Source organism: Miniopterus natalensis, chromosome 5 (genome assembly GCF_054644295.1).
Source record: "Miniopterus natalensis isolate mMinNat1 chromosome 5, mMinNat1.hap1, whole genome shotgun sequence".
In the NCBI taxonomy this organism is placed as follows: domain Eukaryota; kingdom Metazoa; phylum Chordata; class Mammalia; order Chiroptera; family Miniopteridae; genus Miniopterus; species Miniopterus natalensis.
The window spans coordinates 16,463,853-16,566,060 of record NC_142085.1 but is presented as its reverse complement, the minus strand read 5'-3'; the positions used below and the strand labels follow the sequence as shown (position 1 = coordinate 16,566,060).

Genomic DNA, 102,208 nt, shown 5'->3' with positions numbered 1-102,208 from the left:
CACCACTCCAGCTGAGGAACAGGATGAGGAATACCCACCTCAAGACCCTCTTCTCCACATCCATGCCCCCCACCCCAAGATTAAATTAAATTCCATGCGGTAGCAAGATGTACAGATAGCCTGGGTTTGTTTTGATTTAAAATACGTACCGCATTCTCCTACTTCATAAAATGGATATAATTTCTGCCTTGCTGAACTCAGATGAGATGATGGCCACGAGGCTATTTTATTTTATTTCATTTTATTTTTTAAAAATATATCTTTATTGATTTCAGAGAGAGGAAGGAAGAGGGAGAGAGGGAGAGAAACATCAATGATGAGAGAGAGTCATTGATCGGCTGCCTCTTGCACGCCCCCCACTGGGGGATCACGCTCAAAACCCAGGCATGTGCCTTGACCGGGAAGAATTGAACTGCAATCTCCTGGATCCTAGGTTGATGCTCAACCACTGAGCCACACCCAGTCAGGCTGAAAGTGTTTTATTTAAAATCTATTTTATTTTTATTTATTTATTTATTTATTTTAAAATATATCTTTATTGAATTCAGAGAGAGGAAGGGAGAGGGAGAGAGAGAGAGAGAGAGAGAGAGAGAGAGAGAGAGAGAGAGAGAGAGAGAAACATCAATGATGAGAGAGTCATTGATCGGCTGCCTCCTGCACGCCCCCCACTGGGGATCAAGCCCACAACCCGGGCATGTGCCCCGACCAAGAATGGAATCACGATCTCCTGGATCATAGGTCAATGCTCAACTGCTGAGCCACGCCAGCTGGGCATGAAGGTGTTTTATAAACTTCAGCCTACCTTGGGAATGTGACATATACCACCGTTTCACCAGCAGCCTCCACTGGCATCATCACATCTCCAAAAACATTGAAGACATTGAAGAAAGAAAACTATCTGAAAGGCCTGTTCACTTCCACCTGGAGGAAGCAGGAGCTAGAGCATAGATTTATAGGCATTGTATTCCTCTCCTTCCAGTTTCTTCCTGAAGATTTATGATGGCCATGTGTCATCCCTGAGCCGTGAGCGGGATGTGTATTGAGTACACACATATGCCAAGCCTGTGAGTTCATGATCTCTCTCAGTTCTCACCACCACTCTGCAAGGGGTATAACCATTGTACAGATGAGGAAACAGGTTCAGAGTGGTTAAGCAACTTACCTAGAATCACACAGCAGATGGGTGGCCTGATCTTTCTACCAAACCTGTCCCTCCCTAAGGCTTTCCCATCTCTGTAAGTGACAGCTGTACCTTTCTAGTTACTCTGGCCAAAATCCTCGACTTCTGTCTTCTTATCACAGTTCACTACTCACATTCATAAATCCAGGTAGCTCTACTTTCTTTTTTTCTTTCATTCTGGAATATAAACCTCTTTTTATTAAAAGTATAGTTGACATACCATGTTATATTAATTTCAGGTGTAAACATAGTGATTTGACATTTATATACCTTACCAGATAGACAGTCTGGTAACCACCTGTAACCTTACAAAGGTATTGAGATATTATTGGCTGTATTTCCCCTGCTGTACTTTATATCCCTGTGACTTATTTATAATCCCCTTCACCTTTTTGCCCATCTCCTCACCGCTCAACCCCCTGGCAACTATCAGTTTGTTCTCTGTATCTATGAGTCTGTTTTGTTCGTTCATTTGTTTAGTTTCTTAGGTTCCACATATAAGTGAAATGATAAAGTAGTTGTCGCTCTCTAACTTATTTCACTCAGCGTAATACCCTCTAGGTCCATCCATGTTGTCTCAAATGGCAGGATTTCATTATTTTCTATGGCTGAGTAATATTCTATTATATATACCACATCATCTCTATCCATTTATCTACTGATGGACACCTAGGTGGCTTCTATATTGTGGCTATTGTAAATAATGCTACAATAAGCATAGAGGTGCATATATATTTTCAAATTGGTGTTTTCATTTTCTTCAAATAAATGCCCAGAAGTGGAGTTGCTGGGTCCTTCTTTGTCTTTTGTTATAGCCTTTGTTTTAAAGTCTGTTTTGTCCGGTATAAGTATTGCTACCCCAATTTTTTTTTTTTAATTTCCATTTTCATGAAATATGTTTTCCCATCACTTTACTTTTAGTCTGTATAAGTCTTTTGATCTGAAGTGAATATCTTGTAGGCAGCATATGTAAGGGGCTTATTTTTTAAATCCATTTAGCAGGTGTACTTTCAAAATATTCAGAATCTCACCACTTCTCACCAACGCCACCACGACTACCCTTGTCCAAGCATTACCTCTTGCTTGAATTATTGTAATGGCCTCCTAACTGGTGTTCCTGGTTTTCTTTTCCACACAGTACCAGAATGCTCTTTATAAAACATGAATCAGATTCTGTTCTTTTTTTGCTCAAACTATCCAATAACTCCAGTTCACTCAGAGTTAAAGCCAAAGGCTTAAATTAGGACCTACCAGGCCCTGGCCTAGATGGTCTGACTGATTCAACTTATACTCCTTGTCTCTGACTCTGCTCCAGCAGCACTGGCCTCCTTGCAGCTCCTTAACTGTGTCAGGCATATTTCTGCCTCAGGGCCTTTGCACCCACTATTGCTCCTGCCTGCAAGGCTCTTTCTGCAGGTATCCACATGGCTCCATCTCTAATCTCCTTCAAGTTTTTGTCCAAATGTTATGCACCCATCCTATTTAAAAGTATACTCCTTCCTCCCCATCTCCTGCTGCCTCCTCTCCATCCCTTCCTCTGCTTTGTCTCCATAACAAATCATGTCTGATACACTATATATTTAATTTTACTTACCTTATTGCTATCTACCTCCCTCACCCCCAGTATGTAAACTCCTTGAGAGTAGGGACTTTATTTTGTCAGCTGCTGTGTCCCCAGGGCTTGGCAGTAAACATTTGATGTAAGAATAAATAAATGAAAGTTCTGTGACAGGATCTGCTTGCCCTAGAGCCTGTGCCTCTAAGCCCCAGGACTACATTGATCTGAACACACTTCTAGGACATGTGTGAGAATCCTGCAAGCCACACACAGCCGGAGAGAGCCGCTTGGAGGAGAGGAACTGACCACACTGAACCAAAGAAAAGGGGAGTCAGGCCTTGAGGTTCCCACGGATCCTCCAAAGGGTGTAATTTCGAGGGTACCATGGAGGCCTGACCAAGTGCTGGCCTAGATCTGAGGTTGCTGTCACATTGGGTAAGTCACGCCTCATTCCTCCCAGCCTAGCTCTCATAACTGTGGGGTCTTCCAGCTGTGAGAACCTTGGACCTGGCCTGGGGCCAGATGCCTGAATCATCCTAGCCCCTGTAAGCGGAGTGAGGGGATGCAGGGGCCTGGGAGAGTAAGGCAAGTAAAGGAAACAGGATGTTGCCTCTGGTAACAATGGGGAGCCCTGGAGGAGGCTGGCAAGGGAGGTAGAGAGGGAGGTGGGGAGGGGCAGCAGCTGGGTCCAGGACAGGGATCTAGTCACAGTTGATTCCCCCATTCCCCCATTCCCTCCTGAGATTACCTCCCCTTTCCAACTCTGTGCCACCCTCACCTGGGAACCCCACCCACCCCCCTCAGCCTGCCCCACATTTTCTCCAAGGCAAAAAACCAAGGGCTTCGCTAAAGATTTCCTCAGCCTTCCTGGAAAGATAACCATCCTCTCTGGCAACAAAACTGCCAGAGGCAGTTCCTTCTAGTTCCTGATTTTGTCTCATGAAATGGGCCCTGATTCCACAGCCCTGACCTCTGCCCCTCATCCTCTGCTGGCCAAGGAGGGGCCAGGCAACTTTGAGTCTCCTGTTTTTACAAGTCAATTGCAAAAAAAGAAAAAAGGCCCTGGCAGGGTGACTCAGTTGGTTGGAATGTCATCCCATTCACCAAAAGTTTGGGCATTCAATTCCAGGTCAGGGTCAGGTACAGGAGGCAACCGAGCAATGTTTCTCTCTTCCTTGCTCTTTCTCTGAAGTCAATGAACATATGCTCCGGTGAGAATAAAAAAAAAAAAAGTGTCTGGGGGCCAACTTGTGAAGTGGAGGCCCATAGGCTGGGCCCTAATTGACCCCTGGGGTCCTCATCCCTGGTCCTCTCCCCAGATCCTCAGGGTCTTCTAGAAGCATCCTGGAGACCCCTACCACTCCACACATAGATATCAGTTAATTGGGCCATTCATGTCAACAGCAAGCATTGAGGGCTTACTGTGTGCCAGGCCTGTGCAAGGCACTGAGGACAGGTCACGGACACACCAAGAGTTGGCAGGATGACAGACAAGCAAATAGGGAAACGCGGGATGGGGTGGTGAGAGTTGTAATAGAGCCGATGGGTTCTTTCAAGACCTGGGAGTACGGGGCCTCCCGATCCTCCCGCCCTTCCTGCTTGTGCCCACCCAGGGCTCCGAACCACTCCACAATCTGGCCACTGTCTCTGCTCTGACCCGCACAGGGAGGCGAAGGGCACCTGTGCTTTGCTCACTCAGATCTGGATTCGCCTGCTGGCTCTGGGACGCTGTCTCAGGGCCGCTCTGGCAGATTGTACACTGCATGACCCTATGCGACAGTGACACCCTCTGAAATTGTGCTGTGTGTGGCCCCCTTCCCTAAAAGGGAATGATCGTAAGGATGGGAGGAGACTAGGTCCAGAGCTTGGCCCCTAGAAGGTGTCCAATAAACAAGTTTCCCTCCTTCCATCCTTCTGGGCTTTCCCTCCCAGTGTATTCTGCATCTAAGGCCTGCCACGAGGCACCTGATGCTCATGAGCAGCCACCCAGAGTGGATGCTGGGGCTCAGTTAATGTTTTAAGAATCAATGGAGGCCTGGGTCCCCTCGAGGCCCTGGTCTCTGGCTCTGTCATGTTTCACTGTCCTGTAATCTCTTCCAGGGCATCAGCACTGGCCTGGAGCCCTTCCAGGTTGTGGGAGGTTGAGGGCAGTGCTGACCCCCAAACAAGGAGGTCTTGCAAAGGCCAGGGAGGCTCCACAGGGGGCAGGGAGTCCTGAGAAGCGCAGGTGCCCAGGAGAAGGCTGGTCAGGTATAGGAAGTGTCGGCAGGGTAAGGGCAGGACACCAGCTGGAACTGGGAGTTCAGCCCTGCCACCTGGGACAGCACTTCTCTGCTTGTGGCAGTAGCCCTGAAACCATCTACCTGAGCGGGCTGTCGGGAGGATCTGAGGCCTGAATGTGGTGACAACTGAGAGAACACTGTGTGAACTCTAGCTCCTCAAGGTAAGAGATTATGCACCCGAGAGGGACGGTCCCTTAGCCATGACCACCACTCCTCTGCCTGTTGTGAGTGGCCGAACGGCACCAGGTGGTAGACTGGTGGGGTCAGACTGGACCTGGGTTCAGCAACCTCGGTACTTGAGCTCTTGCTAGGAAAGAGTCCAGAGCCAAGACTCAGACTATAAGAGAACATTTCTTTAGAAAATCACAGAGAGAGAAGTAATTCGTAGAAGACATGGGCTGGGCTGAGGAAAGTGACAGAGGCAAAGGAAGGGCCTTAGGGGCTTGAGAGTGAGGAAGGAAATGGTAATATGGGGGTGGGGGGCAAGGGCAAGGGGAAGGGGAAGGGGAAGGCGCAGGCGTGCTGCCAGGAGGAAGAGTGCACTGGTCCTCTATCCTAAGGGTTTTAAGAGTGGAGATTTAGACTTTAGGAGAGGTCCCAGGGGAATATCTCAACAGAATATTCAGCTGCTTTCCAAGTGTGTCCTTTCAGGGTTGTGGTCTCCACTGATTGATTGGCGGACGCCAGGGCAGGGGGCCGTTACCCAGTGCGGCTGGGCCTAAGGCAGCTGTGGCATTGCTTGCCTGGGGTTGCTGCTTTTCTGGGCCTGGAGCTGAAATACAACTGAGGCCTCCACGTTCTCTCTAGGAACAAAAGGTCAGGGGGTCCAAACTGCATGACCAGTGATATGCTGGGGGAGGAAAGGCCACCCTGGGGGCGAGGTCCTGCCCTACAATTGTCCTTTGCTAGGCAACTGGGGCTTTCTGCCCTGGTGACCTCTGTACCTGGCCCATCCATCGTCCTTGCTCTGCTCATGCCTGTCTAACTGCCTGCCACAAACCCACCAATGCTAGGTAATGCTGGGCCCACGAACAGGCCATTGGGCAGCGCAACACACACTAGACAGCTCGCAAGGGACGAAGAAAGTGGGTCAGGGACTTAGATGTTGCCTGAAAGAGTAACTAGAGCTGACAGGTGGGCTGACCCGATCCACAGGAACAGTTGCTCTGGCCAGGGAGGGAGCTGTATAGAATGCAGCCCATTGTCCCCACTGACAACTGTCACTCTCCCCAGACTCAGCTGACAGAACTCAAGGTGGGGGTGTGAGCCCAACCCCCCTGGCAAGGCCTCTCAGGAAGAGTCAGCTGTTGGAGCGAGCCAGCTGCTCCTTGGACAGTGGGAGGGAGGGGCATGGACCAGGGGCTGGAGGGAGGGTGAGGAATGACATGCCTGGCATATTTGATGGGGGGATGGACGGCAGCAAAACCCACAGGCCCCAGGAATGAACCTAACAAAGATTGAGCAAGACCTTCATGGAGAAAATAAACAACGTTTTTACCAAAAAGAAGACCTAAAAGGACATGGTCGGGAAAGCATCATGATATAAAGATGTCAGTTCTCCCCCAAATTAATCTGAAAGTTCAATGAGATTCCAATCAAGAACTCAATAGTTGTTATTTTTTCCCTTTTTGGAATTGGGTAAGCTGATCATAAAATTTATACGGAAGGAAAAAGGGGCTGAGAATAGCTCAGTCAATCTGAAGAAGAAAAAGAAGACGGTGTAGAAACCTGGCCCCACAGAGAGCAGTCTGGAGAGTCTGGTCATACGGGAAGGAAAGAGTGTGGCAAGGGGCAAGAAGGCACAGTGACCGAGGAATAAAACAGAGAGTTTAGAAACAAGTGCAAGAATGCTTGGGGCAGGGGTGGACTTTCCCGTTAGAAGATGAAGAACACATGAGGTCAAAGTAGGGTTGGGACAGTTGACCATCCACGAGGGAAAGACAAGGTCTGATCCTCTGACACACCAACTACAAAAATAAATTCCCCTGGCATTAGAGACCGGAGTGTGGAAAGTAAAACTATAAAATACAGGAGCTGATCTTTAGGGATTTAGGATAGTAGAGAATTATTTGTTTTATAAATTTTTACAACTTTTTGTTATGGTAATTTTCAAAATTACACAAAGGGCTGGGCGTGGCTCAGCAGTTGAGCGTTGACCTAGGATCCAGAAGATCGAGGTTCGATTCCCGGTCAGGGCACATGCCCGGGTTGCGGGCTCGATCCCCAGCCGGGGGCAGGCAGGAGGCAGCCGATCAATGACTCTCTCATCCTTGATGTTTCTCTCTCTCTCCCTCTCCCTTCCTCTCTGAAATCAATAAAGATATATTTTTTAAAAACCAATGGAAAAAATATCTTCCAGTGAAGATAAACAAACAAAAATTACACAAAAATAAAGATAAAAGTATAACGAACCCCCATGCATCAATTGTTCACTTTCAATAATTACTCAAAAACTTTCAATTGACAAAAGACACTACACGTGAAAAGACAGTCCCTCACAGACTGGGAGAAGAAATCTGCAATCCACATAACTGAAAAAGACATATAGTATTGTAAATACTATATCTTAAATAAATAAAGTATTTATATAATCAATAAGAAAGGACAACCCCCGGGGCCCCAAATGAACAAAGGATATGAGCCAGTGACCTCTTAAAGAGGAAATAGGAATGGTCCATAAATGTGAAAAGTTACTTACCCACACCAAGGTGAGGGAAAGGCTACACAATATCCAGAAAGAGCTACCCCCAGGCCGGGGCAGGGTGCCCTTTCATGCTTTTGGTAACAACAAAAAAACTAGAAACAACTTAAATGTCCATCAACAGGAGAAAAGAAAACTTAGTCATAAAATGAAACATTATACAGCCGACAAAAGGAATGCACTAACTCTCATGTATCAACAGGGGTAAGTATAAAAACATGATGCTGAGTAAGATGCAATCAAGTGGCAAAGGATATGAGCCAAATGGGACCCTTTATGCAAAAATGTAAACCACGTGCTCCGTAGAATGTATATAGGGTGTCCCCAAAAATGTATACACACACTTTGAATAATTATAAAGGCAGTGTTTATTTAAATACATTTCATTTTCACCCTAGGTTTGGCTCAGGGGTTAGAGCATCAGACTGCATACTGAAGGGTCCCGGGTTTGATTCCGGCCAAGGGCACGTTCCTCGGTTTCACGCTCAATCCCGGGCCCTGGTGGGGGCGCGTGTGGGAAGCAACCAATTGATGTTTCTTTCTCTCTCTCACTCTCTCTCTCCCAGCCTCTGAAAAGCATTGGAAAAAATATGCTCGGGTCAGGATTAAATAAAGAAAGAAGTACATTTCATTTTCAAAATTGAGTTGTCAGCTGTTAAAGTGTGTGTACATTTTTTGGAGCACCCTGTACTTGTGGACGTATACCCATGTAATAAAGGTAGGAACACAGATGGGACTTCAGGAGAATGGTTTTCTGTAAGGAAGGGCAGACGACATGATGGTCCACAGGTGGGGGAGGGGATTCTAGCTGTGTCTGTAATGTATTATCCTGTTAAAGCCAATGAAGAAAGCGAAAGGAAATAGGACAAAATATTAACACTGTTTAATCTTGGTGGTGAATACACGGATATATTAGTATATTATTTGCTGTATTTCTTTGTATTTTATTATTATTCTGCATATCATTCATTTAAGAGTTGAATATGTATTGATCTCCCTGACCTCTTACCCTTTTTCTTTGGCCCTCCCTAACTCTCTTCCATCTTTCCCCCTGTCTTTCCCTTCCTGCCTCCCACAAGCTTCTGGCCCCCAGCAGTAAAGGCAGTGTGTTCTGGCAGTTAGGGAGTGTGGTGCTGGGAGGCAGGCCTCTAGCTTCTAGTTGTCCCTTGGGGGACATCCTCCTTTCTATCCTCAGCCTCTCCTTGGGTGTCCAGAGCTAGCCCCTTTCTGCCCACCCTGCCTTCTCCCACCCCCAAAGGCAGGAGTTGGTGCTTTGTGCCAGGGGTGAGGCTGGCGTCAGGGGAATGGGAACAGGACAGGCAAAATAGGGAGGCCAAGGGACTCTACACCACCCCCATGGCAACCCAGGGGATCACAGGCTGCCCCCTGAGCCACAGACCAGGACTGCTGGTGCCCTTCGAACCTCTGCTTCTCTCTCTTCTCCTGCCCCTTGTGAATCCAAGTGGAGACCCCACCCAGGCTGTCCTCTCCCCACCCTCCCCTTACCGCCTTCTCTCTCTTGGTGAGGGAATTCTGAAAATATGACCGAAGGGACTGGACGCCTCACCCTAAGAGCGCTTGGTGGACCTGGAATGGTGGATTTGGGGAATATACATCTGTCAAGACCACTGACAATAAGGCCCTGTCAATTGTGACAAAACAGATGCCGTTAAAGTTCTCTGCGTTTAGTTCAACTGATGAATATCCTATTTGAATCTGATAACACAAATGTCAAATAACAAAATACGGGCCTGGTTCTTTCTAAAGAGCTACATTTTGAACATGTCTTCATTCCTGGGATAAATAAATGGTCATCTACACAAAAATCTACCTACGGAATTACCTTGGGGCTAGAATCACACAACCCAATTAATTAATTAATTTGAGAGAGCAGCTCTCAGACCAAATAATACTTCATTTATCCCATTGCCATTTCCAAAGTATATGTCTCATTTGGTCCTTGTGATTTTCCCCTGAGTATCCTAGTCTCTAGGCATATGAAAAAAACTGAGGCTCAGAGAGGACCTGAGTGACGGTCAGAGAGGGGGGAAGGAAGACAGTTGAGGTAGAGAAGTTTGCATATTTGACCCAAGAGGGTTCCATTTCCAGCAGGGACACTTTGGCCAATATATGATCAGTAGGGGAGACAGAGGAGTAAACAGAAGGTGACAATACAGAGATAGATGCTCTGCCAGGAAAAGTGCCTGGTACCATAGGAGTCCCAGGCTCCTGGCCAGCATGGGGCCTGGGGGGGGGGGTGTCTGTGCACATGAAACTTTTCAGAAAAGGCCTCCTGGAGGCTGGAGCTTCAAAGCTGAGCTTGAAGGAGCACTCAGGAGGAAGGGGGTGCGCTGGGGGCAGAGGATGGGAAGACCCCAGGACACACAGTTGTGGGGAGACCTGCTGCAGGGTGGGGGACAGAGCCCAGGCGAGGAAGATCGTGAATAAAACCGGGAGGCCAAATGGAGTGGAGAGAATTCAGGAAATGTTTGGTGCACAGTGCATATAGGTACGGGCCAGAAACAACGCTTGGGCAAGCCTCGGACATTCTTCCTGGCTGGTGTCACTGAGAGAGAGCTGGAAACCAGGATCATCTACGTGGGGGCGATGGATTGATGAACCCAGGTTTGCAACAAAGTGGCTCTGAAGACCTGATGAGACATTGAGCCTGAGGTGTCTGGCAGGAGTGTGGGCTTGGAAGGGGCTGGAAGGGGCTGGGGGGAGGGGCGGCGGGAGAAATGTGGGCCGGGGCCCAGGAGACAGAAGGCAGCCGCTGAGGGGATGGGCAGGAAGGAAAACTTCCAACTCACATCAGCACCTTGAGTTCATATCCTTGCAGAGGCAGAATAAACACAAAGAGCCATCCAAGAGGTAGGAAAAGGAAGTTACAGACTCGACTTCCAAAGGGACTGGGTACAAGTAAGAAATTTATTTTGTAAATAAGCAAGCACACACTTACAGACACACGTAGCCGCTGACAGGCAGGAAGGGGTTATCCCGGGAGGTGGAATAAAAGGCGAAGTGTGGTTTTCTTCTGTGTGTTTTTCTGTGTTTTCCACATTCCAATTAGAATGTGAGCCCCCCCAAAATCAGATAAGGGCACAATAAATGCTATTTACACACAAGAGGAGCCTCCAGGATGGAGTCAAATGTCCCCAGGAGGAATGAGGAGCCAGCAGGGCTTTGGGATGTGGCTTCAAGAGGGGACAGGAGGCCTGGAAAGGGCAGTTCTCTGGATGAAGGAGCAGAGTCCATGTGGCAGACATTAAAAACCTAGTGGAAGGACAAATGACAAACAGAAATATTTGCAGCCTCTATGCAAAGGTCAAATCTTCTGCCCAGCCGGGCGTGGCTCCGCTGTTGAGCATCGACCAAGGATCCAGGAGATCGCGGTTCGATTCCCGGTCAGGGCACATGCCCGTGTTGCGGGCTCCGTCCCCAGCAAGGGGCGTGCAGGAGGCAACCGATCAATGACTCTCATCATTGATGTTTCTCTCTCTCTCCCTTCCTCTCTCTGAAATCAATAAAGACATATATATTTTTAAAAAATATATCTTTATTGATTTCAGGGAGAGAGAGAAAGAGAGATTGGCAGAGCAAGGCATATTATTTAAAAAAAAAAAAGTTAAATCTTCTTGAAGTGTAAATAACTCCTGGAATTTTATAGGAAAAAACACAAAAAGCCTGTATAAAAATGGGCAAAGAATATAAAGAGACAGTTCACAGGAAAGGAAATGCAAGCAAAAGATGAATATTTGCTCAATTTCACTTGCAGTAACAGAAATGCAAACTATATGGACACTGAGAAAACATTTTTCTTTGATCAGACTAGAAATATGGAAAAGTCTGACCACACACCCTATTGATGAGGCTATGGGGAAATCTGTACTCTCTTATATTGCTGGGGGGAGAATAAATTGGTACCACCTTTATGGAAGGGAATTTAATATTTATCCGAATTACTGATATGTATACTCTTTAGCTCAATATCCTCCCTTTAGAAATGTATCCTATAGAAATATCCTGTATAAAATGACATGTAAAGTGTTATTCATTGTAGTATTGTTTATAATAATGGAAACAATTGAAAAGAATCCTTAATAAATAGTTAAAAAATAAATGGTGAAACTTCACTACAGTGGAATTTTATGCAGCTGTAAAAATCATAAGGAAGCTCTCTATACACTAATAGAAAAATATCTTCAAGCTATATGTTTTAATTACTTTTATTTTAGAATAGTTTTAGATTTACAGAAAAATTGTGATAGTACAGAGAATTTCTGTATACCCCATACCCAATTTTCCCTATAATTAACATCTTACCTTAGTAAAGTATATTTGTTAAGGAATCAATATTGATCTGTTAGTATTAACTAAAGTCCGTATGTTATTCAGATCTCCTTAGTTTTTATGTACTGTCCCTTTCCTGGGCCAGGACCCCTTCCAGGATAGCACATCACACTTAGCTGTCTGATTGCCTCAGGCTCCTCTTGGCTGTGACAATTCTCAGAATGTCCTTGTTTTCGATGATCTTGTCAGTTTTGAGTACTGATCCAATGTTTTGTAAAATGTTCAAGTGGGATTTGTCTGATGTTTTTCCTTATAATTAGACTGGGGTTTTGGAGAAGGAAACCACAAAAGTAAATATCACTCTCACCACATCACATCAAGGGTACATTCTAATGACATGGCTCATCACTGTTGATGTTGATTCTTTTAAAAAAAATTTTAGCCCAGCCAGGCGTGGCTCAGTGGTTGAGCATCGACCTAGGATCCAGGAGATCGTGGTTTGATTTCCTGTCAGGGCACATGCCCCGGCTTCAGGCTCGATTCCCAGTCGGGGGCGTGCAGGAGGCAGCCGATCAATGACTCTCTCATCATTGATGTTTCTATCTCTTCCTCTCCCTCTCCCTCCCTCTCTCTGAAATCGATGAAGATATATTTTAAAAAATAATAAATAATTTATTGACTTTAGAGAGAGAGAGGAAGAGAGAGAGAGAAACATGAGTTGGTTGTTCCACTTACTTATTCATTGGTTGATTCTTGTAAGTGCGCTGACCAGGGATCAAACCTGCAACCTTGGCATATAGGGACAACGCTCTAACCAACTGAACTACCTAGCCAGGGCTGTCGATGTTGATTTTATTTTTAATTTGTCTTTATTGTTGGAAGTATTACAGATGCCCCCCTTTTCCCCACCATTGATCCCCTCTACCCTGCATATGTGCCCCACCCCCCAGGCCTTCACCACACTATTGTCTGTGTCCATGGGTTATGCATAGATGCATATAAGCTCTTTCATTAATCTCTCCTCCCCACTCCCCCACCCCCACCTTCCCTCTGAGATCCCTCAGTCTGTTCCATGCTTCTATGTCTCTGTATCTATTTTGTTCCTCAGTTTGCACATGTGAGTGAGATCATGTGGCACTTGTCTTTCCCTGACTGGCTTGTTTCACTTAGCAAAATCCTCCCCAGTTCCCTCCATGCTTGTTGGTGCTGATCTTGAACACCCGCCTGAAGTGGTGTTTGTCATGTTTCTCAAGTATAAAGTTACTCATTTCTCCCACTTTCCATACTGTCCTCTTTGGAAGGAAGTCACCACATGCAGCCCACACTCGAGAGGCGGAGAATTCAAGAATGCACTTTGGACTAAAAGGGCTCTTCAGACTGTACATTCAGGGATCATTTTTATAGTTTGTTATTATAAGGACTCTTAACTTTTCTTTCTTTTTGGGACCACTTCTGGGTTTTTGCCTACTATGTTTTCAGTTTGCAAACCCTAAGACCCTTGAATAAATCTTTATCATTTATTTCTAGCTAAAGCCTCCAGACTTTTTTGAGTTTGTTCCAAATACTATACCAAGCAGGATAAGGGAGAGAGAGTGATGAGGTTACTATGTTAAGATGGTTGGTGAGCGCCCTGGCCAGTGTGGCTCCGTTGGTCGGGCGTCGGCCCATGCACTGAAAGATTGCTGGTGGCCGGTTTGATTCCTGGTCAGGGCACATGCCCGGGTTTGGGGCTCGATCCCCAGCAGGCAGCGTGCAGGAGTCAGTGGATCGATGTTTCTCTCTCCCCTTCTCCCTCCCTCTCTCTCTAATAAGCAGCTTTTAAAAATCTTAAGAAAGAGAGATGATTGGTGAGGAAAGGCCCTAAGAAATGAGAGTGTAAGCAACATGGAAATCTGGGGAAGAGCAAGCAGAAAGCCACGAGTGTGTGTGGGATGTTTGAAGGTCAACTGGATCTGAGTGAGCGAGTGAGTGAGCCAGTGAGTGAGAGGGCAGATGCTGGAGGTGAGGTCACAGGGGACGAGCCAGATCACATGGGGCCTCCTAGGATGGAGTAAGACCTTGGGCTTCTAGTTTCCGTGAGATGCAAAGTTGTTGGAGGAGGTTAGATTTTGAAAGGCTCTATATGCTGCGGAATAGAGAGCACAGGACGCAAGGCAAAGCAGTTAGACGTCCCATGAACAGTGCAGAGGAAAGATGATGGCAGCTTGGCTCCAATGATGCCTGAACGTAGTGAGAAGCGGTCATCACCTGGATATATTTGGATAAATCTAGGTTTTATAGGACCTAGTTTTTCTTATACACTTTAAATGTATGTAGCTGGTTGTATATCAGTTATACCTCAAAATCTGATTAAAGTACACTGGGGACGCATGTGCAGGTTTTGAAAGTCAGGCTAAAGAGTTTTGCAAGTTTTTGAAAAGGAGGTGAAATGATTGGGTTGTAAGGTTCAGAATTCAACACTAGATAAAGTTCAAGCCAGTGTTGACTAGAACATAGTTACTCAATATGTGGGACAAAGTCTGGGGCAGAATTGAGAGTAAACGTTTGGAGACTTTTTAAGGCATTTAACAGAATAGTTTTATGTTTGTTGTATATAAAAATAAAATCTAATAACATACAAATCTAATCATAAAAAGTTTAAAACTGTACAAAAAAAAAAAGAGGTGGAGAATTATGCTCTCCCTTTGACACCCCCATCATTGCATTTTGGTTTTGCTATTTTTTGAGCATTTCCTGACTTTCTGGCACTATAGGATGCCCTGGGCTCATCTTGTATATTTCCTGCCCTTAGAATCAGACATTTCTCTAAGAAGCCTTGGTTATAATTATTGAGGAATAGTATTAAAAACCAAGTGCTGGGCACCAGGTATGCTTGTTGCTACGAGGGTGGTGTTTTCTGGGACTCTGAGCTGACGGAGTAGGAGACACATGAGTGCATACTAACCCTGTATATACACATATCTGTAACTATATTTTATAACTATATTTCATGCAACCATCTCTATATTAAGCTAAACATGAATTCATAATCTATTACCACCTGAATCATTCTAGTCTCTCCCCCTTGCTTATCTGGAATCTCCCCAAGATAAGTGAAAAAAGGAGGGTGCAGAGTGATGTGATAATATATTTCCTCTTGTGCAAACAGGGTGGAGAGATAAGAGTATATATATATATATATTTGTATTTGCAAAGAAAAACTCTAGCAAGATGTATACAAATCTACCAGGAGAATACAAAATGTATGTTCCCACAAAAACTTGTACACAATGTTCATAGCAACATTAGTCAAATAGAGTTAGTGATGGTTACACGACAGTGTGAATATACTAATGCCACTGAAGTGACCACTTAAAAGTGGTTAAGATGCCCCGCTGGTGTGATTCAGCGGTTGAGCATCAACCTAGGATCCAGGAGAGCGCAGTTCGATTCCCGGTCAGCGCACATGCCTGGGTTGCGGGCTCCATCCCCAGCAGGGGGAGTGCAAGAGGCAGCCCATCAGTGACTTGTCACTGATGTTTCTATCTCTCTCTCCCTCTCCCTTCCTCTCTCTGAAATTAAAAAAAAAAAAAAAAAAAAAAAGTTAAGATGGTACCCTGGTGGAGTAGCTCAGTTGGTTGGAGCATCGTTTTGATACGCCAAGGTTGCAGGTTTGATCCCAAGTCAGGGCACATACAAGAATCAACTAGTGGACGCATAATATATGTGGTTAAGATGGTAATTTTTAAAAAAAATCCTCACCCAAGGATATTTTTCCATTGATTTTCAGAGAGAGTGGAAAGGAGTGGGGAGGGCGAGAGAGAGAGAAACATCAATGTGAGAGAGAAACATGGATAGGTTGCCTCCTGAGCACCTCCTGCTGGGGATTAAGCCCAAAATCCAGGCATGTGCCCCAACTGGGAATCCAACAGGTGACCTTTTGGTACACCATACAATGCTCATCCAACTGAGCCACACCAGCCAGGGCCCAACTTTTTGTTTTTTATTAAGCACAGTACAAAGTTGTCATAAATAATATCTGTACAATTTAAGTTTCAATAACTGTTCAGACACAAATTCATTTCAGACAGACAATTGGCAAACATAATTAATTACAAGTTAGAATTAGACTATCCCAGTGCTTCAAAACATTAATATAGCAGTAATTTACAGTTGCTTAATTATGGTTGGCAAAATAAAGTCCAGAGGATGGCTGGGGATTCCAGAAAGCCAGAATCCCTTGGGTGCAGGGTGCCCTGCTATAGTTTAGTAGGCACAATTCAAAGGTTGTGTGCATAGTCAAAGGCCATGACCTCCTAAGGAACAAGAACTTTTATATTAAACCTGCAACAACAGCAACAAAAACAGTTGATTCGTTCAGAATTGCCTCCTCCCCTTCCTTCCCCCATCCCTGGTGCTTTCCTAACCAGCTTGCTAGTAGAGATTAAGATGAAGAGGCCCTGGCCTGGTAGCTTTGGTGATTAGAGTGTCGTCCAGATACGCCCAGGTTGCAGGTTCCATCCCTGGTCAGGGCACATACAAGAATCAACCAAATGGCCCGGCCAGCGTGGCTCAGCGGTTGAGCATCGACATATGATCCAGGAGATCGCAGTTTGATTCCCGGTCAGGGCACATGCTTGGATCTGGGCTTGATCCCCAGTCGGGGGTGTGCAGGAGGCAGCCAACCAATGACTCTCTCATCCTTGATGTTTCTCTCTCTCTCCCTCTCCCTTCCTCTCTCTGAAATCAATAAAGATATATTAAAAAAAAAAAGAATCAACCAGTGAATGCATAAATAAGTGGAACAACAAATCGATGTTTTTTTCTCTCCTTTCCTCTCTCTCTAAAATAAATAAATAAAAATTTTAAAAAAAGATGTAAGATGAAAAATGGTAAAAGTTACATCACTTTCACAACATCTACTTTATGAATGAAAGCTTATGTTTTTACACTTTGAGACAACTTCTCAAAAATAGAAATTAATTTAGTAACGGGAGAGGGAAGGGTGTACTTTTCTAAAAAAGGAAAAAGCCAAGCCAACCCAATAAACAAATTACATCAAAACAGAGCCCAGGGACTTTACGTTAGTAGTACAGTATGTTTCCACAGAAGTGGCTTCATTAACAGGAGGTTCTTATTAGTCCTTTAAAATGTTATTGACATTCCTTGATCTTTGGAAACAATGTCAAAAGGGCAAATCAAAAGCCAATATTGAACAAGGGAAGGGAGTGCCAACTAGATGCCAAAGTCCTTTCTGTGCATGGTCAGCATGACAGTGGGAGCTTTGAGAACCTGCTGGAGCCACAGCAGATACATGGACCCTGCAATGATTTAATATTTGTATGTATTGAGAAATGATCACCATGATGAGCCTAGTTACCATTCATCACCATACATAGTAACAAATGTTTTTCTTGTGATGAGAACTTTTAAGATCTACTCTTAGCAACTTTCAAATATGCAATACAGTATTGTTAACTATAGTCACCGTGCTCTACATTACATTCCCATGACTTATTTATTTTATAACTGGAAGTCTGTACCTTTTGACCACATTCACCCATTTCGTCCACTCCCCGCCCCTGCCTCTGGCAATCAGCAATTTGCTCTCTGTGTATATTGTTAGATGGGCCGGGTACAGAAACTCGGGTACGGAGACTCACCAGGGCAGGAAGCCCCTGATGCCTAGCAAGGGGCGAAACTGGGAAAACAAGAACCTTGTCCAGGGGTAACCTCTCCTCCCCCAGCATATTGCTGGTCATCTGGTTTGGACGCCCTGAGCATTTCCTCCCTGAAGATAACATCTAAGCCTCAGTTGTATTTCAGCTGCAGGCCCAGATAAGCAGTGAAACCAGACAGATGGAGCTGTGGCTGCCTCAGGACCAGGTACATTGACTAATGAGCCCCTGCTGTGGCACCCACCAATCATTGGAGAACATGATCCTGAAAGAGCACCCCTGAAAACCTGATGAATATTCTATTATTTAACCTATTCTACCCTCCCCTGAGACCTCCCCTAAGATTCCCACCTGCAAGAAAGAGATAAATAGGCTCAGGACAAAGGACCCAGTGCAAGCTCCGTGGGGAGCACTCCAGCGCCATCTCCATCCCCCTTCTTCCCTCTGAGGGTACCACACACGACTTGTAACCAGGGGAGCAATCAATGGTCAGACTTGCAACCAGGGGAGCAATCAATGGGCAGCGTCAGCTTGTCCGGGGGTTACCCCCTGAACCTGTCTCCAAGATCCCTGCAACAGCCCAGCCTCGGCTCTCCTGTTTCTTCTTCCATGCACCTTTCATTTCTCTGTCCTAAACATATTTTTACCGCCATGGACCCAACACCCTTTGGCTCAGTGTTGTGTAGCCCTTCCCTTTGGATATCCCCACCCCCATCCCCTTTTCCTTCAATAAATTCAATTTTCCTTCATTCACCGTCTATTTAGCCTGCCCGCACACCTCAGACCTTAACCTTTCATGTATGTTTATTTGGATTTCACATATAAGTGAGATCATATGGTATTTATCTTTGTCTAACTTATTTCACTCAGCACAATGCTTTCAAGGTCCAGCCATGTTGTGGCAAGTGGCAAGATTTTGAGCACATTTTAGATCCCACTTTCTGAGAGACCAGAGGATGAAGCTATGGGTGTATTCTGCGGGACAGAGAAATCAGGTTGAGGCTGTTCCTCTGATGTGGCCTCATCTTTGCAGTAAAATTGGAGGCTGTGGAGAGGATCTGGAGGAAGTGGGGGCAGCAGCTCTGGAGGGTGGCAGTTAGTCAAGAGATGAAATCTAGATTGCCACGTGGCCTCAGCTGAGGTCACCCCAGCATGGGCTGTGCAAGGTGCAGGCACTGCGGTTTAGTGCCCCTCCCTAGCAGAACCGGGCGCCATGAAGCCTTCCTGGAGCTTGTCAGGTTTAACGTGTGGCCCCCTTTTCCACCCACAGTGCCAAACACTGAGCTTCACTTTCATTATCTCACTTGTCCCCACAGCACACTTCTGAGATAGGCACGGCCACCCCTAATTGACAGATGAGAAAAAGGACTGAGCCCGTTAGGGAAGGAAAATAACTTGTTTGAGGCCACCCAGCCAGAAGTGGGCATTATCTCCCCCCAGGGCAAGGAGCAAAAGCCAGGCTCCCCAGAACCAACCAGGGCTGCCTGGGGCCTCTCAAGACCTCAGAGGACCTGCTAGTTTTCGGGCCTCCCCCAAATGATCGTTTCCGCCACCAAGACCTGCGTTCCTTAGAGAGCAGCTCTGTGGACAAAAGGTGGCAGAAGATAGTGGAGGTAACTCAGTCCTTAGGAGACTCCTTAACAGGGTGCGACCTCTCTCAGACAAGACAGCAGCGGGGAGAGGAAGGGGAGGGGCGGGGGCGGCAGGCTGGAAGTGATTCTTTAGGAGGCAGTGGGGGTGGTGATGGTGGGAGGGGGCGGCTGACACAGTTTAGTCTTTGAAATGGAAAAGCAGGCTGGGTGGGGCTGGAGAGTGGGGGTAGGACTGGTGTGGAGTCAAGGGAGATTGGAATCCCACCCTGCAACTAAGCATTCGCAAGGAGGGTGGGTTAGTGCTCAGGAGGTGGGGGTGGGGGTGAGGGGGAGACTCTCAGCACTTCTGCGTGAGGAAGCGGGGAAACTCCCGGGAAGCTAGAAGTGTACACAGACCAGGGAGGGGGTTAGACTCATTTGGGGTGACAGGTCCCTAATAGAAGGGAATGTGGATGCTGTCCCTAGCCAAGAGGCTGAAAAGCTCTCCTTCCCAGGCCCCAGCCTGGGCTAGAGGGACCAGAGCTCTGGAAGCCATGGAGAGATCTGAAGGCCTGGAGAGGTGCCCTTGAGAGGCTGCTGCAGGAGGTCTCTGTCTTCTCACTGCCGCAGGAGGCTGGAGCTGGGGGGGAGGGGCGTCTGGGCAGAGACTCCGAGGTCAAGAACTGGTGGACTGAGGATCCCCTGATGCTTCCTGTGGGGCACTAGTTTGGCAGGAGCAATTTTCTAACATTAATAATTTGAATCTGAACAGCTTTAGGGCAGGAGTGAACTGACCTGTTGCCACAGTTCTCACCCCTTTCAGCCTCAAACTCAGGAGGGCCAGTTCGTTTCTGGCCTGCTGGTGTTTGCAGCTGTTGGATTTTTGACCTTTGAGGCACTTGCAATGCCACCTTTGGAGACCCCAGTTTGAGGGGTGAGATGAGAGAGGAGGCTCAGGGCCCTGTGGAGCCTTAACTTTGCCCAGCTCTAGCAGGAGGCTTGGTTGGCCCCGGCTCAGACCTCCCCTCGGATACTGCTCCATGGCACAGTGCTCCATACAGTTCACAGGCCCTGCGGTGCAAGAAGCATCCCAGGCATTGCCCATAAGCGCCCTCTAGCGTCGGTGACAACCACTCATTTTAAACGTTCCTTGGAGGCACATGGTACAACCCTGAGAGCTACTGGGGCTCCTCTTTGGTGCTGGGGAAGTGATTTCAGCCCCACCAGCCTTTTCTTGGCATGGAAACGCAGAGACACAGAAGCCAGTGGCATGTTATATTCATGCCCCTGAGTGAGAAAGGAGAGGCTATGCCAGGAGGGTTGGTCAGCAGGCAGGTGTGGGCAGGAAGAAAGTGTGGGGAGACTCCCCAGCCAGGGGACACTGGGAAAGTATCACTTAGTCTTTAATAAAATATACTGAGAAGGAAAGAGGCTGTGGGGTAAACCCAGTCATCAGAAGCCTGGCTGGGGAAAAACAGAAACACTGAGCTGGGAGGCTGAACATGGAGGTCATCTGATAGAGTAAGCATGGGATCTGGCACCCAGGTGCTGCTCCCTGGAGCCCATTCCACCAACAGAGACTGCAGAGCTGAGAGGGCAGAGAGTACCTGCCCCCCTGGGCCAGAATGCTGGTGGGTTGTTGGTGGTGGGTGGTGGTAGATAGCCAGGCTCCTGCAGCCCCTCTATCCCCACATGGTTATCTGCAGCCACTATAGGGAAAGAAGAAACAGACCTGAGGGTGGGGGTGGGGGAGAGAAGAAACAGATCTGAGGGGGGGCGGGGGGGCGACGGGGGGGGGAGCAGAGGGCAGGTGGAGCGGGGGGGGGGGGGGGGGTTACCGGAAGATCCCTTCCATGTACCTGGTTCAAGTTCAAGCTAATATGGCCAGTATTCTTGGGGTCCAGGGTTAGAAAATGTGCTGTTTTGGAGAGAGGGAAAAGGGAGAGGGTTGAGAGCTGAGTCAGTAGATGCATCTGAAAAACCCGCTCCAAACCAGGGAGGATGCCAGACGGGGTGTAAGAAACGGTCCCTCGCTGCTTCCCCAGCTAACCTCCGCGCCCAGCGGGGGATTAATGGTAACAGCTCTTAGGGCCTTGCTCTGAGCCAGGCGCAGTTCTGAGTGCTCTCCATGCACATACCAGCTCATTTAATCTGTACTCCCATCCTAGAAGGGCAGGGCCATTATTAGCCCCATTTTATAGGCAAGGCCATGAAGGTATAAGAGATAAAGTGACTTGCTCAAGGCACAGAGTCAGCAATTGGGGGAGCTGGGATTTGAACCCAGATCATCTGTGCCCTGTAAGGGGCAGCGGCTTTGGAGCAGCTTTCCGCATGTGGGTGTGTGGGAGAAGGCTGGTGACCCAGGCCTAGGGTGGGGGGTGGGCAGGTGCCTGACTCACTGAACATGGCCTTCAGCCTCAGGAAACAACAGATGAAGCTGTCAAAGTCCATGATCATGTTGTCATTTGCATACCTGGCCACCAGCACCTGCGCCACCTTGTTATTTACCTTGATGCCTGGGAGAGAGAGGTGCGCAGAGGAGAGTCCAGTCCTCTGCCCGCGGCCTCCCTCCTCCCTGTCCCAAAGCCCCCTCCTGACCCTTGGCCACCTGCTTTCTCAATTGCCAAGCGCAACTCATAGGAGTTCAAGGTGCCTGAGTTGTCCTGGTCACATTCTCGGAAGATGTTCTGAAGGGACACCCACGTTAGGTAAGGCCGTGTGCATGGCATGGTGGTTGAAATAATGAAATACTTCAGTATTGTTGACTCACAACTGCTACCCAAGACCCCAGGGGGCTCCTGCCCTGGCCCATCCCCTGAGCTCCCACTGCTCCTGTCATTTGGTGACTGCAGGGTGAATCCCGGGCCTAGCAGGGGGCTTCTGGCACCCTGCCAGGGCTCCCTGCCTGTATCCCGCCTGCCGTCTGATACCTGAACTACGCTGCTCATTAAATATTTTGACTGGCTAATTCAACACTTCAGCAGCCCCTGGCCCGTTGAGTGTGCATGTGTGTGTGCATGTGTGTGTCCAGCCAGGGGCTCCACTTCCAGCTTCATCGTTACTAGTCTCCATCCCCCTTGAGCACCTCCTTTCTCACCCCGTGAACTGCCCCCTCGATGCCCTTTACCGTCCATTTCTTGATTTTTTTCCACAGGACCTGGAACTCCAGAAGCCCTAGCTTGCCAGAGCCATCTTTCTGGGGGGTGGTCAAGGATATCAGGGAAGGGATTGAGGGGGGCGTCCTGGGGCCAGGGAAGCAGAAGGGCTTACAGAGGGGGGCATAAGACTAGGGGGGGGGTCCCGTATGGTAACTATGGTACAGCCAGAAGAGCTGGCATCATTTGCTACCCATCAGGAAGGAGGACATGGCTGGCCAGAGAGGTGGCCACGTGGGGACCAGGCTGAGGGGTAGGGGGACAGGGGCAGGAGAGCACTGGACAGGACCGCCCACTGGACAGGAAGATACATCCATGATGTTGACCATACAGCGGCACACGTCCAGGCCAAAGCCCTTGCTCTTGAAGTTTTTGACTGTGACGGGGGAAGGGGCAGGAAGAGGAGTGAGTGGGGGGTTATGGGGGGGGCAGACAATCTTCAGGGTGGGGCAGTGCTGCGGGGAGGGGCTGGGAGTGGTGGGGCTGGAAGACTCACGTTTGGTGATCACTTTGTTGAGCAGTCTTTGGAGCTCATACATGCCTATCTCCTTGTCCTAGGAAGGGGGGCTGTCAACCCCTGCACAGCCTGCCGCCCCCAGTGCCTCCACTCAGCTCCCAGCCCGAAGCTCTCACCTCGCCTCCTGACACTATCGTAAACAGACGTTTGAAGTCCGGGTCTAGGTCATTTTCAGAGATTTTCTCCTGGAGGGAAAGGAATGGGAAAGGGGCCCAGTCCAGAAAGTTCCTTCACCCTCCCCGCACCCAGAGGCTTCCTCTGATCCCCCAACCCCAGAGCGCCCCCTTACCTCTTGGAGAATCTCCGAATAGTTGGCTTCATCCAGTTCCCTGGGCGAGAGTGAAGGAAGCTCGGGGTTACCAAGGGTCAGGGAGACAGGGATTTCAGTGAGGGCGTGGGGGATGTGGTGGGGAGTCAGGTCATGTATCTGAAGCAATTCGGCATCTGGGTTCTAGCTCTGGTTCTGCTGTTAACTGGGACTTCCCCTCCTCGTGCCTCAGTCTCCCTGACTGTAAAACAGGGACAAGGCGTGTGTGGGGGGGACCAGGGGACTGCTCCCTGAGCTTGACATCTTACAGGGTTTTTGTTATTGTTAATTCTCACCCGAGGATATTTTTTCCATTGATTTTTAGAGAGACTAGAAGCGAGGGAGGGAGGAGGAAAGAGACAGAGAGAGAGAAAGAGAGAGAGAGAGAGAGAGATCGATGTGAAAGAAACACATCGATTGGTTGCCTCCCCCACGTGCCCGGACCGGGGCCGGGGATCGAACCTGCAACCCAGGTAAGTGCCTTGGGCCAGGAGTGGAACCCGACAGTCTTTGGTGCGGGGCGGAGGCTCTAGCCGCTGAGTCACAGCGGCCAGGGCACATATCCTACAGCCCTGGAGCGGGTGGCCTTGGAGCGGCGAGGCGGGCCCCTCACCAAGACTCGCTGTGCTTCTCGGTGAAGATCCGGAGCAGGAAGTCGGCATCCTTGTGCTGCTCAAACGTGGAGGGTATGAGGATATACTCCCCTGGAGGCAGCTGGAGGTGGCTGCTCACCTCCCGCGAGTTGGTGAAGATCTCGGAGAAGCCATGGTCGTGATACTTCACGAAGAACTCCTTCTTCAGGTGCATATTCTGGATGTTCTGCAACTACATGTGCCCTGGAGGTGGGTGCGGGGCTGGCCTGGGAGCACCGGGAGCGAGGGACCTCCAAGGTGAAGCCTGGCTGGGCAGGGTTTCGGGGAAGGCATCTCCGCCAACTGACCAGTTCCGGACACCACCCAAATGGCGGTGACCCTGGTGTGATCTCTTCTTTCCCTGACTTCCATCCAGGGCCCAAGGGGGCTGGGATCCTAACCCAGTGGCCCCCAGAGCCCTTTGCTGAATTCCACCCTCTGCCCATCCACATGCGTCCTGGCAGGGTCAAGCCCGGGTTGTCCATACCTCCTTTGGGACCTGGGAAAGGAAAAGACAGGAGGGTCAGATCCCCAGGACGATGAAGGGCTCAGGCCTGGGGAAGCCATGCGAGAGATGTGCACAGTGTGGGCCATGCGTGTGTGCGCATGTGTGTGCACGTGTGTTGGCAGGGGCGTGTTAAGGGCACCAGGACACTAGTGATGGGGTGGGTGGGGTATGGGCTCTGATAGAAACCCTAGCGTTAATAATCCCTCAGCTTTGGCCAGCAAAGTACAGTTTACACAGAGTTTACCACTGCAGGTTAAGGACAGGAAACAGAATCCCCAAGAGGTGAGGTAACTTGCCCAATTCACTCTGCTAAAACTTGAAAGGGCTGGGATGAAAATCTAGAGAGCATTTTCCTGACCATGAGCGTTTCCATGGGACATTCATATCCTGCAGCATGCTAATAAAGGGTTATGAAATGGAGTGTTCCACACCAATACGTTTGTAAAAAGGTGAGTCCAACCAAGATAAACCGGTTGCTCTAACCTTTAATATGCTGATGGCTCTGTAGATGGGGGTGGGGGTGGGAGAATAGACTTTCCTGGAAGGAGTGTATTTACCCTTGGAAATGTCTTGACTTGAGGTGTGTCTGTTAACATGGTGGACTCGCAGCCTAGGAGGAGGACCTGGCTTGTATCTGTTTTTTTTTTTTCACTATTGAGCTACTGGAGACCGGATTGGGGCCCAGCATACAGTAGGTGTCCCATAAATACGTGTTGAATATAGAAGTGAATGAATAAATGGCAATTTCTAGGATCTTGCAAGGCGTGGTTTGGGAAGCACTTGTCAGGGATTTCTCTGGTCGCTGGAGTCAGTGCTCCCGGTGGGGCATCTGGGGCAGGCGTGGGGAGCTTGTGCAGAAGTCCCCAAGTGCCTGGGAATTCAGGACACAGGTTCTGCTGCTGACGTTTGGGTAAGTGACCTCCCCTCTCTGGCTCTCAGTCCCCTTCCTCTTCATAAAAGCTGTTCCTATTCATAAGGCCTTTGGAAGGATGCCTGTCACAAAGGAAGTGCTACCTAAGTGTTTTAGATGAAAACATCTGTTAAAAGGAAACAGCTGGCCCTGTCTCAAAATCACAGGGCGAGCCAGGGCTGTGGGGCCTGTTGGAGAGGGTCCCACTCCCGGGTGCACAGTGGCCCCGCGGATGAGGCCGGGGGAGGGAACTAGAGTGGCTGGAGGACCAACTGGGGTGCCCACCGTGTAGAGAACAAAGCCAATGGTATGCAGCTGGGCTCCCTGGGGCCGTGTCTTCCGCCAGTTCTTCTGCATCAGGGCTATCATGCAGGTGCAGATGACTTCGTCGTCTTCGGGGTCATCGTCCTCCTCGGGGAGACAGATCTTAAACTGGGGGTTGGTCCAGAAGGTGTCTGTGGGGGAAGTAGGTCAGGATGGCTCTGCCCTTCCCAGGGTGCCCTGGCTTCCCAGCCACACGCCTGCCTCCTCAAAAGAGCCAGTGGGATCTGATGGGCCCCTGACCTCGTGGTGGATCCCAACCCTCGTGGTGACCCCGGGTCCCAGGCAGGGTTGTGTGGTGAGCCGGTGGCCCCTCCCGGGCTCCCTGGACCCACCGGGGTGGTTCCTGCAGCCCCCCGCTGTGCTGCCCCGCCGCCAGCTGCCCTCATAGAAGGTGGTGTGCCAATAGCTCTTGTAGTCCCCCAAGAGCGCATCGGGGTTCAGGCTGCAGATCTCCAGGGATGTGAAATTCTTCAGGAAATCTTGGTAGGACATCCTGGGGTGCAGAGGGCGAGTGCTACAGCCCATCGGCGGCACACCCACACCCATGGGACCCCTTTCCCAGGAGCTGCCACATCCACCACACAGGTGGGAGGGTGGGGGCAGATAAGTGGGTGGGGGTGGGGAGAAAAAGGGTCACCAGGCCAAACTGACCAGAACTCCCCGTCTTCCATCTTGTGCAGCAGCTTCCTCTGGGTGTCTGGGGACACCTCTTCCCACTCACTGGCACTGGAGCAGAGACAGGCAGTGAGGGGGGCAGGGGGCAGGGGGCAGGAGGTGCCTTCTTTCCCCCAGGACGCGCCCTCACCCCTGAATGCCTACCTACTGGGGTCCTGAGTTATCTGGAGAATCTAGAGGGAGGGGTGCACCTTGGTGCGCCCGTGGGTGCCTCTGCCCCTTACCTGAGAGCGCCGCTCAAGGGCACCTACTTGTCACTCCAGGCTCCATTCCACTCGACTCGGCCCCAGGGATTCCGGACCCGAATCAGGGTTTCTGTCTTGCCTCGGTACCAGATCTGGGGGGGGCGCGGGTAAAGGTCAGGGGCGTGGGGCAGGAGGAGGTTCCGTTCCTCCCCGTGCCCCTCCGGCAGAGCGCAGCGGTCACACTCACATCCTGAAGGCCGGTCATTGAGTAAGCGTGTCCTCTCACTAGCATCGTCTCGGTCATGGTTTCCAGCTCACTCTCGCTGGTGATCTAAAGAACAGCGAGGAAGAAAAGGGATCAGGATCCGGGCAGAGAACCTGGGGAACTGAATACAGGGGTTAATTTCTTTAAGATTAAATCTGTCTTTTCAAACGATTGAATATTCATTCAGGTGAAGTTGTGAGACAATACAGAGAGATCTCGTGCTCCCACCGTCAGTTTCCCCTGCTCATAACATTTAGCAAAGCTACAGCTCAATATCTAAGCGAGGATGTTGGTGTGGATGCAACTGATCAATTTCACACAGATTCCCTCACTTTTACTAGTACTCACGTGTGCGTCCTAAATAGTTTTATCACGTGTAGTTTCTCATATCCACCACCAGTTCACGACAGATTTCCATCATCCCCAACACCCATCTCGTTGCCCTTTTATGACCTCTTCTTACTACCCTGCTCCTTAACCTTCGAGACCACTAAGCTGTTCTTCATTTTTCATTTTGTCATTTCGAGACTAATATAAATAGAATCATACAGTATGGAACCTTTTGGGATTGGCTTTTTTTATTCAACATAACTCCCTTCAGATTCACCTAAGTTGTTGCACTTGTCAATAGTTTGTTTTTTTAAATACTCACCTGAGGATAGCTTTTTATTGTTTTTTGTTTTTTTTTTAAGAGGGAGAGAGAGAGAGAGAGAGAGAGACATCGAAAGCGCCATGACCGGGGATTGAACCTGAAACCTAGATATGTGCCCTGACGGGGAATTGAACCTACAACCTTTTGGTGCATGGACAACACTCCAGCTAACCGAACCACCTGCCAGGGCTAGCTCTGTGTTTTATTGCTGAGTAGTGCTCCATGGTGCCTGCACCACGGGTTATTCACCCTTGGAAGGCCCTCTAAGCTGTTTCTAGTTTCTGACTATTTTGAATAAAGTTGCTATAAACACTTGTGTTCAGGCTTTTGTGTGCACATGTCTTTATTTCTCTGGGGTAAATGCACAAGAATGCAATGACCGCGTCACATGGTAGCACTCCAGGTTCATTTATTTATCTGAACAAATATTGTTGAGTAGCTATTGCATACCAAGGGCCTTCCTAAGTCCAAGGATCAGGCAATGAATGAGACAGTAAGACCACTGCCTTCATGGAATGTGAACACAGTCTGGAGAAGACAGACTATGAGTAAGTAAGAATTTCATATCATAATTTCAAAGTAGAGAGTAAATGGGGGTAGGGGCAACTAATTTAGATTGGGAGGCAGGAAAGACTAGCCTGAGGAAGGGGAATTTGAACTGAAATGTGAATGAGCTAGCTATGCAGGTATCTGGGGAAAGAACCCTCTAGGTGACAGCAACAGCAGGTGCAAAGGTCCTGAGGCAGGATCAAGCATGGCTTACTTCGATGGAGCAGCCCATGAGAGAAGATCGGTCTATGGCCTTCCTAAGCATTCTCAGCAGGTTCTTAGGGGGCCTCTGGAGGTGGAAGCTCTGGGTCACGCCCCCCGTGAAGTCCTCAAAGCCCTCCACCGTGTTGCCCCCTGACAGTGCTTCATAGGACCCGTTCAGCCTGTGGGCACAGAAAGGGCACTGTTTGGGCTTTGGGATAGAGATGTGAGCTTGGACATTAGAGGGTATGGTAAGGGAAGGGAAGGATGCCCTGCCACCCCCTCCCTTTTCCCTGGATTCCAGCTGCCCCCATAGCTGCCAACTGGTGGGGCAAGTTTAGAGGCAAGCCCAATTCCTTGGCTCAGGGCACTCACTTGGCATATGCCTTCTCCAGCAGAGCACTCCAGAACTCAGTGCGCTGGCCTGAGTGCACGAACACCAGCTTGCCATTCTTGGTGGGTAGCAGGTCATCCACCACCACGTTCACCCACTGCCCAAACTGCCAAATCTGTGGGCAGCAAGGTGGGCTTCAGTGGGCCATGAGGCATCTGGCTTCTGTCTGCCCCTGCCCCGCCTCCCTCTCCCACCGCCACACACACACACACACACACACACACACACACACACACACACACACACACTCCTTGCATGAGAACTCTGTTGCACGAGTGCCTCCTGGTGGTCAGGTTTAGTGGTGACCGGCCAGCGTCAAAGAGCTGACTTCCCCAGAATGGCTGACGAGTGAGTGAAAGGAAATGAAAAGCAGGAGCTTCGCCACCAGCCTCAGCTCCAGGCTCCGCCAGGACCTCCAGGGGCACCCAGCCCGTCTTTTTGACCTTGGCCGACTTGAGGATTCCTGAGGTCTTAAAAACTTGTGATTCTCAGAAATGTCTTATGCCATGGGGAATTTATCCACATGTTGCTAAATTTAAAGAGCAGATTACAGAAATTATGTGCTGAGACTTCCAGTATCATACGTACACTCATTATGTATACGTATGTGTGTGTATCTACTGGGAGAGAGAGAGAGAGAGGGAAGGAGCAACTGCGGTAGTGAGCAGATCTGTCTCTGATAACTAAACAAAACCCCACCCTATTAAAAGTACTTTTTAAAAAATCTTCGCCTGAGGACATGTTCATTGATTTGTAGAGAGAAGGGAAGAGAAGGGGGGGAGAGAGAGAAAGAGAGAGAGAGAGAGAGAGAGAGATGGATGTGAGAGAGAAACATCCACCGGCTGCCTCCTGCACGTGTCTGAAACCAGGGCCGGGGATCCAACCCGTAACCTAGGTGCGTGCCCTGAAGAGGGATCGAACCCGCGACCTTTCAGCGACAGGACCACGCTTCAGCCACCTGAGCTACACTGGCCAAGGATTAAATGTCATTTTTTAAAAAAAAGAAACACAAAAAGGTAAACTTCACAGCACATAGTAATTCTTTCTCTCCCTCCCTCCATACTTCCCCTCCACATACACACCCCACACAAAGCACCCCTGGCTTTCCAGTCGCCCTTCACCTGAAAATGGAAGATGCCAGCATAGTTTTTCCTGAAGTTCTGCCCCTTGGGTACCACGCGGTACAGCAGTTTGGGGCATGTGGTGAGGGAGCCGATGGCAGCCAGCAGCCAGCAGTCCCCTGGAAGGACAGCCAGGAGCTTCACGCCAGCACTCCATATGTGTGTGCGCCCCCAAATCCAAGCCATTGAGGAGCAGGAGCTGGTTCTGTGGCCCCCTCCCCGGCAGGCCTTCCCAGCTTAGGAAGCTAGCAGGGCAGAAGGGACAGCTTTTGGGGTGGAGTAAACTCTACCTTTTCTTTTAAGTGAGGGATTTACAAATTAGAGCCAGGTGCTTTTGTTTTGGGATTTGAGGAGGGGGAATTTTTGGCCTTGGTGTTGCTCCTCGCTCTGGGACCAGCTTCCTTTGGGAGAAAGTCAATCATCCCCCATCCCTTGAACAAATCCAGTCACCTTCCCCCACGGCCCCCACCTCGACCCCATGGTTACACTGGTGTAGCGATCAAGATGTTTCTCCCTGAGGTCACCCACATAATACTGGAGACTCAAGGGGCTCAGCCTGTGCCCCAGCGTCTCTGGGGCTAGGTGTTGGGCACAGGGCAGTGTGCCTGGTCGGAGGTCATCCATTGCCATCTGTCTCCTGGGATCTCAGGCCCCATGGGCTGGGGCTGGGGGGCAGGTGGTGCCCCATGTGAGTACCCTGGGCCAAGTCGAGGCTGAGGGCACTGGGAAAGCTTCTGTGATTACCAGTGGCGTCCTGGTCACTGGAGGTACCAGGAGGGAGGCAGAGGGTGGGGAAGGAAGGTTAAGGACACTTCGATCCATCATTGCCAAAAGGGCACCCAGGGAAAAGCCAGTTTTCTTCTCTGATAGCCCAGGACTGCTCCAGCCCAGGGAGCCTCAGAGGTCTCCTTGGCCTGTGCCCCGCCCCGCACTCTGCTCTTTCTTCTGCCGCAGATCAGACTGAATTCAGCCGCGTGTTTGTGTGCATGCGTGTGTGTGTGCGTGTGCGTGTGTGTGTGCGTGTGCGTGTGCGATCTGAGACTAGGTGGTAAGGCATCATGGCTTCCTCCTGGTTCTCTCTCTTGGGTCACTCACTTGGGTGGAAGCTGGCTACCATGTGGTGTGGACACTCGGGCCTCCTGCCGTGAGACCGCACCGTCCAGGAGGCGGGCCCTGCAGCTCCCGCCCAGCCTTCGGGTGCCCGCGGCCCTGGCTGGCCGGCTGACTGCAGCCCCACCGAGCTATGCTGCTTGGGAATTCCTGCCCGCAGACGCTGTTGCACGGCAGCACATTTGCTGTGTTTTCAGGCACTGAGTCTTGGGGTGATTGGTTGCACAGCAGTCCCTAACTAATGTACCACCCAGCGCACTCCCAGACCCAGACCTCAACGGGTGGGTGGAACCCAGATTAGGGGGGAGCAGGAAGACCCGCCTGACACTCTGCTACCGGCTCCTCAGAAAGGGAGTGACAGGGACACAGAAGAGGTTATCGGAACCTAAGGGGTCCCAGCCTTAAGAGACATTTTGGCACTCCCCCCATGACCCCCTCTTCCCTGATTCATCCTCTCTCCAGTGGAGATCAGCCTTCCTGCTCCCCACTTACCGAGCACCCCCTGGCAGATGTCCGTGGGGCTGACTCCATTTGCAATGAAGTGAGGGTTTCTTGTGATCTCCTGCAGTGAAGGAATAAAGGTTTCAGAGAGCCCAGGAGACCCCCTCCTGACCTCCCCCACCTTTCCTGGGGAATGATGCCCACCTCCAAGTTCTAGGGAAAAACACAAATGGGGGAGGAGAGAGGGTTCAGGACCAGCTTGGCACAGTTGTAGGTTGTGATAGCAAAGGGTAGTGAGTGACTTTCCCAGGGGTTATCTGAGGAGTTTGGCTAAGCATGTCCAGAACTGTCCCCAGCCCTGAGGGAGGTGGAGCCTAGTGCCAGAGCCAGGATAGGGCAGTGCGGGACTGGCAATGATCAAAGTGACTGGGGCATGTCTACACCCTGCTCCCCAGGAGTCCATGCTCCCCTCCCAGTGCCCACATTGGGCCGCAGCCAGTAGATGTTCTTCACATTTTTGGAGTTGGGGCCCAGATCCTTGAAGCCCAGTGAAGTGGGTTCGGCAGGAAATACGGGGTCCTTGAACAGTTCCCCCTTCTGCAGGCAGAGAGCTCGCAGCTCCTCAAAGCTCTGGTTACTGTAGTTCTGGGCGTTGCTGTGTTGGCCCAGGCCCTTGGCCTTGAGTCGGGTGTAGTTTATGTGAGCTGCCATTCCCTTATCGACGAACAGCGACTCCACTTAATAATGAAAAGACAAATAATCCCATTAAAAACGGACAAAGGATCAGAATAAATATCTTTCTGAGAAGGTATATAAACGACCAATAATCATGAAAAAATGCTCAGCATCTTTAGTCACCAGACAAATGCAAACCAATGATATGCCACTTCACACCCACTAGGGTGGCTGTAATCAAAGACTGATAATAGCAAGTGTTGGTGAGAAGGCAGAGAAATCGGAATCCTCATACACTGCTTGTGGGAACGTAAATGGGTGTGGCCACTTTGGAAAACAGTCTGGCGGGTCCTCAAACAGTCAAATACAGAATTACCATATGACTCAGCAATTCCACGCCTAGGTACATATATACAAAAGAGAAATGAAAACGTACGTTTATTCAAAACCTTGCACACAAATGTTCATAGCAGCATTATTTATAATAGGCAAAAAGTGGGGGAAAACCCCAAATGCCCATCATCTGATGAACGGACAACTAAAAGGAGGAATATACATACAATGGAATATTTTTCAATGACAAAAATAAATGACGTATTGACACATGTATGAATCTTGAAAACATGATAAATGAAGAAAGCATTCACGAAGGACCGCCTATTGTATGATTCCAACCATATGGCCAATCTAGACAGAGACAGGCAGTGATTAGGGGTTGCCGAGGACGTAGGAGAATGGGGGAGAGTGCAAGTTGATCCCTAAAGGGTATGAGGTTCCTCTTGAGGGATAATGAATATGTTCTAAATTTGATAGTGGGGATGGTGGTACAAAAATGGACAAAAAGCCACTAAATGAGTGAACTGTATGGTATGTGAACCTATTTCAATAAAGCTGTTTTAAAAAGTGACCCCAGCCCTGGCTGGCGGGGCTCAGCTGGCTGGGCGTTGTCCCGTGCCCTGGAAGGATGCCAGTTCCAGCTCCTGTCAGGGCACATGCCTAGGTGTCGGGATCCCCGGTGGGGGTGTGCAGGAGGCAGCCGATGGATGTTTCACTCTGAGACGTGGATGTTTCTCTCTCTCCCTTTCCCATTCTCTGTCTAAAAAAAAAATTAAAAAATCAATAAAAACACTTTTTAAAAAATGACCCCCAGACCTTGCAACAGACACTGCCCTTTGAGGAGAGTGGAGACAATGGAGTGTAGAGGGCGGGAGGGCAGAGGGGAGGGGGCTGCTCACAGGGAGAGTCCAGTCCCGGGGTGCGGTGGCTGAAGCTCTGAGAGGAGAGGTCAGGCTGGCTGGCAGACCCCAAGGCAGCCGTGCAGCTGGGGACCCAGGACACCCTGCACACAGGTCCTCTCATGGAGAGACTGCAAGCTGCTTACATCCCTTCCTGAGGGTGGCTCCCCTCCTACAACACATGGGACCAACTCCCCTCTGTCACCAGCAGTGGACCCAGGGGAGGAGGAATAGGAGGTGAGGCCACAGAGCTGAGATCAGCTCTGAGTCTCCAGTCCTACTCCGTCTGGCCCTGGGGCCATCCTGCCTCAGTCTCCTCACATTCTCAGCTGATTCTGGAATAAAACGGAGCTTAGGGGGAAGGGTATGGTCTAAATTAAACAGAGCCTGGCTGGGGCCAGCATGTGGGAGGAATCTGAAGGAGGAAAGGAGGGGACAGCTACAGAGAGGGGCTGTCTGGAGGTGAAACTGAGCCCATAGAGGGCTGAGTGTCTCAGAGGCGAGGGCAGAGGCCTCAGTGATTCTTCCCCATTGAGCTGACCCACAAGAAGGGTTGTAATGGCAAAGCTCAAGGTCCTGAGCACCTGCTCTGTGCCTAACACATGGGCCCTGAGGTAGGACCATGCAGACCTCCACTTACCAGAAGAGGAGGCCGGAGCCCAGAGGTCAAGCAGCTTGCCCAAGGTCACAGAATGAAGGCTGGGCCTGGGACTGAGTCTGAGTTTAGACCCTAGACTAGGCTTGTGACCTTGACCCTTCCACGGCCTCCAGAGGGAGGTGGCTCTCCTCAGGGGGAAGGCTTGTGGAGCCAGAGCCGCCTTCCTCAGCTAAGGGAGTCAGGCATTTGTGGCTGAACTAATCTGATATCCCTTACTCTTTCCACTGAGCCAACCCATTCTCTCATCCCACGTCAGTGTTTCCTTGGGACTTCCCTAGGTCCAGTAATGACCCCTGTTGTCTCCTCTTGTTAGCCTGACAAATGCAAACTAGGCTGCCTGGGTCCAGCCCAGCACCTTCTGGGACATACTGCCTTGGGTCAGCTGTGTTGGACTGTTCCCACCGCCGTGCCTCTGCCCAGAATCATTCCTGATCCTACGTACACACCTCGTGCACTGGGAAAGTCCTACTAGGCCTTCCAGTCCTTGCTCAATGCTACCTCCTCCTTGAAGCCTCCCTTGACATGCCCCCACAGTTTGGGGCCACTTGAGTGTCCAGCACTTTTCTTTTGTTGTGACACCCATCACTGTCTGCCTGCTCTGAGTTGACCTGTATGTGAGCTCTCAAGGGTGGAGGTGGGGGGCCCAGGCCCACCATTGGGTTACCTCTGTCTCATACAGGGCCTAGCAGGGGCTCAGGCAGTCTTTCAGTGGATGAATGAATGAATGAATGAATGAATGCCTCGCCTTGCACTGTAGTAACTTTTCATCTATTTGCAAATCTATTTCCTCTCTCCTGCCTGCCCCCCTAACTCCCTGTCCCACTATAGTCCCCAATGTACTAGATATTTTGTTCACTAGCTGCCTCCCTCACTAGAGGGAAAGCTCACGAGGATGGAGAGTTTTGTCTATTTTGTTGCGGCTGTGTTGGGCCCATAGTAAATAATAAATGTTTTGAATGCCTTTCCCCGGCAGCTCCTGGAAAGGAGGTCTGTGCATCTTAGTTCCCTCACAGGATTAGGGCCCAATAAGAATCTGGGGAAGGGATAGATGGGTGTGTGGCTCACCCATGGGACCCTCCATTCCATTAGGGACAGCCTCCCAGAGCTGGTGCTCAGTATATGGTGGGACCTGCAGACTCGGGCCCAGTACTGCCCACAGGCCATGCCCGGGCTGGGGCCAAAAGGAGCCCAGGGAAGCCAGAGCATTGGTGCAGGTGATGAAGAGAGGTCCTGGCCACAGCATAAGGGCCTCTCAGGGGTGCCATTGGGGTACCAGGGGCCTGGAGGCTCCTGGCCACACTAAGGAAAGTTTATTGGCCAAGGATTAGGGTGAGTTTGCTGAAGAAAAACTTGGGGTCCTATCCTTTGCTTCTGCCACAGAGCCTGCAGCTTGCGATGGCATATTAGGAATTCTCCCTCAGTTAGAAAAGTAACCAGCATTTACATGGCATTTATAAAATGATAGTTAACCGCTGGAGGACTTGGCACGTGCGTGACATGGTTATAAACACTTTACGTGCATCAACTCATTGAATCCTCACAAACCCTTCTGGTTAGGTTTATTATTGTCCCTGCTACAGAGGGAGAAACCGAGGCACAGAGAGATTGAACTTCCTCGAGACCGCACACCTGGTGGGCAGCGGAGGCAGGGTCACACCGAGGCTGGCTGGTCCATGCTCTCACCCATCACACCCGCTGCCTCACTGGGAGGGAGCTTTGTGGAGGGGCAGAGGCAGAGGCTGTGTTGGAGGGTGGGTGGGTGGGTGGTCCATCCCTCCCTCCCCACCTTTTTAAAAAATATGGGTTTATTTGTTTGTTTGTTTATTTTTAAAATATGTCTTTATTGGTTTCAGAGAGAGGAAAGGAGAGGGCGAGAGAGCAAGACAGAAACATCAGTGATGAGAGATCATTGATTGACTGCCTCCTGGACACCCTGTACTGGGAATCGAGCCCACAACCCGGGCACATGCCCTGACGGAATCAAAAGGCTATCTCCTGGTTCACAGGTCGACACTCAGCCACTGAGCCATGCCAGCCAGGCCTCCCTTCCCCCTTTTACTCCAGTTTCTAGGCAGTCTTTGTTAAACCACTTCCCCTCAGCTGAGAGGAGATCCAGAGGACGGATAGGTGTTGGAAAGGGGCTGGGAGGCAGCTGATTCCTCTTCAGCAGATCTAGTGCCCTGGCTGCACTAAGCCAGGGTGAGTAGCTGTGTGATCTTGGGCAAGTTGCTTGGTTTTCTCATCTGTATAAAGAGGCTACTGTACCCTATCTTGAAAGGTGTTTCAGGATTAAATGATGCAATGTACATAAAAAAAACTAGTGTTCAGTTGGTACTTAGAAAATCTTAGTTACCTTCTCCCCGCTAACCTGGCTGGTCAACTAGTATTGTTAAAAAACATTCATATTGATTTTTAGATAGAGAGGAAAGGGAGAGGGGGAGAGAGATAGGAACACTGATCGGCTGCCTCCTGCATATCCTGTACTGGGGATTGAGCCTGCAACTCGGGCATGTGCCCTGACCAGGAATCAAAACGGTGACCTCTTGGTGCACAGGACAAAGTGCAACCAACTGACCTGCTAAGCTGGTCAACTAGTATTTATTGAGTTCCTACTAGGACCACATGGCCCCCTGCACACCCCTCCTTCATAGGACTTACTGATCAGAGGAGAGCAGCAGACACACTCAACATGTCAGGAATATCTGTGTGCTCTTCTGTCTCTGCCACTAGGTTTGAGCTCCTTGGAGACAACAGGAGCTCATGTCAGCCACCCTTTGGGAATATCTGTTCTGTGCTGGGCACTGAGGAGTCAGAACTGAACCCTTCCCCACCACATGGAGCTCTGAGAAGACCCTCCCCAGGCTGTCCCTCCTCAGGGTCAGCTCCGTGGGCCAAAGAGACAGGGAGAAGGTGCCTGGGCAAGAGGCATCCCAGGCCGGGGATAATCAGGGAGGTTCTGGGGAGCGACTGCCTCCTTTTACCTGCTCTCAGCTCACCCCACTCTCTTGGGGTGGAGTGCACCCCCAGATCCTGGTTCCAGAAGAGTCAGGGTGAGGGGCAAGGAGGCGGGTGGGTGGAGCCAGAATCTGGGAGCTCTTCCTCCTGCCCTTTCCCTCCACCCTCTCTTCCAACTCGAGCCCTCTGGGCTTCTCTTAGAAATAGTCCAGGAAACCCCTTCCCACTCCCTCAGACTGGGGGAAAAGGAATAGTATGTGTGTGTGCATGTGTGTGTATGTGTAATATGCGTGTGTCTATGAAGTGTGTGTATCTGTGAAGTGTAAGTATGTGTTTGTGAAGTGTTTGTGTCTGTGACATGTAAGTATGTGTGTGTCTATAGAGTATGTGTGTATGTGAGAAGTGAGAGTCTGTGAAGTGTGTGTATGAAGTGTGATTGTGTCTGTAGAATATGTATCTGTGAAGGGTGAGTGTGTATCTGTGAAGTGTGTGTGTCTGTGAAGTGTAAGTATGTGTGTGTCTGTGAAGTGTGTGTGTGAAGTGTGCGTGTGTGAGTGTGTGTGTTGGGGATACGTGACCTACTTCTTTGTTTAAGAGCGGGGGAGGCTGTGAGGGGAGCCTGTGGGAGACCAACAGCAGGGCTCCTTCGGATGACGAGGCTTCAGAGAGGAGGGTGAAGGACATTCCTGAGAGCGGTGGGGACCCAGAGCTTGTTTGTGTCCTCACTGGGTCCTTATCAGCGTGGCTGGCAGGGCCGGAATGACTGTTCCGTCTGACCCAGAGCCGCCCAGGGCCCGCCCAGAGAAGTTAGGTCAGTGGTTATTTACTGGGGAGGATCATGCCCTGGGGAACGCTCGGGCATGTCTAAAGACATTTTTGGTTGTCATAACTGGGGAGTGGGGTGGGGGTGCTACTGGCATCCCGAAGGGAAGAGGCCACAGCTGCTGATAAGCATCCTACAGTGCACAGGACAGACCCACGACAATTATCCTGCCTCAAATGTCAAGAGTGTCGAGGTTGAGAAACCTGGGTTAAGTGAATGGCGGAGGGCACCCACACAGTGAGGTGAACTGCTCTGTGCCCAGGCTGTCCCCAGGAGTGTGTGCCGAGCTCTCTGGGGGTCTGGAAGGACCACAGAAAGTGCTGGTGCCAAGAGAACATCGGAGGGCAGACAAGGCGATCAAAGTTAAATGTCACTTCCCTCATCTCCCTGGAGGCCTCTGCCCTGGTCATCGCCCAGCTCCAGAAGCCACTGCTCACCTTCCTGACTGCAAACCTTGAGATCTAGTCCCCGGGGCTGATCTCATCACTCAGCCGGCTGGCCGGGAAGCCTCACACCCGCCCACTCCACCAGAGTTATCAACAAAGTCTCCCCAGAGAGGGCGACAGGCCCAAGCCCTGTCATGCAGACTAGGTAGGGGCGTGGACAAGCTGAGACAGATAGACAGACAAGGCAGGCTATGGGAAGGACAGGCAGATGGTCAGAGCATGAATGGATAGGAAGCTTTCTGTCCCCATTCATGTCCTGCCCCCCCCATCAGAATGAGAGTGGGGGCTGCAGCCGTCCCCCTCATGACAGGACAGCTGAGTATCCACAGCTGCGAGGAGATGAAGGTGTTGTCTGGATTCTCAGGGAACTTCTGAAGAGCCAGGACTGGGTTGGGGACTTCTCCTGGGGCTAGGCCTACACTTCCAGGGCTCAGGCAGACGAGAGGGCCCGAGAAGCCAGGAGGCTGGGTCCAGGGTCTCCTCCTGGGCTAGCTAAGGAGCAGGGCTGAGCCCTTGCTGGCTGGCCGGTTGCCCTCTGACACTTACCTCCCACCCCACAGAACAACTCAGTTCTGCCGGCCCCTTCCTTTCCTCCACTGCTGTCTGCTGTGCTCCCCTAGCTACACAACCCCCCACCCCACGCCCCCAGTCCTGAGGTCTGGTCCCCAGCTGCAGCTGGATCCAGACTTTCTGCACCGAGGGGCCTGCTTTTCTAGGCTGGGGAGAGGTCCTCTCTGTTCCTTGAGCTTTATTTCTGTCGTTGGGGTTTCTCTCATGCAAGCCTTTTCCCCAGGCGGCTGTGACAGTGGGCGACCGGTTCCTCTCCTCTCTCCAACTTCAACCTCATTGGTGACGCAGGGAAAGGGCTCCTATGGCCTGACCACCAGCAGCCTGTTCTTTTCCCAAACTGTCTGAGGGAGAGTCACCCTCAAGGGGATACAGCCCCTTTGCCGGGGGGACCCTAGTCTGCAGAGGTGTGGGCATGGGACAAACCCCCATCAGCCTACCTGAAGAGTACAGCATTTTGGTGGCTGGTATGGTGCTTGACAGTTGAAGATTCTGGGGGGAGGGGAGGAGGACCCCCACCCCCACCCCCACCCCCACCCAGAACTCTCCAATTGCAGTGGGGTTCCTAGGTCAGTGGCCTGTTTTAACAGCTGCCTTTCCCTTCTCTAATTCTTCCCATTGGGCCCCACAGGCTGGCACTACCAGTAATGTAGCCCCTTTCTCTTTTTATAAAATGTTTTTATTGATTTCAGAGAGAGGAAGGGAGAGGGAGAGAGAGAGAGAAACATCAATGATGAGAGAGTCATTGATCGGCTGCCTCCTGCACACCCCCTGCTGAGGATCGAGCCCACAACCCGGGCATGTGCCCTGGCCGGGAATCGAACCCAGATCTCCTGGATCCCAGGTCGATGCTCAACCGCTGAGCCACACTGGCTGGGCACCCCTTTCTTTTTAAAAATAATTTTTAAAAGATATTTTTACTGATTTTTAAAGAGAGAGAAAGAGAGAGAGAGAAAAACACTGATGTGAGAAACATTGATCGGTTGCCTCCTGCACACCCCCCAATAGGGGATTAAACATGCATCCCGGGCATGTGCACTGACCAGGAGGGAATCAAACCAGCAGCCTTTGGGTGCCCACGCCTCCGCCCAACCAACTGAGCCACACGGGCCAGGGCAGTCCCGTAGCCCCTTTCAACCTGCCTGGGCCTCACCCTCCAGCCTGAGGCCGTCTCCCTGCAGGAACTGGCGACAGCACCCCCACCCCAGAGGGCCTCTACCAGGCTGGCTGTCCTCACTGCACAGGGTGGGGCAGAGGTAGGTTCACAGTTGTTTGTATAGAAAATAATACAATAATTAATAAATAATAATACAGGAATAAACTCTGTGTTTCTCGGACTCACAACTTTTGCCCCACTCTGTATATCCAGTCAGGACAAGTCTTGGTCCCTTCTCCTTCAGCCCCAGGCTTCTGGGAAGCAGTTGTCCCTGACACCCCAACCTGACTTTTCATCCTGAAAGCCTCTTCATTCCCAAAAGCCACTTTTGCACTGACACGGTGCTCTCCCTGCCTGTCCCTGTCTTCACATGCCGTCCCCTGCATCTCTCTCCTCTTCTTACCAAGACACCAGCTGTACTGGATTAGGGACACCTTATTCCAGCATGACCTCATCTTAACTCTTTACTTCTGCAACGACCCTGTTTCTAAATAAAGGCACAGGCTGAGGTACTGGGGGTTAGGACTTCAATGTATCTTTTTTGGGAGCTACAACTCCACCCATGACACTCTCTTTGGCATGGTTAGGCTGCCGGCCTGCCATGTCTCCCCATGGGACGGAGTGACTCTACGCGGGGAATTCTGCCCTGTAGGACAGCTTTATGGCACTGAATGAGGGCTGCCGAGGATGGGGGTGTCCTGGTGCCCCTCAGCCCCGCTGGGCGGTGCGTTGGGTGCAGGGCAGACCCTCAGGCACCTGAATGGAATCCCAGAGCCTTGTTCCAGGTGGACTTCGGGGAAGTCCTCCCTGCCTCCCTTTCTAGGTCTCAATTTCCTCACCTATAAGAATATAAATTACAGCTTATTAACTTCTTATTATGTGCCAAACACTGGACGAAGAACTTTCCACTTCTTTAACCCTTAAAACAGCTCGAGGACATGGTATCATTATTCCCACTTTATAGATGAAGAAAGTGAGGTCCAGAGGGGACATAGTAGAAAATATATATTTGGTCTCTGCCCTGGCTCCTGACACAGAGCTCCAGAATCTGTGAGAACTTCCAGGGTGACAAGAGCACCTTTGGTTCTGATGAGGTGACTTTTGGGGCCCTTCTCCATAGTCTCAGGATGGAGGCTTTCGAGTCTCAGAAAGACCAAGCCACGATTAAAAGTTTGGAACTTTCTGCCCCAACCTCCATCCTCCAGGGAAAGGAAGAGCATCTGGAGATTGATAATGATAGATTAATAATCTATCATGCCTAAACCTAAGATGGGAGGGAAAATAAGCATCCAATGAAAAGCAGGTCTGTACAGGAAGAAGGAAAGGGACCGGAGGCAACACAGGTGGAAGCTAAACCCAGAGCCTGAGTCACCCTTTGCCCAACGTACCTATGATGCAGACCAGCAATTTGCAACCGGTGTGCTGCAAGAGTTTGTAAAACATGCAATGCCTGACTATTTAGTCAGGGGCACTGACCTCTTTTTCCTTAGGCTGTCAAATAAAAAATGACAACAGCCCGGCCGGGTGTGGCTCAGCGGTTGAGCACTGACCTAGGATCCAGGCGATCGGGATTCAAGGTCAGGGCACATGCCCGGGTTGCGGGCTCCATCCCCAGCAGGAAGTGTGCAGGAGGCAGCCGATCAATGACTCTCATCATCGATGTTTCTATCTCCCTCCCTCTCCCTTCCTCTCTCTGAAATCAATAAAGATATATTTAAAAAAAAGACAACAGCCAACACAATGATAACCATTGATGTGAAAGAATCAAAACTATACCTATTTTTTTTTGGTCAGGTTTTCAGGAAATATATTTTTGGTGTGCCGCAGAATTTTAGTAATTAGTTTATGTGTGCCATGAGGTGAAAAGGGTTGAAAATCGCTGCTGTAGACGCTGCCTGCCTGTTAGTCGCTGAGTAGCCATCTCGTTTAGCAGATGGGTTATCAGAGAGAGACTGAATTTACATAACTTTTACTATAGTATATTGCTATAATTGTTCTATTTTATTTTCAGTTATTGTTGTTAATCTCTTACTGGTCCTAATTTATAAATGAACCTTTATTGTGTGTGGGTGTAGGAAAAACATAGACTATATAGGGCAGTACTCTCTGCAGTTTCAGGCATCCACTGGGGCCTTGGAACACATTCCCACGGATAAGGGGACGACTGTAGTAGAATACAGTACATTATATAAGTTACAATGCTATTGTCACCAGGAACCAATATGTTCATTGTAAGAGAAAAAGGCACATAAAATCAAAAGAGTAAAAAAAAACAAAACATAAAACCTACCATGCCTGTGTGATGAAACCTCCACAGCACCTCCTAAAATACAAGGTTCAGAGAGCTTCTGGGTTGGGGACACATCCACATGCTGGAAGGGAGGAAACTCCCATCTCCACAGGGACAGTTCTGTGGTCCCTCCTGGACCTCGCCTGGTGTACATCTTTATCTGCCTCTTCATTTGTACCTTTATCAATAATAAACTGCTAACTGTGTGTCCCCAAGTTCTGTGAGCCGTCGTAGCAAATCATGGACCTGAGGAAGGGATTGTGGGAACCTGCTTATAGCTGGTCAGTCAGAAGTACAGGTGACGACCCAGGATTTGTAGTTGGTGTCTGAAGTGGGGTAGTCTTGTGGGACTGAGCCCTTAACCCACGGGATCTGACACTAACTCCGGGTACACAGTGTCAGAACTGCACTGAATTGTAGGACTCCCGGCTGCTGCCTGGAGAGCTGGAGCATTGGTTGGTGTGGGAAAAGCTCCCCCACATTTGGTGTCAGAGGTACTTTGTGTGTAAAGGGTGAATTCTCCTTTTTGAGAGGAATGAGACAACTGGCCCAAGGTCACACAGCTGGTAAGTGGCTGAGCCAGGATCTGAGCCTAAAGCCTCAGCTCCTGTCCAGCTGTAAAGAGAGGAAGTGAGGTGGACTTTGGGGCTCCCTGTGGCCTCCAGCTTCCTCCAGTGATTCCACCACTGTGCCTCTTGGCTCCTTTGCAGCACCCGGCATGGAGTTGGGCGCTCAATTCCTGCTCAGGAAATGTTTGTCAAATGACCTGTGGTAATTCAGCCCTGCTTGACCTGGGTTCTGCCCATGAGGAGGCGCCAGGGGCAGGGTGTGGGCCGGAGCAGGCGCTCTCGTCTCTTAACAGCCTCCCACCCTGGGGCAGGGCTCTCCTTGGACCTTCATTCTGTCTACTGTTTGGGCATTACCTGGAGTTTCACATCTTGAAACACCTGAACTTGGCTTTCAGCTCAGGTCCTTCCAGCAGACCCTGCAAGGCGGGGTTAGGGGAGACCCTCCCCAGAGGAAGTGAAGGCATGGGGGCAGTGAGAACCAAGGGGTCTAGGCTGACCCGAGGTCTAGGCTGAGGTCTGTCCAAGCCATGCTGTACAGATGGACAGTGATGCCAGGCAAGTGACGGTGGTGTGTCTGCCGTCAGGCTTCAGGAGTCCCGAGGGGCCTTCTTGAGCCAAGGTTATTGGTTCCAAAGCAGTCCTGGCTGCTTCTTAAAGCCAGCCCTCTGGCTGCCGCTTTGCTCCCTCGTCCTTGGCCTGGTGGCTCTTGCAGCCACAGGATTTTGGGATTTTGGGATTTTGGGACTCATCCCAAATCTGCAGATCTGCCCTGAAGGCTGAGGCCTGGACCACAGCCTTCATCTCCACTGTGTTTGGCCCACCCTCTACCCACAGCCAGCCAGCAGGAAACATTGGCCATCCAAGCTGTTTGTTGTGCAGGTGGCATCTCTCACCCCAGGCACTGTTTGCTTCCTGCCCCTTGCTGGCACCTGGGCCATTGCTATCAGGCTTTCTACTGTTTGCTGTCCCCACTCTGTTGTTTCTAGTAGACAGTCTCCAGGCCTTTGCAGACCTGTTACTCCTCCTCTGAGCTCTCTTCTCCCCTGGGAGTTCCTTGACTCACTTTCTCCTTTGTTGGGTCCTGCTGGTAGCTGGTAGGGGGTAAGAGAGTGCTCCAAGGCCTTAGGAGTCACCTAGTCACACTCCCTGATTTTACTTATGAGGAAACAGGTCCAGAGGACAGGTGGCTTTCCCAGGATTGCACAGCGAGTTAGTAGCAGGACCAGAGCTGGCTGGGGTCTATGTCTCCTGGCTCCCGCTGCATACACAGTATATGTATGTACGTACTCGTGTGTGTGGTGGGGAAAGGGCTGACTGTGTGGCTCTGTGGGCCTCTGGGGGACGGGCACAGCAGGCACAGGAAATTTCTCAGAGAAGGTGAATTTGAGTTGGGTCTTAGAGGATGAATAGGATTTGATGGGGGGGCGGGGAGGGGGCATTTTGGGGAGGGCCTTGAACACTCCTGAGGGGTAAGGAACAGATGGGCTGGGGGCCAGCTCACTGAGATATTCAGCAGGATCTTTCAAGATCCCTCCCAGGCTGGTAACCTTGGGCAAACCCTAAAACCCTCCCTGGGCCCGTGTCCTCACCCACAAAGAGGAAATCCACACCTACTTTGTAGGTGCTATTAATGATCATAGTATTAATTATAGTTGAAGTTTATTGGGTGCTCATCGTGTGCCAGGTGCTGGGCCAAATGAACATGTGACATATATTACCTTATGTAGTCCTCACAGCAATCCCACACCTGCAAGAGTCATTTAGCATAATCCCAGGCACTTAAAAACTGCTCAATAAATTGTCCTAATAGTGACAATAATGATGACAGAATTTGGTGGACTACTGTGGCCCTCTTTTCTTGTGTCTCTTCCCCTCCAGAGCAGCCTGGTGAGCCCCTTCCTGGAAGCAGCTGTCCTGGGACCTTCCTCCTCCAGGAAGCCTTCCTGGACCAATGTGGAACTTGCGGCTTTTCATGGCCTTTCTCCCCTGAATCTCTGTTCTATTTGCGTAGTTCTTGGGGATTCAGTGTTGGCCTGTGTCCCTGTCCCTCAGTTGGAGTGGTCCCAAAAGCTCCCCAGGGCAAGGGGTGAAGGCAGAGTGGGCAGATATGTGTGTGTGTGTGTGTGTGTGGGGGGCAATGTTAGCACAGCAGGCCCCCCCCTGAGATCCCCCAGAAGTCTCCTCACAGGAAGGCTGCCCAGGATCATCTGGGGACTCCACACAGGTCCTCCAGACCCACAGGAGGGTGGCTGGACCCCAGCCTGTGTCCAGGGCAGCAGCACAAACCAGCACCTGTCTCAGAGCTTTTCTTTCCGTTTTTATTTTAAAGGAAAAAAACCCCAAAAAACCAGTGCAAAAACCCATTTTCCAGTGTCAGCCATGCCCACCCCCACCCCAGGTCACCCCCTGGCTCAGGCCTGACTCTTCCTCCCACTTGGCGCCCCCTTCCCTCTCATGCAACCCTTAGGGGCTGGAGGCTCCACTTCCCTGGAGTGCCAGATCCCAGGGGGCCTTGGGGGACAGAACTGGGGGCTGCCCTGATCTGCCTGCACCCCCGCTTGTCTCCAGCCATGACACCAGGTACCCATCTTGGCTCTCATTAACCCTTTTCTGACCACACTACTAGCCTGGGGGGGGGGCACTGATCTGGGGGAACTGTGTCCATACCCCTCTGCCCCGGGGCCGGCTCGGGGCTCTCCTCACTGAGGTTGGGGGGCTTCCTCCCCGTCTGTGGTGGGGGAGAGCAGCAAAACCCCCAGGTTTAAATACCTTAATGAAAGCAGGGGATGGGGAGGAAGGGGCTTTAGATCTAATAAATTATTAGCGTTTTTAGTGTCCACGAGGGGTGGATGGGGTGGGGCAGGGCGTGGCCTCCAGGGCCCCTCCCTCCCCTTACTGGTGAATCTCATTCTCTATGAGGCTGTCCTCGCAAGACTGGAAGTCTGTGTCCGTGAGGCCGTCGGGGGGCATCAGCAGCTCCTCATCTTGGGAGGAGGATGACGGGGGCTCGTCCCCCGAGCTTCCAGGGCCCCCATCCCCGTCGCCCTCGGAGTCCTGCAGCACCTGAGCGATGTATTTCTGAAGAGGGAAAGGAGCGAGGTGTGAGGTGGCCGGCCGCCCCCCCTTGCAGGAGGGGTGGTGCGGGGTCGCAGGGCCGGCAGGGGAAGGGGCAGCACCCCCTGCCCAGGGCAGGCGGGCAGCCCCCAGGGAAGCCGGGCCTCTCCTCGATCCTGTTCCACACAACAGTGGGGTCTGGAGCAGGCCTCCCTTCCTGGAGGATAAGGGGGCAGCCAGCTCTGGGGCTGTCTCAGAGGACCCCTCTCCCCCTTGGCCATGGAGTGGAGCACTTACCGCAGATTTGGGGACAGCGGCAACAGTGGGGGGACGGCCATTGCTTCTGGAGTCCACGGCATCTGTCTCTGTGTGCTCAATCTTGAGGGGCCCAGAATGAGTCACGGGTTGGGGGGAGTGCCCTTTCCGTCAGCCGCAATCATGACCCCACACACACCCTTTCGGCAGCGTTGCCCTCAGCTCCCAACCATGCCCCTGCACACCCCTGAGCTCTGCCCTCAGCCACGCCCCTGCCCCCCTCTCCCCACACCTTGTAGTTGTGGGCACTGAGGTATTTGAAGTGTCCGAAGCAGACGTGGCAGAGACAGATGACAATGGTGATGACCAGGACCACGAATGTGAACATGGACGTGGGGGCTAGAAATCCTGTTATGGGGGGCAAAGAATGGGGCTGCCACCTCTCTTCTGGGCCTCCGTTCCAGGGGCGAGCACCCCACTTTGCTGCTTCTGAATGTAGCCCCGCACCCCCCTGCGCTGCTGACTCTCCCAGGCCTCTCGCCTGTGACCCCTGCCCCCTATCAGGGACCTTCCTGGGGCCTGCTTCTGCCTTGACTCTGGAGGAGAGTCCCCTCTGCCCCCACCCCAGCTCCCCGAGGGGACCGGCCCTCACCCGTGCGCATGGTGGAAAAGAAGAGCAGCCAGAAGAGGCAGAGGATGGGTGCGGCCACCACCTGGTTCACAGCCCCCGAGTGGATCTTCTTGTCCAGCTTGGCCGGCAGGTAGGCGTAGTAGAGATTGTACCTGTCTACCAGGTGCTTCAGCAGCATGTACATGAGCCCTGGGGGAAGCCACACGGGCCCTGACCTCGGAACCAGTGTTGCAGGACTTCTGTGCGTCCATCACAGGTTGTCCTGGTCCTTCCGAGGTCCCCGAAGGGCTGGCCTCCCTTCTCCTGCCTCAGCCCCATACAGGGGAGTTCCCCGAGCCCCCAGCAGGACCAGACCTCAGCTCCCTCTGCTTCGACCCTCCGCCTGCAGTCCCTCGCTAACAATTCTACTACGAGAAATCCATTCATTTGGGTCAACAAGCATCCTGTTAAAATCCATACTGTTTTTTTCCTACCCCTGCTCCTAAACAGATGAGTATAAATTAGGAGGTAAGTTCTATTTTCCTGCAAACTGAGGGAATGGAAGCTTTTGAATGAGAACAAGGTGGTTAGTTTGGGAGTTTGGAGCCTTCAAAAACCAGGGAAGGTAGTTAAGGGGTTAGGATGTTATTGGGGCAAAGTAAAGGCCACTAGTGAGGGCAACAGAGAAACTTTGCTAAATTCAGAAGGAAGGACTTGCCTAAGCCACACAGCTCAGTTATGTAAGCAGGGATCTCCATGAGTGGCAAGGACCCAACCCACCCTGGAATCCAAAGGTCTTTCCTGAGTTTATAGGGTTATGTACAAGTGTGCCCATGGGTCCTGTATAGACGTGTGTGTGTGTGTGTGTGTGTGTGTGTGTGTGAACACCTGAGTAGGTGACGCGTGTCCCAGGATATCTAGTTGAGTGAAAGCCTTGGTGTGGGTATGGTCATGTTGGGGTGACTTTGCCCAGGGGTCCAGCACACCAGGTGGGTCCAGCCTGAGCTGACTTTTCCCCTCCTCCCCCCAGGCCGGGTCCCAGACTGAGCCAGGAACCAGGCGGGAGGCCGGAGGGGCCGGTCTCCCAGCCAGGGCCCTGTCCACTCGGGGTGGCCTGCCTTACTGGAGTGGAGAAGGTGAGGGCTGGGTCCCCCCGAGCAGGGCCCAGGTCCCGGCGCGGCGGTGCCTACCGAAGGGCACGATGATGGGGCAGGTGATACTGTAGGTCATGACCACCGTGAAGACGCACATCATCCAGGCGTAGGCTGCGCCAAACTGGAACTCGTAGGCCTGATGCTGGGGGGGAGATGGGCAGGAGGGTGGCTCAGGGAGGGGAGGGGCAGGCTGGAGGGGCACAGGGCAGGTGGGAGGGGAGAGGGAGCCAGGAAAGCAGCAAGGGGTAAAAGGAACCCATGTCCGGGGTAGGGGAGGAAAAAGCAGATGGAGAGAGGAGCTGTGGCTGAGGAGGAGGTCAGGGTGGATAGTGACAGGGCTTGGGGAGGGGCCTTCAAGGGATCAGGGGCTGGCAGGGGCGTGGGCTTTGGAATGGGATGCTCAAGAGTCCTCCGGTGGGGTTAGAGGACCCAGGGACCCTAGGTGTAGAGACCTGGATCTCCCCCAGCTCCCACCACAGAGCACTAGACTGTCAGAACTGGCCAGGGCCTTCAAGGTTATCTATGTCGACCCATTCCTGTGCACAGGGGAAAACTGAGGCCCAGATGGCAAGGGGAGAGCCCAGGGCCACGGAACTGGGCGGTCCCAGCCCCCTTAAGCCCCAAACCCCTGCACGCTGCCGCTGTTTCCGGCTGGGCCCGCCAGGGGGCGCCGTGCGGGCCGCTGCGGCCGGCGGCCGTACCCGCTTCACGTTGCGCCTCTCGGCGGCCGAGCGCGCCAGGCAGAGCCGGATCATGTACATGAGCAGGCCCGGGATGCGCAGCAGGTCCATGGCGTTGCCGATAAAGGCTGAGGCAATGACGTAGTTCACGAAGAAGGCGCCGTTGTCGGGCAGGAACACGCACCTACGGGCACCAAGTGCTCCAGCGCTGCACCCCTGGGGGGCCTGGTGGCCTCCTGCCCACTGCCAGCACGACAGCGCCACGCCTTCGCCCCCACCGTGCCTTGCGAACGCCGTCTGCCCCCAGCTCAGCCCTCCAGCGTATGGGTGTCCCAGTGCCCCTGAGTGTGAGCCCCCGAGGCAGGCACCAGAGTGTCAACAGACACCTCCCACACCCTCGATGCGCATGGATACAACCTGAGCGCGCGAGCCCAGAGGCACCTGAGAGCTTGTGTCCCGTGAAGACTCACGGAGAGAGTGCTTGAGACCCCTAAGGCCACCAATATTCAGGGCATGACTGCCCCGGATCTCCATAGACAACCCGTGAGACTCCCCCTTCCCGAAGATCCCTGAGGGCGTGAGCCCCACGAACACCCAGAAGGCTCCCTTCTTTAGGCCTTAACTGAACCCAAAGCCACCCCAGAGTATGAGCCTCAGCCACCTCTAGAACACAGGCTCCAGAGACCCTCCCCTAGAGACCTTCAGAGGGAAGAGCCCAGGACGCTTCGTGACACCCCAAGTATGAGCCCAAGATCACCACAGATGGCCCAGAGCAAGACCCTGAAAGCTTGCACCCACATTATAGCCCCTAGACACCCTCCCAGGGATTCCCAGAGAAGGGGCTTCAGAAAGAACGTCACATCTCTGAATAGAAGCCTGAAACGTGTTCCCAGAACCTGTGCCTTTTAAGTACTCCAAAGCGTGAGCCCTAGAGTCCCCCATAGATACTCAAAAGTGTGGGCGCCGGAGACCCCCAGGGATACCTCTAGGAACCCCCAAGTCACTCCTGCAGTATGACCATAATCCCGCTACATATACCTCTCCAAACCTCCTGAGTGACACTCTAGATTCCCAGAGTTCATCCCAGAATATAAACCCGGAGCCTTTACAACCTGCCACCCCCCCTCCCCAGTGGGGGCCTCAAATACACCTTGAGGGTGACCTTGGAGTGAGCCCAACACAACCCCAGGGACACCTCCCAGGTATAGGCCTGAGCCACCCTGTGAGTCCTTTGGGATGATCCCGGCAGCCTCTCTCCTGCCAGCCGCAGGGTAGGGAGCGTTACTGTACCCTCCGGAAGGAAGTGTCTCTCGGGCATACCCACCCCTCCATCCAGTCTTCTTCCCTGGGGGCCCCGGTCACTCACTCAAACCGAATAGCTGCCTCAGCCAAAAATTTCTTGTCAAAGAGCCAGCGGAAGAAGAGGTCCAGGCTGGAGAGGAGGAGAGGTGTGGTAGGGGGCTGGAACAGGGATGGGGAGTCCCAGCCAAGAGAGCCTCTGAGGATGCCCCCTAGACATGGGGTCCCTGGCTTGGCAGGGGAGGCGGGAGCCCGAACTGCTCTCTCTCCCCATCTTGCGGTTTCCCCCTACCCCAGCTCCCATCCGTTCCTCCGAACGCACCTGCTCAGTCCCAGCGAGGGCAGGAGCAGCACCATGAAGATGAGGAAGGTGTAGCACTTGTGCATGGTGGTCCTGTTCTCCCCGGAGCTGAGGCAGGGGCAGAGCAGCAGAGGTCAGGCGGGCCAGCCCCCACGCTGCTCCCCTAGCCAATACAGTGCCCCAGAAGGGTCCCCTGGGAAGAGGAAGGCTTCCCAAGGTGAGGGTGCTGGCCCCATCCCTTCCCTGCCAGCTCTGGGGCCCCCGGGGCAGGGAGCCTAAATGGCAAAGGACTGTCCAGTGGCACGGGTGTACCTCTAGGGGGCCATAGCGAGGTGCCACATATGTGGAGGGGTCTCACCGTGTCCAGTGGGCTTCAAAGAAGGCAGAATAGTAGACGATGGTGGGGAGCAGGGCTGAGAAGCACCACAGCAGCAGGGTGGGGAAGAACTGAGTGATGATGGGGTTCTGCGCGATATGGGGTTGGGGGGCTGCGTCAGGCAAGGGTAGTCTAGTGGGCCCAGCTGGCTTTGCTACCTGCCCCTCCCCACCGAGCTCTGGGTCCCACAGCTCTCAGGGCCCCCTGTCAGAGTCTGGAACATCTGAAGGCCAAGGGTTGAGGGTAGGGGGTCAGGGCCAAATGCACAACCCCAGGGTGCAAAAGATTAGTATTTGTTGAGTAGGCACCATGTGCTAAGCACCGATCATGTACTTTACATGTATTCCTCATAACACTATTACTCCATTTTACAGATGAGCAAACTGAGGCCAGAAAAATGATTCAACAGCTTGCCCAGCTTGTAAGCAGTGGGGTGGGGATTTGGGCCCAGGCAGCCTGGGTCTTACCTACTGTGCTATTATCACTCAGTGATTTTTTAAACTATCTTCCTTTGAACTGTGTGGCAGGAAGGGTGAGGGGAGACCAGGTGAAGTGTCCCCCACTGCACTGCCTCCTGTGCAGTCTTGCTTTCCCACGTTGGGTTTCATGTAAGATTCCTTTGGAAAAGGCTCTAAGTTTGGAAGCCACTGACCCAGTCTGAACCTTCCACTCTGCCGCTGGCTGGGGAGAGCGAGGGATGCGGGGAAGGACTTATCCTGGTCAGTTAGGTCTGGGCCTAGGCTCTCTTTCTTCCCTGGGTGTCTCTCTAGGTGTGTGGATACGAAAGGGTGGCCTCTCCTGGGGGGAGGTGGCAAGGAATCCAAGGGACGCACACAGAGGGACTCGCAGCCCATGGTCGTGTGGGAACTTCTCAGTGGGGCAGGGCTGGGCAGGAGGCATCCTGGTTCCCGCCCCTTCCCAGGAGGGACTCAAGAGCCTGATTTCCGTGTCTCGGACACGCAGTGCAGGGGCGGGGTACGTGGCCTCACGTTGAGGTACTCCACGGGCTTGGTGACGTTGAACTTGTCCATGGTGGTGATGATGATGGCCGGGGTGGTGAGGAAGAAAAGGAGTATGAAGAGGATGACATTGATGACCAAGCAGCGCAGCCACCAGATGAAGCCACGGATGGAGAGGTGCTCCCTGGGAGACAGGAGGCAGTCACTCCAGGGACCAGATGCTGATTGGTCCCCAGTGACCCCTAGGACCTCCCTCTCCCCCTCCCCCCACTGGAGCCCACCCAGGCCCCATGAAGGCTGCCCTTTTCTCACCAGTAGATGTTCTGGGGGTCAGGGGCATAGGACACGGTCCAGTTGGAGATGTGCAGGGAATCACTGCAGGACGAGGCGCGTGGCTCCCCGCGGCAGGTGCAGCCCTGGCATTTGCACACGTTGAAATCCTTCAGGATACTGTGGGGATGGACACCAGTTACTGTAGCACTGGCCGATGAGGACCCCGCTGCCGACAGCTGGCCATGAGCGCAGGGACCTGGGAGTCCCGGCGGGTCCCTGGGGGACTATGGCTGAGGGAGGAGGCTCACATGGCGGTGATGGTCTCATTGTGGAAGGTGACAAAGGCCATGCCAAGAGGCTTCTCGTTCACCTTCTCCCTCTCCCGCTGGTAGTCCTCCTTCAGCTTCTGCTCCAGCTTCGTGTAGTACTCGATGGCTTCCACCTGCCAGGGAGGTGTGAGGCAGGCTCTGGGCAGAGCGCTGGGCTGGCGCCCATAGCACCAGCCAGCACTGACCTGTAGCTTCCTACAGGCCGGGCACTGCTTTAAGCTCTCTCGGTCTCTCACAACAATGCTTTGAGGTAGGTACAATGAGCCCCATCTTACAGATGAGGAAACTGAGGCACAGAGCTGTCAAGAAACTTGCCTAAAGCCACTGAGCCAGTAAATACAGCACAACACTGTCCTCTTGGCTGACCTCTTCTGATTCAGGTTTTGAAAATTTGGTCACTGTAGGGACAGGGGAAAACCCAACAGTGGGAATGGGGCTGCAAGGATTGTAGAAACAGGTGGAGATCTGCAGAGAGAGGGGCTGTGCCCTGCTCCCAGCTCTGGCTCCAGCCCAGCCTGTCCTCCTCTGGGAGTCTGTTTACCCTTGGGTGTTTATGTGCAGGCCTGTTTATGTGTGTGTTCCCAGGGTTGTGGGACATGCATCACAGGAAACATCCATCTCTGCTGTGACCTGTCCCTCCGGGACCTTCCAACTCCTCCCCATGCCACCAGCAGCTCTGGGGCCCTGAGGTCTGAGCCCAGGCTAGGCACGCCCCTTGGCCAGCCCACCTCATACCTGCTCACAACCTCGCACCACACAGCAGCAGAGGTGGCCACAGGGCTTGGGGTTGATCATGGTGGGGACATTCTCTTTGCTCTGGAGGTTTGTAAAGTACAGCTTTCCCCGCTCAGCCTTCTTCCTGCAGAACCAGGTGCCTAGTCACATGCTGCCTGGCTGGGGCCGAGGCCTGGGCCAGGGCTGGCTGGGAGGACGGGTAGGGAGCCCAGCTCAGGGATCATCTAGTCCACCCCCCAAGGAACTGCTATCTTGCTCTTGGGTTTGTTGAGGATGAGTGGTTCAAACATGTCTCCATCCTAGGGTCTCCTTACCCATCCCTTAAAGGCCAGAAATTCTTCCTATAGTCTGGCCTCAATTTCTTATACTGTAGTTAAGAAAGGTCTATCCTCAGATAGGGTGGGGATGGTGAGCGCCTTTCCTTCTGTAACCAGCTCTAACCTCTAGGCCTTGCTCTCTCCAGAGCTCAACTGATAAGCACTCCAGGGACTGAATTAAAATCAAATGCCCTGGGAAACACCTGGAAGGGGTGCCAGGCTCCTTTGTGGCATTCAAGACACCCTCCACAATGGGCAGGGGGCCCTCAGGTGTCACCTCCCCACCTCCAGTCCCTGGCCCCATTACCTCTCTGCATCGAGGAACATAAGGCGAGCCACGTTGTAACATGGGCGGGCTTCCAGAACCGTGCAGTTGGGGTAGGCCTCCCTGAAATATAGTCCACCGTCATCTTCTGCAGGAACCCTGCCCACGTGCCCCAAGTTTCATGCATGACCCCATCACATTCAAGACCCCCCCCCCAATTCAAGCTCCCTTTTTCTTAGTCTACAAAAATGAGAGTTCCCCAAGAATAAAACTTTGGCATTTCTCCTCATGCTTATCTGAGTGGGGGAAGTGTGCACACAGAGGTGTGGGGGACTGTGTGAGTGTAGTGTGGGCTGATGACCCAGGACGTGAGTGTACAGTGCTTGATGCTAGGGCAGCCACAACTGTGGTCTGATTCTTGTCCAAGGCTGTGAACTTTGTTGAGAGAGGCTTTCTACTCATGGGTTGGTCTCTTTACCCTGTTCCAGAATATCTGGGTACAGTTCAATACTTAGCCTTGACCATGGATGGACCCCAACCAACCCAGAGCCCCGTCTACAGAAAGATCTCTGCCCCAAGACCAACCAGGGATTGATCCTGAACCCTGACCTGAGATTGACCTCTAACCCTAGACAGAGACTGATCCTTTACCCTGACCCAAACTGATCCATAACCTAGACCCAAGAATGATCCTCTAACCCTGACCTAAGATTGACTCCAACCTTGGCTTGAGACTGACCAGAGATAGGCAGTTCCTGGCTCTCAGTACCTGGTAGCTGGCAGGGCTCGAGGGATACCTGCTGACTGAGTGTAGGAGCAGCTCCTTTTTCATTCTTATCACCCACTGGTCCTTAATCTTAATCCCTAATCTAGACTGAGACCTATTAAAACATTTTTATGAAGGACCAACCACTAAGTGTTAAAGATGCATGAGATATGATTCTAAAGTAACACAATAGATCACACAAACCCATGAGAATTTGGAAATTCAGGATGGAATTCTTGAAAAGCACTCCCTGGACTTTCTCCCTGACAATGTTGTTTTCAAACCATTTTAGGGTTCCTCTTGGGAAGGGCCTCACCCCTGTGGCAGGATAGGCCCTCATTCTCACCCGACTAATCTCTAATCCCTTAATCCCCACCACACAGGCTCCCTGATTTTCCACACAGAATATTCCCTAACTCTGTTGGGTCAGTCCTTTAATCCAGACACACCCCAGACCTGGACCACAAGCCCTGCTCAACACTGTCAGCTGGCCCAGGAGCTCCACTAGGACAGGCTGCCTCTTGTGTATCACCATTTACCCATGCCTGAACCAACAGCTTGCACATAGTAGGTGCTTGATAAACATGTGCTGAATGACTGAATCAGTGAAACGGCTATTCCTTAATATTCACTGCATTGATCCCCCAAACTCCAATTAGGACTACAGTCTCCTCACCCCTGCTTACAGGCTAACCACCAATTTTAATCACAGACTGTTTCCTCAACAGAACCACAACCCAGACCCCTGAAACAGACAACTTGGACCATGAGCTCCCCACAGACAGCCACCCTGTCTTCTTCTTCTTTGTCTCCCTGGTATGAAGCACTTAGTAGGTGCACAACAAATGTGTGTGGAATGAACGGATGGTTGGCCAGTGGGGTTCACTCCCTCACTGCATGCAGGTCTCTGCTCAAATGCCACCCTGTCAGAGTCCCCCTGCTCACCCCATCCAAACACCCTTCCTGACTCTCACTCTGCCCCTCTTCCTGCTTTGGTTTTCTTAACACCTACCCCTAGTAGACACAGCATTTGTTTGTTGTCCTCCTCAGCCCCCTAGAATGTAAGCAGATGAGGGCAGGGCTTTTTCTTTTCCATTTACTATTATTTCCCCAGCTCCTGCTCTAGTGCAGCCACATGGCAGCTAATAGATATTTGTTATTAAGGGACTCATCAGTATAAGCTGACGGCTGATTCCAACTGGACAGTAATATTAAGATGAGCACACACTGCCCTTAATCCTGACCCAGATTAACCCCTCTTGCTGATTACGGCTTGAACTCCAGAGAGGACCCCAAATCGTTCCCTCATACTGACTGGGTTTGATTTAATTTTGACTGCTGCTCTGTAAATTGTATGAGGGTGGGCCTGTTTCTCACTTACTTATGCCTGGGCTATAGAAGGTGACTAGTAAATGCCTGCTGAATGAATGAGTGCTTATCTACCAATGCTGATCACAAGTCAGTCATTCTCCTGTAATCCTGACCAGATGTGGATTCTCAACACTGTCTGCATCTGGAACAGCACCTGACCTCTGATCCCAGCCAACTGACAGTGAATCTAGACCTTGATAAATCCTGATCCTGACCAGGGACAGCCCTGATCCAGACCATCAATGCCCCTTATCAAGACCACTGGCCAACTCCTAATTCTGACAACAGACTGACCTCAGACCAGTCTTTGATCAGACCCTGGACTGGCTCCTAAAGCTGACCTCCATACTGTGACCCCTGAGAGTTCGATGATCTTTTACTCACTTTTACAGTCCCAAGGCCTGCCACACTGACTTAGGCCTTAGCACTTGAGGAATTTTGCTGAGTGGACAGAGGAATGGATGCTAGGATCCCTGATCCTGTACCCAGACTGTTCTGGCCACTTGGGGCTCCCAGAGGTGTACATTCCCTTCCCTGCTGAGACAGACTTCCAGAGTTGAAAAGAGCCTCAGAGAACACATAGCCCAGGTACTCCTGGGCTCCTTGATGATCCGCTGCTAGTCAAGAAGCTTCTCCCTGCCAGTCTACATACAAACTCCAGACTGTCACATATAATTTTGAAGAAGCTACACACAATGGATCCTCAGGCAACAACCGATGACCCAATTCAAGTCAGAGAACGGCGGTTGTGGGGTTGGGGCAACCAATCAAGGTCTCTTGTTTTCCTAGAGGTGCCTATCACCCAGCCCAAGTGTTAGACCGCCCTAGAGTCAGAGAATTCCTTAGTCTAACCTCCACGCTCACAGCGGGCCAGACCTCTGAGCAAGAGGAGTGAGAGGCACGTGAAGAGGGTCTTGGGGGTCGAAAGGCAAAGAAGAGTCTGCAGGGCCTGGGGATGGGGGTTAGACTGGCTACTCACTCAAAATGCTTCTTGATCTTTTCTGACTCTGCATATTTGGAGATTCCATTGATGAAGAGAGTCCGCTTTACCTGGAGAGGCAGGCGAGAGGGACCAGAAGATGCAGGGAGGGGGTGGGGCATTGGGGAGCAGACAGGGGCAGACACAGGTGGGAGAGGCCTTTCTAATTTCTAACAGAAATCAGGCAGTGAGTGCCCTGGCTGGTGTTGCTCTGTGGTTAGAGCATTGGCCTGAGCACCAAAGGGCCATGGGTTCGATTTCCAGTCAAGGTCACGTACCTGGGTTGCAGGTTTGATCCCCAGCCCTGGTCCGGGCACGTGCAGGAGGCAACAAATCGATGCCTTTCTCACATCAGTGTCTCTCTCTCTCTCTCTCTCTCTCTCTCTCTCTCTCTCTCTCTCTCTCTCTCTCCCCTTCCCTCCCTCCCTTCCTTCCACTCTCTATAAAAAAAAAATCAATGGTAAAAATATCCTCGGGTGGGCATTAACAAATAACAAAACCAAACCAAAACCCAAACAACAAAAAAAAGAAATCAGGCAGTGAGCCTAACGAAAGAGCCATCTGGCCCCTTGTTCCGTGAGGGGTTGTGGGGGAGGGGAGTGGGGTTCCGGTCTCAGATCCTCAGGATGTGAAGATCCAGAGCAGTGGCTGGCATGGAGTGTGGATGCTCACTACTAGTTTAGCGAGTAAGTGTTAGAAGGGGAGGGAATTTTACTACCATATCATCAACCGTGGCTATTTCCTGAGTGCCAGGCACAGCACAGGGTGCTTTCCATGCATCGCCTCATTTCACCTTCCCACCAACGTTGGGAGATGCACTGCTGTTATTTCATTGGTCAGAAGAGGAAACCGAGGCTTGGGGAGGTAACTAACTTACAGGATGGGGGCTCCTGAGCTGCTGGGCCAGAAGTCAAACCCAGCTGACCTAACTCTGGGGCCAACATACCTTAGAGCTGAGGCAAGAGAGGCCTGGGGGGAAGGGAAGAGGCGGGGTGCGGGGCGGGCCGGGGCCCTGCTCTGCTCACCAGGTCGTCCTCCTTGTAGCGCATCTTGGACGTGTGCCTGCGCATGCTGTAGACAGTGAGCAGCAGGTACAGGAAGGCGAAGGAGGTGTGCAGCCATAGCAGGTTGTTCCTGGGCGGAGCAGAGGGTGTGGAAGCCACAGGGGCTAGAAATACACTCAGAAAGCCCCCACCTCTCAGTGCGAATTAAACTCTGGTACAGGGCCCCTCTACTGCCACCAGTCTTCCGGATCTGGCCCCAGGGCAGGCCCCACACTACACATCCTCTAGACCCCAAGACTGCTCCATTCCAACTGACATGGTCCCGGAGGTCATCTCTTCACGCCCTGTCCCCCCGGCTACACTGCCCTGCTCCTGCCCCGAGTCAGCCTCACCGGCCCAGCCTGAGGTCGCCTCCTCCTCTGCTTCCAGCCCCAGCCTCAGCCACCTGCCCCCGCACACGCCCCCGTCCTCCCCTCCTCGTTAGGGCTCAGCCTCTGACAGGCCCTGGCCTCACTGACCCGCTTCTCAAACTCACCCTGATTTCAAGTTGGCAATCGTGGTTCTCCCGAAGCTGTAGGCATTGTTCTCTGGGGGGGGTGGGAGAGGACGGCGGTGGGTCATGGCCTGCCCCTCCTGTCCCTCCTCTCCCCGCCCCCCCCGCCCCCCCCCCCCCCCCCCCCCCCCCCCCCCCGTCCTGGCCCTCACTGACCCAGCAGGTCCCCTGAGAAGTTGACGGGCAGCACGATGCCTACGGAGAGGACGCCCACGACAACCAGCAGCCCAATGATGTGCCTCTGGAAGGACAGGTAGTGCACCGCGTCGCCCCCGCACTTGTCCCGGATCTCGTCATCCCTGGGGTGCGGCGGACAGAGGGGTCAGGTGAGGACCAGGGCCACGGGGGCGCCACGATGTGCCTGCCCTTGCCCACCCCCACCCCCAGCCCCCAATCTGGCAGCAGTGTGGGGTTGAAATGGGGTCTCTAAGTCCCCTCTTTTCTGGGAAGAGAAGGGGAGGGAAGGGAAAGGGGAAGAACAGAGAGAAGGGGGAATAACAGGGGATCGAGGGCGGAGAGTTAGGAAGGAAGGGGTAAAAGAAGGGAGGCTGCAGAGAGAAAGAAGAGAAACGAGGAATGGAGAGAAAAGAGAAAGGAAGAGGGAGGTTGAGGCCAGAGGAGGAGGAACGGTGAAGGAAGCAGAAGCAGGAAGTTGGATGGGGGTTCGAGAAGCAGCGGCACCTTACGGTGCTGGTGCAACACAGTACACGGTACACGGTACACGTGGGGAGGGGCCCTGGGGCTGTGGGGTGGCGGTGCTGACCTGTCCGGCTTCCTGCCTCTCTCAGCGCTCACTGCCTGCCTGCCGCACTCGGCTCGATCTCCTGACTTCTGCCTGCTGGAGACTGGCTCCTGCCTGCGGCTGGCGGGCTGCTCCCAGCCTGCCTGCTGCCCCCACCCACAGGGGTAGGGAGAGCTGTGGGCAGAGTGGGGCCTCCCCGGCAGGGGGGCGCTCAGGAGACCATGCGGGGTCAAGTGAGGCTAGCTCAGGGACAGCGGAAGAAGCCAAGGCCCCAGGGCCCCAGGGCCGGGCCTCCTGGAGTAGGGCGGAGGGTGCCGGGCTGGCTAGGAGCGCTAAGGCCCTCAAAGCTGCTGGTCTCTGGGTTTTGTGGGGAGATGACAGGTTCTGAAGTTTTTCTCTGTTTCTTTCTTTAGAGCCTGAAGACCATTCACTTACTTTATCCTGAAGATGGCTGTCAGCCAGGAACAGAAACCCTGGGGGGACAGAGGGCTATCAGCGGCAGCCCCATCCCACTCCCTGAACCTCCCCTCCCCTCCCCCTCAGGTCCCACTCACCCTGGCACAGCTTCCACAACCCCCCAGAGAAACCAGCTCACCCCAGAGAGGGAGAGAGGGAAAGAAAAGGCCCAAGGCCAAAGTGGGTTATCTGTGCACTTTCATGCCCAGAGCTACGGATCCCCGCAAATACCCCACAGGGCAACAGAGCCAGAGCGAGTCCTGCAGTCCTGTGGGCCAGGGTAGGGATGGGTGGGATTTGGGGTTCTAGGAAGAGTATTGGGAACTTCCTGACCTGTAGCTAATAAGAAGAGTTTACAATATGCTGCCCAAAGCAGAGGGCTGGCCACAATGCCTGAGATCCTGCCAGTTATCCTCTAGCGCTCCTCAGAGGGACCAAAACCCCAGCCGCATGAGCTGCAACCTCCCACCCATGAGTCCCGAGACGTGCATTCAGGCAGAGACCACCCTCAGAGGAGAGGACATGAGGGGGAGGGCTGGGCAGGTGGCACCCTCCCCACCTTCCTACCAGGAAAAGGTCGAGGCTTAACACAGGATGGGGGAGAGAGGCAGGACTGTGCTACCTGTTGCCAATGTCACCTGAGTCTGGGGACCATCTGGACACCTCTGGCTGGCATGGGTGATATCTTCGCTTAGCCACTTACCAGTACGAGTCCAGTTCAGGAAGCTGACAGACTTCTTCTGCTACAGCTCTCTCAGGAGCTGCTGCCCCTTGGGCCCCCAGCTTAAGCTGGAGTGACCAGGGCCACCCTAGGGCCTCAAGATTAGAGTTCCAACCAGGACGTTTGCCCTGGCGGAATGATAGGTGGCCAGGCAGATAACGCCAAAGTGTTGGATCTGATGTGTAAGGGGGTCTGGGGACTGCTGTGAATCACCAAGTACAACCAACCCTTATCTTCAGGGGCCACAGCCACTCTGCTCCAATCCACAAGTAGGTCAGCTGGCCCCACCCACTCAGCCAGGGGCTGCCAGCCTGCAACCTCTGAGAACACAGTGGATCCTGCATGTTTTGCTAGGCAGAGTGGAAAGCTCATTATTACTTCTAAGGCCATGTCTAAGGAAAAAGGGGTGCTTGGAATTAATCAACAGAAGTGGGCACAGAACTCTACTGTGGTATAAGTTTGAAACCACAGATTAGGCTTGTGCCAGTTTGGAGCTGACATGGAGGGCAGAGCCAGGAGTTCTGGGTCTGGGTGGTTACCCCGAGGCACTCAGAGTAGCACTGCCTTTCCTGAGAAGGCCACACTCCAAAGGTCCCTGACTCTGTTCACCGGAAGCTAGAGGCTGCTGAGCCCACCTGCCCTGGAGGACCAGGGGGTGGCTGAGAAGTCCGGGGAGGGCACTCACATTGTCTCTTTGGTCAAAGTCGACGGAGCTGGAGACAGACGTGAGACGCTCATACCGGTCATGACTGTCCCCGTGCATAGCTGAGGCCACACTGGGGGTGAGGGGATGAGAAACGAGAGAGAGCCTGTGAGTCTGAGCCGCTGGGGAGCAGGGGTGAAGTGGGTGGGCTCCCGGTCCAGAGCTCCAGGGGTTGGACAAGGCACAGAAAGCGCAGTGGCTGAAGCAGGAAGAAATGACTGCCCTCTCCCAGCCTCCCTTAAATCCACCTCTTCCCTTCAGGGGGTTCTGAGGGCACAGACACAGGCCGTGGGGGAAGGGAAGAGGGTGTCTTCATCATCACCCCCTGGGGGTTGAAGTAAGAATGTGAATTGGCCCTGCAGCTCAGAGCTGACAGAGTGCAGGGCAAGGCACGGGGCAATGGGGCGGTGAAGGGAAGGATGCACTAGGAGAGCCCCAGAAGGTGTCTCACAGGTGGGTCCTGATCCACCCTCTTCCCTGACCCCAGTAGCTGCCGAAATTCCAACACCAGTTCTATAGACAGAGACCGTGATGTGACACAAAGGGCCAGGCTCGGGGCTCCTTGGGCAGCCTCCCTCCCAGGCCTCCAGAAGAAGTGAGCGGGAACCCTGGAATATGAAGAACTAGCTGTTAGGGAAGCCACGGGTGACACCCAATCTTGTCTCTGTGACCAACAGGGTGAGCATACTGTGAATTTCCGGGAGGATGGACCCTCCACTCCAGCCAGCCATGGCCAGGACGGCTGGGTGCACGAGGCGGGGCTTCTCCCAGCCAAAGAGCCAGAGAGATGGGGGATAAGGCAGAGACAAGTTGGGGTGCCCCCCGCTCTGCAAAGCACACCGCCTGTGTTAATCCGAAAATGAGCCTTCAGAGGAGAAAACTGCAAAGAGAAACCAGCAACTTGGCAGGAAGAGAAGAGCAGCATAAGAGAAGAAAAGAGAAAGCTGGTTTAGTGGGGGTGAGGGGGCTGGTGCCCCACATACTATTCCTGTTCCACTCGGTCCCTCTCCTGCCGCCGAAGCCTGGGGGCAGAGAACAGACAAAGTTAGCTGGGGGGGGGGGGCGCCCTGGGGACTGGCAAGGGACAAAGGCCCGACTGGGGGCCCTCATGCCCCCTTGCCTGCTCTGGGACGGGTCCCTCTTTATCCCCCCAACAAAGGGGGATGACAGAGGGCTGGCTCTTTCCTATACCTGAGGAGTGTGGAACAAGGTGTGTGTGTGTGTACAGGGGTGGGGAAGAGTCCCAAAGCTTTACCTGTCTGCATCTGTCACCAGGGCCAGCCGCCCATAGTCCCAGGCTACCTTCCGGAGAATGGAGAACAGGAACAGCAATGCCTGAGGGAAGAGGGAGCGGCTGGCAGGCGGAAGGGCCGCTCACCCACTGGACTAGCCAGGAGGGCAGGGGCAGAGGGGCTGGGATCTTGTCTTAGAAGGGGTGACCCTGGCTTGGGTGAATGGTCAGAGGCTAGGCTTGGGCTGTGTGGTGGGGATACCTCCTGCAGTTAAGCCTGGGAGTCAGGGTCGGGTGGGGGAGTGGCTAGAACTGCAGGTATTAGCAGGCTATGTACAGAGTGTGGGTGCCAAGGGAGTGGGTGGCATGTGGGCACTCACAAGGAAGCACATGAAGTCAAGAGCCAGCACGGTGGGGACGCCCCCAAAGGGCAGGCCCTGCAGGACGGTGCTGCGGATGCGGGCACTGTAGCAGTAGTCCTTGGGGTTGCTGTTGTTGAGGGCCGTGGTGCCCAGTGTGGCCAGCAGGAAGGGTAGCATGGCTGCTACTGCCGCATGGTCCTCCTGGGCAGAGGGCAGAGTGGTCAGCGAGGCTTGGCCCCTAACCCTCTCATAGCTCTAGCAGGGTGGTTGTGGGGAGGGGGAAGTGAGGGCAGGTCACTGGGCTGCCTGGGTGGGCGGAAGCTCTGGCCTCCAGAGATAAGAGCTGGAAGGGGATGGTTGAGTCACATAGATTTACCTTCACTGGCTCTCAGGCTGTGGCCCCACCCTGGGTCTGGGGAACTGGGCCCAGATCTGGACTGGGGAGACTGGTTTTTCTGAGCTAGAAGTCGTCTGTGAGTCTCTAACACCTATTGCCCACCACCTCCACACACACGTGCAAATACTCTCCAAACACACGGTGTCTGTCTCTGCCTCTCCCTGTCTCAGGCAGGGGCCAGAGCTGAGCCTGACGGAAGGTGGGAGGTGTCCTCGGCCTGAGGATCCAAGGCTAAATGGAGGGGTCTCCAGGCCAAGCGAGGATGGGTCAGGAGCCAGCTACCTCACCCTGATCTTGGCGTTCTATCTTCATTAGGAAAATGGCATGTTTTCATTTGCTTCGAGTTTTCAACTCCGTTAATCACCTTCCCAATATAACTGACTTCAAAATAAGATATCCAGCTTCAGAGCTGCCCCCTCTGTTCCCAGAGCAGGGGGTCTGAGAATAGGGTCAGAGTGGGAAGTCAGTTAAAAAGCAGGACTTCCGGATTTGCGTTACCTGCTAACTCAGTCACTGCTGCCTATCTCATTCCTTCCCCCCTGCCCAGGCGGCAGCTACACGTTTTTCCACTCTGCCTTCCTCACCTCTCTCCAGTTCTATCTGCAGGGGAGTCACCTGAGTGGTGTGAGACCTGAGTGGTGTGAGGACTACAACTCCCAGAGTGCCCTGCTCCGGAGGCAGGAGCAGGGCAGGCTGGGAATGCCTTGCCTCCAGCGAGCTTTTCCATTGGCAAAGGAAGGGAGAGTGGGCAGGGGCCTCTCAGCCTGCCTAACCCCCTGCAGCCAGGGTACTGCCCCAAGCCCGGTTCCCTGCCACTGCCCGGCTGTCCTGTCCAGGATGGTCCGAGGCTCCCGGCGGACAGGGGTGCGAGGGAGGAGGGGCGGGGCAGGCAGCCCCGCCAGGTGCCTGGGCTCTGGAAGTGCCTGGGGACCGAGTGAAGCTGGGCTCTGGGGAGGCTCCCAGGGCGGAGAAGTGCGGCCTTGGCTTCACTGCCCCACCCCCGTTTTACTGGAGGGCCCCTGGGGGCCCCTTCTGCTGACAACACTAAAGCTCTGCCTTTGGGGGGGTGTCTCCAGGGAAGAAAGGAAAGCAGACAAAGAGAACAATAAACTCGGAATAGGTGACTGCAACTCTGGGAGCAAGTGTCCCCGCAGTCCCCTGGGGTGACTCAGAGAGTTTTTCCTGCCCACCAACCCCTGTCCCCCTCCCCAACTTTAACCGCAGGACAAGAGGCACAAGCTCTTAGATGCAGGGGAAGCTGGGGTTGTTTATGTGTTCCACTGGGTCCCAGGGAGTCTCTGAAAGTCTGTGTTAGGAAGACCAAGGGAGTAGCTGCCGTGTGTTATGCCTCCCTCTTCCTTTCCAGCCTAACTTGCCTTAAAAACAAACAAAAACACAAAACCCCACTAATTTAGTAATTGTAGCTGATGCCATTTATCGAGTACCCACCGTTTCAAGAACACATACATGAGCCCTTGGCAATCCTGAGTTAGATGCCATTGTCATTTTAAGATGAGGGCACAGGGGCTCAAAAAGTTTAAGCAACTCCTAAAGTTGTTAGGGGCAGAAACAGAACCCCGGCTCTGCTTAACTGGCTCATGTAGTGACAGGCAGCCCGGAACCATTCGTCATCTGGTTTCAAAGTCACACTACTAATAAAATGATGGGCCTGAGATTCAAACCTAGTTCAACTTCTTTGTAGTTCAAAGCATCACAGTGCTTTTCTGATGTGCCTAGAACAGGACTCTGCAGAGCGCCGAGGTTTTGTATATGCTCATTAAATGTCCTCTGGCTAGAGAACACTGGAGCACTGTGGGCGCGTATTTAGGTTTGTAAATGCATGTTGATGTGTGTATTTGCTAGTGTGTGGGGTGGTGGTGGGGGAAGCTAGGTGACTGCAAGGCCCTCCACAGAAATGAAGTGTGTTGGTCTCTAAGTGGGGGTGTGTATATGGGTTTGTCTGGGAGCCTTGGTGTGTAAACACAAGATGCTCAGAACTCTGGGGTGCCAGGGGAGGTCACAGGTATCTTGGGTCTGTGGTAGTTGAGGGGCATGTACATTAGTCCTCCCATAACCCCCAACTCAGTGCACTCCAGAAATCAAGATAGCCCATTTCCACTCCTTGCCTGTTTCTCTCCCCAACGCCAAGGCTCCACCAGGCCAGAGTATAATGCATACAACCTCCTGGAGCACCCCCACCCCACCCCTGCCATATTCTCTCCACTTGGAAGGAAGGTGTGGACCATTCTGGGAGCTTCTATATTAAAGGAACCGGGTAGGGTGGGTGAGGAGAGTCTAGGTAGAAACTTAGTAACTGAAATCACCATGTCCATCTGGGGACTCCCCTTTTATAGTCACCAAGCACTCTGCCCTCCAAAATTGCACTGATCTTCCCAACTACACCATGAGGAAAGCAGGACAGGCTTGCTCAGATCACTATCCCCATTTTCAGGGACCCAGGGAGGAAAAGGCAGTCAAAGGAGGTCACAGGGCAGGTAAGGGTGGAGCAAGGGCTGGTGGCTCTGCTTGCTGACAGGGTTACTCCAAGCTCTTAATTGTGGGGGTGGGGTTGCTGGGCAGTTTCACCAAGGGCAACTGTTCCCTTACTGAAAGCAGTGGAGAGGGAAGAGAATGAAGCAGAATCTTTTTTTTTTGGGGGGGGGGGTAGGTAGTTGAGGAGCAGGGGCAGTTCCTCCACTCCACTGGGTTGCCAGAGCCAGCTGTATCCCAGAATTTCTCTAGTCTGACACTGAGGCTTTTAGCTGGAAGTGTGCAGAGAAAGCGATGGAAAATTTTATTTCTAGCTAACGGAAGGCTATTCTTTTACCATCAAGAAGAGTGTTCATGGTAGGGGTGGGGGAGTTATAAGTTCTTTCTTACAGAGTTACTTGGGAAGATTTAATTTAGGGCTTGGGATCATAGGAAGGGAGTGTGGTCTAATGAGAGGAGATGAAGGAGGCTAGCTCCGTTACTATGTAACCTGGGCCACAGTCTTCTAATCTGTAACATAATTAATATCCTCTCTCTGCTCCTACTAACTTCAGAGGGAAGGGCAAAAATGTATCCACATATGAGGATAAAACGAATAGCAAGAATGCATTTTCAAATACTTCTTTAACTCTTATTCTGTGCCAGGCACTGTTCTAAGTGCTTTACAAATATTAACTCATTTACTCTGCATCACAACTCTAGGAGCACAGTGCGATACAGAGAGGATACATAACTTGCCCAATGTTGTACAGCCAGTCTGTGGTAGATTCTAGGCAACCCATTTGAAGTTTATGCTCTTAATCACTGCACTTTGCTGCCTGGGCCAACAGAGCATCCACTTCCATCAAAGAGCTGGGGGCTGTCAGCTACCACTCTGGAGAAATGCCACACCCTATTTTCTACCTGTTTGCCTTCCCTCTTGCTTGTAACTCCTAGACCCTCAGGCCTTGGGTTTGTGATTTTAGGTTCTGAGACAAGTGTAGGGAACAAGGCAGAGAGCCTGGTGATTCAGAGCACAGGCTCTAGGATGAGACAGATTTGGCTTGACCTGGGCAAATTACTTCACCATCCTGAGCCTCAGTTCCTTCATCTGTAAATTGGGATAATAACTCAGCCATATGGTTGTTTGAGGATTAAACAATATGACTTATGTAAAGCTCTTAATACAGTTCAAGGTACATAATAGGTTCTAAAACAATAGCTACAGTTATTAAAAACTGTTAAGAAATCAAAATAAAAGAAAACAGAATTTAATATGACAGAGCTCCTCAGTTGGGATGGGCTTCTTGTTTCAACCTAAGGGCTTATACCACATTTGGAACTCTGCCACTGGGAGGCAGGGAATGTTCCCAAACTCTTCAATCATACCGCTCCATCGGTAGCAGGCTGGGAAGTGGGAGTACAAAAGGGTGATGCTATGCTAGAATGGGTCAGAAGTTCAGAGAAGAGAACCCATTATCGATCAACTACCAGGCAGGGTGTCAGGCTCTACCTATGTTGTTTGGTTTGATCCTCATGATAAATCTTGAAAGGAAGTGATAGTAAACACACTTCTAAATAGAAACTGAGGTTCAGACAGGTTAGGTAACTTGTCAAGGTCACACAGCTAAAGGATGGCAGAGCTGGAATTTTAACCCAGGTCTCCAAGGCTGTTATAACTGGGGAGAACTTGTAGGATGCCCAAATGGGGGTTCTTAGCTACCCACCACCTGCCTTTTGCCTTGCCACATACCCACCCACCCACCCATGGGCCAAGACTGAGTCAGGTGAGCCAACAACAGGCCTCAGCATGTGCCACCTGGGGCGTGCCAGGGCTTGGACCCTCTGGTGCCCTGGAGGACAGTCCTGCTGCCAGCACACCCCCGCTGGAAGCCTGGCAGACACTCCCACTCCCCTACTCACAAGTGCCCGGGAGGGAGGGCAGGGGGCCCTCCTCAGGAGAGGATGGGCACAGCTTCATCCTTCCTCGGCTGCTGGAGACCCAGAGTGGTCCTGGGCAGAGAACCCGAGTACCCCCCCCCTCCACCCCACACCTTTCTCCCCCGGGAAATGTAGTGCTCAGCAGCCAGACTTCCGCCGAAGGGACCCAAGCAGGTGGCAGCACAGAGCCCCAAGGGCAGTCGGCCCCTCTGACCTCTCCTCTCCACTTCCCAAGCGCCCTTCTCTTCTGGGACACAAGGTGCCACAGCCTCGAGACCGTCTTCGCTACGTGGTCAGGAAGGCCAGGAGGGACAAAGCGCGCCCCCTCCCCCAAGCTGGGCCTTTGCCCTGCTCCCGGCGGCGCGTGAATCCTCTGCCCACCGCACCCTCCGCGCAGGCCCGGCGGCTCATGAATGAACTGCACCGTGCGGGGCGCGGGGAGAGGACGCGCTCCCGGGATCGCCGCCGACCGGTCCCCCGCCCGCCGGGGGCAGCGCCCGGCCTCGAGCCAGCACCGGGGACACATGCCCTTCCCCGACTCCAACCCCTGCCCCGCGACCGGCTCCGGGGGGACTCGGCCTCGGGAGCAGGAGAAGATATAAAAGAAACCGAGGCCGTCAGACTTGGAGACCCTGGAATCCAAAACTCGGGGGCGGGGGCGGCAGGTTCCCCACAGCGGCGGTGGGGAGACCGGGCGCAGCTGGAACCCCGGAGGGCCGCGGAGAGGAGGCGCACCTGGACCCGGCAGGAGGGAGAAGACCGGCCCTAGGGTGGCGGGGGGTCCCACCCCACGGGACCTCCGGAGGGGTGGGGACAGAAGGCGGTGCACATCTGGACCCCTGGCAGGGGTCGGAAGACTCGCATTCGGCTCAAGATGGTGTGAGGGCAGGGGCAGCGCGCGGCACCAATAGGTCCCGCGGGCCCGGGCACCTCTGGGTCCCGCAGGAGGTGGAAGGGAGGGGACGCGCAGCTGAGCCTGGGGTTTTTTCTTTGGGGGGTGGTGGGATCCTCAAAGAAGAGAGAGGGGGCTGGGGAAGGGTCGCGTACTCACCCCCAGGCGCAGACTCGGCTCCAGCTCGGAGCCCCGGGTTGGGGCGGGGCGGGGCGGGGGGGAGGGGGGGGAGTCGCTGGGCGGCTCGAGCTCCGGGCTCCTGCGGCGGCCGCGGCAGAGTCAGGGGAGGGAGGGGGGCCGAGGGAGGGGGGCCGCGCAGGCCCCACCCCCGACGCAGCTCACGCAGGACGCGCGCGCACGCTCAGATCGGTGCCCTCCCCGCGGAGTCGGGCGCGCAGGCGCAGAGAGAGAGGCGGCGTGGGGTGCGAGGGGAGGCGGCGCTTGGCCTGTGGGGCCCGCGGCGGGATATTCCCGGGCTGCGAGAGCGGTATGGCGCGGGGGCGGGGGCGGGGGCGTCCTGCTCCTAACTCTTTACCTCCTCTCTGCTTTTCTTGCCTGCGGTAGGGGAGGCGCGATTCCCGGGGGAGGGGGAGCGAGGAAAGGCCGGAGCGGGCCCTTTGGGACGCGGGCGGGGGAGGGGAGGGGAAGCCTCTGACGCGGACCCTCCTCCCTCCTCGTTCCCGCCCCCGAGAGCGGCGGGGCTCCCTCGGCCTCGGCGTCCCGCGCCCCCGGCCGGCGCTCACCTGCCTTCCCAGGGACTTGGGGCCCGCCGAGGTAGGGGCGGCTGCGGTCAGGCCTTCGCGGGGTGTCCTCGGCCGGTCACTCTAGCGCGGCTCCTCGAGTTTGTCTGCTTCGCTTGCCCTCCCCCCCTTCCCGGTGTGGATCTGGAGATGACTTTGTGACTCGCTTGTCAGGCGCTTTTGTGGTGTGGAGAGTGAGTCCGCTGCTTTCACTGTCGTGCGGATGAGTGCTTCCCGCCTCCAGGGGCTTCCCTGGTTTCTCATTTCATCGGCGGCAGCATCTGCCGGGGATTAGACTGGGAGGGAGACCGAGATCCACGGTGCGTGCGGGCGCGCCGCGCATGTGCATACCCGGGGCTGGGAGGACATCACCCACACACAGAGGCACGGGGGACCAGCCTGCTCATTTAATTTTGGGTCCCTGGAAGGTTCTCTTCCCTTCAGTGTTGAAGGGGGTTGGTTTAGGGACAAAAAGAGAAGTATTGCTTTTCACCTTTGCCACCCTAGGAGATTGAATGGACTGAATTTATAAAGAGGTTAACAGAAGGGCCCATGATAGAGTCATTTTGGGTTATTGGGAAAAGCTGGGAGGTTGGGAGATGCTTAAACCTGGGCTGCTGGACAGGGGCAGGGCACTGCCTACCTGGGTGTGTCTGGTACTTGTGGGATGTCAGTGCCTCTGTGGGCTGCTGGCTTTTTAAAGGGTTCATTAGTAACTTGTGGAATGAGGCTATCAGGTTTGACCTATTGCAGTTCAAATTGAACTCCCACTTAAACTGAGTCCCATTGGTTAGTTGGAAATCAGTTTAGTGGATCACGACCATCATTAAAAAAAAGAAAAAAAAGAAATAGAAGATATCAGAGCGCATTTTACTTGGTAAGGGTGAGTATTGTTTCTTGACACTTGTTTCAGGTGTACACACATGCCTGAGCCCTATTAAGAGATGTTAGACAATGTTTCTTTCTGTGTGTAACAGAAAAGGTTGAAACATATTGGCCTCCTGTTTGCCTTCTTGCCTTTCTTAACTTGAGTTTTCACTAATTTAAAACCATCCTCAAGGATGTAGTTAGCATACCAGGAACATACAGTATAGAACAGAGTGGGTCTCTTTCTTCAGGAGGATACTGCCCAAGAAGAAAAACAGCCACTCTTCAGTCATTGGAAATGTGTGCAATTGAAAAACAGAATTTTGTTGGAGGGGTAGGAAGTAGGCTGGCCTACATGTAGAGAACAGACCAGTGATGGGGTGAAGCTATCTTTGTAGGTTTAGATTCTTTTTTTAAAAATATATCTTTATTGATTTCAGAGAGAGGAAGGGAGAGGGAGAGAGAGACACATCAATGATGAGAGAGTCATCATTGATCAGCTGCCTCCAGCATGGCCCCGCCGACTGGGGATCGAGCCTGCAATCTGTGCATGTGCCCTGACTGGGGATCGAACCACGATCTCCTTGATCCTAGGTTGATGCTCAACCACTGAGCCACGCCCCGCCGGGCTGTAGGTTTAGATTCTTGGAGTTGTTTTGGGAAGGAGCAAGCAGTTTAGATGAAAAGGCATCTACTCTAGTTATTTGTTTTTTTGGTTTTTTTCCCCCTTGGATAGAATTGTCCATTTTACCCTTTGAGCTTCTTGGATGTATATTTCCTATGAAACTTTTTTACATATTAAGTTGATTTTATGGTTGTAAAGCTGCCATGAACCATTGCCAAATAGCACTTGAGGTGGATATCTGGAAAGTGGAAATGGAGGCATACTTATCTGGTTTTTTTTGGACCTGTGAGGATCACGGAAGGCATTTATTATGTATTATTATTTTTACTAATATTATTAATCTGAATATGTGGATTCCTGATCTATTTCTGCCAGCGACTAACTAGGGTCACCACATGTTAACAGACAGAGAGAAGAGGGGACATTTCGGAAAGCCTGAAATGAGAATAGAATTAAGTGCATTGTGGAATCCATGAAGGAACAGTCACCAAATGTTTCATTACTGACCCTGAATATGAAAGGTAAAAATAATTTCTGGAGTCCATTTTTCAGGAGGTACTCTCATGGACAGTGAACATGATTAGTTAGGCTCTCCTTAGCAACTAGGATCTTAGATGATGCAAGAGTTCCTAAAGCCTATCTTGCCCCACTCCTGTCTTGGGGGTTATGACAGTTGGACCCACCTTAGGTGGATTTCCCTGTTGTTTAGTTTTTATGGCTGTGTGGGAGCTTAGGAGGGTCTCAAAAACCAGGTTATGATTTAGCCTTTTTAAAGGCTGATGGTTTGTTCTGGGTTGTAGCTTACCCTGGTGCGATTTTACATGTGTGTTAACAGTAACAACCAGCATGTGAGAGAGAACTGTGATTTAGATCCCAGAAATGTTGCTCTGGGTCAGGTAATATGCTCTCTTATTAAGAAAGGCACTAGGTTGCATAATTATTCTTCACTAGTGAAACAACTCAGAGTGAGAAAGTGTCCCTGTCAAAAACTTTAAAAAAAAATCATCTATGTCCCTAGAAAAGAGAGGGAGCACTTTTTCATGTCTCCTGTAAGCTGAAAAACACTTTTAGGACTGAGTGATCTTAAAGAGGCCAATAGTGCTGCCCTGAGAATCAGGGAGTGAGGCTGTTCTCCCTGGAAACAAACTGCTTACCCTGCACACCTAGTCCCTACTGGTTAATTCAGAAAGGAATTCTCCACTTAAAAATGATCACTTACATGAATGAAGCTAAAGCACGTTCATGTCCATGCCTCTTTGCTCTTCCCAATTACCCTTGCTTGGCAGGGAGTCACTGAGGCCTGGAAAAGTTGATTCCAAGGTCACAGACTTAGCGGAAGAGGGGAGGGTGGGGTGGAGGAGATTCACTTTCTATCAGCAGCATTTCCTGTTTGAGTCCAAGGACTCCCCTAGGCTTTTCCTTTCCGTCACTGCCCATCTTCCCAGCTCCATGAACCTGGCTCCTTGCCACTGGCCCACTAAAGGTGGTAATAGGAAGGAAATACGTACATGATTAAGTAGAACTGAACTTTGCTTTGTGCACTTTCTCTGAGTTTGACCGTATTGATTATTACAAACTTATTTCTGGACTATAGATGTTTGCATACTTATGAAGTGGGGATCAAGGGGGAACAAAGCCAGAATAAGATAAAATCTACACATTGAAAAACCAGCCTGAATAATTGAGAATTGTCAGGTATATTTTAGAACCACAGCTTTAAGTACTTTTGTGACAAGGTGGGGAGAAGTGAATAAATAAATACAGGACAAGAGCCCTGGAAACATTTTTTTTTGTGAAATCAAATTGAGAAATGGGGTCCTCAGTGGCAGCCCAGGCAGAAACAGCTCATCGTGCTATTGAGGGGTACTTTGCTTATTAATAATGACACTTTGAAGACTCACTTTGGCAGGTCAATCAGGTCAGTTTTAGCTTTTGTCCTAGGCTGTGCTGGGTGTAGTGCAGATGTTTATCGAAAAGACAGCTTTTTAATTCCTGTGTTTTTAGAGATTATGTGACAGCCTTGATAGAGAAGAATGAGTCCTTGCCCTGTGTGGGGTGTGTTTTCTTCCATGAACTTTATTAGTAGTTAAAGCAGCATCTTAGCTGTGCAGGTATTGTGCAGGGTGTAATGGAAACAACCTTCTAATCTTGGACAAGTCAACAAGGTGCTTAGTATTTCAGACTTCATTTCTAGTCCGCAGAATGGTACTTACACTATTGAGCCCCCAGAACCATTCAGAATCCTTAGCTGATTCAGTCCCCTGCAGATTGTTGCTCTTTGTTATTTGTCTTTGTGTTTCCATTGGGTGCTCAGGTATGAAATCATCCAAGAAAGTGATCTGTGTGAAAGTACTTTGAGAATTGTAACATGTTATACTTGTGTGAGGTTAAAAAAAGATTCATGAAAGAGGATGTTGGACAACAAAACAGGAATGAGTTTTTAAGCAACAAATGAGAGTACTTGTTGGTCCAGAATAATTGGGGTGAAACCTGCAGGAGATGGTAGGGTCCTGGGCTTTCTTTTTCTTGATTCCTTGAAGCTTCCAGGCCTCTGCTTTTCCCTGCTTTAGCTAAGGACTTTTGCATCCTCAGGCTTGTGGAGTTTGTCCTCTTTGTGGCTGCTTGTTGCATTTGATTTCTCTTAGTGTTTCTTTTCTGCACTGTTACTTAGTAACATGATCTCCTTTAAGCACTCCTTTATGATTGCGGAACTTTTATTTGTTTAGTCTTTTTTCTGTAGAGCCCATTCCTGTTGAAAGGCCTTTGAAATGTATGTAACATGCCTCACCTAAAGATGGAAATTATTCACGTGGAAACATGTATAATTACATATAGGTCTGTGATACCAAGTGCATTTCCACGATCCTCAAGTTAATGATCCTCAAGTAATGGTGCTTTACAGTTTTCCACAAAGCATCCGAGGTATAGGCCTTTGTGTTTGTTTTTTTTAGCTCAATCTCTGTGTATTAAAATTAGTTAAAAATGAGCTCTCGGTGGGTAGGAGGCTCCCCCAAGTTACTGGGAGCCTGGGAAAAAGGCACAAGAAAGACCACTGATACCCCACCACAGAGCCTTCTGGAGCTGGGGATAAACTGCAATTGCAGAGTAATTGTATTCACTTAACAGATACTCACTGAGCTGCATTTGTGTGCCAGGCACTGTTCTGGGTCCTGAGTGTGTAGCATTGTACAGGGCAGGCAGGCAGGCACAGCCCTGCCCTCACTGAGCGCCCTTCCAATGGAACCTATAAGTTGATGCCAAGTGAAAAACTCACCTATGTGTACCTGAAAAGTTCACTCCTCCGTGGCTTCCATAGAGAAAGGGAGATCTTAAAATTAAACCAGGGTGGAAAATGCACAGGGCTCCTGGATTGTAAGTAGTTTATCCACCCTCCCTCCTCCCCTCCCCTCCCCTCCCCTCCCCTCCCCTCCCCTCCCCTCCCCTCCCCTCCCCTCCCCTCCCCTCCCCTCCCCTCCCCTCCCCTCCCCTCCCCTCCCCTCCCCTCCCCTCCCCTCCCCTCCCCTCCCCTCCTTTTTTCTTTATTTCCTTCTTTCCTTCTCTGCCTTCTTCCTGCTCTCCCTTTGCCCTCACCTCCCCTCCTCCTCCCCTCCCCTTCCCCCTTCTGGAGAGGTTGTGATTCATAGTCTAAACCTGAAGGGCAATACTCAGTGTTCACCAAAAAGTGACATGAAAAGCTATCTCTGGCACTGGAGTCTTCTGAACACCTGGCCTCCTCTGAACGAGAGTGTTGTAGAGGAGGAAATATCATTGGGGTTATTTTCCATGCAAGCATAAGACTCAGTGTTGAAACAAAGCATTATATATAGACTACATCTGAAGTGAATCAGGGCCTGTGTCTACAGGAAGGATTTGTGTTAGGAAATAACATCAAGGCCAATCAAAGTTGCTTTGAAGTGAATTGCTGCCTCCATTCTTACCTGATTCAAACCAGTTATTTAGTGGTAGGATGAGGTGTTTTTCCACAGTGGGCAGTGTAGGCAGCAGGCCTGGGAGATGATCCCAGGGGCCTGTAAACGTAGCATGGACTAATCCTCCCACAGACAGCACCATGGTTCTCCTAAAGCAGAAGTGGGACCCTTTTTTCTGCCAAGGGCCATTTGGGTATTTATAACATCATTTGAGGGCCATACAAATTATCAACTTTAAAATTAGCGTGGCTCAGCGGTTGAGTGTCGACCTAGGATCCAGGGGATCGGGGTTCGATTCCCGGTCAGGGCACATGCCCAGGTTGCGGGCTCGATCAATGACTCTCTCATCATTGATGTTTCTATCTCTTTCTCTCCCTCTCCCTTCCTCTCTCTGAAATCAATAAAGATGTAAAAAAATAAAATAAAATTAGGCATGAAAAAAGCTCCAGATTTATTGAATTTCTAGTCCTGCTTGCGGTTGCGTTGGCAGGGCCAGACCAAATGATTTCTCAGGCTGTATATGGTCCTTGGGCCTGATGTTCCCCACCCCTGTCATAAAGCATGTTTGCATGTGATGTCCTGGTTCCTTATAGACAGATAAGAGCTCTACAGTGTGTCTGGAGCTCTGAGTGGAGATGTCTTTTCATTGGCTACTTCATTTATTTTATTCAACAAGTGTTTATTGCACTGCTAATCCCTGAGGACCTGCTGAGGTCTTTTGCTGGGGTGGGAGTGGAGGGGACCACATACTTTTTTTTTTTTAGGAATAAGGGATATATATGCAATAAGTGAATATATTTGGTTCCTTTGGTCTTTCAAGTTCAAAGGAAGGTTTACTATTGTCCATTTGGTGTCTTAAGTCCTTTGGGTTTGAAGATCATTATTAGGTTACCAAGAGCTCTGGAGAAGTCTTTGAATCGGGACCTTTCTTATGAAATCATAAGTGCTCCCTGGAGACGGGAGTGTGTTACTCTTGTGTTTGAAGACAATATAAGTAACCCTCATGACCTGAGTCTGTGTGATCCCTGAATTCCTGCAATGAATTCAGATGCCAGGTTATCAGATTTCTGTTGTTTCTGAGTTTGAGATAGTGAGTAGCAAGAACTAGAATGTTAAGGGATATCAACTTTATTTCAAAAACAGTATCTAAACTTATTCAGTGTTTGTGTTTGGATTGTGAAAGTTAGAGCAATGAGAGTTCCTTTGGCATGGGACGCTCAGATGTCCTTGGTGCTCAGGAGGGGTAGCATCTGATGCTGTGGTTTTACACAAGGCTTCATGGAGGAGGTGCACTTGGAGCCGGCTCAGACTTAGCTGGGTAGAGATGGGCGTAGGCCAGGGGTCTGTGAGCAAGGCACTGAGAGGCCTTGGTTTGAATTTGTTTACAGACTGCCCTGAAGAGTTTAGGGAGGCACCTTGAATGATGGGGTTTGTTATACCCAAGTCAGGAATGTTCTGGAAAGCCCCCAGCACTTCTGCAGTTCTTGGACTAACATAAGTGTTATTGAGGAAGCAGAGTGGTGTGAAGAGGCTGGGTGTCTCCTCATAAGAGGAAGTGTGGGTGGTGCTGGGCTAATCTTGAGGGTTCTGTGGGGGAGATGAGGAGCCTCCTCTCTCTCAGGGAGGCAGAGCAAGTGCCCGCCAGCATCAGATGGGAAAGCTTGGCTGAGATTGGAGTTAACTGCAGCCTGGACCAGAAGAACTGCTTTTCAGAGCTATGGTGTGTGTTGTGTGTTTTTTAAAGCCAGTTTTCAGTTATTACTCAAGTATGGAGCGCTTCTTGCCACTGACACCTCAAATTGCCTTCGAAACTTAAATTGGACTAAAGTGAGTAATTTTCACCTGGTGTTCGTCTACATTTCAGTAGATTCAGCAAGCGTTGAGTTGGGTTTGAGTAAAATGTGCCTGCAGTGTCACTATTCTTGATGAAACCAGGATGATTTAACAGTTGGAAAAATGTTAATATTTAAATTAAAGTTACCATGTTAATTAACTCTGTTGACTAAGAGCATGGGTTCAGGAAACCAACTACTTGGGTTCAAGTTACAGCTTTGTCACTCCTAGCTGTGTGATCTTGGCCACATTATCTAACCTCTCTGAGCTTCATTTCCTCATGTATAAAATAAGGTTAATGATAGTGCCCATTTCGTAGAGTTTTGTGAGGTTTAAATGAGATGATAATGTAAAGTATTTAGTCTAGTGCCTGATACATTGTAATAACTAAGTTTTCATAAAGGAAACAGAAAAAGACCAGATTACCCTTAGAGCTGCTGCTTATCCTGAGCTTCCTCGTGTGAAGTGAGTTTTGTATGGTAGAGTAAGGCTGTAGGGTGTAATAAAAAGAATCTTGGACGGAAGCTGGGTTCACTTCTGGTTCTGCTGCTGCCGTTGGCTAGCTGTGGGCTTTACACAAGTCACTTCAGCTCTCTGTATCTCAGTTTCCTAATCTTTGAAATGAGATGTGACATGATGATGATGATGATGAAGACAGCTAACAGGTACTGAGTGCCAGACATTGTGCTCTGTGCTTTGAACGGCTTGCATCATCACCACTGTGAGTATGTGATACAGGTGGGGAACCCTGTGTTACAGATGGGGAAACCAAAGCTAGTCCTTCTGCAGGGTTACCTAGCTATCAAGGTAAAGCTTGCCTCATGTAATAGTTCTCAATTCTGTGTGTCAGATGCTAGTAGTTCTGTAAGGTAGCTGACTCCTTTTGCATTTAATTTTCCGACTATAATTCTCTTTTGGCCAGTGCTTACTGGGTTGTCATAAGGAAAACATTGGAAAGTAAGCTTGTGATTTGAGGCTAAATTATAGTTTAAAAGCATTTCTGAATTGTCTGTATATTCTGTGGAGGTAAATAGTGGGGTTTCCCTCATCTTTATGAAATAAAATCTTATCTGAGGTGCTTTGAACTTGGGCAAGTCAGACCTGTATATGTAAATACTGCAGTGGTAGAGACCTTTTTCCCCAGAGCACTCGAATGAGGCTCTCTGCAGCCAAGCATTTGGAGGGAAGACCAGGCATGTTTTGCAGTTGGAAATACTGGCTGGCTGTAGGTTTTCCTTAAACACGCCCCTACCTGATGCCCAGGTGTTCCATGATTGTCATGTTGTTGGTCCTAGGGAGCCAGTGGGTTGAGGTTCTGCAAGCTGGGTCAGGGTTTGCTCTTTTACCTCCAACTTGCTCTTCCAAACCCTCCTTTTAGCTGCAGTATGGGGCAGGTAGTTTTTGTGTTATAATGTTGTTTGGGAGACTGACCCAAATAGAGACTTTGGTCAGTGACTTGGCAAGGGCATCGTTTGGCTCTGCTTCCCTAGCCTTGAGCTGTTGAGGTGTTCCGGCTTTCACATTTGGGGGAAAGGTGATGTGGTGACAGACAACCTGGGCAGTTGCTCAGATAATCTGCTTTCTTTCAGGGACTAAAAGTTCTGGTTTCAGGAGGCCATGAGTGTCAACAGGGCAATAGTGTACAGATTTTCCTCTGTGGAGGACTTGGAAAGTGGTCGCTGGCTGGGTGTGTACTAGGGACCGTGGAAGTGATGTGATGGTGAAGTCACTCTCTGTGCTATTGTCCTTCTTGTGGGAACTGCTGTGGGCCATCCCTGCTCTCTGATCCCAGTTAGAATATGAATCAACAAAATTGTAGCTGGAGTTCTAGCTAATCATCTGCGTATCTTTTAACCACTAAGATTTATATTTAGTGACTAATGATCTTGTGCTGGACGTGCCATCTCCCACACAAGTCCCCAGCAATCTTTTAGTAAAAAACAACAAAAACTGGCTCTGAGTAAGGACACTGACTTAAAAATAATCCTTTCCCTTTCTTTTTCTGCAGGATTTGCTCTCTTGGGATCCCATGGCTTTCTTTACTGGGCTAAGGGGTCCTTTTACCCATGTAAGCAGAGCATTCAGCCAGCGCTGTTTCAGGTAATTTTTCCCAGTAACTTTTCTCAAAGCTGCATCATTGAGTAAACCTCTCATCAGGGCTGGGTGTTATGGTGACTAGAATGGGGGTGGAAACTCAGGGAGGTGGTCTTGGGGTCAGGGAGACTGAAGAAATCAGACTGAGCTGGGGCTTGGTGAAGGCAGGTGAGGGGCAGAGATAAGGAGATGACAGTGCTGTTAGAGGCAGGATCGGGAATGGCACTTGGTGGAAGATGAAGCTTTTCAGTCCTTGCCAGACTTTAGTGAATCTGATAAATCTTGACCCTATGATTCCCCCAGTGCATTACAACCTTCTCTTTTAAAAATGGAATTATTTTTTAAAAGTTACTTACTACCAAAAACTCAAGCATGATAGGAGTGTGACAACCTTCCCTCCTTCTAGATGCTAAACCAGGGGGAGAGCATGGGCTGCATTCCTGTTGGCAAACATGCCTTTTGGCCCTGTTTGCGCACTCCTTTCACAAGCATTTACTGAGCACTGTGTCTGGGGTTGGTCAGAGAGAGACGAATAAGCGTTGCTTCCTGCCCTGAAAGAGTTCTCACAGTTGGCCATGGGAGCAAACTTGGAAACAAGTAATTCTAAGAAAATGTGACAAGTATAATAATAGAGGTTTGTATGGTGCTGGGAAGGCCTGAGACCGGAGCTGCTAATGGAGGAGGAGGGGGGGAAAGGAGAGTGGAGGCGGCCTTCCCAGAAGGGGAGAGGCTGCGAGGGTGGTGAGCTTAGAGCGCTCCAGGGCTTCCTGGCCACTGGGACGCGGAGCAGGTGTGTGCGTGGTAGGAGATGATGGACCTCAGAAGGCAGGTAAATTGGGACCAGGCTGTTGACAGTGTAGAGAGTGGAGAACTATTGAACACTTCTAAGCAGGGGAGTGGCCTCGTTTTATATTCTAAAAAGAGCTCTTGTTGGGCAGAGTGAGATGCGCTGGGAACCAGCTCGGACACTAATGCAATAATCTTGATGTAAGAGAGAGAGCTGCTGAATTCAGGAAGTGCTGATGGGGTGGAGGGAGAGGGCAGAGATGCTTAGGGGTTAGTGTCAGTAGGACTTGGCAGAGGTGGATGTTGATGGAGAGGGGTGTGCGGCTTGCTATGGGAGCTTCTGGAGAAGCCATTATCTTGATATGAAATGCAGCCGCAGGAGGAGAATTGCAAGGGGAGGCAGCGAGGTCAGTGTGGGACCTCCTGAGTTTGCAGTATCTGTAGGACGTGTTGTGAGTTTAGAGTGGAAATATAGGACTAGAGTACAAGAGATAGGTGGGGCTGGAGCTAGAATTTACTAGTAGTAAGCAATGGGAATAGATAAAATTGCCCAGAGTGGGCTGGTAGAAGGAAAGGAGAGGAACTGGGATTACCCTGGAGAACATCTGCACTTAAGGTGCCAGCATCGAGAACATAGAAATCCCACTGTCATCAGATTACTTAATAATAGCTTATCTGCCTTTAATAGGTACCCATTTAAAAACAAATTTCTAAAAATAAAATCAAAAAAGTAAAACAGATTTCTTTCTAGTGGGGAAAAATGCATTGAAATGGAAGATTGTCACCTTGACGTATTTTCAGTTTCTGCTGGGCTGTGCCAAGGACTCCCGTAGCAACCTGCTCATGCATATCTTTTGGTTCCCAGCAACATATAGATGAGAAAATTTGGGAATCAGTATATTCTGGGGGAGCAGGTTTTGCAGGCAAGGCAGTAGGTGAGGCCTGGCCCATAAGATATTCCCTTAATACTCGGAGTCCTTTTGGAAATCAGAGGCTTTAAATTAAGGCTGCCATGAAGTTTCTTTAACAGAAAATCGGGTTCTCTTTAAAACCCATCCAAGTCAAGATCTTGACCTGGTAGCAGAAGGTTTTGTCTGTGTGGAGACTGTTTTGGGTACAGAGAAGTCCTCAGAAGCACCTGCCTCTCTGTCAGAGCCCTGGGTGTCCTCTGTGCAGCATGTTGTTGCTAACATGTGCTCTCTCCCAAGCCTGGCCCTTGCAGAGGCCTCTGCACCTTGTCCAGGAGAGATACAGACCTCAGACTTTTTCTTTCCCACCAGCACCACCGGGACCCTCAGTGCAATTCAGAAGATGACTCGGGTACGTGTGGTGGACAACAGTGCTCTGGGGAACACCCCATACCACCGGCCTCCTCGTTGCATCCACGTCTATAACAAGAATGGGGTGGGCAAGGTGGGTGACCGGATCCTGCTGGCCATCAAGGGACAGAAGAAAAAGGCGCTTATCGTAGGGCATCGCATGCCTGGTCCTCGGATGACCCCCAGATTCGACTCCAATAATGTGGTCCTCATTGAGGACAATGGGAACCCTGTGGGGACCCGAATTAAGACACCCATCCCCACCAGCCTGCGCCAGAGGGAAGGCGAGTTTTCCAAGGTGCTGGCCATTGCTCAGAACTTTGTGTGAGCAGAGCCCAGGCTGCCGGCTGCAGTGGGGCTCATGAATGGAGCAGTTCCAAAAACCGAGCCCATGCTGATGAGCTGGGCGTCCCATGGCTGGGGAACAGTGTCCTGTGAGAAATAAACATTTTCACATATGTTTTCTTACTGAGCTTTCTGGAGTATGGTTGTGAGGTAAATGGCTCTGAAGCAGTTAAAAGGTGGCCAGCCCATGTCTGCCCATACAAGACGGCAGGTTTTGCATGGAGCAGCCTAGGAGCTCCTCCAGGAGCATCAAGCTCTGGAAAATGAAGGCACGGACCAAATGCCCATTTGTAAATGCACAATGGAATCTGTCCCTTCTAACCAGGCAACCCCCCCCCCCCAAGTATCCTCTTCCTGGGCCAGAGGGCTTGAGATATCAAATGGTTACGAAGATTACTGGGTTATCGTGAAAAAGAGCAGAGTGACTTTAATCTAGTGGGATGTTGCCTTTAGGCTCTTGACTGGACCCAGACAGTAATCCTTTCTCTACCGTGGAGTACCCTCTGCTTGGGACCAAAGCGCTCCTCCGTGCCCGCAGCATAAAGCTTCCTTCCTTGATTGTTGGGAAAACAGACTAGACCTTGTTTTTTGTAGGTCTTGTCATTTTGATTCAATGACAGTTTATCTCCCATTTATTTATCAGTCTCTCTGGGGAGGTTTGAGGTCTCTCTTGGTTCCTTTGATGCAACCTCATGAACTCATTTATGAGTTCATTTATTCATTCAAAATATCTTGGGCACTAATTCAGTAGATATTCCAGTGGCCTCTGAGAAGCAGAGTTGCATAATGATTAAGAACTCATGCTTTGTAGCCAGACTGCCTGGGTTTTTTATCCTGACTCCACCACTTAACACTTAGTGACTTTGGGCAAGTTATCAAACTCCTCTGTCCCTCAGTTTCCTTACCTGTAAAGTGGGGACATAATAATGGTACCTGCTTGACAGGGCTGATGGGAGAGTTAAATGGGTTAGTGCCTGTATGTGCCTGGCAATAATAAGCACTGGACAGGTATTAGCTATTTTCTGCTATTACTGAGCATGTGCAAGCACTGGGAAACAGGTGAGTATAAGCAGGTACGGCCCTTACTCTTGTGGAGCACGCAGAATCTTAGGGGAAATCGACACAGATCACAATACTTAAATGCAGATCCTTCAGTGTAGCAAATGCCTGTGAGAGGGATTAGACTTTTTCAGGCAGCTTCCTGAGAGAGGGTTGCATCAGCCTCATTCTGAAGCATGAACAGGTGTTGTCTTAGAAGTCCAAACAGTGGTTACCTGGGAGTGGGGAGTGTAGACTGAAAAGGAGCAGGAGGAACCCTATGGGTGCTGAATTGCTCCAGACCGGGATCTGGGTGGGAGTTACATGAATGTGTACATCTGTAATTATGAAGCTATATACTTACTTTAATGCACTTTCTGTACTTTATTCCTTAGTAAAAATAAATGAATAGGCATAAGCTGGGTGAGAGGAGAGGGAAGAGCATGTGCATAAACCCTGTGGTAGGAGGGAATGGGGTAACTACCAGGGACCAAAGGAAAAGCCGGTGTGGCTGGAGCAGAGAGAGCAGAGTGAGCATGGTGAGGGGGAGGCTGGAAGAGGAAGGAGCAGGGCCCAACCCTGCAGGGCCTCATAAGCCCCCGGGAAAGAGGTTTCCTTGTTGGAGGCCTTGGGATACTGTTGTAGCATATTTAGCAAGCAGGGCAGGGGTGGTGGGAGGGGAGACATGGTTATGTTTGCTCTGCGGAGAGGGCCTGGATGGGCACAGGCTTGTTGGAGACTGCAAGAGGATGACATGTTGGACTAGGATGGTGGTGATAGAAGGTGGTAGAAGCCTTTAGGAGGTAGAGTGAGTTGGGCTTGGTAGTGAGTTAATATGACAGGGGGATGCCAAGAATGAGTCCTAGGTTTCTGGCTTCCTTGTCTGTATGGTTGGTCCTGACAAGCCCTGATCTGGGCTTCCCTAGGAGAGGCCTGAGAGTGGGGGAGGAAGAGTAGGTGGGGGCATCTGAATGGATGTGCCTTTGAGACATCCAACAGATGTCAAGTAGGTAGCTGGATATAAATAATCTCTTGAATTGGAATAGCACTTGGCATCTGTTTTGAAAGCATTTGTGTGTAGATGCATGTTCTTGTTCCCCAGTCCCTAGGTTTGATAGGCAGTGGCCTCATTTTTTAGATGAAGACACTGATTTCTCAGGGTCTTACAACTAATAGGTGGTAAGGCTAGTCTCAAAGCCAGATCCCCTGACTTCCAATTCAGGTCTTCCCACAACGTTCTGGAGTCTTTTATTGTTGATGAGTCCTCTCCATCTTCAGTTGGTTCTCACTGGCTGTGATCTTAGGGGGGAATGATCTGATTCTCCCGTGTTCAGTGGGTCACTTGGGAGCCTCTTACCTGCTAAGCCCTGACTGCAGGGACACGAACAAAGGCTTTTAGTTTCTGTCTTCCTGGTTGAGGAGTGCACTGCTCCCCAGGGCTCCTCTGACTGAGCTCGATTCCGAGCAACTCTAAGTATTTTAGGAGCTAATATCCCTCTCCATCTGGCCTCTGGAAGGGCCAATAGAATCTGACATGCTCTGCTACAGTAGCAACTGTGGCCAAAGAGGAGGAATCACACCCAGACCAGGCCTGCTTTGCCAGTGGTGAGTGTCTCTTCAGCTGCAGCAGCTGGTACTCAGCAAGCTCTTAATTTCTGTTTTCTGGGCTGCTTCCCAAAGGCTGCAGTAGGAAGAGACCCCAGCCTGAGGTAAAGGAGAGGTGGAATTGGTATTCTTGGCCTGGCACCATCTGCTCAGTGGCTGGGCCTTTGCTCTGACTGGGGCAACTTGACCTGAGTTGCTTTCTAGCTTTGCTGGTCACTTGCTTTCTACGGTCAGGCTCACTTCTTTATCCTTAGTCAGCAGAAAGTGTACTCATCCTTTCACGAGTTTGCAGGCAACTGGCTGCTCAGCCGCATCCCTTCACCCGCCTTTCACGTGCTCAGGTTTATCCAAGTCATTCAAGTGACTGTCCTTGCTGCCCCCTCTTCTGGTCTTCCGTGGGCTCACCACTCCTCCCAAGGTGTTCTTGCTGACCGCTGGACGGCTATGGTTTCCACAAAGCCACTGGCCAGAGCCCACACTCCATTTGTGACGCAGGCTCTCGCAGCACACAGCCCAGAATAGCCTCGGCGTTACTGCTTTTCCAGCTGCCCTATCACTTTGCAAACTGGGATCTAATTTGCTGTCCACCCTCCACACCCCAGTCTCTCAGCCAGTACTGCTTTCTTTGCTCATAAAATATTTATAATCACAGATTGTGTTTCCCTATAAGTATAAACTTGCTTTTGTTTTTTTCCCTTCTGTGCTGTTAAGAAGCTGCCCCTGCCAGGTCAGAGAGCCTCCTTTCTCTGGGTTCACAGACTTCATCACAGTGTCAGCTGAACTATCTGCCAAAATGTCTGGCCCCACTCATGGTTTGAATCCCTCTGCTACACCACTTCCAAAGAAGTGTGGTGGAAAGGGCTGCAGATTGGTGGTTGTGGTTGGGAGGCCTGGGTTCTAGTCGGGCCTGTGCTGCTAACTTGTGTTACTTTGGGCAAGCCACACCTTTGGGGGTTGCATGGAGGCCTGGTGCTCAGGGGACCCAGCAGTGGGGTGCCTCTGGAGTAGATCAGGTATGGCTCTGACTGCAGTCCTTGTGCAGCCACCTTGAAGGGCGTGCCCTTGGCTGCAGTTGGGGACCCAGCCAAAGAATGTGCCGAGATCATCCTGTCACCATCAACACTCCTGGAAAAACTGAGAAGCCAGCCACCTCTGGCAAGGGTGGCCAGGCCACTTCCTGGATGATAGGCAGTTCCCTCCGGAGACTCTGGAGCTCAGCTTTGTTTTAGTGAAGGTGGCTGAGGGCAATGAGAGAGCTCACTGTTAGGCAGAATTCATCTGAGGCATGTCTCCTCCTGCGTCCCAGTGAGGAGGGAGCTCCTCTCTCAGCAGGGGAGCAGGTCCCCAGGCTTGGTTGGGGCCAGTGGGGTTCTCCGGCCTCACCTGACAGAGCCTCCTTAGGTTCCCTACTCCACCCTCTCATTGCCTGTCTTGGCTTCTCATGTTCTCTCATGTTCTTTGAGAATTCTTGGTTTTGACGAAAATTGCATGATACTGGAATACTACACTGAAATTCAAATCTGCCCCAGCAGCTGCATTTGCTTCCTCCCTCTAACTTGGTAATTCAACCTTTAACAAAACGTTCAGGGGTTTTCTCTTCTTTCCCACCTGGAGGATGTATGGCTATAGATCACAGTTCACTTCCCCTCAGCATTTTAGACAATTGCTGAATTGTTTTGCCAAATATTAGTAATTTTCCAAATTATTTGGGCTTCCTAGGGTCCAAGTGGTAATAAGTTTGCTTCTCAATTTTCAACATCAAGGCAGTTTCTCTATGTTTAAGCCAGTGGTTTCCAGCCAGTTTCAGGAACAGGGATAATCTGTTGTCATTTGCTTGATGTTATGACGGGCTACTCATAAGACATACCAGGTGCCAAATATTTCATAAGACATACCAGGTGCCAAGTATACCAGGTGTCAAGTATTTCATTTAAAAATAAACGTTAATTTGAACTTATTTTGTTTTGAGAATTTCATAAGAGCTGTTGAATAATTGGGATGCCCTTGGATATTATGAAACCTTGATTGGCAGTTGATTTTAGGCCAAATGTTTACATGGCAAATAGAGTCAACTCTTGGTCAATTGGGACTGATCAGAGCCACCCGTCCTGCTCCCCACTGATTTGTACCCCCATCTGAGGGCAGGGAGGGGAAAGAGAGGCCTTGAGAGAAGGCTGTCCCTCCCACGTGCTGGCCTTTTCAAGGGATGCCATGCCTGGCCTCCAGTGGACTTCCCGGGCTGGGAGTGGGCTATGCTGCCCCATCCCCACAGGCTAACCCAGTGCCCTTGCTGGCTGGTACCCATGGGCCAGGGAGCAGGCTCTCATTTGTCCACTTATCTCACTGGCACTGTCCTTAGCCAACTGAGTTAACTCGTCATTTTGCTGCCAGCTCTGGTTAAAGGTTTTCTGGTTGAAAAAGAATGAAACCCTTGCTTGAAATGAGGTTTTAGGGTTGTCTGTGAATTTTGTTTCTCCAGGCTGGTCCCCACAATATACAAACAATTGAGAATTAGTTATGTTGGTCTCCATTTATTTTGACAGCCTTTGCTGCAGGTCTGTCCCATAGGCTTTCCTTTTTACTTAATTAAATTGCTTTCTGGTAGATAACTGCTTGCAGAGACATAGTCCGTTTATCTCTGTTTTTTCTTTCTTTTGTTACATATAAAAATTTTAGTTTTACCCATTCCCTTTATAAAATTATGTATTTATGTTTTTTTATTATTTTTGCTAATCTTCACTTGAGGATATTTTTTCTATTGATTCAGAGAGAGTGGAAGGGAAGGAAGGAGGGAGGGACAGACAGACAGACATCAATGCGAGAGAGACACATCGATTGGTTGCCTCCTGCATGTGCCCCGACCAGGGTGTGGATCTAACCTGCAACCCAGGTAAGTGCCCTTGACCAGGAATCGAACTCATGACTCTGATGCATGAGCTGGTGCTCTAACCATTGAACCACACCGACCAGGTCTTTTAAAAATAGTTTTATTGATTTTTTGAGAGAGAGAGGAAGGGAAAGGGAGAGAGAAAGAAACATCGATGTGAGGCTGCTTCCTCCACCCCACCCCCCACTGAAAATCAAACCAGCAACTTTTTGGTGCACAGGACAATGCCCAACCAGATGAGCCACATCGGCCGGTTGCTGAAATACTTAGTGAATTGTCATGGTATCTGCAGAACATCAACTGATGAATCTAAATGAGTATGTGGTGATTGTACCATTCTTTCTACTTTTTTAAAGTTTGACGTTTTCAAAATAATGTTAGGGATAAAAGAAATAAAAAGGAGTTATTGCTTTAGAAAAATAAAAGTAATAAAAAGGAATTATTGCTTTAAAAAAGTTCTGATGATGAAATCAAACTTGTGCTTGAAATGTGTTCCCCCTGGTCAGGGCCCAGGCTGGGTCTGCTGAGCTCGTAGCTCTACACCGACCAATGGGGATCAGATGGTTCAGAGAGCGGGAGCCTGCACCTGCTGCCCCACTCCACCCTCTGGCTCTGCCTTTCACCCTACCCCTCTCATCCCTGTGGCCGGGGCTTGGGTCGTATTTTTCTTCCAGTTTAGGAATGTGACTTTCATATTTCTTTTAACTCCGTGTTCTGAACATCTGGCACATAGTAGGTGTATGTGGTAAGTTTCAAGTTAATAAATTGCTTCTTTTCAAGTTTGTGGTGAGTTTTTAAGGGAAAGGAGAACTTTGTGTTTTCTAAGTAACCACTACGAGGAGTGTGTACTTTGAATTTCCCTCTGGTGACACGTGGTTGGGAATGCTTAGGGCACCTTTCTCACCAAGGGCAAGGGCATGGCAGAGCTCACCCACCTGTGGCTTGAGTTTATTTCAATACAAAACGGGTATGATTTGGACCCTTCACTATGGCCGTGTAGACTTGGGGGCTGAGGAAGCCCCTGAATTTCACAGATGAAAGTAGAAGATTCAGGATGAGAACTCGGATTTTCTGGTTTCCAGACCAGTTCTTTTCAGTGTACCTCACAGCATCAGTGAGCACTATTTTTGACCACTGAGTTTAAAAACATTGGATGGGGCCATGCCTACCTGGCCTGTAGGGTGGAGAGCAGCGTGGCTTGTGAGGAGTTGGGAGAATCTCAGCTGCCCTGATGAGCGGGAGGTCTCCCCAGGTGTGGTGACATGGTTTGGGTGCGGTGGTGAAGGGTCCGGGAGGAGCAGGATGCCTGTGCTGCTGTGGTCCGAAACCTCCCCTCTGACCCCTTCATTCCCCACTGGGCGCCGGAGCTTCGGAGCTTGGGGCAGCCTCGCTGCTTCCTCTTCCTACTGAGGAGCAGAGCGCCTCCTCACCGGGCCCTGTGGCTTCTGAATAGCGCTGCGGCCGTCTGCCCCTGCCGAGCGCTTCCATTCTACACCATGGTCTCACCTTCGAGATCTCACCTCCCCCTGCTGCTGTCTCCTCCAGCCTTGGTGACAACTGTGGGTGGCAGATGGGGCTGGCGTCCTTGTTTTATAGATGAAACGAGTAAGTGCACAGTGGAGTTGGGCCCAGGGGTCTTTCCGCTACTACTCTGAGCCCCGCTGTACCCGCGCACTCCAGCGTAGTGCTTTCACACCTTGTAACTGGCACTGGAGCAGCGGGGCTCGCTCACTGCTGCCCCCTCATGCTTAGTTGGTGTGCACAAAATATTGGGTGCTCAAAAGTTAAATTTGGATTCTGAATTTAGGAGTCTGTGTACAGATAGATGTCTAGTGTAGGAGTTGGCAAAAATTAAGACATTTATGGAGTATTTCCAAGGACTGGTGCTGGACAGGGTTGCATATCTCTGTGTAGATCCTTACCCAGTGGATTTCACCCACACTGGCCGGACGCCCAGTGCTTCCTGCTCGTGGGATATTCTTTCCATGCCAGGACTAGACTGATAACCCTGTTAAACTGGAGTTCGCATTCATGTCCAAAGAATCCACGTGTGCTTTCTTGGAGGGAACCCGTGGTGAGGTGTGGCTCTGGCCATACCTTTGATGTCTGGCCAGGACTAGCCAGAATGAAAAGGAGCCCTTAACTGGGACTTGGTTTCTTTCTTTTCCAAGCATAAAATGCTGTACCCTAACCTAAACTTGCTTTCAATCACAAAAAATTTAATACCTTCAAATATTCAGGCAACAATGAAAAGATAGCTACAGGTGAGTTGTGAGGCAGTTTTTTCTGCAGCGGTTCAGAGGGCAGCAGTCTGGGTGGATGTGGGATGGGTGTAAGGGCTGGAAGGGTAAGGTGAACTGAGACAGCTCAGACCCTGGCTCACATTCAGTGGTGTCCTAGGAAGCACTCAGTAGTCCTCAGGCTTAGGCAGGGACAGAAAGGGAGTAAGGGTGGAAAGCGAGTAGGAAGATGCAGGTGGTGGAAATGACAGGGCAGCACCCTAAGTTGGCCTCAGCTCTTCAGTACCCAGGCTGCTGGTTGCTTCTTGCTGACAGCGCTCTCCCACCTCGCCCACCTGATTCCCTCCACCCTCCCCACCCAGAAAGCTGTTGAATAAACATGCTTACTAATGGGCTACAGTTGGATTATTAAAATCTTCACATTTAGGAGAAAAGAAAGCTGTGGAAGGGATACTGCAGTGGTCTTCACCTGGGGACGCTGGTCTGGAGACACTGTTGGCTGTTACAACCAGGGGTGGCATCTGTGGGTAGGGGCTAGGGATGCTGCTGGACATGCTGTGATGCACAGGACCTCCTCCAACAAAGAACCATCCAGCCCCAAGTGTCGATGGGGCCACGGGCGAGAAACTCTGGGGTAAGACTAGATGGGGCCTTTTGTGTAAGGGGACAAAGGATATCTGGAGATCAGTGAACTGTTGTTTCCTAAATAATGGTGTAGAACTATATTGTGAAATCCACAAAACTCTGCACCCGACCACTGTTTATCTGCCCATGGCCCTGACGTGAGCCTTAAGGTGGAGCTGGTTAATGGGGAGTGCAGAAGGGCTGCAGTTTACTGAAGAGTTGAGAAATAGACCAACAGAGTCGAGGCCACCAGAGCACCGGGGCGTTTGGCTCACAGTGCAGATGGAGGGACTCGGTCCGTATGAAGGCTTGGGGGGGGTGGGGTGGGGGTTGAGGGCAAGGCTGCAGTTAGGCTCAGCCTCTTGCTCCTGGCTGGGCCACCTTGGCGGGTCACTTTCTCAGAGCTGCCCATTCCCTCGTTCCCCACGTCTGCTGCAGCAGCGGCACCAGCAACCTTCCTACCTTACAAATCTTACAACTTTGGAGTCACTTTTGGGTTTGTCCCGCTTTTCCTTGCCCACTTTCAGTTTTCAGAAAGTGCCGCCTGTTCTCCAGTGGAAGGCGCGGTCCTCCTTGCCCTCCATCTCAGCGCCCTAACCCAGCCTTGCCACACTGCGGCCAGTGGCTGCGACAGGCAGAGGCAGTGCCCGTGTAGAAATCGCATCCCTCTCCCAGGGGCTGAGAGGGATGTGGTTGTAGGAGCAGAGAAAAGAAAGCAGTGTACCGAGGGCTACTTTGTGCCAGGTTTGTACCAGGGCTTTACACGTCCTGTTCCAGATGATCCTCGTGATGACACTGTGATCATTGTGCCTGATGCATGAGTGAGAAGCCCAGGCTGAGAAGAGTTAGGGGATGGACAGTGAGTGGCAGGCTGGCTCGCCTGACCTCACAACCCCTGCTCTTTTCTGCTGCACTGACCTGTGGTGGAAATATTTCTTGGTAGTTTGCCCTCCCTCAGCTATTAAAATGGCCTTCCGGAAGCATCAGTTGGATGACCACTGCAGATACTCACAGTTGCTTCCAGTTGCCACTTAGGGCAGCTTCTTCCAGCCAGCCAGCGGCAGAGCTTCCTGCTGTAAGCTTGCTCCCGGCCTATTTATCAGCAGCTTCCTGTCCCTTTGAACTCGAGCATCTACTCTGGCCAAGGAAATGGGCCTCTGCCTTCCACTCTGCACCCAGCCAACTGTGGGCGCCCTGGGCTCCCCGTGCAGCCCTCACACCAGTACTGAGTGGGCTCTCAATGTTCGCTGAACGTTTGTGTCCTTACCTCTGTAAGGCTGCCTCTGCTTCTCCCAGCCCATCTCTCAGCTGGAAAACCCAGCCAAGGAAGTCCTGTGTAGGCCAGCCTCATGGCTCTGCTCAGCCTGTCCCTCCAGGGTGGCGGCGGGGTTTGTCATACTCGCTCTTGGTTTCTCCAAACCCATCCACGGGACTGCCCCCTCCATGCCCCGCATGAGTCAGGCTGAGCCCAGCAGGAGGCAAGCTGCACCTGTTAGGCTGGGAATGCCCTTTTCTCCTGGAGAGGCGGTCACTCATTCTGTGGTCACGCATCCTGTGCAGCCCTGCTCAGCCATCTCATCAGTTAAATTCTGATCTGCTGACATTTATTGAGCCCCGGGATTTACATCTTAATTTGCCCTTCAGGGTCCCTCTTGCCCCTCCCTGCTCCATGCTGGGAGACTGACTTGAAAGGACTGCTGCTCCCATGCCCTCTGACTTCCAGCAGGGCTGGGCCAGTGGGAGGCACCAGCAGGAGGTGGAAGGACCCGAGGAAAGGGTTTGGGGTATTTATCACTGCTTTCACCCTCCCACCCTGCACCCTCCCTGCATCCCCCACTCCCACCACTTGCCACTTTCTCCCAGCAAGGTTGGTCTGTGTCACCACTCCTCCCAGAGGCATGGCCCCAGGGCACCGCAGTACCCACTACACTGGCCCACACCCTTGCAAATAGTCCCTTTGTTAAACCCTCCTCAAATTATCCTAACTGGAGTGGGCCACCTGGTACCTTCTTGAACCCTGCCATCTGTGTGGACCCAGATGGGCAAAATATGGTTCCTGCCCTGGAGAAGCTCCAGGGAGGTGCTGGAATTGGTTCATTCTACGGTAAGTGTCAGGATGCCTGTTTGCCACGACTCCCATTAGCCTGGGAGAGTCAGAAAGGCTTCCTGAGGAGGTGCCTGGAAGCTGGAGGATTAGTCAGAGTTAGTCAAGTGACCGTCTAAAGTGCCAGTGCCTTTCAGCCCAGCCGGAGCTGAGGGTGACACCCAGTGGGATATACCTGGACCTGCTGCATTTTGGTTCCTAGGGGGCAGCAATGAGTGAGGTAGGAGGTGGGAGTCACAGGATGGGCTAGGACTTAGACCTCCTCACTGCTCTGCCTTAAATGCTGAATGACTCCTCTTCCCAGATACGCATTTGTGAAGATTGCCCAGCTGCTGTGCAGAGGAGCCTTCTGAGGGGACAGGGTGGGGCCAGGCAGGTGGCAGGGAATCAAGTTCAAGAGATGGCAAGAGCAGTAGGGAAGGGCAAGTCAAGGATGGAGGATGGCAGTCACAAAATATTTAGGGGAAAGTAGATATTTAGCAGGTTGAAATAGGCATAGAGGAGTCATGTTGGGAGACAGGGCTGGGGTTCAGGAATTCAAGTTAGCACAACCAAGCCTGGGGGACAGGTTATTAAGAGGTGAGCTCGCTTCATGTTCAGAGGAGCTGTGTGCTGGGAAGCAGTGAAGGAGGGTGGGTGGGGAGGGGAGAGCCACTCCTAGGGCAAGCTACAGCTCACGGAGGCCCGCTTGGCCGGCTCAGGGGTGACTGGCGGCGGCCTGGGCTGAGGAGGGAGGAGGCGATGCCCCCAGCATCCCTGTGGTGGTGGGAGACCTGCTCAGACTTCCCGGTGACTGGGGTCATAGGGTTTGCGCCCCCCCCCCCCCGTTCTGTGCAGCTTCTCAGCCCTGCCCTTGCTGCCCCACCTCTGAGCCACGTCCTTGACATAAATGCATCTGTCCTTGAAATAAATGCATCCATGCATCCTGCACCTTGACTGTTAAAGCTGCTGGGCCATCTGATTGTCAAACTGCCCCAAAAGTGGAATAGGCTGGATCTGGTGAATGATTGCAGCTGGGAGGGGGCCAGGGGGCCTTCTTTCTAGGCCTACCAGTGTGGGGTGTTGGTGGGGGTCCCCATGGGATCCTGGATCCTGGTAGGGGTGGAGAGGAGGAAGGGAGTTCTTTTCTGGCTGTCGAGCTGTAGGTGTTCGGGGGGATAGTGGGCTATACTAAACACAAGGCTGGGGAGAGAACAGAGCAGTTTTCAGAGCCATCAGGACGCACATGGTTCTTGACCGTGAGGTCACCTGGGGAGAGAGGGAAAAAGGAGCAGTAAGACCGGGGCAGAGTGCTGAACACTGATGCTTAAGAGGCGGATGGGTGGAGGGAGGAGCTGGGCAGGAGATCAAGAAGAAGTGGTCGGGGAGGGAGGAAGAGGGCTTGGGAGTGGAGTCCTGGAGAGAGGCACGGTGCAGGAGGAAGTGATTGCTTGGTGAGATGTGGCAGGGCCATTTGAAGTGAGGTCTGCAGAGGGCCGGGGGCCATGACCACACGGCTGTCACGGTGGAGAGCTGGGTCAGAGGCAGCCCACAGTAGAGGGTTAAGTAGAGGATTGGAAAGGGGGCGGTCACTGGGAGTGTGGGGACTTCTTCAAGAGCAGAGGTGGCTGTAGCTAGGGGGTGACATGAGACCTGAGCAACTTTTGTAGACAGGTGGGCTCTTCCTCTCACTGTGAGGGGACCTTTGGTAGGATGTCAGCATGTGTTAAAATAAAAATCAAACGGAGACCAGCCTTGAAATTTCCCTGAGCAGACAAGACCAGTGTAATCATACAAGCAAAGCTTAATTTAGGTCACTGTGGGAGAAGAACTTCACCTGTGTCATTTCTTGTTTGTGCTCTGGAATTCATACGCAAAACGTAAACTGTTTCCCAAGATTGATATGAGGTATTCCCTGATCAGTTCCCTACCGGTTAAGGAAATTCTAATATTATAACCCAAATCTGTGAAGAATAAACTGTCACTGCCTTCTCACTGTATACGCTACTTTACAGCAAAACACCCCTGAGCCTCAATCCATGTGTCGGTTTGAGTTGTCCTGGTTTGCAAACTGTCTTGGTGTGTGCACAATAAACTTTTACTAATTACTACTTGGTGATTCATTGGTGTAACTTCTGTTATTTCTGAACTTTTGGCGCATGGTAAAGCGATTAGCATTAGCAGCCTGAGAAGACCCATTGGCATGGTCGGTGCTTCACTCTGAAGACCCTCCCTCTAGTGACACCCAGACCCCAGGAAGCTGAGCCCTGAGAGGACAGTGGAACAAAACTGCCTGCTGGAGAGCCAGGCCCTGGGTGGAGATGGCAGGCCCCCTAGGAGGGATGGATTTGGGGGTTCATCTGACTTAAGCTGAAGGATGATTTAAAAAATTTAAAAAAAAATATGTTTTTATTGATTTCAGAGAGAGGAAGGAAGAGGGAGAGAAAGAAACATCAATGATGAGAATCATTGATTGGCTGCCTCCTGCACGCTCCCTACTGGGCATTGAGCCTGAAACCCAGGCATGTGCCCTGACTGGGAATCAAACCGTGACCTCCTGGTTCATGGGTCAACATTCAACCACTGAGCCACAGTGGCCAGGTGAAGGGTGATTGGATGGGGACAGTAAACAGCCATACAGTGCCACCCCAGATTCTGCACCCTGATCACCTGACGATCTTTACTGGTGTGTGTGCCCTTTCGGATACTGTGGGTGTTGTCTAGGGGTTAAGGCAACAGCAAGCACATTCACTGAACACTCCTGCCTGTGAGCTCCCTTCAAGCATTTCGTGTGCTGATACCACCTTGTTTTCCCAACGCCTTAGGAGAAGGTCTGTCAGTCTCACTGGGTTTTGCCCCATGCTACAGATGCAGGGACTGAAGCTCAGGTTGGTGGAGTAACTGTTTGAGGCCCCAGGGCTGGGAAGTGGCAGGGCTGGGGGGGCGTAGCCTCTGCAGTGCTGCTGGAGGCCAGAGGAGGCCTGGCACAGGGAGGAGCAGGGGAGCTTGACCAAGGGCACCTCGGTCCCTGGGCCTGGGGGCAGACTGGGTGCTCAGGGAGCCCAGTTTGTGTGTAGGTGGGGACAGTCTGCAGTCCTGAAGGCCTTGGGAGGGGGAGGCTGTCTGCTGAGAGTGGGAGCGGGGAAGGAGGGGATCAGCTGCCCAGAAGGAGGGAGAGCCGAGGACGGAGAAAGGCCTGTCAACGCGCTGCCCGCGGTTTCCCACCTGTGCAGCGGAGGGTCTGCCCAGCAGCGCTCAGTGGCCACGGGGGTGGGGAGGAGAGGCGGTGGCTGGGTGGTCCTGAGGCCCTGCAGGGGACGTGCCCTCTCTCCCCACCGGGTGGTGGCCCCAGGATAGAGTGAGTGCCAGCTGCCTCTTCTCTCTCTGGGTCTTGAACACACCTCGCTTCCTGGGGGCCACACACGGTGCTGTGCTTGTTGAATTAGGAGTCTGACTCCAGAGGAGTGTCACGTCAGACTCCAGAAGGAAAAACAAAGACTTCTGTCCCCAGCACTTCATACGATGCTAGCACCTGGAAATCTCTCTTGAACCCAACTGTCTTGTTTCTGTCCCCTGTTAGTTTCTCAAGGACAGGAGCAGCTTGGCGCCTAGTAGGTGCACTCAAATTTGCTCCACCATCCTGGAAACTCCTCCAGGGCAGGGGCTGGGGCTCCTGTCTCTCAGAAACCCTGGCCCTCCTTTGGTCTCTGCTTCTCCCAACACATCTGTGTACGCTCACACACAAACACACACTCACACACACAGGCACACATGAACACATACACACTCATGCACATGAGCTCACACTCACGTGAATGTACACCCACACACATGCGCACATATACACTACTTCAGTCTGAGCTGCCCCTGAGCAGGACCTCTCTGGGTGCAGGGCCTGTCCTGGGGCCTCCCAGTGGCCTCACTGTGGTATGACCCAGAGAGGGTGGGCGGGAATTCTGCTCACAGCAAATCGCTCCTAAATTTGCCCATGGGAGATTTAGACTCTGAGCCTAAGGGGGTTGGAGGCTCTGGGTGAGCCTTGGGCCTGCCCTTGAGAAGGTTCTGGTTGCCTGACGGGCCTGGTCAGAAGTGCAGCAGCACGTATGTGGCCTCTAGACAAGAGGTGGTGTGGGGCAGGGGAAAGCCTTCGTTTCACTCACTCTTCATACCTCCGCAGCTGGGGTTACCCCCCTCACTTTGTAAAGTGGACACTGAGGCTCAGGTGTTAATTAGTTGCCCACAGTGAGGGATGGAGCCAGGATTTTGGCCTAGGTCTGGCTTCAAAGGTCCTCTCAGCCTTAGATGGAATTCTCGTTGGCAAAACCTCTGGGAGGAAGAGGCTACGCGGCCTCCCTTGTTCCTCCGAGCACATAACATGGTATCGCTACGGGAAGGCACAAACATTAACGTGGGTCAGTGCTTCTTAGCTTTTAGGGGCCCTTTGCAAACCTGAAAGCTGGTAAGGGTAATGGACCCTCTCCCAGAATAGTCCATACGTGCAGAGGCACACACAGATAACTTAGGGTACGATTTCAGGAGTTCAAGGCCCCCCAAGGCCTCCAGTGGTTCCCAGGTTGAGCATTCCCATGAGAGGTGTTCCTTAACAGTGTGATGAGAGGAGGTGACTGTCCGTCCCCTGCATGGGATACATATCAGTGCATAAGGAGGTCTGTTCACAGGCATTCGTTTCTGCCCCATTTAAAATAGCAGGACCTGGAAACAACATGAATGACCATCGGCAGTGGGCTGATGCAATAAACAAAGCCCTTCCATGCAAGAAAACATCGCACAACAGTTCCAAGCAAGGATGGTGTAGGTATAAATAGATGTAACCCTCCCAGGCATATGGTTGCGTGGGCAGAAAGCATGTTGAAGAGCGATACACACACATCATTTATGCAAAATAAAACAAAATAAGAGCACCCAACAATAGTACTTATTTCCTACACATGTAGAAGGTCACATGTGAATGCCTGTATAAAGGAATGATATCCAGGACGCCGCTAATAGTTGGAGTACTTTGGGGAGGGTAGAAGGTCCTGGTCAAAGGTGACACAGCACAGCCCTATCTAGAGTGCTTTAATTTTTTTAAAAAGAAGAATATATCCCTTTATTATTTGTAGACTTAATACTAATTTTAAAATGTGGCACACATACTGGGTATATGGGGAAGGAGGGATGGGGGAAGGGGTTCTGAAGGAGGTGGTGTGGGGCAGGGGAAACCTTCATGTCAGACAACCTTGTATTCCAGTCTTCACCTCGACAGTTACCTGCCAGTGGCCTTGGGCAAGTCATTAGGCTTGAACTCTGAATTCTTTTTCTTTAATATATCTTTATTGATTTCAGAGAGAGGAAAGGAGAGGGAGAGAGAGAGATAGAAACATCAATGATAAGAGTCATTGATCGGCTGCCTCCTGCACGCCCCCAACCGGGGATCGAGCCCGCAACCCGGGCATGTGCCCTGACTGGGAATCGAACTCCGATCACCTGGATCCTAGGTCAACACTCAACCACTGAGCCACACCCGGCCAGGCGAACTCTGAATTCTTGAGGCTTGAGGGTGAACTCCCTGAACCTCAACTTCCTCATTTGTGTAATGGGATGATAATATCTGCCTTTCAGGGCTCCTGTGAGGATGAAGCAGGAAAAATAACTCATAGCATATAGTAGGTGCTTGATGAATTATAGCCATTATTGTTATTTCAAATTTCAGCCCAAAAGATAGGAGCTCTTACTAGTTGACAGCTGGGTTAAGGGCTTTGGGACCACATCTGATTCAATCCAAGATGACTTCCTGGAGGAGGAGGAGTTTGAGCTACTTGAATATATGGGAAATAGAGCAGCAGTGAGTCAGAGAGAAGGCTGTGCACAAAGGCTGAGAGGAAGATCACAGACAAGGACACTTGGGGTTTCTACATTAGTTGCCCATAGACACAGGGAGGAAGTGCAGAACTGATCATATGGAAGGGATGCGCTTAGGAAGGAAACTTGGGAAAATGCAGAAAATAGGTGGTTCTGCGGGAGTGAAAAGAGGGAAAGAATGGGCTTTGGTACCAGAAAGACTCCTGAAGGCAGGGATGTGGGGCATTTCATGGGCCAGCGTAGCCTTGGTGAGCACCCAGTAGAGGCGGGGAGGGCAGGCCCAGGGGAGACAGCAGGACCTAAGGTCTTACATTTGCAAGATGCTTTTGACGGAGGCCACCAGCCAGCAGCTCTCCTACTCCCCTAAGGCCCTAGTGGAAAGGATTTGGGAGGGATGCCAGGCTGCACCATCCTAGGAGGCTGATGGTCTCCTAGGTGAGCTGAGAGCTGGCTGGCGGTGCTACAACACATGTTGGCAAGTACGCTGTGACCTAGCAATTCTGCTCCCTAAGTTCTCGGAAAGGGTCACAGGGATCGTGTGCAATGATGCTCATGGCCAGGTTATTCAGGGGTGTTGGAGGGAACCTTGGTGCCCAGCACCCTCAGAGTGCGGAAAGAAATGTGGAGGGTGCCCACCAGAGGCTGAATATGCCCATAGCAACATGGTTGGATTTTTAAAATACTAACTATGAAACGGAAAAACACATGCTCATGTTTTGCAAAAATACATACAAATCTTTGACTGTGGGGTAGGGGTGAGGAATGGGGATAAAAGATAAATACAAAGGGTGTGGGGTGAAAATTCAGTCTCTCTTTAGGTGAGAGGGGAGGCCCACGGGTCAAATCTACATTTCTGTGCGCATCTCGCCATCTAGTGGGCACGAGGGCTCCCTGCTCCCTGGGTCCCAGGGTTGGTGTGCGACCTTGGTGCCCCGCCACCCTGGGGCGCCCCTGGAGCAGAGGGGCGGCGGAGGCCTGGCTGGGGTTGGCTGTGGGTAGGCTTCCAGGTCTGGGCGGGACCTGTACTAGTGCAGGGTGGGGAGGGTACAGGCAGGCTTGCCTGCTTCCCCAGAGGGGCCCTCTGATATCAGGGGAGCTCTTCACCCCAGCTGTAGGCAGGCAGGTGGTCCCCGAGGGAGCAGAGCCTGAGGCCCAGATGCCAAATTTTCACAAGCAGCCTTCACTTCTGGCAGGATCATCAGGAAAGCAAAGAGTAGAGAGAACATGACTAAGTGAAGACCGAGCCCAGCACTAAGTAGCGCCTACACCCAGATCCTGGCACCAGATGGCCCGGGTTCCAATCCCTTGGGCAAGTCCCTCATGACACAGTTTCCCCTCCTTGGAATACAATATGTTTACCTTGTAGGGATGTTGTGAAGATGCAATGAGTGAAAATAAAGCACTTAGAGCAGGGGCCCTCTCACTGAGGGCTGTTAAGTGTTGGCTACTATCGGTATCTGAGGGTCAATCAACACTGTGAAACTGACACCCCACCCTTTATGCTCCCAGATAATGGGGCTATGCCTGAGCAGACAGCCCTAGGATGGTGAGGGTTCAATGGCAGCAGGGCCTGGGGCTATCGGTTAAGAATGGACCAAGGACCTAGGCCAGGCCTGAAGGGGGGTGGTGGAGCAAAGCAGGGTGGGGTTGTGGGCTGTGGCACCCCATTCGTGGGGTCTGCAAAAATCCCTCCCCTACCTATTGCCTGAGCTTCTCTGCTCCCCGAAATATCCCCAGCCAGGTCATGGAGGTTAAGTGTGATCAGGATAAATATGCTGCTGGGGGGTGGGGACTGACAATGCTGGTTATTTCTGGGGTGTGAGGGGCCCTCCCTGCCTCCCCGCCTCCCTCTGCAGTTCATGACTCACCACCTCTTTCCTTCTCTCCTTTCCTCATTTATTTTAGCCGTCTCTTCCCCCGAGCCCCAGCCTCTCCTGGCTCCTGCACCAAAGGCATCTTCCTGAAGCACAGAATAGCTTAGCTTGCTTGAGAACCTTCCTTGGCTTCTCATTGTCTGAGAGTCAATTCAGACATCCTGATAGGCATTCAGTTTCCCTTGGCCCAGCTGCCTTCTCACACCTGACTTCCATTCTCCGTAGCTCATCGCTTCACCCCCCAGAGAGGCCATGTACCCCCCATTTCTGCCTTTGCACCCGCTCTCCCTTCACATTGAATGTACTTCCTACCCACTTTTCCACCCGGTAAAGTCCTCATCCTTAAAGGCCTGGTTCAGTTGTTAGCTCCTCCCCATAGCCTTCCCTGGCGAACTGGCCGCCCCACGCCCCTGTCATTAAGTCAGTTGTTATTGATCACTCACCAGCCACATTTGGAACAGCCAGCCTAGTGCCTGTTCAGTGGTCAGAGGAAAGATGTCATGTGCGCTTTGAAGTCAGATTGCAAGGTGGAATTTCAGCTTGGCCACTCACCAGCTGTGTGACCGTGGGCCAGGTAGTTAACCTCTCTGAGTCTCAGTTTTCTAATCTGCTAAAAGTGAATAAAGCTCTTTTTTTATCATTATTTTTTATTTTTTCAATTACAGTTGACATAGAATATTATATTAGTTTCACTTGTACACCCTAGTGATTAAACATTATAAAACTTATTATCTTCCCCAAAAATCTCATACCCATCTGACGCCATATATAGTCATTAGAATATTATTGACTATACTCTCTATGCTGTACTTTACACCCCCATGACTACACTATAACTACTAATTTGAACTTCTAAATTTCTCCCTTTTTCACCCATCTTCCCACCCCCCCTCCCATCTGGCAACTGTCAAATTGTTCTCTGTATATATGAGTCTGTTTTTGTTCTGCCTATTCATTTATTTTGATGTTTATAATCAATCATTATAGATATGTATTTATTGCCATTTTATTGTTCATATTTTTATCTCTTCTCCTTTTCTCCTTCTCCTCCTTCTTCTTTCCTCTTCTTCTTCTTCAAAAGATCCTTGAACATTCCCTGTAGTGCTGATTTGATGGTGGTGAGCTCCCTTAGCTCTTTCTTATCTGGGAAGCTCTTTATCTGAACTTCAGTTCTAAATGAGAGCTTTGCTGGGTAATCTTGGTCGTAGGTTCTTGCTTTTCATCACTTTGAATATTTCTTGCCACTCCCTTCTGGCCTGCAAAGTTTCTGTTGAGAAATCAGCTGACAGTCATATGGGCGCTCCTTTGTAGGTAACTAACTGTTTTTCTCTTGCTGCCTTTAAGATTCTCTCTTTGTCTCTAACCTTTGGCATTTTAATTATGATGTGTCTTGCTGTGGGTCTCTTTGGGTTCCTCTTGTTTGGGACTCTCTGTGCTTCCTGGACTTATATGTCTATTTCTTTCACCAGGTAAGGGAAGTTTTCTATCATTATTTTTCCAAATATGTTTTCGATTTCTTGCTCCCTCTCTTCTCCTTCTGGTACCCCTATGATGGGAATTTTGGATGTTGGGACACTTGAAGTTGTCCCAGAGACTCGCTTACACTGTCTTCATATTTTTTGATTCTTTTTCTTTTTGCTGTTCTGGTTGGGTGTTTTTTGCTTCCTTATATTCCAAATTCTTTATTTGATTCTAGGCTTCCTCTACTTTACTGTTGATCCCCTGTAAATTATCCTTCATTTCTGACTGGTCCTTTTTTATGTTGTTGATGTTCTCACTAGGTTTCTTGAAATTCTCCCGAAATTCCTTGAAGTTCTCAGTAAGCTCCTTGAGCATCCTTATAATCAATGTTTGGAACTCTGTATCTGGTAGTTTTCTTGCTTCCATTTCATTTAGTTCTTTTTCTGGAGATTTCTCCTGTTCTTTCATTTGTGACATGTTTCTTTGTCTCTACATTTTGGCTGCTTCTCTGTGTTTGTTTGCATGTATTAGGTAGAGCTGCTATGTCTCCTGGACTTGGTAGAGTTGCCTTGTGTTAGTAGGTGTCCTGTAGGGCCCAGTGGTTCCCTCCCAAGTCACCTGAGCTGGGCACTCCAGGTGCACCGCTGTGTGAGCTGTGTGCACTGTTCTGTTGTAGTTGAGCCTTGATTGATGTTGGCATCGCTGAGAGGGATTGACTCTGAGCCAATTGGTTGCAAGGATTGACTGTGACTATAGCAGAAGAGGAGCTGACCCTATGGAGCAGGACTTGCTTCAGTGGGGCTTTGGGGCTCACCAAGTCTGCACCTTGAGCATGTCACTCATGGAGGTGGTAGAGTTGTAATTCAGTGTGATATAACTGACCACCAGGTGCATTGGCTCTGGGGACTCCCGGGAGGTGCAAAGTCAGCCTCTGCCTGTGCCCTTCCTGGGGCCACCTAGCATGAACTACAAAGCAATCTGTAGATGGTTGCTACTTGTGTTGAGGTTGGAGATACCCTGGAGATACCCAAGCTGTGAACCAGGGTGGGCTACCACTAGTGCCAGGACTGGGGCCACTTTTTGAGAGGCACAGGGCACGCTGATGCTAGTTGCTGCTTGTTTGAGAGATTTTAGGAAAGTCTGAAGCATCAGGCAAGAGAGGCCAGTTGTATGGAAAAGCCACTGGAAATAGCTTGGATGAGCCTACAAGTAGGGAGGGACAGGGTCTCACAGAATTACCAGGGCGGGTGAAAGGTGTGAGCCAGGTTGATGGTGATTCAGGCATGGTGCAGCCTGTTGGCTCTGTGGTGGGAGGGCTCAGCAAAGGAGCAATGGCTTCTTCCAGCACTTCTATCTGGGAGAAAGCTGCCTCTCCAGCTCTTGCCCTGAATCCAGGCAAGTTAGTTCCCCCCAAATGTCCCAGATTCCTTTCAAGCTGCTGCCCTAGTGCCGGAGTTCTGAGGGAGTGAGTCCAAGTAAGTCTGTGTGCCAGCCCTTTAAAGGGAACATCTGGGACTCTAGCAGCCTCCATGTCACTCAGTCACAATCCAGTCACAGTCCCCACTGGTTTTTACAGCCTGAAGTTGTGGGGACTTCTCTTCTCTGCACTGTAACCCTGGGCTGGGGAGCTTGATGTGGGGCAGGGACCTCTAGAACCTCAGGGAAACCTCCACAGCCAAGATATCCCCTCCTGACTTTATTTTATTATTACTTTTTAAAATATATCTTTTTTGACTTCAGAGAGAGAAAGAAAGAAGGAGAGAGAGATAGAAACATCAATGATGAGAGAGAGTCATTGATTGGCTTCCTCCTGCATGCCCCCTACTGGGGATGTGCCCTGACTGGGAATCAAACCACGATCTCCTGAATCCTAGATCAAAGCTTAACTGCTGAGCCATGCTGGCCAAGCAATCCCTTCCAATTTTAAACCACCAGACATGACGTGGGACCAGCCAGTTCCTCGATTCTACCCAATATCTCTGCCCCTCCTACCAGTCTCCATGTGCTGCTTCTTTAATTCCCTAGCTGTAGGACTTCCATCAGCTAGATTTCAGATGTTCTGAATGATGGTTGTTCGGTATTTTAGTTGTAAAGTTTGATGTGGTTGTGGGAGGTGGTGAGTACCACGTTTACCTACGCTGCCACCTTGACCGGAACCAAAAGGGGATAAAACTCTTATTATACAATGGAAACTCCTTCCCATGGCCTGCAAGGCCTCGCCTGACCCAGCTCCTTCCTGTCTC

General features: G+C 51.3%; 3 protein-coding genes across 9 annotated transcripts; 1 reads left to right on the top strand and 2 right to left on the bottom strand.

The window, feature by feature from the left end:
* Positions 1-20,921: 20,921 nt before the first annotated feature.
* CAPN11 (calpain 11) lies at positions 20,922-31,896 on the bottom strand. Its single transcript, XM_016212702.2, has 21 exons — positions 31,669-31,896; positions 31,237-31,306; positions 29,635-29,753; positions 28,495-28,628; positions 28,133-28,301; positions 26,700-26,783; positions 26,519-26,604; positions 26,244-26,318; positions 25,925-26,085; positions 25,554-25,723; positions 24,338-24,349; positions 23,832-24,043; positions 23,201-23,240; positions 23,028-23,096; positions 22,891-22,948; positions 22,706-22,770; positions 22,367-22,435; positions 21,848-21,926; positions 21,639-21,755; positions 21,099-21,157; positions 20,922-20,948 (listed from the first exon to the last, which is right to left on the bottom strand). The coding sequence occupies exons 1-21, from the start codon at positions 31,894-31,896 to the stop codon at positions 20,922-20,924; spliced, it is 2,103 nt and encodes a 700-aa protein (XP_016068188.2).
* A 12,806-nt stretch (positions 31,897-44,702) lies between these two features.
* On the bottom strand, positions 44,703-67,948 carry TMEM63B (transmembrane protein 63B). 2 transcript variants are annotated; one of them, XM_087817407.1, is made up of 24 exons: positions 67,913-67,948; positions 62,073-62,255; positions 61,717-61,796; positions 61,445-61,483; positions 60,444-60,534; positions 59,017-59,054; positions 57,996-58,138; positions 57,822-57,873; positions 57,308-57,416; positions 56,283-56,353; positions 53,209-53,289; positions 52,585-52,708; positions 51,829-51,962; positions 51,560-51,697; positions 51,278-51,431; positions 50,271-50,377; positions 49,934-50,020; positions 49,679-49,744; positions 48,334-48,496; positions 47,669-47,774; positions 46,521-46,688; positions 46,161-46,276; positions 45,911-45,991; positions 44,703-45,637 (listed from the first exon to the last, which is right to left on the bottom strand). In XM_087817407.1, exons 2-24 carry the CDS (start codon positions 62,229-62,231, stop codon positions 45,452-45,454), a joined length of 2,493 nt encoding a protein of 830 aa, XP_087673533.1. In that variant the 5' UTR covers positions 62,232-62,255; positions 67,913-67,948; the 3' UTR covers positions 44,703-45,451. The 2 variants fall into 2 exon arrangements, with proteins under 2 accessions (XP_087673533.1, XP_087673534.1); XM_087817408.1 differs by lacking the exon at positions 61,445-61,483 and having other exon boundaries at positions 44,704-45,637.
* A 246-nt stretch (positions 67,949-68,194) lies between these two features.
* Positions 68,195-80,404, top strand: MRPL14 (mitochondrial ribosomal protein L14). Of its 6 annotated transcripts, none has more exons than XM_087817409.1 (3): positions 68,195-68,240; positions 77,756-77,847; positions 79,908-80,404. In XM_087817409.1, exons 2-3 carry the CDS (start codon positions 77,777-77,779, stop codon positions 80,272-80,274), a joined length of 438 nt encoding a protein of 145 aa, XP_087673535.1. In that variant the 5' UTR covers positions 68,195-68,240; positions 77,756-77,776; the 3' UTR covers positions 80,275-80,404. The 6 variants fall into 6 exon arrangements, with proteins under 6 accessions (XP_087673535.1, XP_016068266.1, XP_016068269.1 ...); XM_016212780.2 differs by lacking the exon at positions 68,195-68,240 and adding an exon at positions 68,485-68,527; XM_016212783.2 differs by lacking the exon at positions 68,195-68,240 and adding an exon at positions 68,558-69,370.
* The last annotated feature ends 21,804 nt before the right edge of the window (positions 80,405-102,208 follow it).

Coding starts and splice junctions, on each gene's coding strand:
- CAPN11 (XM_016212702.2), bottom strand. CDS start 31,896: ATGGCAGCTCACATAAACTACACCCGACTCAAGGCCAAGGGCCTGGGC. Junction 31,307..31,668: donor TCTACTGGCTGCGGCCCAAT/GTGGGCACTGGG, acceptor CCTTCACTGCAG/GAGATCACAAGAAACCCTCA. Junction 21,927..22,366: donor AAAAAATCAAGAAATGGACG/GTAAAGGGCATC, acceptor GTGTCCCTTCAG/AACATCTTCCGAGAATGTGA.
- TMEM63B (XM_087817407.1), bottom strand. CDS start 62,231: ATGCTACCCTTCCTGCTGGCCACACTGGGCACCACGGCCCTCAACAAC. Junction 59,055..60,443: donor ACTTTGACCAAAGAGACAAT/GTGAGTGCCCTC, acceptor CTGTCCCCCCAG/GGTTTCTGTTCCTGGCTGAC. Junction 51,432..51,559: donor GACCCCCAGAACATCTACTG/GTGAGAAAAGGG, acceptor CCTGTCTCCCAG/GGAGCACCTCTCCATCCGTG.
- MRPL14 (XM_087817409.1), top strand. CDS start 77,777: ATGGCTTTCTTTACTGGGCTAAGGGGTCCTTTTACCCATGTAAGCAGA. Junction 77,848..79,907: donor TTCAGCCAGCGCTGTTTCAG/GTAATTTTTCCC, acceptor CTTTCCCACCAG/CACCACCGGGACCCTCAGTG.